This window comes from Cricetulus griseus, chromosome 2 (assembly GCF_003668045.3).
Source record: "Cricetulus griseus strain 17A/GY chromosome 2, alternate assembly CriGri-PICRH-1.0, whole genome shotgun sequence".
Lineage (NCBI taxonomy): Eukaryota > Metazoa > Chordata > Mammalia > Rodentia > Cricetidae > Cricetulus > Cricetulus griseus.
Genome location: NC_048595.1, coordinates 322,067,375 through 322,211,553, shown reverse-complemented (window position 1 = coordinate 322,211,553; position 144,179 = coordinate 322,067,375). Strand labels below are relative to the sequence as shown.

General features: G+C 37.8%; 2 protein-coding genes across 7 annotated transcripts; both read left to right on the top strand.

Moving 5' to 3' along the window:
• The first annotated feature begins 29,333 nt into the window (after positions 1-29,333).
• On the top strand, positions 29,334-65,397 carry LOC118238195 (atherin-like). The gene is made up of 3 exons (XM_035438781.1): positions 29,334-29,418; positions 31,201-32,548; positions 65,347-65,397. The coding sequence occupies exons 1-2, from the start codon at positions 29,334-29,336 to the stop codon at positions 32,103-32,105; spliced, it is 990 nt and encodes a 329-aa protein (XP_035294672.1). The 3' UTR covers positions 32,106-32,548; positions 65,347-65,397.
• Positions 65,398-69,863: 4,466 nt separating this feature from the next.
• Erbin (erbb2 interacting protein) lies at positions 69,864-142,499 on the top strand. 6 transcript variants are annotated; one of them, XM_035440541.1, is made up of 25 exons: positions 69,864-70,052; positions 72,124-72,241; positions 89,585-89,663; positions 91,460-91,549; positions 92,666-92,722; positions 96,885-96,948; positions 99,475-99,549; positions 100,292-100,436; positions 101,774-101,846; positions 102,133-102,262; positions 102,756-102,871; positions 104,746-104,815; positions 109,960-110,059; positions 115,454-115,575; positions 116,035-116,205; positions 117,102-117,278; positions 119,487-119,601; positions 121,382-121,565; positions 125,325-126,867; positions 132,732-132,875; positions 134,919-135,035; positions 137,405-137,611; positions 138,890-138,982; positions 139,454-139,528; positions 140,458-142,499. In XM_035440541.1, the coding sequence occupies exons 1-25, from the start codon at positions 69,864-69,866 to the stop codon at positions 140,563-140,565; spliced, it is 4,362 nt and encodes a 1,453-aa protein (XP_035296432.1). In that variant the 3' UTR covers positions 140,566-142,499. The 6 variants fall into 6 exon arrangements, with proteins under 6 accessions (XP_035296432.1, XP_035296434.1, XP_035296435.1 ...); XM_035440543.1 differs by lacking the exon at positions 132,732-132,875; XM_035440544.1 differs by lacking the exon at positions 137,405-137,611.
• The last annotated feature ends 1,680 nt before the right edge of the window (positions 142,500-144,179 follow it).

Sequence of the window (144,179 nt, the reverse complement as noted above, 5' to 3'; positions counted from 1 at the left end):
CCCCGCCCCCACACACCTTTTAGCTTCTGCTTCTTTAGTCCACAGTCAAGGATATCTAGGCAGTCAATCACTTGCCTAGAGCCTCCAATGCTTCCTCAGTGTTCAAGTCAGTCCTGCAGCCACATTGTAGCCTATTACAAATACCTTTTTCCTGTATCTTGAACTTGCAAATTTATTCTTTGCACTTGCTATTTCTTGCAATGTGATTATTCTTCTTCACCTCCCTCCTTCTTACCATTCGGGTCTCAGCTCAGATGTCCCTTCTTCAAAGAGGACTTCCCAGAGCCAGTATAGAAAGCAGTCCCCCCTCCCCCCACCCTCTATCAGGTCAGCCCATTATGACATCACAGCATTTATAACTTTCTGATCTTATCTCGTTGATGTCTTTGGTGGCTTGGAGTCTTTCTTTCTTTATTTTTTTCTGCCAGAGAGGCGTTGTTTCTTGTTTAACCCCTCTCCTGGCGTGTTTCTGTTAAAGTATTCCAAGTATTCAATCCATTTGTTCAAACCCTCTGTCTCTGCTTGTTCTCCAGAATGATCTTTGATGTTTTTTGTTTTCTGTTTTTTTAGAGTCTAATGTTGAAACCTCCAACGAAGCAGAGGGCTGAGACTGAGTCCCTTCCTGACAGAGTCCTTATCTTGGAGTTCTCAAGTCTGCTGGCTTGAGGCCCTGTCAGGGACAATAGATGCTTCTGTGGTGTTCAGGTCAGAAACATAGCCTCCTGGCTCATGGAAAGCTTGGCTTCCAGTGTAGACTGAAGACTAGCAGTTCTCCAGGCATCTTTCAGGATTCTAGTACTGGAGTGGAACCACTACAACATCCAGCCTCCTGGATTGAACAGCTACCAGATTCTCTGCCTTTCCAGTGTGAGGCAGCCATTGCGGACTACCCAGACTGCATCCTGTAAGGCACTCTATCAGTTTTGTCCCTTTAGAGTGTTCTGATTAATACCTGTGGTGTGCTAGACACTCTTTTCTCCCAAGGCTGCTTGCTACAAAGTCCTGAGAGATAGAGAAAGCTTCCTAAGCAGCCTGTCATTGTAAGGGACAAATTCTTCAGTAGAAGAGCTCCAAGGAAGATGGAAGGTTTTAGGCAAGAGGGCAGGCCATTAAATGCTAACAATTCCTTCTTAGAGAAAAAAGAGAGAGAAAGGTTCATTTTGCCTAGTTTAAAACTCATTTAGAGAATGAAATAGCTTCTGTCAGGACTGGGAGACAGCTCTGTAGGGGAAGCATTTGCTGTGCAAGCATGAGGACCCAAGTTCATTACCAGTGTAAAGGTGCAGTGGCACACACTTCTGATGGACAGGTCCTTGGACTCATGGATAGCCTGCCCAGCTTACCTGGCCAGTCCCAGGCTAGTGAAAGACCCTGTCTCAAAAACCAAAGTGAGTGGCATTTGAGGCATGGTACTAGAGGTACACACACACACACACACACACACACACACACACACACACACACATTTAAAAACAAACAAACAAAAAACACTGGATTATTTAAAATTCACAGACCTTTGACTGTTAAAGCCACAACACTGACTGTGGGATCAGGTCAACCTAGGCCATGAAAAATCAAAGTCTTGATATCCCCAATCTGGCACGGGCCTGAAGGTTTGTCTACTTGTTAATCCAGTCAGAGGAACTCAGGCTTTATTTGTAACCACTCTAGCAGCCAGGGAGCCTGTCACTTCTGCGACTTCATTCATTAATTCAGTCAATAGGAAATGAGAGCTTACTGGTTCCAGGGCTCTCCTGGGTCCTTTACAGGACCTTCAGGCTATCACCTTACTGAGGGATGTTAGAGCAAACAAAACACCGGGGAACCAGCAATCTAATAAGGGTGACAAAAATAAACAGAAAATGAAAATCCAGTGTGTAATAAACTCAGACAGGACTAAGTATGGGGTATTGTGGGAATGGAGGGGGACTTCTTACTCAGTCTAGAACAGACAGATGCTGATTTGAGTTTGCACTGAGATCCCAAACTGAGGACAATTGATAATAAAATCCGTTGATGCAGAGAACACTTGGTGTGTTCCAAGTGGTAAATGTGTCACAGTATATGCAAAGACCAGGAAATACCAGGGCCCACAGAAAGAAGCTCATTGTTGCTGCAGCCAGGCTGGGGGAAGGGACACTAGCAGAGGTGAAACTGTAGAAATAGGTAGAGAGAGCAGATCATGAATATCTATAAAGTCAAGTTGAGAAATTTGAACTTAATCCTGAGGGCAGTGGGCATCGTATGTTAACACGGAGAACAGCATGGTTAGGTTGTGGTTTAGAACAATCATCTAAGCTACTATGTGTAGACTGGATCTCTGGGGATAGAATGAAGGCAAGCAGGTGATTTTGAACTCTTGTCATGATTAAGGCAAGACATTAAAGTAGGGTGGACTATTAGTGGCAATGATGATGGAGAGAAATGGTTTGGAATCTGTTTAATGAGCAAAATGTGTAAGACTTGGCATTTGGATGAGGAGATGTTGAACAGGGATGGGTCCAAGATGACAGCTGGCACAGGTAGGAAACTAGGTAGGAAACTGAAGACTAGAGAAGGATATGGGAAGAAAATTAACACAGAACACACAAGGTTCTTATCATATGTAACTGGTAATTGGTCTTCCGGGGTTCAGGAAAGGAGTTTGGCAAAAGTTAGTGAGCTTCATGCTACTAGGACAAACTTGGTGACTAGACCCATGAGAGAAGATAAAATCTACTGAGCTTCAGGAAAAATCAGCCCATAAGTTCTTCATAGATGAACTGATTTCTTCAATAAGATCAACTAAAGAAAAATAGAAATTTGCTATCAATAAGATACACGTGGGGGCTGGAAAGATGGCTTAGCAGTTAAGAGCACTTGTTCCTCAACCATGAGGGTTTGAAACCCAGCAAACAAATAACAAGCCAAATTGCCCTTAAATGCCCGTAACTCCATCTTTGTGGGATCCAACACCCTTTTCTGGCCTCTGTGTATGCATACCTGTGTGTACCTGTATGCACAAGTATGCATAAACATAAAGATTTAAAAAAGGAAACGAAGCTGGGGGTTGGTGGCGCATGCCTTTAATCCCAGCAGTTGGGAGGCAGAGGCAGGCGGATCTCTGTGAGTTCGAGGCCAGCCTGGTCTCCAGAGCAAGTGCTAGGATAAGCTCCAAAGCTACACAGAGAAACCCTGTCTCCAAAAACCAAAATAAATAAATAAATAAATAAATAAATAAATAAATAAATAAGGAAAAGAAATGATGAAAGCCTTACACGGCACTCCATACCTGTAAATCCCAGCACTTGAGAAGTGGAGGCAGGGGGATCAGACATCTGAAGGCATCCTTGAATACATAGCCTGGGTTACATGAGACCCTGACTGGAAAAAGAGGAGGAAGGAGGAGGAGGAAGGAGAAAGAAGAAGAGGAAGAGGGAGTATCATTTTTGTTATTAGAATTTAGAATGTCCCCAAGCTGGCTCAAAATTGGAATAAACAAGTATGACCAATTGAGGGAATTCATGTTCATTTCTGGTTCTTCTAACAAGTGTAATTTATAAGAAGTGCTGTCAGAGGAGCAAATGCTGACTGTATGAATGATTTCTTTCAAAGTGATGCTTCTGTATCACCCCGGACTACAAGTGTAGATGTTTTCATCAAAACGTGGAAAACTGCAGTTGGCTTTGCTTTCTTGGAAATGACATTTTACAGACATTTAAGTTTTATACAAGAAGGCACTATGATTTGAGTAAGTACACTTAAAAAATCCCATGCTAAAGGATCGATCCCTGGATGTGCTATTGGGAGGCAGCAGAGCCTTTTGGATGTGGGACCTAGAAGAGGTTTTAGATTCCTGGAAGCATGCCCTTAAAGGGGATTGTGGGACACTGGTGTCTTCTCTTTATGTTGCTTCCTACGTGCCTTGAGGTCAGCAGCTTCCTGCATGATGTGCTGCAGCCATGATGTACTGCCTTGGCACAGGTTCAAGGGCAATTGGACCAAGTGACTATGGACTGAAACCTAAGAAACTCTTTCTAAAGTTTACCATAGGCTGGAGAGCTGACTGCTCTGGCTGCTTTTCCAGAGGACCCGAGCTCTATTCCCAGCACCCACATAATAGTTCACAACTACCCATAACTCCAATTCCAGGGGATGGACACCATTTCCTGGGCTCTGTGGGCATTGCGCATGCATGTGGTACACAGACATGCATGCAAACAAAACATCCATACACAGATGAAATAAAAATGAATACATTTTAAATAAAAAAGTTTATTATCTCAGATATTTTGTCGTCATAGTGGAAAGCTGACTAACATAGAGTTCTATAAAAAAAAAAACTAAACTGTTTTGTTTATTTACGGACTAAAGAAATAGAATGGGCCGGGTGGTGGTGGCACACGCCTTTAATCCCAGCACTCCAGAGGCAGAGGCAGGCAGATCTCTGTGAGTTCGAGACCAGCCTGGTCTACAAGAGCTAGTTCCAGGACAGGCTCCAAAGCCACAGAGAAACCCTGTTTTGGAAAAACAAAAACAAAAACAAAACCAGCATGTGTCAGCTCAGCTCATAGATTGAGGACCCAGGGACCTCAGTCATCTGGGACTGAAGCAAAACACACTAAATACACCATGCCTTCCCCCTCCCACCTTTCAACATGCCTATGTTTCAAGTTCATTAATCTTTGTTGGTTATGGGAAAAGTGCAATTCTTCTCCTTGTGAAAATATGAATGAAAAACAAATGAACAAACAAAAACTACAACCCATACCCTATTGACCTTAACATCTTACTCTTCAGCTGCTGCTTTTTCAAAAATTTATTTTCCCATTTTTTAAGTATGTGTGTGTGCATGAGTACCTTTGTGTGGGTAGGTGTAGGTATTAGCAGAGGCCAAAGGTATCAGTTCCCCTGGAGCTGGTGATTATAAACCTCAAGGCGTGGGTTCTGGGACTTAAACTCTGGTCCCCCTGGAAGAGCAGTGTGTGCTTTTCCAACTAGCCATCTCTCCAGTCCCTGTTACTTCCTTTTTAAATTCCATACCCATTCTTTTGTCCAAATGTATGTATTTGTGTATGTGAAAATTTAGGCAGGAGTCTTTCTCATCATAATGTATTTTAAATCATTCTGAACCTTAAATGTTGCTGGCTACATTTGTGTTTTTTTTAAAGAAAATATCATGCTATATACCCAAGCTGGCCCTGAGTTTTGGATCTTTCTGACTCAGCTTCCCAGATGCTGAGATTATCAATATGTGCACTCCCCAATCTGATAGCTGGAATACCAGTATGGAACTTATCCAGACCACAGGAACATGTGTTTCTGTGAGGAAACCTCAGAAATCTACAGTACCTCCTGTAGAAGCCCAGTATTTATCCCTAGAATAGGTGTGGACTTTGGGAGCCCATTCCATATAGAGGAATACTCCCTGAGCCAAGACACACGGGAGTGGGCCTAGGCCCTATCCCAAAGGATACGAAAGACTCTGATGACACCCTATGGAAGGCCTCACCATCCAGGGGGAGCAGAAAAGATATGTGACAGATAAGGTTTTAGTTGGGGGGGGGTTAGGGGAGGATGGGAAAAGGGAACTGGGATTGTCATGTAAAACAATCCTGTTTCTAATTCAAATAAAAAAAGTTGGAAAAAAATATGTGCCACTATGTTTGTCTGTTGATTGATTTAACTTTGTAATTCTTCCTTGAAAAGAAAAAGAAAAAAACAACTGTTTGGTCTCTTAGAAATGAAGAACTGTAATATATGATCTTATAGAAATTTTATTGTATATCACTTTATTCACAGGTAAAAGTCAGTGTGTTCTTACTAGTGTACAGCGCCGTGAACTGTGAAGAGGCTAGTGAGGAAGGTTTTATACAGAGGCAAAGCTTTCAGACAAAGAGTAGGGACAAATGAAGATGACTTTTGGGAAAACTTTTTAAAGTCTTAATCAAGTAACATTAAATAGTCACATGTCCTTGTGTTGCCTAAGTTTCCTATTTCTACTTTTCATTGGGACATAATGATCATACACATTTATGGGCTACAACAAGATGTTTTGATGCACACGTATATTGTATAATTAACAAGTCAATGTTATCAGCATGCTCCATTACCTTAAACATCACATCTTTTCAATGAAACATTCCTTTCTTCTTGCTATTTTGAAACACACAATGCATTATTGTTAACTCTCCTTGCCTGATAGATCAATAGTGCTCCAGAACTCATTCTCTCTACCCAACTGTAACATTGTGCCTGTTCCCTATCCTCTCCCCACCTCCCCCCCCCCAAGCCTCAGGCAACCACTATTCTCCTTTTGGCTTCCGTGAGTTCTCTCTCTCTCTCTCTCTCTCTCTCTCTCTCTCTCTCTCTCTCTCTCTCTCTCTCCTCTCTGTTGGTTTTGAGCTTCCAAGCATGAGTGAGATCGTGGTATTTGTGTTTCTGTATCTGGCTTGCTTCACTTCTCATGACGTTATTCTAGGCTTGCTAATGTCGTAAATGGTAGGCTTTGATCTTTTATGGCCAAATAGTATTCTACTGTTTATACATTTTACATTTTCTGTGTCCATTCATTTGACATTGAACTTAAATCTGAATCTTGGCTCCTGTGAATACAGCTGCAATAAAGTAGACATGCACATAGTTTTTAACGTATTGACTTGATTTCCTTTGGGTAACTCCCATTAGTGGGATTTCCAGATTTCACGACAGTCCTATTTTAAGGTGGTGTTTTGTTTTAACCTTCATACTGTTTTCTATAAAGGCAGTACTAGTTTACATTCCCTCCCACAGTATGGCAGTTCTCCACACTCTCGACAGCACATGGAGAGTCAACTGCTTTCAACAAGGTTGCTAAGAGCAACCGAGAAAACAATGGTCTTCTCAGTAAATGGTACCAGAAAGAAAAATTAATATGCATATGCAGAAGAATCAAATTAGGCCTCTGTCTTTTTTTAAAAAAAAATATTTTATGTGCATTGGTGTTTTACCTGCATGTATGTCTACATGAGAGTGTCAGATCTTAGAGTTACAAGCAGTTGTGAGCTGCCATGTGGGTGCTCAGGAATTGAACACAGGTCCTCTAGAAGAACAGTCAGTACTCTTAACCACTGAGCCATTTCGCCAGCCCCAGGCCCCTGACTTTTACCAAATACAAAAATCAAGCGGCTGGGGATGTCGCACAGCAGAGACATCAGTGTACATGGGGCCCTGAGTTTGAGCCTCAGCACACAAGGATCAGTTCCTAGTGGACTAGACTTAGACGTAAGACTTGGATCTGTGAAACAGTTCAGGACATGGGACACATTGAACTGGCAAGAACATTTTAGATAAGGCCTCAAAAGCACAGACAGTAGAAGCAGAATGACAGAAATGTGATTTCATTAAACTAAACAGCTCTTACATAGCAAAGGAAGCTGTCAACAGAGTGAATTCACCAAATGAGAGAAAAGCATTTGTTGAGAGCCAGTTTCTGGACAGAACTCAATAGCAGGAAGTACATAGTCCAACTTAAAGGTGGTCAAAAGACTCAGATGATATTCCTCAAAAGAAGACATACAAATGGCCAATGAGTATATAAGGTTCTCAGCATCCCGAGTCATCATGGAAATGCAAATCAGACCACAGTGTGTTATCACCTCATGCCAGGGAGGTTACTAGCCAACAGAATTTCCCAACATCAAAGCCAGCCTTTCTGCTGTGCCCTGAATACAAACATACCCTCAATCCAAAGGAAGCATCCTAATGCCTTCCTTCCTGGAATTCAGTAAGATAATGTCCATAAGCAAAGCTATATTAACATGATTTCATAAACTACTTTAATAAGATCCTCCTTTTCTATGATTCCTGTCAGGCCAGTCTCCATTACAAAGTAAGAAAATCTTGTTTTCCAACATACAATTAAATACAGTTTCTTTCTCCTGGGTGTAATTCTAATTGATTTCAATGTTCACTCATTCCAGGACCTGTGCTAACTTCTGGAGATATGATTATCAGAAAAAGTCAACAAACAAACAAACAAACAAAAAACAAAGTAAGCCAGGCAGGGGTGGGCACATGCCTTTAGTCCCAGCAATCAGGAGGCAGAGGCAGGAGGATCTCTTTGAGTTTGAGGCCAGCCTGGTCTACAAAGTGAATTCCAGAATAGCCAGGACTGTTTCACAGAGAAACCCTGTCTCAAAAACAAACAAACAAACAAACCCCAAACAACAATCCATAACAGTAGCAAAATTACAGTTATGAAGTAGCAAAAAAAAAATACCAAAGTAAATCAATGAAAAAACAGGTAGTCTTTCAACTTGATGTTGATGAAGTCAAGGATAAAATGTTAACATTTTAATTAAGTAATTATCCAGCAAATGTTGAATGAGGCACATGGTATGAAGTCGCAAACAGTACCAAAATGTATACAGAAGAATTCTGCCTCCAGCTGGAAGTCCTGCCTTTTAAAGTCTCCTTCCCATGTAATCACTATCAATCTCTTCTATCTTCTTCCAGAGATATGCCACCAACATAGAGTATGTTGAAGAACGGTGTCTCCATACTTCATAGGCAACTTTGATTCTTTCTTTAGAAATGTCAGTTGCTAAATACTTCCTTAGACTTATTGACAAAGCATCTAAAGACATGATACTTTAATAGTATATGGAGATATTTTTGTAAACATTGTAAAATTCTTTTCTAGAGAGTAGATATCATTTTACATTGAAGCAAGCTTTCCAGAAATTTTAGGCATCTTGATCTATGTGTTTCATAAACTCCCAAGAAAGTTACAATAAGACTAACTAATTCTGCTATTATCTCAAATCTCCTACCCCTTCTGTCCTAAACACATTTATTGCCACTAGTCAGGGAGAATCTTTTGCCATGCTCTTTTCTCTTCTCTCAATCCCAGCTGCATAGTGTGGAACAATCTTTCATTGTTTTGCTGAAAATCCTATTATCCTATTCTTCAAAACTTTTAAAGGCCAATCTCTTCCAAGTGATCAACTCTAAAGCACTCCAATCACTGGAGAAAATTCAGCATGACCTGAGAGTGCCATGGATTCTTTATCTCTGATTTATCCTCACCTCCATTCCAGCCTCAAGGCTGCCAACAACCCTCCTTCTAAGTTCTGTGGTTAAAGTGACAGCATATTATAGTGAATGTATGAACTGGCTTGTGTTGAATGGGAATTGAATTATATATATTATATTTTATTATACATGTTCATTACTGAGATATATATATATATATATATATATATATATATATATATTTAAAATGTCTTCCTATTTATATTTCCTACTTTCAAAAGAAGTAACTCTCACTTCCTCTTTGGCATGACAGATGTTCACTTAGAACACAATTTTACCATTGTCCTTCTTAAGTCCAGGTTATGCACCTTCGATTCCTTCAACTTTTCCTCAGACAACAAATTCTTCCTTAGTCTTTTGGCTAAGGTCAAACATATATGTGGTATATTTTCTAGATATATCTTCATGTTGATTGCCCTCAATTATAATCTGTCTTAATGAGATTCCTATAACCCAGTAATAGCCAAACCTCATTCCAAACACTTGAGGCCATAAGATGATGCAATCCAGAAATTTTAGGGATGGATCTTGCTGACAGGTGCTTTGGGGCAAATAGCAGCCACAGTTGAAAGCTACATCCCAAGCCAGGGTAGTCAAGGGGCAATCCAGATTGTGAGGTGGACAGGGGGACAATCCGAGGACAAGAAATGGTCCTGAAGAAGGTTTGAGACTGATGTCTTGGAACTGTAGAGATGGCTCAAGGGTAAGAGGATTTTCTGGGAAGCATGTGGACTGGAGTTTCATCCCCAACACACAGTTAAAAAGCTTCATGTAGACCTAGACCTAGAAACCTAGCACTGTTCAGGGCAGAGACACGAAGATGACTGCCCCACCCCATCCAAACTAGATAAAAGGTGAGCCCCGAGGAGAGGTCCTGTATCAGGGCAATAAAGTGGGCGAGTGATAGAGTGAGCATCTGACATCCTCTGGCCTGCACTAGGTAGGTGCACAGGCACACACAGTACACACATCCTTTTTAAAAAAGGATGTATTTTCTTGCTCTGTTCTGCCCACTTTCCCATTGTTCTTAATGGGGGGGGGCACAGATACAAGCAGCTGAATGGTTAACATTCAGTTTAACAGAATGTTATTCAGGGTTCAAAAAGTGAAAGCTGCTGTGATGGGTTAATAGGACGGTTGCTACTTTAATATGTTGACCAGTGTGACCCCAGGTAGCACTAGCTTTTTCAGTACGATAGCGTAGATGATAAGTAGTAACCAAAGCCATTAGCTGTCTTTCAGATGTGAATGATGACATACCAATATGCCTTCTTGTACTAGGGCAGCATACTTCTCTTACAGGTGGAAATGCTTATTATGACAATTAAAATTTATTTTATTTTCTGAGTATTTTGTCTAGTTTAGAAGTTAAAGAGTTCAAGGTTTTCTTGAACACACAGGGAGCTTGAGGCTATCCTGGGAGGAGAGGAGAGGAAGGGGAGGATGAAGAAGGAAGGGGGAGGGGGAGAAGAAAAGGAAGTTAAGTGCTTTAAAGACAGTCAGGCTTATAACCCAGTTCATCAAAATATGTATATACATTAAAACTTAATTGTAAAGAACTTGCAAATAAAAGAAAAACACAAACCAAAATTAACAAGACCCAAAGTCTATATACATCTCAGCAAACTTCTACGCAGTTAGAATATAAATATTTTCTTGAATAACCTTTTTAAAAGACCAATCACACTGGCATTGCCCTGAATTTAGGATTTGTTATTCATCATTCAACAAAGGCATGCCTCCCAGATACCAGGGTGCCATGGTGCACATCCAGTGAATGCCTTTGTCATCTTCATGAAATCCACTGGTGAGTTTGATTTGTAAACTATGCTTGAGAATATACTCTTAAGTACATCTCTTTCTCTGAATGGCTAAGTAGACAGAAATTACTCATGAAAATACAATGACTGCTACACCTGCTACAAATAGAATCACATGAACTAGAGCCTACCCTGCAGACATGGCTGCACATTGAGTAACTTTAGTTTTTCCTGCACTTTTCTGGAGACCGAGCCTAGAGTTTGCACATGCTCTGTTTCATGCTTTACTGCTGAGCTGTATCTGTGGCCCACAGCTGTTCCACTTTCTGTTAATTCCTCACTCTGATCAGGCGTGGTGTACATGACCTGTTGTCCCAGTTGTTTGTGAAGCAGAGGCAGGAGGTTAACTTGAACCCATGAAATCAAGGCCATCCTAGATAGCATTCAGAGACTCTATTTTAAAGAAACAAATACTTCACACCAAGCAGATAGCAGAGCTCAGGGCCCAGTCAGTACAACTAATAGAAAATAATGGAAAAACAAAAAAATAGAGTCAACATATCCTCCCAAAGAATATGCTTTTCTACCCTGTTGGGCTCCTTTTTTCCCCCTTTGGGGGGTGTGTGTGTGTGTGTGTGTGTGTGTGTGTGTGTGTGTGTGTGTGTGTGTGTGTGTGTTTGCATTTTGAGGCACAGCCTTACTGCATAGTTCTGGCTACCCTGGAACTCACGGATATCTACCTGCCTCTGCCTCTGCCTCCTGAATGCTGGGATTACCATGTCCAGCTTAATAACTATTTTTAATAATCCCAAAATGTAGATGACTTAATAATAGAGAAACTAATTGTGGCATATTAGTTCATTGAAACTGAGATAGCAACAAGAAAAGAACAAATTAGTTATATTTGGCAACTTGGATGAGTCTCACAAAAGAACGTCAAGGAAGAAAGCCACATATGAAATAGCACATGTTGTATTATTCTGCTTACATAAAATACAAAGCAGGCAAACGTCATCTGTACTGCTAATACGGTCTAGTGATTACTCCTGGAGGAAGTAGTGCCTGGAAGAAGAGATTTAACCTTTTTCTTTCTTTCTTTTCCGGTGCAGGTGCTTGCCCTTGGGCTCACTCATACTAGACAAATGTACTACCACTGACATTTGTCCCTAGCCTTGGTTTGTATCTTGTGTTACTTGTCTTCAGACTAGCAATTCATAAGCCCCTGGGGCTGTCATCATTCAAGCAACTGTTTCACAGAGGCCCAAACCAGAAATCCTGGCAGTCAGGCCCGAAACAGGAGGATATTCAGTGTTATCCTCAACTGCTTAATGAGTTTGAGGCCTGCTTGGGCTACATGACACCCTGTCTCAAAGCAAAAACCAAAGCCCAAGACTTTCCTGCTGAAAGACATTTTTAATCCATAAAATATATACGACATAGTCGTATATAAAATGAGCTAAAAACAACAGAAACATTATCAAATATATGCTTAAATTAGACATGATTACTCCTTGAATTCTTTAGTCATCACCTTTGTAACTTCCTCAGGCCCAGTAGGCTTCATGGGATTGGTTGCAAGGCCCAAGCGTCTGGCACCCTTTCTGTGAGCCCATCTGCCGTGGACTGAAAACAAGCATACACTCAGTTGCACAATGTGTATCAAGTCATGCAGTTCTATAAACAGAATACTTGATTTGCTCTTTAGTGGCCTGGATCTGGTGCCCGGAAGGTGATTATACAGTGTCCGGTATTTATATCAACCTCAATCACTCACTGTCTACCAACTGGCTCTAATAAGATGCTCCAAGGCTTATATTTAATTCCCATGAATTACTTGTTGATTATCTACACTGCAGATTATCTGCCATAAATTTTCTTTGTCCTGAGCTAGCTTCTTGTGCTCTTTTAGACTACTTTTCTTACCACCCAGCTGGTGTGTGCAGAGCTGCAAAGCCAAACTCATTTTGATATTGGTATAAATCAGAGGCTTTCAAGGGGGAAGGCATTTGGCAGTATCTGTCACAGTTATGGGAGGTGCTTTTATCATTTATTGACAGAAGTCAGAAACACTGGCTGCATCATTTACAAGATGCCCCCGTTATGAAAATTATCCAGTCCAAATTGTATAGAGTATTGAGTTGAGAAACCCTGATATAAATAAAGATAAAAAATATGGACAGGGATTGGTGGCACACACCTTTAATCCCAGTACTTGGAAGGCAAAGGCATGTGGATCTCTGTGAGTTCAAGGCTAGTCTGGTCTACAGAGTGAGTTCCAGGACAGGCTCCAAAGCAATACAGAGAAACCCTGTCTCGAAAATAAAAATAAAAAAGATTAAAAAGTAGGGAGGCAATTTACCTAGAAATACATGCCGTATGAGTTATCCTCACTGTTCCACAGCTGCCCTCCATTGACAAGGAGAATGGACATCATTACATGTGGGTTTATTCCATTCCATAGCAGCCCTCCATGGACAAGGAGACTGGATGTTACATGTGTGTTTATTAATCTCTGTTCATGTCTTTTAATGGTTATTCGAGGACACGTAACATTCAAATTAGGATGATATGGTTGCCTCCTTTTCAAATGGGGATGTGCTGGCCATTGTTGAGAGGTTGGAGCTTGGTCATGAGCAGTAGATGCCACTTAAAGAAGAGCTCTGAGTGTCTTGATGAGGGCGTGATCCAATGTCAGATCAATTGAACTGTAAGAGGGTCAAGCCTATGGGTTTTTTAAATTTTATTTCACCCAATTTTTATATATTCTATGTATGTATATGAAAGGTCTGTTTCATTATCCTCATTTGACTCTGATTAACTGAGTTACTTGCATGCTTGGTTCTGCATGACTGGACAAATTTTTGGCAGTCCTTTTTCGTCCTCATACTAAAAGCATGGTTAATTTTGTTTTTTTTGGGGGGGTTGTTGGTTTTTGAGATAGGGTCTCATGTTATCCAGGCCTACATTGAATTCACTCTGTAGCAGAGAGTGACCTTGAACATCTGACCCTCTTGCCTCTACCTCCCAGATGCTAGAAATATAGAGACATTCTACCACATTCAGCGACTTTAGTTAGCACTGGTAAGTTGTGGTTGGTTTTGTTTTGTTTTAATTTAACTTGAGAGAAGGCTCAGTGGTTAAGAGTGCCTACTGCTCTTGGAGGACTCAAATTCAGTGTTCAGCATCTACCTCTGGTAGCTCACAGCTGCCCAGCACTCCATGTCCAGGGCATCCAACACTGTCTTTTGTATTCTGAAGGGACCATATTCAGATGTACATACCCCCATACAGAACATATATATTTTATCTTAAAATTTTTTATTGTATGCATTTACTTATTTAATGTGTGTGTACATGCAAGTGCTATAGCCCCCATGTAGAGTTCAGAAAACAATTAAACGAGTCAGTTCTCTCTTTTACCACATGGGTCCTGGGGATCAAACTTAGGACATAGGGCATGGGGCAAGCGCCCTTACACAATGAGCATCTTGTTGGCCCCAATATTGTTGATGTTTAATTGTTTTTCACATTTCACATTTCTTTCAATAGCTTTTAGTGCTTCCAAATTTCCATTTGCTTTGACAGCTCTTGAAAGGGCATTCTTCATTTTAAGTGAATTTATTATGGCATTTTATTTAGGAAAATACCATCAGTGATCTGGCATGTTGTACAGCTCTGACTCAACATGAACCTTCAGCGTCTGAGGGATCGGCTCAAGTGGCTCAAAGAAACACACTCCTGTTAATTGTCCAACTAGGAACAAGACCACATGTGGGTCAGAATTCAAACTCTTACTGATGTCTAAGGGACTGTAGTGGTCCAGGATCTTTGCAGACACTGTAAACAAAACCAGAAGAGGCTAAAGGGCAAAATCCTTCCAGTGTTCAACTGGAACAAACTCCTAGGGAATGCAGAGTATAAGGAAGAAGTGTGGGAGCCAGGCGTTGGTGGCATACACCTTTAATCCCAGCACTTGGGAGGCAGAGGCAGGCGGATCTCTCTTGAGTTCGAGGCCAGCCTAGTCTCCAGAGCGAGTGCCAGGATAGGCTCTAAAAGCTACACAGAGAAACCCTGTCTCGAAAAACAACAACAACAAAACAACAAAAACAAACAAACAAACAAAAAAGGAAGAAGTATGGGTCCTGGAATCAGTTTCCTACTGACTACTAACACATTCCTATAGGCTTCCAAACATGGTAATGCATTGGGTATGCTTCTTAAACATGGCCATAATTCAAACCCCCATCTTCTCCTCTGGAGTTCAGGAAGATAATTGGTTGGCTTTTGAATCCAGCATATCCAGAAAGCTGTCGATTTCACCTTGGAAAACTGTGTTCAAAATGCACACTAGATTGCAACTTCATGTTAACTCCATCTCTAAACCAAACTAAAGGGGGATAGTTAATGTTATTTCACAAGACTGGAAATTTTATAACGAGAATAATTTGCACAAAAGCTCTATTAAGCAATTAAAAAACATAGCAGAAACTCAAAAGTTGAAAAGTAAACACAAGTGTCTTCTTGCGTAAACTCATAGCTGGAAAGTTAGCAAAGAATTTTTTTATAACCATGGGGATGGTGTGTAAAAATGTCCACACATGGCAGCATAGAGCTGCTGTGCTCAAACTCTGGCAAGCAAGGAGGTAAGGGCTAGTGATCTGGTGTCAAACAGACCGCAAGTCAAACTCTGATTTGCCCCATAGTAGTTAGGTGGTCTTTGACTAACTACATAAAACTTCCTTAGTCTTAGTTTTTTTCATATTCAAAAAGGAGAGAAAATAATGGGGTTACCTTTCTGAGATACTAGGTGATACAGTGTATGGAAAATGCTTGTGCAGGTCCTCAGTAAATATGTGTATATCCAATCTTTTTATTTACCTATTACTTTTTGGCTTCAGAGATGTACTGCAGGGCCTCACATACGCTAAGTAAGCAATCTACTGCTTATATTTATTTTTATTGTATATCAAGAAAGGAATAATGGTTTGGCCAAAGGACATGAGTGAAGATGGCAAGATCATGGCTCTTAATACAGTTCACTGAATACTAAGGTTGATCTATAATAAGAATACTCCTGTGTCAGTTTCCCATCACTGTGATGATACACAGGATAAGTCATTATAGGAGAAAGAAAGGGTTTACTTTGGCTCAGATCGTTGGAGGTATCAGTCCATGGTTAGTTGGCTCATTGCTTTTGGTCCATCATGATGGGCACGTGTGGCGCAGAAGGTACAGCTCATGGCAGCCAAGAAGCAAAAAAAAAAAAAAAAAAAAAAAAAAAAAAAAAAAAAAAAAAAAAAGGAAAGAAAAGAAAAGAAAGAAAAAGAAAAAAATTGAAAAAAAGATGGGGAAGAGCTCTAAATCTCCTTGGGGAGGGGGGTTGGAGAGGTGGCTCAGAGGTTAAGAGCACTGGCTGCTCTTCCAGAGGTCCTGAGTTCAATTCCCAGCAACCACATGGTGGCTCACAGCCATCTATAATGAGACCTGGTGCCTTCTTCTGGTGTGCAGGCAGAACGCTGCATATATAATAAATAAATAAATAAAAATAAATAAATGTTCCTTCACAGATACATCCAATGTCCTAACTTTTACCCCTAGGCCCACCTCTTAATGCTTCCACCATATTTCAATAGGACCATCGGCTTGTCGCTAAGCCTGTAACACACGGCTTTGAAGGGCTCAGCCAAGCTGTAGTACTCCAATATATATTATTTTTTGTCACAGGAAAGTACACATTTTCATTATAACTTTAACCATTGCATCTGTGTACATCAGTGACTGTAAGTACATTTACAGTGTTGTAAAAAACTATCACAAGCCTGATGGTGGTGGAACTGGCCCTGGGTCCTCTGCAAGAGCAGAGAGCACTCTTAACCCCTGAGCCATCTCTCAAGTCCCTGTTTCACCTTTTTCGTAAAAGGAAGCATGTTCTCTTTTAAAAGTCTCACTTAGAAAATATACCCGAAAATGAAAATTGAATAATCTAAGCAAATAGCATCAACATTTTGCTATACAGTTATAACAGACTTTCCGCTTACAAACACCTATGTATATGTGATTATAAATCTAATAAAAAATGTAGGTTCTCTATGTACATGTTGTTAATTATTTAATTAATTTTCTTTGCTAACCATTAGAAATTCTTTATTAAGCAAGTGTGATTCAATAAAATTGATAAAAGGCCACGGAGAACAATTGGAAAACAAGTTCTTGGGTTTAAAAGTCTTTGATGGGGAAGAAGTGAGGGGAGAAAAAAGCAACTAGTTTTTATAGAGATCGCTTTATCTGGACTAATTCTTCCTCAGCCTGCAACTACCAAAAGCCTAGCTCCACCCAATGACTAAAGTGTCTCAAGTGAACAGAAATAAATGAAAATCTTTTTTTGCTTGTTTGTTTTTTTGAGACAGGGTTTCTCTGTGCAACAGTCTTAGCTGTCCTGAAACTCAAACTCAGAGAGATCTGCTTGCCTCTGTGTGTGTGTCTGAGTGTGTGTGAGTGTGTGTGTATGTGTGAGTGGGGGGGGGGGGCAGGTACACAGGCCAATGTCAGGGTATCTCCATCAAATCCACAGCTCACAAATAAGGTTAGTCTTGCTCTGGGGATCCCCTGCCTCTGTCTTCTGAGGCTGGAGTTATAAGCAGGTCACCATGCCCACTGGACATTTATGTGGAATCAGGGGACCTAAAACTCCAGTCCTCACGCTTGCATGCAAGCGCCTTAACTGCAGAGTCATCTCCCTAGCTCCTAGGTTGCTGTTTCAAAAGCAACAGCATTTCCCTTATATGAAGTGTGAATGAATCATGCCAAAGCTTTTTAGAGAAAGCTAATGAAGCTTGAAATCCAATCTGTTTAAAAATATTTCTGAAGATTAAGCAAAACACACCAGATTTTGAGTCTAGAGTATTTCCTTGGCCTCAAAGAAACTTCAGATGTTCTTTTGAAACCTTAAAAGTCCTTAACTATGTTGTTAGACACTGTAATTCATTTGTAGTAAAAATTATGTGTCATTTTCCCCAAATCATAATGTGTGAATCACATAACACCTATACGTATTCAAGGAAATAAAATCTGTATATCAAACTACATGTTCCCGTGCCAGTGACAAAACTCAGTGGGTAAAGATTTTTATTGCCAAACTTCACAACCTAAGTAACACCCATCCCAGAACCCACATGGTGGAAGGAGAGAAAGGATCTCTACAAGCACTCTGTGACACATGTGCCCTTCCCCAAAATAAAACACAAGTTTTCTAAAACATGTCACATAAACAATGAGTTAGTTATAAACTATGATTACCAAATATTTAATTTTCCTTGCTACTATGATATCACTTAACAATAAAGCTGTGTCATAGGATTCCAGTACTTTACTGGTATAAATTGTTGGTCCTTCCAACAATTATATAGATTTCAGTGCCTTTGTTTTTCCTACTTAGCAAACTTTACTTACCTAGGGATCTTTATGGAGCTGAAATTAAAATTCACATATTTTGGCTTAATAGACTTAAGGATCCTATGTTCCAAATCAGCCAATTGTGATATATTTTAGAGCAAAACTTTGGAGGTTCAAAAGCTGTTGGCTTAATGATGAAATTGTGCTTTTTATGACACAAGTAAAAATAAAAACTCTCTGAGTATGGTGGTACACACCTTTAATCCCAGAACTTGGGAGGCAGAGGCAGACAGATCTCTGTGAGTTTGAAGCCAGCCTGGCCTACAATGCAAGTTCTAGGACAGCCAGAGTTACACAGAGAAACCCTGTCTCAAAAAACAAACAAAAACAAAAAAATTAGATAAAAATAAGAACAAAAATCGCAAACATACGAATCTAGAATGATACTGAATATTCTTCCCAGTTGCTGCAGAACAGCTTATAAATCATGTCCTGTATGAAAAGTCATTTCTGAAGATGGATGGCATTTTATTGAAATCAAGAATAGGCTTGATTTAAAGAATTTAAAGAATTAAAAAATAGGAGCATTGCAAATGTTTTCTTTATTTCATTCTTTGTGGAATACACTCTGGCAAAATAGAAGGCTTTCCAGAAATCATCTAACTGAGCAAGAAGCTCATTCTGCACAGAAGTGCTGTTGATGCCAATGGGAGATCCGTAAATGGAACAAATGTTGAACTTGACCCTGTAATGTTTAAACTGCAATCCTCCCCGATCTTGGCAGAGCCTGGTTTCCCACTGAAAGGAGCTGTGGTCTGTGCAGGGACTACACATCGGGTTAACAAGCTAGTTCTTCGCTTCCTTTGGAGCAACAGATGAGACACATAATAACTTCTTTCAGGGCTATTATATACTCTCAAGCACAAAACTTTAAATGAGGTGCTGTGAGCAATTAAAAGGTAGAGTCGGTGAATGGAAGTTTACTTTAGTAATGGTTTTTTGTTTGTTTGTTTGTTTGTTTTGGTATTTTTGAGACAGGGTTTCTCTGTGGCTTTGGAGGCTGTCCTGGAACTAGCTCTTGTAAACCAGGCTGGTCTCAAACTCACAGAGATCCGCCTGCCTCTGCCTCCTGAGTGCTGGGATTAAAGGCGTGCGCCACCAACGCCCAGCTTAGTAATGGTTTTTAAACTACCTTCTCCACTAGTGGCTGAGACCCATCAATGCGCCCTAAATACGTGACAGGAAAGGAGACCAAGGATAAAGTATCAGCTGAGCCTTGCTTATGCAACATTGCAGTCCAGCACAGTGATATTTGGTTTAATAAGGTGAAATTATTAAATAAATTTGAGATGAAACACACATTTTAAAACTGAAAGAGAGCTGGTGAGATGGCTCGGTGAGTGGGCAGAGCTATCTGCTGTACAAGTCTGGAGGCCTGTATTTGACCCCTGGAATCCACAATAAAACTAGATGGAAGATAACTGACTTCACAAAGTTGTCCTCTGACCTCCACATGTGCACTATAGCCTGTGTATCCTGCATTCCATCTATATCAGGCACACACAACAGTAATAAAAGAAAATGAGAGTCTTTATTTCAAGGTGAGCATGGTGGCTTATTTGTGCAATCCCAGTATTTATGAGGCTGAGGCAGGATCATGCCATGAACTTGAGGCCAGACTGGGCTATTATAGTCCCAGGCAGGTCTGGGCTATGGTATGCCCCTGTCTCAAAAGAACAAAAGCAAATCATACAAACAAAATAGGTAAACAACTGCAACAAGTTGGAATGACAAAGACAGTGTGTGTGTGTGTGTGTGTGTGTGTGTGTGTGTGTGTGTGTGTGTGTGTGTGGGGAAATCTGATCTTTGTTGTGGAATATTACATTAACTAGGCAAAGCTGTATTACATTTATTTATACTTCATTTGTTTTATGATGTAAAGGTGTGTTGCTTTGCCTGCCTAAGGCACCTGATTGGTCTAAAAAAAACTGAATGGCCAATACTTAGACAGTAGAGGAATAAGTGGAGCTGGCAGGCAGAAAGAATAAGGAGGAGGAGGAATCTAGGGGAGAGAAAGAGAAAGAGAGAGAGAGAGAGAGAGAGAGAGAGAGAGAGAGAGAGAGAGAGAAAGAGAGAGAGAACAGGAGAGAGAATGAGAGGGAGACACATGGGGCCAGACAAACAGACTTGGAGTAGTACATACAGAATGAAAGGTAAAAAGCCCTGAGGCAAAATACAGACAAAGAGAAACAGGTGAATATAAGCTACAGGAGCAAGTGGGATAAGCATAAGATAAGGCCAAGCATTCATAACTGATAAGTCTCTGTCATGATTTGGTAGCTGGTTGGTGAGAAAGCTGGCTACAGATCTCAGTTATGAGCTCCTACACTTAGTAATTGCTGCCACCCGAAATGAACATTATGTTCAGAGAGAAAAAGGCCTTGAATAACCATCTACCCAGTTCTACTGAGGCACTTGTATAACACTGTTAATAGGGTCTTATTTTTAGCTGTTTTGGGTGTAATGTTTTTGTCCTCCTTTGTACCCTCCATAAACTGCCTATCTACTACAATGCTTAAATATTGCCTTTAAATCAGAAAGAAAAGAAAGGGACCAGTTTTTGTTTAGAGGGAGTATATGAGAAAGGTGAAGATACAGAAAATATTTGAAAATAAAATTGAAACTCCTTTGCTTTCATTTAACAAATTATGAGTTATGCAAAAAAGAAAGAAAGCCAATCCTAAACCCAATGATTTAGAAGTGAAATGTTGGCTTCCTTTCAGTGTAGAAAACCTACTGGTACCAGAAGTAAAAGTAGTTGAAAGGCTACAAGTAGTTTAATAGCGGGTGCTCATGAGCTGATCCCTGGTCGATGGGCTCACATCCCAGCCCTGTAGTCTCCTAGCTACACAATCTTTTGTAGACAGGTTATCTATTAACTGGCATCATCACTTACTGTTCTAATAAAGATGCATTGAAGAAGAGAGTGGAGTAAAGGGCTTGGGAGAACTGTATAAAGGGCAGGCAGTACTGCTGTGTCAGCTGTAGATGCAAGTTAGATACTTCCTTAGGGGGCTGAGAGCGCTGGGAGCCATGAACCTGAAAGTCCAAGGACATTTTCAGAGAGGCCTTTTGTTTCTTTACCTCTCTACTCAGGAAGCTGTGGGTCTTGTCTCCTGGTGAAACCAGACAACTTAAGAACTATATGGCCTCTAGCAGTTTTCACTTTTAATGACCACAGAACTGTATGTGTGTATGAATGTATTTTGCTGGGAATGGAATCCAGGTATTGGTGCATGCTAGGCAAGTGTTTTACCAGTGAGTTATATTTGTAGCTTTGCTATGTTTTCTATTATAGATTAAGATGACTATACTTAGCTCGGTGGTAGTGGCTCACACCTTTGATCCTAGCACTTGGGAGGCAGAAGCAGACAGATCTCTGTGAATTTGAGGACAGCCTGGTCTATAGAGTAAGACTGCCAGGACTACATGGAGAAACGCTGTCTCAAAAAACCAAATAAATCTTTAAAAAAAATCATAGTGAGTTTGATAAACCCCTGGGCTACATGAGATCCCATTTCAAAATAAATAAGAATAAAGAGATTTTTACTTTACTCTCTCATTTTGGGTTTGCTCTAGTTTATTTTAAAATTTGTGGAATTTTTAAAAAGAATATATATATTCTTATATATAAAGCATATATATATTCTTATTATATAAAGATATATATAATATATTTATATATATATATATATATATAGTATATATGCACATGTTGCTTGTGCCTGGTAACTGCAGTGGTCAGAAGCAAGCATTAAATTCCCTGGAACTAGAGTTACAGGCAGTTGTAAGCTTCCATGTGGGTTCTGGGACCTGAATGTGGGTCCTCTAGAACAAACAGTGCTCTTAACTGCTGACCCATCTTCCCAGCCCCTTTAGGTTATTTTTAAAATAACATTAAGCTCTCCTTTGCTTTCTGTCAGGATCCAGGTGCTTTCTCTATGAGTTGTCTTTATGATAATTGGTAAGAAGCAAACACAGGGGTTTGTGGAGAGTGGAGAAGTCCACGTTAACAACAGAAGAGACTCTCCCCTTCCTCCTGAAGCCCTGCAGCAGCTCTCACACTTGTTTCCTTGGATTTTCTCACAGGCTCCTCCAGGACTCAAGGAATTGTGCTCTGCCAGCCTGGCAGAGAATTGTGAAGTTGTCTTCCTTCCAGGCTCAATCTCATCAGGACTACTGTCATGGAAGGCTGCTGTGTGATCAACTTTGTGATTTGCTAGAATTATTTGCCACCACCTCATCCTGTCCAGCCCTTATTTGGGAGCACCTCATATAGTTGTTTCTGTTGGGGATGGGCTCCAGGAATCTCTTGCAAATACCAAAGTTGCTAGGTGCTCAAGTCCCCTATATAATAGCAGAGTATTTGCATGTAACTTGGACACATCCTTACACATACTGTAAAATAAATCTAAGGTCACTTACAATGCATAAAAATGTGCACTCTATATAAATGGTTGTAGTGTATTGTTTAGGGAATGATAAGAAAAAAGTCTACAAATGTTCAATACAGATGTTGTGGTTTTTTTTGTTTTTTGTTTTCTCTGAGACTGGGTTTCTCTGTGTAAGAGCCCTGAATGTCCTGGAACTAGCTCTGTAGACCAGGCTGGCCTCCAGCTCACAGAGATCCACCTGCCTCTGCCTCCTGAGTGCTGGGATTAAAGGTGTGTGCCACCACCACCTCGCTGATATAGTGTTTTTCTTCCAGATATTTGCAGTCTGGGATTGGTTGAATCTGTGTGAAACTCATAGATACTGAGGACCACTGTATCTTAAAAATCATGTTTTCCAGTTTATAGTACTGAAATTTTGGTAAACTATGGAAAACCCATACCTTGAAGCCTTGTAATCTAGCCAGGTGAACATGCCCAAGCCTGACACTTTTGAGGCACCACTATCCAACTTCTTTACAGGTGTCATTCAGAGTGACACCAGAAAGACCCTACCTACATTCCGGGGCCAGGTTTAAAGCATTTTAACTCCAGTCTTCTTGTCATCAGGTTGAGTTACTTACCTTTGTGTGCATGTCAGAGGAATACCCTTTGATTGCAGCTGGGTGCAGTTCTTTTTGCTCGACAAAACTAAAAAGCTATAATTATTCCAACTACAGGACAAATAGCAGAAGCCAGTAAGGGGTTCAGTTATCCTAGGTTTAAATGGGACTGTTCCACCTGGAATTCTGGTTCCATTACTATGACTATTATTAATATTATTTTAGTGAGATATGATCTCATGTATCCCAGGGTGGCCTCAGACTTACTATTTGGCTAAGGATGATCTTGAACTTCTGATCCTCCTTCCTCTACTTCCTGAGTTCTTGAGTGCTAGGGTTACACACCCATTTATGGTATTACACAGCATCTCCAGCCTGCTAGACCTGCATTGGCTCTCTCTCTCTCTCTCTCTCTCTCTCTCTCTCTCTCTCTCCTCTCTCTCTCTCTCTCTCTCTCTCTCTCTCTCTCTCTCTCTCTCTCTCTCTCTCTGTGTGTGTATACCACCCATTTATGTCTTTTGTAAATTGTTCAGTTGGACTGTTATTCTCTTCTAGACTTAGAAGAGATTTTTATATATTACAGATATTAACTACTGTTTCTTATATTATCTTTTTGGTCTTAGTCTGCTATTTATCTTTCAACTTTGTTTATGGTGTCAAGAGATTGAAATTTTTGAGTAGTTGTATCTGTCAGACTTTTCTCTGGTGCTTGCTGGGTTGTTCTGTTTGGATTCCTCTGTAGTGGCAATGTGGTAGAATTTTCAATGTGGTGGCTCTTCCTCCCCCCTTTCTTTCCTCTTTCCACCTCTGCCTTTCTTCTTGTCCCCTGCACACTGGAGATTGAACCCAGGGCCTGGCCGACACTAGACAGGCACTCTCTACCCCTGAGCAACATCACCATCCTCACAGAACTGTGTTTCAATTCACTAATAGTGTGACTCGGGGACAGTGGTCAAACCTATGGGGTTTTCCACCTCTAAAATAGTTAAACTGGAAGGGAGATGACTTCTTCCTGATTATTTATTACAGACTCTAGTCTTAAGAGCTTCTTTCCCTTTATTTTTATTATTTTTTCTTTGTAATGTTCATGTTTATTTATTAATTCTTTTTTTTCTCTGTGGCTTTGGAGGCTGTCCTGGAACTAGCTCTTGTAGACCAGGCTGGTCTCGAACTCACAGAGATCCACCTGCCTCTGCCTCCCAAGTGCTGGGACTAAAGGCGTGTGCCACCACTGCCTGGCTTATTTATTAATTCTTTAAAAACTTTTTTAACATAGCAAAATAGAATATAAGATAAAACAAAAACCATCATATTGAGGTTGGACCAAACAAGCCAACAGAAAAATAAAAGAGACAGGATTTTTTCTGTGTAGCTCTGGCTGTCCTGAAACTCACTCTGTAGACCAGGCTGTCCTCAAACTCAGAGATCTGCCTGCCTCTGCCTCCCAAGTGCTGGGACTAAAGGTGTGTGCCACCACCAGCAGACTTAAGAGCTTATTTTCTTTTAAGTAGAACAGACATTCTTCATAAGACAAATATTTATTTGCTTATCAGTATTTTTAGAGTATAATATCTGTCTAGTGCCTAAATTACTAAGATTATTAAATTTTTGGTCTCTGGGTTTATAACTTGAATTTTTATATAAAACATGATGAGTTAATACCTTCTATAGGTGATAGACTTTCTTTAAAAAAAAAAAAAGGCATTGCATTTAATATAGAATTAAATTTTTCCATACTGTGTTAGTTGCTTTTAGTCACTGAGTCAAAATACTTGAGATAAACAACTTAAGGGATATAAGTCAACTTATTTTCCCTTGAAGATTTCAGTCTACGTCAGATGTCTCCATTGCTTTGGCCCTGAGGGCAGGTAAAGCATCAAGGCAGAGACATGTGATGGAGGAGAGCGGTCACCTCATGGTTGCTGGGAAGCTGAGACAGACAAGGAGGAGATCAGAGACTAGTATACCTCCTAAACTTACCCTCTTGGTGGCCTCGTGTTCACCCATTGGCATATTCCTCATGATCCATCACCTCTCAGAAGCCCATCATCTGACAACTACCCTTTTAACACATGAGCCTTCAAGGACGCTCTTTAGAGTCAGATCCTAACATGTACCATGTAACTGCCAAGTCAATGAACATTTGGCTTAACGCTATTTTAGATATGATGACAATGATAGTTTACTTACATAGTGTTTACACTATGCTTTAATGCCTACCATTTTATTGGGCACTTAAAATAATCATATAAGATAGAAAAATAGGGCCCATTTCCCCATTTTATAGGTCACACATGGGGAGATTAAGTGACTTTTCTATGGTTCTCAGCCAGTAAGTGCTGGTGCCAAACCCTGAACCTTTATTAGCTAGGTTACATTACTACAGCAGATGAAATAGAAATATCAGTTATCTGCAAGACAAAAGTGGCGAGAAGTCAGGAACATGGAATAAGAGCCATGGAAAAAGTGCTTCTAGCACTCAGCAGGCTACACAGAAGGACGGAAGGTTTGAGGCCAGCCTGAGCTACACAGAGAGACCCCCATCTAGAAAGGAAAAAAATACAAAAAAATATTATTTTACGTGTATAAACAAAGTATTTTAAAACTCTGAGAATGATTTCTTCTCCATATGTTTGCATTTACATGCAGAAATATAATAAAACATCTGGTAGAAGCAAAGTTGTAATTTTACTAATAGTCTGGTATGTTGTATAGCAGGAAAATGAAGGCTATATTATGTAAAGTTCTATGTAAGAAAACAAAAAAGCTTCCAAGGGGGAACCAAGAAAGCTAAAATATATGGCAGATGGGATGGTTGACATTAATTTGAAATAAAAATAAAGAGATTGGATTAGAGGAAACAGGAAAGAGATGTAACACTTCAAATTATGCTGCCATTTGGATCAGCAGTGCAGAAGGAAATTTGCGGGCTATTTCCAGAAAATAAATTTATCTGTAAGAGAAGAAATTAAGACTAATAAAGCATATCCAGAATTATTTTAGAAGACCCAATTGAGGAATATCATCTTCCAAATAATGACTAAACCAGCTTAAGATAAGATTTATCCAGTATTACAGAACTGATATGTTAGCTTTAGGCACTATGCAGAGATTTTACCCTTTCTGAGAAAGGAATGATACAAGGCTTAACTAGAAAATAGCTTTTTAAAAAAATTTAGCTGGCATTTTAGAGCAGGAAATTAAAACACTTACTGTACTTCAAATTATTTTTAATGTCTAGCCATCCATTTGCTATTTTGCTGGCATTTTTATGCTAAATAGTTCCTTTTAGAATAAATTGCTATAGGGATATAGACTTGACTAAGTATGGGGAGAGTAATTTTGTTACCTAAAGATTATTATAATTTGCCTCATAAGCCTGCATGGATGGGCAATATATATCAGTATTTAAATTTTTGTTGCTATAACACTGCTAAACTCTATCAAAGAAATGTATGCTGTACAGTTTAGGTTTCATGTTTGTCACCCTATATAATCATTTGCCTGCTTCCATTCTCAAATGCTGTTGCTTTGGCTGGTGTACTGTGGTGGTGGTGGTAGAAATGGTGGCAACACGGTACACGTTATCAGTTTGTTTTAAAGTCACCACTAACCCTAGCTAACACTCCTGAGTCTGCCAAGCAATGTGCAAAGCACTTGGCTAGCTATTCCACTCAGTACTGCCAATCGTCTATTGTGTAGCTGGTATCACAGTCCCCATTCTGAAGGGGACACTCACATTTTTGCTGGCAGCTATTGAGTAACTTGGCTCCAATCACCCAATAGCCATGTTTCTGATTCAGTTATGTTTCAGAAGCTACACATACAATGCTTAGGCTTTGTTTATAGTCTCCTCGTATTAAAAATATTCAAAAGATATCATAAATATAACCTTTGTAGCTCACAAATGGATAGGGTGTGTGTGGGGGGGGAGATTAACAAGTATACGTAACAGTCCCTCTTATCCACACTTTTGTTTTTCCCAGTTTCAGTTACCTGTGGTCAAACATGATCTGAAAATATTGTATGGGGAATTCTAGAAATGACCACTTCTTACATTTTCCACTGTGTGCTGTTCTGCTTTGTCCTGACAGGGATGTAAATCATTCTTTTGCTCAGTGTATTCCCATCATGTGAATTATCACCCATTAGTCACTGCAGTGTTACCACTGATCTGTCATGGTATCTCAGTGCCTGTGTTCAAGGAAAGCTTATGTATAGACCGTCGCTGTGTCGCATAATTTATCTCACTTTGTCTCATCACGTAGGCTTTATTTTTTGTTATTGTTTTTTTTGAGATAAGATGTCTTACATAGCCCTGACTGGCCTTAATCCTCTTGCTTTTGCCTGTGAGTTCTGGGGTTATAGGTGTGTTCTGCCACACTAGGCTATCATGTAGGAATTGTATCACCCTCCATCATCATAAGAATGTGTTACACATTTAGAAAGACTCCATTCACATAGCTTTAAAAAAATTGCATTTTATTTGTGTGCCTGGGCATGTGTACATGAGTGCCAAGAGGCCAGAGGACAACTTGTGAGAGGTGGTTTTCTCATGTGAGTCCTGGGGATTGAATGTGAGTCATCAATCTTGCTGGGTGACAGGCATTTTTACCCACGGAGCCATCTCACTGGGCCTCACATGATTTTATTGTTATATATATTGTTACAAATATCTTACTATTGTTGCTGATCCCTTAGTGTATTTAGTCTATAAATTAAACTTTCTTATCAGTATTTCTGTACAAGAAAAACAGTACACCCAAGGCTAGTACTGTATGCAGTCTTAGGCATTGATAGGATTCCAGGAATGTTTCTGTGCCTAAGAGGGAACTGCTGCACTGGTAGATAAACTCCAAAGCTTTTACAGAAACCTTTTCACCAATATTCTTTCCCTGTAATTCATAAAATATTACTAAACCTTTGTTGTTGTTGTTGTTATGGGAGAGGTAATTTTATTCCCAAAGTATCATTTAAAAATCACAGTAATGGTTCCTGTAGGTGTTGGAATGTCTCTTTTGAGTCATAGATTTGCTCCCTGACCTTGTGCCCTTGCTCTCTGTCAAGGGGCTAAGAGGGAAGTGGAAAGAGGGAAGTGAAGTCTCTACTAAAAAATGTGACATGGTACAATTTGACCCAGTTCTTTTGAATCGTCTCGACTTGTTTTTAATCTAATCCCTTGCTAGTCAGAAGGTTCATTCTCCTAAACACTACTGTGATTAAAAAAGAAAGGAAGGAAGGAAGGAAGGAAGGAAGGAAGGAAGGAAGGAAGGAAGGAAGGAAAACAAAGGAAAACAGAAAATTTTAGTTTTAGATGATTAATTCTTGGTCAAAGACTGAGAAGAGTGATCATTTCAAGCATCCCCTTGCACTCTGCCAAGGTCTCCTCCTCAGACATGAGACTTTGACAAAGGGTCTTTATAAAAATCAAACAGCCAGGCATACTGGTAGTACATGCCTTTAATCCCATCATCAGAGGTGGGCAGATCTCTGTGAGTTCGAGGCCAGCCTGATCTACAGATCAAGTTCCAGGGCAGCAAGGCTCCGAAGAGAAACCCTGTATTGAAAAACCAAAACTAAACCAAATCAAACAACCAGTGCCAGTGCCCTCTCTTTGGGGTATTTTTCTGGTGGGCTCTATAAGCATTTTCTGGAATGCTTGCTGTCATTTCAGTGAAGTGGCTTATTTCCATCAGGAGTGTTCTTTCTCCTCAGCCCTGGGTTTGGGAAAGGGAATCACAAAGAGCCATTCCCCATTTCTCAGAGAATCACAATGGGGTTGCTGAACTGCTGAACCACTACCAACAGCCATTAGTTTACTCTAGAAGCTGGTCTTGGAGGCCGCTGTATCATTAAGGAGTCACAGCAAGGCAGCCTTGCTAAAGATGGGGTTTAAGTCAGTCTTCCATTTAACCATAAATGAAAAGCTCAGTCCATCTTTAGTTCAAGGCCCTGTGAGAGGATTTTCAAAGAAAACTAATTCATAAAGCACAGAACAGGAATGCTTACAAGAAAGTCCAGATAGGAGATTTGGCTGTTTCTGAGTGTGCTGTTCAAGTTAGAACTAAACAGCGATGAACAGCAAAGATGAGTCATTTGTGATTACCAAATACTATTATATAGCTGCCATTCACAAATACAGAATTTCTGGGAAAGACTGTATAAGTGATAGTTAAAGAAACATTTGACCAAATAGCAAGTGTATTCTGATTTCATTCTTACAAGGCTTAGTGTTCTGGGGTTCAATTTGTAGGTTCACACATGCATGAACACATGGACTAGTTTAGAATACTTTCCTTAAAAACATTTTTTTTGAGCAATGTTATCATGGCTCTGTCTTGGCTATACAGGACATACTATCAAGTATGTCACTCTCCGGCTCATTCCTACAGTATAATCAGAATTTATTTAAGTCAAATGTGATGATTTCATTGCCTGTATTCCTCTATTCTCTCCATATTCTAAGAAGTGAGGCTCATTGTCCTCTATTTACTCATCACCAACATATGCTCTATTTTCTCCTTCCACTAAAGCTGCTTTAGAGAACAATCTGATGAATTAGGTATGAATGACTATTAGGGCTTAAAATATTACCCTTCTTGGATTATGGCTTTGCTCTAGAGAAATAAACCCGGAGGGAATAAATGCTACTGGCAGCATTGGAGGTGAGTTACAGTAACTTTTAGTTGCAGTGGTAGTCTGAATAGTCCCCTGTGGGAGTTTAAATTAACAAAAGGTTAGCACCAGGGCAGGTTTTAGCCTAGAGATTGGGCTTGTGTTATTTAGGCTGCAAGTCAGTTTATTTCAATCCATTGTACTACTCTCTCCCCGAATGGGGCTGGGCATATGTGCTAGGTAAATGTTCTACTATTGAGCTATATACAGATCCATATTTAACTGGGCCTTACATCTACCCAGGGGACGCAGTACTGGAATCCCAGTTCAGTGGAGTTCTCACCGGATAAAAGCTGCTTTATCCAGGATGCTCTAATGAGCTGCCCTTTCATCACAGCCTTTGCTGAGTTCTGATGTGATCAAACTCGAAACAAGAGGAGTAAAACAAAACTTTCTCATGTCAGTTGAAACAGTCTGTACAAATACAGTTTTGTTTTTTAAATATACAACGGTTAAAAGCCATGTTACTGTAAAATGGATAGCCACGTTGAAATAACTAGACTTGCCATGCTCAGGGCTACCAGTAAATGTTCTCATAGGCAGCACTGAGGCACTGGTACCACTGTCCATCTTCAACGTCTGTTCTATGCTAAGAAACCAACGCCGGTGTTAGTTCTAGCAGTTTTGGGTGTAGTTTCAATGCTTCCACTTCGATTCAAAACGCCTTGAATATCTTTGGAGTTATTCCAAGTATTTGTCTCTGGCGTGGAACTCACTTTAGTAAATAATTCTTTGGTGGACTTCGTGCACTCTTTCATTTGGATGCAAGCCAAAACTCATCTATAAGGCACACAGTTTTTTATTCAAACTTGGTGACGAACAATTTATCTCTGGGCTACAGACGGAAGAACTGAACCAGTGTCTTGAGGGACCCAGAGGCTAATTACCATCCCTGTGCATAGTTAATACAGCAGAGTGGGGGTGGACGATGGTTTGCCCAGAATCTATTCCATTCCCTCGGGTAAAACAAGGATGTTCTGTCTGCTAGCATACTTAAAGCAGTAACTGTAAAACGGCAATGTTATGGTTGAAGCTTTCGAAGCCATATGTGTTGACAGAATGCTTAAGTCTCTCTCTGCAATAAACGCAAACCCTGCCAGGCAGAACTACCAGGGCCAGTGAGACTTGCAAGCCCAAAAAGCGTAGGGGCTGGAAGGCTGCGCCGCGTTCGGAGCGCATCCAATGTTTCCTCTAACAAAGGCACCGTCTTGAGGCAATTTCGCGGGCCACGTCCCCCCTCCCAGCACCAGCTTTGTCTCCTCGCAGGGGCCCCAGTCGCGTCGCCCGCCGCTTGCAGCCAGCTCGGCCAGGCGTGGGAAGCTGCAGCGAGCAGCGGCGGTGGTTTCCTGCAACCTGAGCGTGCTATTAGAGGATGTCGGAGTGCTGCAGCTGAAAACAGATACCTGCTGCCTGTAAATCGGGGCTGCACTTGGACAACCTCTTTGCGCCAATTACGGCCGTACAAAGAAACTCGATCGGCCGGGGCGGCGGAGGCCTCGCGGGGTCGTGCGGAGCCGGCGGGCCGGGCCTCGCCTCGCCTGGGGGGTGGGGTGGCCTCCTGCCGCGCGCCCCCCGCCGCCGACGTCGGCCGCGTAGACCCCGTGCGCGCTGACTGGCTCGCGCCGGCCTTCGCCGGCTGTGGGCGGTTGGGGCGCCCCGCGGGAGACCGCTCCGCCCCGCCGCCGCCGCGCCGCCGCCGCCGCCGCCGCGCGCAGCCTCGGCCCCCTAGCCGCCGGGGCGGTGGCGCTGTTGCCGCCGCGGCCTGTGAAGCAGAAACTCCCTCCACCCCAGCCCGGCCCGGCCCGGGTCCGCCTCCTCCTTTCTCTCCTCCGCCTCGCCTCCCCTCTCCCGTTCGAGTGAAAGGTGGCGCGGCGGCGCGCGACGCAGCCTCGGTCCCCGGCGCGGGCCCGCGAGCTCCTGAGGAGACCGCGCCGCCGCGGCCGCGAGGGGGAAGAAGGACGGAGGAGAGCGCAGGGACGGCGGCGGGAAGACGAGAGCGCCGAGTGGCAGAGACAGCGCGGGACAGACGGACGGCCCGACGGACGGCTGCCTTCGAGCCTGCCTGCGCGGCCGGTCGGCTCCGGGCGGCGGCGGCCGGAGGGCGCAGGGCGCGCCGGCGCACTCGAGACAATACCCGCGCGCAGCGCGGGCTGGTGGGGGCGGCGGCCTAGCGCGGCCAGGCCCGGCGGAGCTCCGCGTCCTCGCCCCCGTGGGCCGCGCGTGGCCCCGCGGCTTCGGGGCGGGCGCCGTCCCCTCCCCCTCGGCGGCGCGCCGCCCCGGGGTTCCGGGTTCCCGGGGCACCGAGCTGGATCCTGCTTTTCACCCAGGCAGGAAGTGAGTTTCGCACGGCAATTCCGGGCGGTGTCACGAGTGAAAAGTTTTTTCCTTCGGCGGAGGACCTAGTTGGGGCCGGGAAACTCCTGACACAAGTGGCGAGCAGGAAGCCAGCCCGCACCCCAACCCCCACCGGAGCAGCCGCACTGCTGCTGCGGGAGGCAGCTCCACATCCGCCTCGCCCTCACGGGAGCCTCGGCGGGGTCCGCAGCCACGGAGGAAGAGCAGGAAACCATGTCAAGCCGAGCCTCGAGACGGCTGCCCTGAGACACCCCGAGAGGTAAATTTTTTTTTTTTTTAATGAAAAGCGTCGAGCAGCCGCCAAGTTCGTGGGGCCGGAAACGATACTTTTAGTCGGCTTCGCTTTGCCAGAGTTGCCTCACTTCTTGCTCTCGTGTCGGAGTGGCTTGGTGTTTCAGCAGCTGAATAGTATACAACTGGTTTTTTGGAATGTTTGCTTTGTTTTGTCCGATCTGCCGTCTGGATTCCTGTCTTTTAAAAGATGGGATTGTAAGAATGCGGTGGGACGAAAAGTTTTCAGCCATCGCAAGAAAGAGTGCCTTTGTTTGGCAGAAGGTCCAGAAGTTTTAGTGTTCCGGGACGTATACAATGTATATTAAGTTGCTGAGTCTGGCAACTTTTGTTTCGGAAGAAAGTTAAGTCTCTTGCTGCCGGGAGAGACTTGGTTCGCTCTTACTGAGATGGCTGCCGCATTTGTTTATGTTGGTGCAGATTGTTTTGGCTTTCGCGATAATCCTGCGGGGAGATGGTTCTGTTAGGACAGTTGCGTTTCTTTCGACTTTAGAACCATCTGCCTGCCATTCTCGGTTGATTTTTTTTTTTTTTTCCGTACGGCTAAGGCACTAGTTGTCGTAAGTAATGTACTCTTTTTAGTCATTAGCTTACACTGCTTGTTTGGTTACTCGATTGGAGACAACTAGCTGCTAGATTTTTCTTGAAACTGGTGTTCTAGGAAGCTGAAGGAGGTCGTGAAGATTATGAATAAAGATAGAGGAGGATGTGGATGGCTACAAAACAAAGCAAACCCCCAAACACCTACAAGTAGTTGATTGGTCAGGACTTGTATGCAGTTCCGATTCGGAGCATAGGAAAGGAAGAAGAAACGCTTGAGATTTTTCAGGGGAGTCACAGTGAGAAAAAGCGGCGCTGTTTTGCAATTGCATGGCCTTCATATTTTCGTGTTGGCCCATCTGTTTTTGTTTGGTTCTGCCTAATAAGTGAATAGGTACGGACTGTGCTAGTAGGAATTCGTGAAGCATGGAAGACATTCCACCAGTCGCTTCTGAACCAATGGGGGTCGTCTTCATGAGTAAAACTAGTTTTGGTAGCAGTAAACCCTAGTAGTTCGCCCTAGTGTACCTTTTTTAACTTCGTACCTTTTTAAGTTTAGGTCCCCCGCCCCCAAGTGCTTTTGTGGTAAAGGGAGGTAACAGATAATAGTGTATTTAAAAAAAAATAAAAATTATAGGTAGATGTAGCTTAAGGTTAAATTGATGTTTAATCAGATGCTACCAAAACAATCACCAGAAACCCGAGGAAAAAGAGTTGACTTCATTTGAAAGAGGAAAAGTAGGTTTTAAAGATCAGGACCAAATTAGTTCGCAGCTTGTTCTTGGCTGTTTCGCTTTTATTAAGTACATTTCAAAAGGAGAATAATTCCAGTATTTATATTGTTTTGTTACTAGGGCCTGTTCTCTGGAGTTTTTGTTTTCATTTTTATTTTATTGGTAAGATTTGTGAACCAACAAGTTATTCCTGTTAAAATTACGACTGCTTTATGAAGGAATTTAAAGTGAATAACTGGTGGGCTTTATGATTTGGGAACATATAATTAGGCAGCAAAAGAGGTTATTCTTGAGCATATGAAAGAGGGGAACAAAATAAATGACATTGAACTTCGGTTTCCTTTTATGGCTTCTGCTTGGCTTCAGAGCTGCAGCGCCTTAATAGAGCAAGTCTAGAGAAGGAACATTTCGCTGCGTTGATACTGTGTTGGTTGTGTAGGGAGGATTATGGCACTTGACAATGCCTACTCAACACCCCGCCCTTTAAAGGAGTAGTTCTGTTTTTCTTTTTTGGAGAGAGTAGTATGTTTAGGTTTTGACATTTTAAAAATGGGTGTTCCACCTTTGTGAATGTTTGTGAACCTTTGATCCTACCCCCCCCCCCATCAACAAGACATTTATTTTGCAGTTTACTGAAAGTTAGGTAAATTTAGCACTAAATTAACTAGTGAATATTAGGCTTTATACTGTTCTCAAACCAAAGATTTTTGAAGTCTTATTTAAAATGCAACAAAGGTTTGAAAAGGGATTTCTTTTTTAAAAGACAGTGATTTGAAGTCTTTCAGAATGGTCTCAAATTTTATATGTTTTCAGTATTGTGTAAGGAGGGAAGTTCCCTTCCTGGATTAAACTGTGAAGTAAAATAATTTACAGAGTGTTTGCCTGTATTGCATAGAAAGGCTTGTTAATGAAAATAATCTTTCAAAGCTCCACCTGATTCAGAATCAGGAGGCTTCCTTGCCACTTAAGAGCAACCTATTTTGAACGCCACATATATAAAATACTTAGCGAGGTTCAAGAATGGAAACAGTTTTTATTGTGTACTGTTTCCTAACCAAATGATAACGATAGAGGCATTTCTCATTTATTATTGGTAGTAAATCTATGAAATTTGGTTGTTTAAGACATTTTTTCTATTTTTGACCTTTTTTAAATTTTTGTTATAGTGAACACTTATCTGCCCAGAAGCATACTTTAAAATTTCAGAAAATGAGGTACTTATTTGAAATAACTATTTTATTTAATTTTTCTTTAATTAATGCTATTTGTTATCCTTTTTTCCATGTTTATCAATTATTTATTTTTGCCTTGCCTTTTTTCCCCCAAAGGTCCTTAGTTCATGCATATTAATCCTCAAAATGTTTGAAACATGAAACAGAAAAATTGATTTGATCAGTATGTTTAATTCTGATGTTTGCATTCCAACTTAGTGTGCATGGCAGTCAGTATCTTAATGCTTATTAGTATACTGTTCCATCAGTTTTCTTTGTCTACCTCAGTGTCTCTGTAGTTAGTTTTTTCAGGTTGCATATGTTCTTGTGTCTTGATCTATAATTGCATTGGTATTCTATCACACATTATTTTTGTCACTTCCAGTTTTGTTTCATTGAATGAAGGTCTTGATAAGCTTTCTGAATGATAGTGTAAGAATAGAAAATAACATCTAAAAGTAAACAGTAAAATAAAGCTCTACTAACATGGAATGTGTCTATGAATTTATGTATATATAGTATGTTTTAAGAAACCCTAGAAAAAAGCCGGGCGTTGGTGGCGCACACCTTTAATTCCACCGCTCGGGAGGCAGAGGCAGGCGGATCTCTGTGAGTTCGAGGCCAGCCTGGTCTCCAGAGCAAGTGCCAGGATAGGCTCCAAAGCTACACAGAGAAACCCTGTCTCAAAAAACCAAAAAAAAAAAAAAAAAAAAAAACCTAGAAAATAACAAAAATGTTATTTTTGTAATAAAAATAGGTATAATAAAGCCTGTGAAGTTTATTCCCTGGGACACCCTTATTCAGATTTTTGTGTGTAGTAAGCTATTTCTTTTTTTGTGCTAGAAGGATTAAGAAAGGCACGTTGACAACACCATGAAATTATGACTAATTAGTATTACTGTGTGAGAATGGGAAAATGGAAAGAAGACTAAATAACTTAGAAAGTACAGATGTTTCTGAACTTAATGAATCATTTGCATGCTGATAGACTGATCAGAGCTGGAACTAATCAAGAATGCATTCAGTACACCACCCCTACCGAGTATGATGGCTTAGCCTGGACCACCTTACCCATGCTCACAACACACTTACTATTCCTTCAGTTGGGCAAAATCATCTAACACAAAGCATAGCTTATAACAGTGTTTAGTATCTCATGTAAGTTATTGAGTACCTGTATCAAAAAACTCTGGCAACCCATTTCACTGTAGGGTATCCTTTATTCTCGTGACCCTTTTTTGTGGCTCCTGAGAAATATCAAACCTTGGATCACTGGTTGAAAAAGTGATCAAAATTTCAAGTAGTTTTTGCTGAGTGTGTATCGTACAGTGAAACAGCTATAAATTGAACCTTGATATTTCAGAGACCAATTGTATTCTGAACCACTTATTTTGGGACAGAATGCCTTTACATTTCATTTGCAGGTTGGAGGAGTCATTCTGTTGTAATGTTACTACATTATGAGAAATAGTAATAGTCCTAAGATTATATGGTGTTCCGATCTTAGAATCACCAATGCTTCTGTAAATTGAGAAGCCCTGAGAGTTTGGGTTTATGCCAACTATTGATTACTATTCTGTTAGAAATTAAAACAAAATTAAAAATAACAATAAGCCATTGCATGCTAACATTGTTTGAGAAAATAAAAAGTAATTATTTTCCAAAACAAATACAGTTGTGACATGGCACATGGAAAGAACATGGATTGTTCCAGTTCTTTCCATGGCTATTTAGGTCCCTTGCATAAAATGGCATAGTAGTTGTATGTAGCCTAGGCACATCTGCTGAGATACTTTAAAGCAACTCCAGATGACTTGTAATACTAAATACAGGGTAAATAGTAAATACTGTTAGGAAATAATGACAAGAAAGCAAAGTCTGTGTGTATTCAGTATGGATACAATTTTCCCCAAGTATTTTCAACATTGTTGAACCTAGGGATTTGGAGGACCGACTATAAAAGAGGGATGTTTTTGCACTTTTGCAAGTTACTTGTGTTAGGCTTAATGGCTGAAATCTCATATATCAGTTTCTTCCATCTGTTGCAATATGTTGTTTTGATTGAATTGTAGGAAGAAAATCTATCCCATACAGTTATGTTTCTAGGAAAGGGAGGACTGTTTTCAAACACTCTTTAGATACTTACAGGGAGAGTCTTGAGTTGAGGCTTAATCTTTCAGCTTGCTCCTTGGTTTTCAGTTCTTAATAAATTGTTTTTGCAATACAGTTTCTAAGAACTCTCCCCCTACCCTAGAGAAGTTGGCTTTTATTTTTCAGCTGTATTTTGGCCTACAAGTAATTTGGAAAAACTGAGGTATTACTTATTTTAATATTATTTTCTGTTTCTTATTTGAAATTATGTCTTTTTGTGCCTGGTAGATCTGTTGTTGTTGTTGTTGTTATTATTATTATTATTATTGGGTAAAGTTTTTATTAATGGCCTGCCTTGTACCTTATTAGTCATTTAAGCATGACCAATACTTGTTCTTGCTTTGGTAATTGCTTAGAGGAGGAGAGTTGTACTAACGTGTTTCAGCGTTAGGATATGTGTGTAGATCTTCTTGGCACAGGTGTTTCCTGTCCTTCAGGAGATGCCTTCCTATTTTCAGAACCCTGCTGGCTTGTCAGTTTCCCACAATATTGGAGCTTCAGCGCATTCATTTGACTGTAGCTTGTCTACAAGCTGACTTACTGCTCAGACACAGTTCTCCCAGTCCTTCTTGCTAAGAAAACTGTTTTTGGAGATACATTTTATGCTTATTTTCAGCATATGCCCCTCATGTATAGTAATAGCTATACTTGTTTATCCTTTGGCTGCTATAAAAAGTTCAAGACAGAGTTAATGCCTGTAACCACCGATAGTAACAAACCCTATACATTTTTGTTTGTTTTGTTTCTCGAAGAAGGGTTTCTCTGTGTAGCTTTGGAGCCTGTCCTGGAACTTGCTCTGTAGACCAGGCTGGTCTCGAACTCACAGTGATCCACCTGCCTCTGCCTCCGGAGTGCTGGGATTAAAGGCGTGCACCATCACTGCCTGGCTTCAAACCCTATAATTGCATGCCTTTTCTGTCTTAACTAAGCACTTGCCACATACTGTGGTTGTGACTTTATTTTTAAATTTAAAAATTTTAAGTGGTACATATTGGCTTTGAGGGCCTCTACCTGCTAAGCAGGTAGTCTACCATATAATGGTAGCACCTCCCACTCCCCCCATCCCGCCCCAGTGGCTGTGACCTTTGCTGTTAAGGTGGGATAGCAAACTAGTGTAAATTTCTTTACAATTTCACAGATAGAGGGAAGACTCCTTGTTGTTGATTTGGAGACAGGGTCTCTTGTAGCCTAGGCTATGAACTCACTGTGTAGCTGAGGTTGGCCTTGAACTTCTGATCCTCTGCCTCTAGTCTCAAAGTGCTTGGGATTATAGGTGTATACCGATACACCTGGTCATAAGATGGACTGATTCTTAATGTGGATTTTTAGCAATTTCTTATTTTTTTCTTTTATTATTGAGAACTTGTACTTTTTTACTGAAAAGGAAATGGCTTTTCTTTGACTTATTAGCATGTTTGCTTTTTGAGTTCATTGAGTAAAATAAGCTTTATGTGAACACAATCCCTGAAATACCTCTACAATGTATCTGATACCTCCCTAGATGGCTATTACTTAACTGACAGGCAGGGAGTGTATCCAGTAGAGATGCACTGGAAAGGGATAGTATGAGATTTTACTTAGAATTTTTATTTCCAGAATTTTTTATCAAGTAGTTTTAGACCATGGCTGACTTCAGATAACTGAAACTGTAGGCTGTAGAATTGGGTAACCTGGACCATTCATTACGTTGTGTTTGTTGTCACCTCCCCTCCCCAAACCTTGCTAGTTGAAGATTACCTTGTAGGTACATACTCTTCCCAGGTTTTAAAAATGGCTACAGACTTTTTGAAGGCTCTCCCTCTTGTGTGTGTGTGTGTGTGTGTGTGTGTGTGTGTGTGTGTGTGTGTAAGATAGGGTCTTATGTAGTCTAGATTGACCTCAAACTCTAGCCAAAGATGACCCTGAACTCCTGATTGATCCTTCTGCCTCTGTCTGCTGAGTGTTGTGATTACAGGCACATGTGCCATTGTTTGCTACCAGGACTGGTTTTATGTGGTAGTGGGAATCAAATTCAGAGCTTTGAGCATGTTCAGCAAATACTTCATCTGAATTATATCCCCAGTCCTTTTCTTAATTTTGGAGGCGATGACAGGACATAAAAGTTTAATCTATTTGTTCTTTAGCCTGTTTGACAATAAATGCCCTTCTGATGCCTTATCACTCTAAAATACCTCCATGTTTATTTCTTATAAAAAAGGATATTTTACATGACCACATTATGGCTATCATAGTTAGACTTTAACACGAACACTATCTTCCAGACCCTATCAGTAGTCTTTATGTGTTACAGTTGCTTGTCACTCTGCTCCTGCAATCTAGCACAATTTAGGCACTGATACATTTGAAAACTACAGACTTCATTATTTTGTAGAATATGCCTTTATTTTCAATTATCTGATATGTTTCATATTTAGTTCTTACATTGGATTTCATAATTAAATTGCTAGGATTAGTTCTTCAGCATCCTTGTCAGAGATTTACACTCTCCTGTGTTCTTATGTCATCAGGTGCCTTTTTTTTTTTTCAAGATCTCCCCCCATTTGTAATTAATAATTTGAAGATAGGTGTTTTGAAATGTAAATATTTTTATTAGATTTTTAATTTACTTACATCAAATTACTCATGATTTCCTGCTATATTCACAGGGCTATAATTCATTTTCATTAATTTTGAGGTTCATTATTTTTAATGTAGGGCTGGTAATTGAGCATGATAGGCCAGTCTACTCCCACTGAGCTGTGCTTCTATCCCTCATGTTGTTACTGAATTGGCTAGTGAGAACTTCTTCCAGTTGGCTTATTTTTTTATTTAATTAACTTAGAATACAACTATGCTTTTTAGATATTCTAAACTGATCTGCTACTTCCTTGGTTGTTAAAGATTTATCTGTGTATGTGGGAATGCATGAGCACATACAGGTCAAAAGTTGTCCTTGTTCAGTGTCCTACTCTACCATCCTCTACCTATTTATTCCTTTGAGACAGGTTTTCTCCCTGAAGCTGAAGATCATGGTTTGTTTCCTTCCTTCTATGCTGGAATCCAGCAAGCCTCCTGTGTCATGCCCCCAGGATGGGCTCACAGGCTTGTTCAGGATACCTGATTTGTTTTGTGGGTACAGGGATATGAACTCCAGGCCTCATTATTTGTGTAGCAAGTGCTTTTAATCATTGAGACATCTCTCCAGACCCTCTTTGGTTATTTTAAGAGGAAAGTGGTACTTAGGAACCAGAGTCTGGGTACTTACTTTATTGCTTTTAGGGTGCTGCTGCCCCAGGCCTCCCAGTGTGCAGAATCTTTTTATGAACACATATTTGTATTTGCATCTATGTGAGAAGACTATGAGTTTACAATAACACTAATTCTAATCTACACAGACTTTTCAATTTTTTTGTTGTTGTTGTTAGCTTTTTTAGAGAGGATTTCCCTGTAGGTTTTAGAGCCTGTCCTGGAACTCTCTTTGATGACCAGGCTGGCCTTGAACTCACAGAGATCCATCTGCCTCTGCCTCCCGAGTGCTGGGACTAAAGGCATGTACCACCACCGCCCAGCCAGACTTTTCATTTTTCGTTTCCTTTACTGGGGATCAGACTTGGGGCCTCTGTCATCTGTATCTCTAGTTTTGCTTTTGCTTTATATTTCAAAAAATGCCTTACTAAGTTGTCCAGGCTAGTCTTGAACTCGCTCTGTAGCAGAATTCTTGCCTCACCCTCCTCCAAGCCTCCCCCCTTCAGCAGTGAATTACAGACCTCTGTATCACTAGGACCTGCTCATTCTTGGCTGTCTGTCCAGTATCTGTAACATCTCTGACAGTGAAAAGTAGCCCCCCCCCTCTCTCTCTCACACACACACACACACACACACACACACACACACACAGAGAGAGAGAGAGAGAGAGAGAGAGAGAGAGAGAGAGAGAGAGAGAGAGAAATTGGCATTCTGAACTGGAAGTCCCTATAGGCCTTGTACATGATATGCTAAGTGATCTCTCTAAGCTATATCCATCCTGAGTTTGGTACTTTTACTGTTGCCCTTAGACTAGTTCCTTATAGAGGTAATTGTTATATTCAGTGTAAATGCAGTGATTTTGATACATCTATGCTTTTTCTTTGGGGAGGGGTGTTACTTGATGCAGGCATGTGTATGTGTTTGGGGAAGCCAGAGCAGGAAATCCAGTGTCTATTGTTCTCCACCTTTATTGACATGAGCTGGGGGGGTATGAACTAGAAATCCACCTTCTTGACTAGGCTGGCTGGTAAGGGAGCTTGTAGTGGCTGGCTGTGTGTGTGTGTCCCCATGCTGGGCATATGAACACATATGCTTGCAGAGCAAGTACTCAAGGAGCCTTTCCCTAATCCTTTGTGCCATGTCAAAATTCTATTGTTTATATCATCCCAAAGTTTGTTTTCAAACTACAGGTTAATTCTAAACTTTGGAGTGGAGGTGTTTACATTAGGATCTATATGAGAAACTTGTGATTTAAAAATGAATTTCTTTTTTGTCGCACTGTCATTTACCCTAGAATTAATAGGTCAGACTTTCCTATCCTTGGAGACTTTGGAGATGATTTGAGGTGCATACCAAGATAGCCCTTTGTTATTAGATCTGCTTTTGGGCTGAAAGAATCCCATGAGCTGTTTAGGTGCTCTGTGAACTCCATGAAATGTAGTTTATTGTTTTGGTGTACTATGTGTTGGGGGGGGGTTACACAGCTGTTTGATACGTCATAAGTAAGAGAAAGCCATTTCTAAACCAGAGACCATACTAGTCATCTTTTTTTTTTTTTTAAGGCAGAAAGCAAACAAGTAAACTTTGTTTTCTCTCTTTTAATACTTAGACATTTTGTTATTACTATTGGGGGGGGCGGGGGGTGCATACAAGTACCACAGTGAGCATGTAAAAGGCAGAGGACAACTTTTGGGAGTTGATTCTCACCTACCATGCAGACTCTGGCTTTGCAGCAAGAACTACCTGCTGAGCCTATTAACTCACCCATTAGCAGTCATCTTTAGTCTTTACTATTGTTCTTATTTTAGTTATTGGAATAGTTTCTAGTTTTATCAGTTTTACCTTAATTTGTTTTTTTTGTTTTGTTTTGTTTTGTTTTCAAGATAGATTTTTCTCTGTGTAGCCCTGGTTGTCCTGTATTCAATGAAAGTATCTTATCAACTGGGTTATATATCTGCAAACCTTCATAAGAAGATTTTATTACTGCCTGGGGGCTTCCATTAAACTTCCACTTGCCTTCTCTAGCATTGTCAGCTATAAAAATAAGCAAAAGGAAACTTACTAAACTCTGAATGTTTATAGAGAAACGAAGATCCTTGGGTTGATTCTTTTAATAGTTGGTTCCTTCTGTCTCTGTGTTTGAAGACATCCTCAGTTATCTGAGAAGGACCTCTTGAGCATTGTTACTGTACTGGTTCTTTTTCTCTCTTTGAAAACAACAAAACAGCAAAAACCCTAAAAACAGCAACAACAACAACAACAAAAAACAAAGCCACACCAACTGTCTATAAACATTTTCCTTGAACTGCTATTTCTTTTGATTAATAAAAAAGGAAGCTGTCAGCTCAGTGGAGGAAGTGAAGGTCTGGAGATAATTTAGTTTATCAGTAACATTAAGATTAGAAATATGAGTCCAGTTTTTCCAATTCTGTTGCCTTCACACTTATATTAGTATTTCTTTAAGTATGCTTGACAAGTCTGATTTCTTTAGACTAGTACTGTTTCCTAAAGATTTAAATTAATATTAGAGAAAACATGTTGGGGTTCACATAAGTTAGGGAATCCTGGATTAATACTCCCCCCCTTTGTGGCAAATGTCAATTTATCATAGATTATAGTTTTTAAATTTTAGCAATAGTTGGAACACAGTTCAATTTACAAGAACTGTTAGTATTAATATTTGAGGCAGTAAGTTCCACAGAAGTTTATCTTAAAGCAGTATGCAGATTTTTGTTTTTTCCAAATACACATATGCTTTCTGTGTTGTTTTAGGTTTGCAAAAAAATTGCCATTAGATGAAGTGTTGTTTTCCCATTTCCTATATTATTAGCATCTTATACTTATGTGGCATATTCCTTGCAATTGATGAGCTAATACTGATACATTATTACTAACCAGAGTTCATAGTTTATTTTAAACTTTGCTTTGTATGTTATACTGAGGTCTTTGACAAATATATGACAACTATGATCTGCCATTATTGCTAAGAATAGTATTCAGTGATGTGGCTTAAATGAAAGGAATGGCAGCATTGATATTAGGGATGGCAGTGAGGAATGCTAATACTCTGTGATAAGACAGTTATTTTACCTGAGATCCAGTTGTCTTGTACTGACTCTTATATGTGCATAATGTATTACCAATGTGAAAGTTCCTTGTAGTTTTGAAGACATACATATTTTATCTGGAAAGTTGAAATTAAACAGTAGCTTCTTTTATTTCTGAGAAGTAGGAAAATGATTACAGATCAAGTGAAAGATCCATTTAAAAACAATATCGATTAATCATTGAAATAGTCTTAGGTAGCTGAAGCTAGAATCATGATCCTGAGTGATGAGATTTTAGGCTTAGGGCCTGATGTCCTGCTGTGAAAGCTCAGTTTCTTTAACTACAACTGCTGTCAACTTCTAGATAATTTCTACTTGGTTCAACCCAAGAACTGTAGTTCCCACTGACACATCTTCCCAATATTTACAGAGCCTCCCAGCTCCCCAGGATTTTCCTCTTCAGTTTCCTTACTGTGTTAAAATACACATAAAATTCACTTTGATCTTCTCCTCCCCCAACAGTAGAAAGGAAAGTTTATCCAATCAATAGTGTAGATTAGAAAGGAATGCATTGTCAGGGTTGACAGCTGGCCACGTTAGTGAAGGTACTAAAGGGCTGATCTTTTGACTTTTTGAGAAAGTCTAATATAGCTAAGGCTATCTTTGGACTTGCTGTGTATCTGAGGGCTGACTTTGAATTCCTGGTCTTCCTGCTTCCACCTCTCAAGTGCTGGGATTACACGCATTCACCATCACTCGTGGCTTCATTATTTTAGTGTTTTACAGTTTTAGCATTACGTACATATTGTTGTATACGTGTTTCCACCATCCATCCATTTCTGATATTCCTTCTCTTATAAAATTGAAACTTATTAAAAGTGACTTTATGGTCACCCAGTCGCTGACAACTACTATTTTACTTTTTGCCTGTGTTATTTTTGATTATGTGATATGTATTTTAGGATAATGTCCTTAAGGTTTCTCTACAATATGCCTGATACTAGAATTTCCCTGACCATAACCAAGGCAATTTATAGAAGAAAGAATTTATTCAGGCTTACAGTTTGTGCTGGTTAGTTGTTGTTTTTGTCAACTTAACACAAGCTAGGGTCATTTGGGAAGAAGAAACCTCATTTAAGAATATGCCTCCATCAAATTGCCTGTAGGCAAGCCTCTGGGTACATACATTTTCTTGACTAAAGATTGATGTTGGAGTGTCCAGCCCACTGTGGGTAGTGCCACCCTTGGGGCAGGTGGTTCTGGTCTATATAAAAAAGCCAACTGAGCAAGGCAGTAAGCAGTGTTTTTTAATAGCTAAGGCAATTAGAGAAATACAAATAAAACAACTTAGATTTCATCTTACCCAAGTCAGAATAGTCATGAACAAAATAAATAAACAAACAAACAAACAAACAAACAAACCAACGAGGCCAAGGATTTGGGGAAAGGGGGGAACCTCATTTACTATCATTGGGATTGCAAACTGGTGCTGCCAATCTGAAAATCAGGTATGGAGAATTCTCAAAAAGCTAAAAATAAATCTATCATATATCCCAATTATACCATTGCTTGCCATTTGCCCAAAGGACTCCATACCCTACTTCACAGATACTTGCTGAGCCATGTTCATTGTCACTCTGTTTATAATAGCTAGGAAATGGTAACAACCTATGCCTGTCAACAAATGAATAGATAATAAAATGTGATACATATAAACAATGGAATGTGACTCAGCTATGAAAAAAAATAAAGTCACGACATTTACATGTAAATGGGTGGGGCTAGAAATATTATATTGAGTGAGGTAACCCAGACCCAGAAAGGCAAAGGCTACCTTTTCTCTCATCTGTAGTTCTTAGCCCGAAACTTTCAGATGTGAATACAGAACCTGGAGTAACCACAGAAACCAGGAAAGTAAAAAGAGATCATGGGAGATAATGGGTGGTGCTAGAAAGGGGAATAGCAGAACACAAATTATATGGAAATGGGAAAACCAGAGTGTGGGGGAAGTATTAGGAAGGAGGATGGAGGTCAGTACAGAAGGAAAAAAGGGAAGGAGGGACAAACAATACTAAGGATGTTTGAAAAAGATGTAAGTAATCATATCTTACACTTACCTAAAATTATATGTATTACATATACATGTTTATGTGTCTTAAATGAAGTTATTCCACTTGGGCTGGTAGTGCTCCCACCCAGAACCATAAACTGTCTAACAAGAACCACAGTACCAGGTATGAGAAACCTGATGGTGGTTTGAATGAGAATACACACCCCCTCCAGTCTTGGGCATGTGAACACTTGTCCCCAGTTAGTGTCACTTCTAGTTCACCCATTGATTAGTGTTGTGGTTGAGGTTTTCTACCCCTGTCACCATGCCCCTACTGTTTGTTGCTATTCCTTCTGCCACGATGGACTCTAAAAACCTTCTGGAATGGTCCATGTCTTGTTTGCTTTCTGTTGCAAGCTATCCCCCCCCACCCCCCGTGTGTGTGTGTGTGTGTGTGTGTGTGTGTGTGTGTATTTAAGAGTTCTGCTTAGGTCTTTCTGTAGTAATCCTAAATTGAGGTCTCTGATCCCCCACCCCCACTCCCACCCCATTAGAATGAGGTTTCAGGAATTAAGGGAAGTGCTCTTACCAGACTAGGAAAGATACACAATATTACCATGATGTAACTTTGTTTACTTGGTTAGGGTAGTATAGTTAGGGTGGATCTTAGTGAGTTCACGGTCAGCCTGTTCTACAAATCGAGTTCCAGGACAGCCAGGACTGTTTCACAGAGAAACCCTTGTGTGTGTGGGGCGGGGCGGGGGGGGGGGGGGCAGTCCACCTTCAGAAGCCAAATCGGACCAAGTAAGTTGGACCTACTGGAGAGAACTAAATGTTCAGGAAGAGATGTTTGGATACTTTGGAGATAATTCTTCATAAAGGTTTGCCCAATATGTTACCATACTTTTGTATGTTTTTTTCCTGTAGGACCACTTAAGTAGTTGGCATGTAAAAGAGACTATGGCATAGCAAGGAAGGCTTATATCATTAATCCAAAACCATAAATATGTTAGCAAAAGAAGTCAGTCAAATGTAGTCAGTTTGCGATTTTAAAATTTGATTTATATAATCTTTACTGAGTCCTGAGGTTTTTTTTTTTTTTTTTTTTTTGAAACAGGCTATCCATGTAATTCAAGCTTTCCTCCAGTTTGCTGAGACAGGTCTCTTGCTGGGACCATATTATAGGCTCTTAGATATGGCTAACCTGGCTGGCCAGCAGACTCAAGGGATCCCCTGTCTACTTCCTCATTACTGAGAATATAATCATGCACTACCATGTCTGGCTTTTTAGGTGGGTTCTGGGGATCTAAGTCAGATCCTTATGTCTGCAGGGTTGCACTTCACTGACTGAACTATTTCCTTCGCCTTTCTTTTCTTTTTCTTTTTTGGTTTTTCGAGACAGGGTTTCTCTGTATTGCTTTGGAAGCTGTCATGGAACTCGCTCTGGAGACCAGGCTAGCCTCGAACTCACAGAGATCCACCTGCCTCTGCCTCCTGAGTGCTGGGATTAAAGGCGTGCACCACCAACACCCAGCTCCTTCGCCTTTCTAGTTAAATGTTTTTTATTATTATTATTTTTCAGGTATGTGTGTGTACTACTGAGTGTATGTGACGGTCAAAGGACAATCGGTGGGAATTGGGTTCTCTACTTTGACCATGTATGTGTTTGGGATTGAACTCAGTTTATCAGGCTTGGCCTCAAGTACCTTTACCTGCTGAGCCATTTTGCCAGCCCAGTAAGTGGAGATTTCATCATGGTTGTGTGGCATACATATGCTGTTCCATGCCTTGTGATAATTCTCCTATGTTAGAAATTTTGGATGGCATATCACCAACATGTAATCTGTAGTTGTGAATGTGAATCTTCATTTATTTATATCTATTCTATCCTAATAAATAGAATCATGCTATATATACTCTTGTGCCTGGCTTCTTTCATTAAATAATGGTTTTGAGATTCATCTGTGTTTAGTCAATAATTCACTCTTTCTAACTGCTGAGTGGCAACTCCTCCAATTTGTTTATCCATCTTTTAATTAAACATTTGAATTCAGTCATTTAGGGACTATACAGCTGCTCCCAACATATTGCAAATGCATGTTTTCAATTCTCTTTGGCAGATGGGAGTGGAACTACTGTAGGTATATATTTAATTTTAGAAGGAGTGGGCATCAATTTTTTCAAGTTCTCTACAGGATACTAATATGCACCTTTAAAATACTTAATGACAGCCAGGCAGTGGTGGTGCAGCCTTTTATCACAGCACTTGGGAGGAAGAGGCAGGCAGATCTCTAAGCTTGAGGCCAGTCTGGTCTACAGAGTGAATTCCAGGACAGCCAGGGATATACACAGAATGTATGTCTACACATACACCCCCTCAAAAAAAAGCTTAATGACATTTTCTAAATGTGATCATGGTTACGTATGTGGCTATAATAATTAGTACTGCTGTTTATTCTATGTTCTAGTTAGTGGAATAGGTTACTCACCTGCCCCCTTTTTAACCTTGTATGGGGTTTGGAAGATTAAACTACCTATGACTTCATTTCAAATAAATAAAGTATATTAGTCAATATTCCATTGCTACCAAATGTCTAAGATTGGTACTTTTTAATTAAAGGTGATTTACTTAGCTCAAAAATAAGGTTGTCTGGCATGGGCACTGAGTTGGGGGGGGGGCTTGAGAGCGCTCGAACCCCTGTGTGGAGAGGTGCAGAGAGAGAGAGAGAGAGAGAGAGAGAGAGAGAGAGAGAGAGAGAGAGAACAGAGAGACAGGAGAGGCACATTATGTAGCTGAGAAGCAGACAGAGACAGAGAATTTCTCATCACTATGTAATCCAGATAGTATCAAACCTGTAATACTCCTGTCTCAGCCTCTTGAAGGTTGAGATTATAGGAATACTACCATAACACATGGCTCAGCTCATAATTTTGAATGCTGAAATCCAGGCACAAGAGTATATATAGCATGATTCTATTTATTAGGAAATATTAAAACCCAGCTCTCACATTAGATGTGAAGAGTGATTGCCTCTGAATAGTAGGGCTGTTAACTGGATGGAGGGTATAAGGGAACTTTTTAGGTAATGAAAATGTCCTGAAACCCCAATATAATTGAATATACTCTAAGATATGTTCATTTCATTGTATAGCAGCTTCACCAAAAAAAAAAAAAATCCCCCAAAGAAAAACAAAACAAAACAAAAATGACAGGAGAAATGGCTCAGTGGGTAAAGTGTATTTGTCACCAAGCCTGACATCATGAATTTTATCCCTGCAAGTTTTACTTTGACCTGTGTGTCATGGCATGTGTTCTTCCACCAATAAATAAATGAATATAGTAAGAAGTTTTAGAAAATGAAACAAAAATATGCAGTCTAGATCCTGCATGCCAGAGATTCTGATCTGAATTATTTAGGGTGATAGCTTGGGTATTGGATTCTAATGTACAGTCGTAATTAGGAACTTAAGAGTTCAGCTGGGTGGTGGTGGACACCTTTAATACCAGCACTCAGGAGCCGGGAGTTTGGGGGATGGTGGGAATGTCTGTGAACTGGAGGCCAGCCTGTATTATTTTTCTTTTTTTAATTCTTTTTTTGGTCTTTCTTCTTTTGGGATTGGGGGCAACCTGCCACCCAGCTCGCAAATAAATCACACAGAGGCTTATTCTTTCTTATGAACGCCTGCCTGGCCTTAGCATGGCTTGTTTCTTAAATTATCCTGTCTACCTTTTGCCTTTGGGTTTTTATCTTTCCCTGTTTCTGTATACCTTTCTTTACTACTTATTCTGTGGCTTGCTGTGTAGCTGGGTGACTGGCCCCTGGAATCCTCTCTTTCTCTTTCTGTTTCTCTATCTTCTCCTGTTTACTCTCTCTGCCAGCCCCTCCTTTCTCCTGCCTAGCTATTGGCTATTCAGCTCTTTATTAGACCAATCAGATGTTTTAGACAGGCAAAGTAACAGACACAGCCTCCAGAGTTAAACAAATGCAGCATGAAAGAATGCAACACAATTTTGCATCATTAAACAAATGTAACACAACTTTAACTAATATTCTACAAGAAGTCTGGTCTACAGAGTAAGTTCCAGGACAGCAGGACAACACAGAGAAACTGTCTTGTAAAACAAAAAACAAAAACAAAAACAAACAAACAAAAAACAAAAAAAAAACCTGAGTTCAGTTGTAAGAATCATTGATCATTGGTTACAGATAACTTGCCTTTGGATGTAGTCCCATCAAGAGTGCAATTGCTACTATAGACAGTTTCTGTTCCACTTGGTCCTGGTCCTGCGGCTGTTTTGTCCCAAAATAAATGCACAGAGGCTTATTTAATTATTAACTGCTTGGCTGAGGGCTCAGGCTTCTTATTGGCTAGCTCTGTCTTAATTATTAACCCATTTCTACTAAACTATGTATTTCCATGTGGTCTTGGCTTACCAGAGAATGCCTGGCGTGCTATCTTCCTGATAGTTCATAGCATCTCCCTGGCAGCTCCTCTCTGCCTCCCTCTTCTCAGCATTCTAGTCTGGTAGCCCCGCCTATATTTCCTGCCTGGCTAGATCCTACCTGTCCATAGGTCAGAACACCTTTATTCATCAACCAATAAGAGAAAAATATATTTACAGCATACAGAGAGGGACATCCCGCATGATGCTACACTTGTAAATTGACACAGATATATGGTATATTGTCAACTAAACTACAGTTAGAAGAGACATTGCTATTTGTGATAAGATTTGATGTCAAAAGTTAGATAAATTTAAAAATTTTAAATTTTAAAACAAATCTTAATATTCTCTTAGTTTACTGGATATTTACAACTTATTAAATAAAATACTGTGCAAAAAGCAAAACAATCTACCCACTCCAAATACAAGCATTGTATTGACTCCTTCATGACAGGACAACAATTATCCCTGGCCTCTGACTAATGCATTTACTACCATATGTGTGAGAACCACTGTCAGATTTGGTGTTAATTACTCTGTCATTTCCTTATTCCGTAAGGAAGTGTACTTTTCCATTTGAGTTCAGTAATGTGTAAAGATGAGTTTTAGGAACCTTTGCTGGGGAGGGCACTTTAAAACTCTTAAAATTGTGTGTCTGTGCAGAGCAGTGGTTCTCTACTTTCCTAATGCTATGACCCTTTAATACAGTTCTTCATGTTATGGTGACTCCCAACCATATTCATTGCTACTTCATAACTATAATTTTGCTACTGTTATGAACCTTAATGTCAATATCTGTGTTTTCTGATGGTCTCAGGTGACCCTGTGAAAGGGTCATCTAACTCCACTGGTACATGGGTATGTGCATATTTTAGTGCAGATGCCCACAGAGTCCAGAAGAGAGTATCAGATTTCTTGGAGCTGGAGTTGTGGGCCATTAGATGACAGTGCTGGCAACTAAAATTGGCCCTCTGAAGAGCAGCAATTGCTCTTTAACCTCTGAGCCCAGGGGTACATGTCAATATTGAGAGCATCCAGCCAATTTGGTATTAGAGGTAATGGAGATAGATGAGTGGTGAGGTCTGTGAGTGTCAATGTTTTATTGTGTTGCAGAAAACTAATGATCTAGCATTTGACCAGGAAAGAGTTGTCAAACCAAGAAAGACAGCTTGTAAGTTACACGTATTTAAAATAATGCCTCAGTGAAATGCTAGAGAAATGACTAAAATACTGAGACAGGTCACTTATTTTTAAAGTCATGTGGAGGGAAGAACAGTTATTGTGTAAATGTATAATATCTCAAAAATGATACTGAAGAAACTCAACTGATCTTCCATTTGGATGAAAAATCAGTGACTTCCTTATTTGTATAAAATTTGTTTGATTAGAGCATAAATCCTGTTTTCTGAGTTAACAAAATAGCCAGCAAACCCTTAATATTATTAGAGCAGAAAGGAAAAGTATAAACAGTAATCCATCTAAGCAGAAAATAACCAATAGCAACACATTATTTAGTAAATATCTGCCAAATAATGACCTTAAATATAAATGGTTTTAACTCATCAACAGACACAGAGAATCTTACTGGGAAAGTGGAGAAATTAAGCTTCTAGGAAAAAAAAAAAACAACATGTCTATCTGTAAAACATCAGAGTTTAAAATACAGTTTACAGATGTAGTTGTGTGTTTCTATTTTGGGCAATATGTTTCTGGACAACTTAAAGCAAATATTAGAACTTAATGTGACTCAGGAAACAATACACTTGTTTGCTTTGATTCTGCTTAAGTTTCCATAACTTTCATGTACATACTACATGAAGGTATATTTATATGTAAGCATTTTATAAATGAAGGTGTTTCATACTCATAACTTTAGGTTTAATACTATAAATTATTTTTCTCCAATTTTAAGAATTTAGATTAGCTGATTTAACTAGGGGCTCATGCATTCCAGTTAAGCACTCTACTCCTGACCATACTCTTAAGTCTCCATTTTAGTAGTTTTCATCAAATTCTGTAATTTTTTTCAAAAACAATTCATACTGAGATTAAGAAGATAAACAATAATTTTTTGGAAGAGTTCTACCAAAAATGTGATTTAAAAATAAAATCAAATATATCTGTTTTGAAATTTTGTTACTAAATACAGTTTAACATAAACATTATTCACCTGTAAATAGCATAATATATATTTTTAAGAATTTTATGCAAAGATATTTTTAAAGCTTTTGGTTAAACTGTAGAAATGGTGGCAGCTTCCATTTACTGAGTTGATTCCCATTTCAGAGATGCCTATGTTAATACTACTCAGTTAATAAAGTTTTTTAGTAATGACAGTCAGTGCATATTAAAAACTGTTTCAGGGCCAGTAAGATGGCTCAGCAGATAAAAGTACTTTATGCAAACTCGATGACCTGAGTTTGATATTTTGAACCCATGGTGAAGGAGAGAACCAGTTCTTGAAAGTTAAAGTGAAAGGGGTGGGGTAAGATGGTAGAGATTAAAAAGAGCCTATTTTAGAAGATTATAAAAATACAAGTTATTGGGATGGATCAATATTAAAATTATTGTGATTCCATAAGACAGCCTAAAACAGTTCTTTATATGTTTGTGAATGCTCATGTGGAGCATGTGTTTGTCCAGGTGTGTACTCTTTCACGGACCTGTGAAGGCAAAAGTGTCTTCTGTCACTCTCTGCCTGTTCCTTTGCAGTAGGGTCTTTCCCTGGACCTGGAGCTCATTTTCCAGGCTAAAATGGAAATCTAGAAGCCACAGTAATTCTGGAGTTACAGGCATTCAGGGAACACCCAGCTTGATGCCTAGGAGATAGGATCAAAGTTCTGGTTTTCATGATTGCACAGTGGGCACTCTTTAACTGCTGAGCCAGCTCTGTTCTCTAACTCCTTTACTGATTTTTTTTATGTTCAATTTTGTGAAATGTATGCATATATATGCATTTGTATATATGTGGGTGTACATAGGTGCATGTGCATGTAGAGACCCAAGGATGACATCTCTAGTTTTAACTTTATAATTTCCCACCTTTTCCATTGAGATGAACAAGAAGGCTTGGCTAGATAGCCAGCTTGCTCCAGGGATCTCCTGTCTGTACTTTCTGAGCACTGAAATTAAAAGCTGGCTACAACACTCACTTGACATTTACAGGGGTTCTGGTACAAAGCTTAGGGTGTTGAGTCCTTCAGTGTGGACGGAAGGATAGAGACAGTGGTTTTCAAAGTAATTGACGATATTTACATTAGATTTTTCATGTATTTGAGGTTTTTTTTTTCCCTAAATTTAAGTTCAGAAGCTTTGGTATAAAGCTATCAATGTGACTAATGCTTTATAAGAAATAAGCAGAAGCTAGAAAAATGGGATTGTATGAAGGATGTAATTGGTCTTGTAGACGCTCAAAGCCTAGAAGGCAGTTAATTTCAGGAAGGCATTAGAATAAATAATTAGACAGTGTTCAGGAATTCAGGTGCATCTCTATGTTATACTTTAGTAAGAGTGTTCTGTGCAGCAACTTCTGAGGGAACTGGTTTTTTGTTTGTTTGTTTTTTGGTCTTAACATATTACGAACTATAAAATGATTGATATAACTTCTCTGGTTTGCAACAGTGTTACTGTTAGCTGTTGTACGGTGGATATGGGAAGCACCCTTTCAGATGGAAGAACAGCCTCAAAGCAGGGCTGATCTATTGAGTAGACTGCTTGTTATACATACCTACTTCTCAAACCACTTACTCTGCCTTAATAGTTTGACAAAGGCATGATATGGATTTGTGGTGACTATTTTTAAAGAAAGGAGAAATCACAGTGGAGTAAGAAGCTGTTCTAAAGAGGCCTTGTGTGTTTTCTTGAACACAGAGTGATGTTTCCATGGTTTATCCCTGCTGTATTAAAAGCTAGTACATTACCTTTTTCTAATATAGCTAACTGATACTCCATTGTATGGACATGTCATTTTGTCCACCATACCAGATAGTAACTGTGGATAGTAATGTTGTGGATCTGCCTGTTTTCCAACGTGCCTGTACTGTTTTTATATTACCTTCAGTAAAGTACAAGAGTTCTAGTTTCTCCACATCCTCCTTAACGTTTATTTCTGTCTTGATGATAATCCCTGTACTTGCATAATGGTGAGTTACTGAGGGTTTTGAGTTGTATTTTTCCTAATGATTAAAGATGCTAGTATCCCTATGTAATTTGGATTTTTGTTTACTTTTGGAGCAAAGCCTGTTAAGCCCTCCCCTCCCTCCCCTCCCCTCCCCTCCCCTCCCCTCCCCTCCCCTCCCCTCCCCCTCCCCTCCCCTCCCCATAGGAATTCTAATTACTGGTCAATATCCTTTTGTAGACAAGGATTACCTTGAATTTCTTTTTTTTTTAAGATTTATTTATTACATATACGACATTATGCTTCCCTATATGCCTGCAGGTCAGAAGAGGGCACCATATCTCATTACAGATGGTTGTGAGCCACCATGTGGTTACTGGGAATTGAACTCGGGACCTCTGGAAGAACAGCCAGTGCTCTTAACTTCTGAGCCATCTCTCCACCCCCAACCTTGAATTTCTAATCCACCTACTCCCATTTCCCAAATGTTGGGATCACAGGCATGTGCCACCATGTTCAGTTTATGTTGTGTTGAGAATTAAAACCAGGGCCTTAGGCTAGACAAATATTTTATTAATAGAGCTGTATTTCTGCCCATATTGTGAGTACTTGTTGTAGCTTTTTAAGAGTTTTTTTTTAATATAGATACAAATCCACTGTCTGATATATTAATTAAAGGTATTACTTTGATTCTGTGGGGATGTTTTTCAACTTTGTTGTAGTAATAATATTCTTTTAAATAATTGACAGTGTTTCTTGTGTTTTATTCTTGGAGGTTACACCAATGTTTAAGTTAGTTTCTTAACTGAGGATATAGTCCTGTTTCTAATTTACTAAAATTTTTGTCAGGAATGAATGTTGGTTTTTGCCTACATAGATGTGATTTGATGTTTAGGGAGAAAGTTCGTTTTCCTTCTTTTGTATCTAGTTTTGTGATTTACACAAAATCTGATCTACAGATAATAGTTTTCCATTCATCTTGTTGTTTCTTAGTTGTATTTTACTGTTGCTTCATATAATGTAGGGTTTTGTCTTAGTTAGCGTTTCTGTTGCTGTGAAGAGACACCATGACCACAGCAACTCTTATAAAGGAAAACATTTGATTGGGGTGGTTCTCTTACATTTCAGAGGTCCAGTGCATTAGCATCATGATAAGGAACAAGGTAACATGTAGGCAGACACAGTGCTGTGTTGTGGAATATTAGTTAAAGATATGTTACATTTTGTTATGCTGTGGAACATTTGTCTAATGATGCAAAGATGTGTTACAGTCTTTTATTCTTTTATGTTGCATTGGTTTAACTCTGTGAGGCTGTGTTACCTTGCCTGCCTAAAATACCTGATTGGTCTAATAAAGAGCTGAATGGCCAATAGCTAGGCAGGAGAGAGAAATAGGCAGGGCTGCTAGGCAGAGAGTAAACAGAAGAACCAGGAGAGGGAGGAGCGAAAAAAGGAGAGGAGGACTCCAGGGGTCAACCACCCAGACATATTAGCTGCAATGGAGTAAGAAATAAAAGAAAGACATATAGAATAGAGAAAGGTAAAAGCCCAGAGGCAAAGGTAGACAGGATAATTTAAGAGAACTGGCTAGAAACAAACAATAAGGCTGGACATTCATAAATAAGAATATGTCTCTGTGTATTTATTTGGAATCTGGGTGGCAGGCCCCCAAAGAGCAAAGAGTAAAAAAACAAAAACAAAACAATAATAGCAACAAAAAAACCCCCCACCAAGTACAGCACTGGCAAAGTAGCTGAGAGTCCTATATCTTGCAGACAACAGGAAAATAGGTCTGTGATATTGGACAGTATTCTGAGCATAGCAAACCTCAAAGCTTGCCCCCACAATGACATACTTCCTCGGACAATTGTGACCATACCTACTCCAACAAAGCCACACCTCCTAATAGTGCCACTCCTTATGAGATTATGAGGACCAGTTATATTCAAACTACCACAGGTTTAAAACAAAAAACAAGTAATGATAACTATAGGTTCTTCCTATGTTGCTCAGACTGGCTTGATCATCTGGCCTCAGATGATCCCCTTGGCTGTGTCTCTTGAGAGCTGGGATATGCATCAGGGCACTTATTTAATTAATTAATTTATTTAATTTGGAATACAAGGCCTCCCTGAATAATCCTGGTTGGCTTTGAACTTGACGTCCTCCTGCTTCAGCCTCTTTTTTTTTTTTTTTGAAGTATTCTTGAGTCTGCATGTTAAGTAGTTAATACCTGTTAACTTTGAAGATACCAGTTTCAAAGTTATAGTGAACTTGTAATGAAGCTATGCATATTTTAAAACATAACATAACCACTATTTGAATTTGGCAGTTTAATTTAGTCTGTACTGCTAAATGTCCATTCTCATTTCTGTTTTTACATTTTGTATCTTTGAGTCTTCTGAGAAATTATCTACCTTTTGAATTTGCAAGATATCCCAAGCTGGCTCAAACTCAAAATTTTCCTGCTTTGACCTCCCTGGGATTACAGGTACATGCTACCACTTCTTGCCCTACCCCCACCCCCAAAAGTATTGTGTGCATGTGTGTTTGGGAGAGTGTTGCTGGAGTAAGGATTCTACTCCTGATTTACATCTCTAGACCTTCTCTCTCTCTCTCTCTCTCTCTCTCTCTCTCTCTCTCTCTCTCTCTCTCAAATACTATATATATGCTTAGCAATATGTCAGTGGTTTGATTTTACCAATAAAGTCTAGGGAGCCAGATGCTGGGGTTTCAGAAAAACAACAACAACAAAAAATCAAATCAAAACTGTTAGCTCAGAGAGGCAGAGAAAGTACCCAGCTGACCTTCCTCCTCCACTGACATCCCAGAATCCCCTCCTTCTCTGCCATCTCAAACAAAACTCCTCAAACTGAATGTCCCCCCCCCCTTTTTTTTTCCTGAGTGTCGTCTCCATCCTCCTGACTTCCTCTCACTTTCTATGGATTTTTCTTAATAATCCGTGTTCACTTCCTGTCAACTGGTTGCTTGCTCTTTTTTTTTAAGTCTTTTAACTGGATTTTATTTTATCATATATTGGTAATTGATTTTTTTTCCAACTTTTTTTTATTTGAATTAGGAACAGGATTGTTTTACATGACAATCCCATTTCCCTTCTCCCACCCGTCCTCCCCTTGCTCTGACTTTTGACCTATGGTTGACTTTATTTAATCCTTTTACAATATTCTGTTAGACCCCCAGGAAAACTCAGGCCTCCAGGGTCCCAGCCCAGGACTGTGGTCACCCCAAACACCAGGCAGATTTGAAAACTTGCTGCAAACTGCATGAGGCTTTATTGTTATTTAACGAGCTAATCCCATGTTAGCTCGGGTCTTTCACCCACCCACCATGGTGGATGGCCAGCAAAGACAGCTCGAACTGGCTGCCGAGAGATCTTGTAGGGCAGCGTAAGGGGAGTGTCTAGGGGTACTCACAGGCTCAGGATTAGTGTGCCTCCAGGCTTGGAGGGCTTGCCCTGTGTTGATTGGCCAACTGGTTGTTATGGCCCATAGGCCCTCCCAGGGTGGTTGCTGTGCATTTGTCCATAAAGCACACTCAGAGCCGTAAAGCATAGCGCCACCAGCTAACTTCTGATTGGTTCCTTGCCACGAGGCAGGCATCTGACTTCTAGTGACTAGGACAAGGTCATGGCAAGCACGTGTTATTGTCATGGCTGCCGAAATGGGGAGATGGTCCCTTCAATTCAAGCAGGAAGCTCTTGGATTAAAGGTGTGTACTAGAGCTGAGCCACACCACAACGAGAAACAGGGTTTTCCAGTAAATATTGCAATCTCGGGGTTCATAGTGTGATCAAATATTCTGCAAACACACACACACACACACACACACACACACACACACACACACACACATTTTAAAAATTTTATTTTTGTGAGCATGGTGTCTGTGCTTATGTGGGTGGAAGGGTAGGAAGAGTTGTTCATGAGACCAGAGGAAGATGTTGGGCGTCCTGCTCTGTCACTCTGCCTTATTCTCTTGAGACAGGTCTTCAGCCAAGTTTAGAGCCTCAGTGATCCTCCTGTTTCCTGACCCGCAGCACCAGGGTTAGGGTGTGCATGGCCACTGGTCTTTCTTTGTATGTGGATGCTGGCCTCAGAACTCAGGTCCTCATGCTTGTGCAGTGTGCTTGTACCTACTGAAACTCTCTTAGAATTCCCCTTCTAGCCTTACTGTTTATAGTCTCCCATAGAAACCAGAATCATACATTAAGTTTTTTTTCTCTCTCTCTCCTCTTTCCCTTCTTTCTTCTCTCTTCTTTTGTCTTTCTAGTAGCACTGGGCATTAAATGTAGGGCTTCACATATGCTAGGCAAGTACTCTAAGCTATGTTCTTGGATCTTTTTAAAATTTTTGCTTTAGGTAGTACTGTTAATTTAACATCTTGACCCCATACTTGTTTTGTAGTCCAGGCAGGTCTTGAACTTGGGTTCTTCCTGCTTCTGTTTCCTGAGCACCTGAGCCTGTGCCTAGTACTCTTTCTGTTAATCATTTTAGTCCTCCTATTAAATGAGGTTATTGGGTGCAGAGTTAGATGTACAAGTTTAAGTTTAGAAAAGGACTCACTTTAGTGCAACTGGCATTGCTTGTGGTCTGCATTATATTCTCTTAGCTCACCCTTGACTTTTAGCCTTAGTCATAGGAATTGGCACTATGAAAAATCAGGCTTACCTGAGGCTGGACTTCTGTCTCAAACAGTCTTCTTTTTTTTTTTTTTTTTTTTTTTGCCTCAATGACTTCTTAACTGTGGGAGGCCTAGATAAGAAAGCAAGGAGGTGGCAGTAAGGAAGAGTTTTGTCTCCCACTGAGAGGAGCAGTGGATAAAAGCTTCTCATTCATTCTATAGATAGTTCTGAGTAGCCTTTTGTGTTTTTCTCAGCAGGTTAAAGGGGAACAAGCAGGCCTGTTCCATCATACGGAAGATCATTTCTTATATTGGGATTTGCTCTATCCCTGTCTTAATTTTTTTGCTCCTGCAGCTAATTTCTCTAACACTTACCTTTAATCATGTTCTAGCTTCAGCCAATTTGAGGGACAAGTTGGAACCTAAACAATGGTATAGTAAATACACTTATACTTGTATTTACTAGGTTTTGAAAATTTTCAATTAAATTACTTTTGACTTGTATACAAAAAGCACAGAGTTGTACATATTAAAGAATATTTCTTCTAGCTTCATAAGTACTTAGTATTTGGAAAATAGATAATACTTCAAAGATTGAAATTAAGTGACTACTCGGGATAGGTTTGAGTGTATGTAAAAGAGGACTAAGATTTGTGTTACTGTGTTAAGAGGTTGCTTTAAAGAGGATCAACAAGCAAAGGAGATTTTGGCATTCTCAGGTGTACTGACAGAATCAGGGTGTAGTGACAGAATCAGGGTGTGTGGACAGTTTTATTTGGAATGGCAGGACAAAATGTGATTTGAAGTTGGATTAAGAGCAGTTGGGGACTAGAGAGATGGCTCAGTGGCAAAGAGTGCTTCCTGTTGCTCAGTTCCCAAAACCCACATTGGGTGGCTCACAACTGCCTGTAATTCCAGCTGCCTGTAATCTAACACTCTCTTTGGGCCTATACAGGCATGTAGACACATGACATACATATACACATACATCTAAAAAATAAATCTTTTAAAAAAGTTTAATGGGAGAATGAATGAAGACAATAAATGTGGACAACTGGTTTGAGGGATTGTGCTGCAGAAGGGAACAGGATAAAGGTCTGATGATAACTGAACAGAGGCGTTTCCAAAGAGATTGTTTTTAAGATGGGAGGGAAAATATGTCAGATTATATAGCATATGGCCAAACTCTTTTTGTCCGTTATAGTTTAATTGGTGACTTAATTTAAATGTGATGCTCAAGCTCAAACTCAAGGTCTTGTAGATGCTAAGCCTAAGCTTTACACCTGAGCTAATTCTACTGGCTCTTTAAAAGTATGTCCAGTTGTCTCTGCGATGATAGTCTTAACAGTGCTCATGATTTTAATATAGCTATCTGGTTTTATTCTCACTGACTCTTCTTAAATCATGTTTGATGAATCTTGGAAGTGCAAACAGTTCTTAAAAATTACTAACAGAAACAAAGAAGATTAGGAATTACTTTGACATAGATTTAAACAGTAGAAAGTAAACTGAAGGTATTTACATAAAGAAGTTAATCCTGCCTCAGGATTCTGAAAACCCAGTCAACTCTGTGATAGGAACAGGTGAGATTTACCCACAGACCTTTTCTGTACTGTCCTCTCTCTCCAAGTTTGAGCTGTTTTTTTTTCTTTACTCCCATTTCTTTCTTAGGATTGTAGAGTGCTCTGATACAGCTCTTTAATAGTTAATTCTCTTTGAGATAGTCAATGTAGTAATTGTAGAATGAAAGACTTTAATTTGAGGGCATTTTGTGCCTTAAATTATGTCAGTCCTCCTAAATTGAGGTAGAGAATTCCACAGATTCTTCTACATTTGTCAGGTTTCCTCAGCAGAAGAGTAAGCCAGATAGTATTTCTTCCATTAGAATTTTTTTTTTTCTGTAAATTGAACTGTTTCATTTATATTGAAAATCTGTGTGGAGATTTTGACTTCTAATTAGGCTATAGGAAGATACAAAAGAGCTCTGGTTTATAATATCATTAAAACCCTAAAAAACAACAACAATAAAAAATTATAAATCACAAGTATAAGAAGTAGATCTAGCGAAAATCAGGGATGACTTAGTGGGTAAGAGCACTGGCTGCTCTTCCAGAGGACCTGGAAACTGAGCCCAGGGCCTCATGTATGATAAGCAAGCTTTGTCTTCCAGCAGTATACACCCCTCACTTTGGGTGAACTTTAGCCAGCTACTCATAAGATTCCATCCAAGGTTATTTTGTTCTGTCTTCCTTCCCTTCCCTTCCCTTCCCTTCCCTTCCCTTCCCTTCCCTTCCCTTCCCTTCCCTTCCCTTCCCTTCCCTCCCTTTTCCCTTTTTTCCCTTTTCCCTTTTCCCTTTTCCCCTTTCCCCTTTCCCCCTTTTCCCCTTCCCCCTTTTCCCCTTCCCCCTTTCCCCTTTTTTCCCTTTCCCCTTTTTTCCCTTTCCCCTTTCCCCTTTCCCCTTTCCCCTTTCCCCTTTTCCCTTTTCTCTCCCCTCCTCTCCCCTCCCCTCCCCCTCCCCTCTCTTTTCCTCCTCCTCACCGCCGCTGCAGAGATTTTGCTAGTGCAATCAATGTATGGAAGGCTACAAATATCCTATTTATAAAGTTTATAAGGGGCTGGAGAGATGGCTCAACAGTTAAGAGTGTGTTCTGCTTTTGCAGAGGACTGGGTTCTGTTTATAACACATACATGGGGCAGCTTACAAACACCTGTGATTTCAGTTCTTGGGAATTCAACACCCACTTGCATCTGTGGACACCTGCATGTATGTGCTACACATAAACTTACTCACACACTCACATATACTCAATAAAAAGTAAATAAATTAAAAGGGTCTTTCTCTTTCTTAAAAAATATAATTGGCCTCTCTTGTCTATAGAGTATGTATATATTTGAATGTGACACAGTGACACTCATTGCTTTGTACCACTAATTTGTGTTCATTTAACTAGATTTTTCTTCTTCCTCTCCTACCTCACTGGTGTTTATCTTTTGATGTATATTCTGTTCTGGCAAATGGTCATTTTTTTTTTTAATATCCTTTATTTGTGCCTTTCCAATAGAGGTGATTTTGTTGAGATACTCTGAGGTTGTTGTTTTTGACAGAATTTGTTAGCTCTGTCTACCTTGAAACAGTTTTCATGTTGCTTTTAGGCAATCACAATTTGGCCTGGAATGCAGTGTTCTCTTGTGTGAGTTGACCACACTTTGGAGTCCTTGGCTGGTTCTCGGTCTTCTTTCTTGACCTGTATAGTCTTACAGGGTTGTGGGATTCCGTTATTGGCCCTCTTTTCTGCCTGTCCTCATAGTCATCTCATTTTACTGTTTTAAGGAATGTAATTATAAGTAAATAACTTACAAATTTATATCCTCAGTGTGGGTCTTTTCTTCATATCTCTGAATGCCTGTATCCAGTTACCTGCTTTGGGTTGCATTCCTGTAACTTCAGGCTAGAATTTCTTTTTCTTTCTTTCTTTTTGGTTTTTCATGACAGGGTTTCTCTGTGTAGCTTTGGAGCCTGTCCTGGCACTCGCTCTGTAGACCAGGCTGGCCTTGAACTCACAGAGATCCGCCTGCCTCTGTGTCCTGAGTGCTGGGATTAAAGGCGTGTGGCCACCAACCCCCTGCCAGGCTGGAATTTCTAAACACAGGCATCTCATCCCTCTTACATCCAAGGATCGACGTGATCTTCAACATTTTAGATTACAGGCGCCTCCAGTTTCCCAGATTATACTGTTAGATCTGGACAAACACTGAATGACAAGATTTAATGATCATCTTTGTTAGCTATACACAAAGGTATTGTGTGTGAGTGGCATGCACTATATGAAGGTTAAGTAACTCAGTCCTAAACCATTTGCACAGAGATCAGTAGCTTTATATAATTAGAGTAATTGTAAAATTATGAAACATACTGTGGATATCTTCTGTTGGTCTTTTTTTTTTTTTTTTTTTTTTTCTCTTTGCAGTAAAAAATTTTTGATTGTACCCTCCATTGACCTTTTGTTCCTACTTCCCATTCTCTCTGGTCCTCTTCCTGTTCTTACCTAGTCTTCCTTTTTCTTTTTTGGGGGAGGTGTTTCGTTCTGTGCACATGCAGAGGTCAGAGGACCTTGTTTAAAATAGGGTCTCCTTGTAGCTGCTTATGTAGGCTAGGTGACTGAGGAGCTTCTGGGAATGTTCCACCTCTGCCTCCCGTCTACCCCATGGCGTGGGTAGTACAGCCACTTTTGCTACTGGATGTTCTTTACATGAGTTCTAGGGGTCTGAATACCCAATACCAGGCTCTTGCTGCAAAGTCTTTTACCCATCAAGCTGTTTCCCCACAACTTCCTTCCTTCCTTCCTTCCTTCCTTCCTTCCTTCCTTCCTTCCTTCCTTCCTTCTTTATTTGAGAATGTTTTGTTCTATGGTTATAGCTGACCACCTGCAACTTGCTATGTAGACCATAATGGAATTGAATTTGGGACTTTCCTTCCTTCCTCTGCCTCCTGAATCTGGGGATTACAGGCTTGAACCATCATGCTTGGCTTCCCTCTGTACTTTTATGTTTCTTTAATACTAAATTCTGTAGATGAAAGAAAACATGCAGTATTGGGGACTTACATTATCTTACCTATTCATGTTTGGCTGTATTTGGAATCTGATATTTGTTTAAGCAAATAGATTAGTTTCATGACATACTGAGAAATCTAGAAATAATATTAATTTAGCTACTAAGCTCATTTTGTCTTTCTATTTAATAACATTTATTGACAGACTTTATTCCTCATATTCATTGACTTGTGGTACTAAGATGATTTTTTTGCAACACTAGTCAACATGTGGTTTGGTTCAAGAATAGGAAAATGAAGGACTAAAACTTGTTTAGCCACAAAGTAGATCTCTGAATACTGTATAAGTCATTGATTTACTTATGTGCTCTTTCCTTTTCTACCTCTTTTGGTCTAGACAGCTCAACCCATTAGCGTTCTGAATAGTGAAGATTTCTTAAAGCAGGACTGCCGGACTGTGGTGGCACATGCCTTTAATCTCAGCACTCAGGAGGCAGAGGCAGGTGAATCTCTGTGAGTTTGAGACCAGCCTGGTCTACAAGAGCTACTTTCAGGACAGCCTTCAAAGCTACAGAGAAACTCTGTCTCGAACCCCCCCACCCCCACCCCCCAAAAAAGCAGGAATAAATCATTTAAGCAATTAACAGTATCCATCACATAGAACCTTGAAACTGCTGAATTGAAATATAGCTGGTGATTGGAATTTATTTGCATGGAGAAAATTTGTTATTTTTCAGTAAGCTCAATGACGTTTTAGTGAAAAGATAATTTGCTTTGCTTTGGTGTTTTGAGACAAGGGTACTGTATACTGACTGTATCCTTGGCTGACCTGTAACTCACTATGTAGACCAAATGTTGGTCTTGAACTTCAAACTCTGAGACCTATCTGCCTCTTCCACCTGAATGCTGGGATTAGGCATGTGCCATATCATGTAGGCATCCATATCACGTAGGCATTTGATTTTGATAGATAAAGGCTCTCAATAGTTTACAAATATATGAACAATTTCATTTCAGAAACTAGTCATTTATTTAGAAATAAGCAAATTTGTGTATGCAGGTATGACTGTGTATTTTTAAGAAGCTGGAGCAGTCTTGGTCCAGGAGGCTTTTGAGAAGGGAACTTCTTCCTATGACTGGGAATGAAGCCTTGTCTAAGCATCACCTGCAGCTGTAACTCTTAGCTCTAGAAGATACAAACTTGACAACAGGTTAAAATGCAGGGACCAAAAGTAAGATGACTGCCAGTGGTCCTAGAAGGTTAAGCATCCAGGACAAGCACAACCATTGGCTTTGAAAGTCAACTAGTCAGAGCCTCTTTTTGTTTCTTATTCCTTAAAATCACTTGACATTTGATGATGTTTTGGAGATACTGTTGTATATGTCTAGTTTATTTATATAGAAGCTGGAGTCTTACTTGGTTTGATACAGGCTCCATTTTGAACAGTGGTCAGCAAATCTAAGACTTAGTTTTTGAAGTACAGCTGCTGCAAATAAATTTAACTGTATTCATAGATTAAAAGTTCTTGGACTAGTACAGTTATTTTAATTGGTGAGTTCTAGGAATATTCTTTGAGCTGTATAAAGAAAAACAGATCAGTAGGCAGAAGGAAATAATTGTTCTCTTGTATCATGGGAGCAGAAAATCTTGAGTTTTATAAAATGCTAGGAGGCAAGAGAAGAGTCAAGATAAGAGATGTATTTAGATATGGCCACTTAGTGTGTACCAGTAGCCTAGTCATGTTCTGGAGTTCTCTTTGGCTGGCCAAAGCTGGTTACTTGAATGATTGCCTTTTGTGGTCTTTAGGAATACTAGGTATGCTGTCAGTAAAAAGAAAGAGCAGAAGGCCCAGTGTGAGTCCCTATTTGGGAGAGCTGCCCAGTCCACTACATTTGATGTGTTTGTTTGGTTTTGATTTTCAGTTTATGGTGGTCAGTATTTTAAAATTTCAATTTAGCTTTTGTTGCAAATTAGGAATTAGGAGAAATGTCCCTTAGTTATAAAGATATATTTTTATTGTTAATTTTTCTTTTCTTTTGCTTTTCATAGAATGTTGGCTCAATTAAGAAACATCAGGGAGATAAATTCAACCCAGTGGTAAGTAGATTTATTTATTTATTTATTTATTTATTTATTTATTTTTGTGATTTGATTTGGGACCCCCTCCTCCCCCCTCCCTTGGGGGAGAATTCATTATGTAAACCAGACTGACCTCAAAGAGACCTGTCTGCTTGAGCTGGGATTAAAGGCATGAACCACCATGCTTAGCTAGATTTAATTTTTGTTAGAAAGTTAGAAAGTTGTCAGTTTATTACACTCCATTTCTCAGTTGACTACTTTTCTTCCATTCTGATTAGAAGATTCTTAACTCCAGTATCACCTCTGGTTTATGTAGTAGCTTTTCCTAAAATTCTAATAGCAGTCCATCAATTTGATTGTGTATCACTTTGTATTCAGACTGGCTTGGTTGTCGCCTTGTGGGTAACTGTCTTGTATTATTATGTATGGGAAGATCTTGCTTTAGGTAATTTTACTCTTATTTTTCCTTTATACCCTCCTCTCAAGGATTAAGGTCCCTTTTAGTCTTTTAATTCAGTTAGCAGCTTCATTCCATACTGTAGTATGAATCCACGAGAGTCTAGTAAGGGGGACTTTTCAGTTTAACAATTACTTTATTCTAAATCACCTTGTACCTCAAGTGCCCTAAATCATACCCAAAATAAGTATGCTGTTTTCAGATTATATTCATTAGGTAATAACATTTCATGCCATTCATTCATTATATTCCTAAATCTGGAATGGTTGGTTGGAAATGAATTTTTTTTAAGCCATGTCATTCAAGTTCTTGCACACTCTTAAATTATATGTCCAGATATATTTGTTAATATATGGTTTGTGAGAATCATAATTTGAGTCACTACTATGAAGTAGTTCTCTGCAGCAGAACCTTCTATAATGGTAGAAACTTTTTGTAACTGTTTGATCCACTTTGATATCCCTAGTATGATGTGGCATTTGAGTGGAATAAGGAAATGGTATTTTAAATTTTATTTGATATAGTATTAAATTTAAATGGTACATGTATCTATTGGCTACCATACTGGACAGAACAGATAGCAGGTTCTTAAATGACCTCCGTATCAATTTAATTGAGAGACTTTGTATCTATTTTAGGGATTTAAATTTTTTAATTTAATGTAATTTCTTTATTGATTCTTTGGGAATTTCATGTCATGCACCCCAATTCCACTCATTTCCTAGTCTCTATATCTGCCCTTTAGCCTTGCAGCATTCCCCCCACCAAGAAAATTTTTTCAAAATTTCAAAACAAAACAAAAACTCACTTTGCTCTTGTTTTTCCCACCTCTCCAACACCTCTTTATTAGTGGCATTGGGAGCTGCAGTGTGTCATGCAGTATATTTTTGTTCTATCAGCTTTATTAGCTAATGCTTATTTCAGTGAGTCATTGGTCTGGTTCAAGGCTTCTGTGAGGGGCAGGACCAGCGCAGGGCAGGGCTGGCTCAGCGTGGCCCTAAGATTTCATCATACATGATTCTTATGGCCCTCTGTGATAACACAGATCACAGACATCAACACAGACCCTAACTTTTTTAGGGACACAGACACAGATGTGGCCCTCAGACATCAATATGGCCCCAGGTAGTGACCAAGGGCATAAACATAGCCTTTGACAGTAACAAGAACCATGGACATAGACAACATAGACCCTGGTTGCAGTAAGGCCATGGACCCAGACATGACCCTCAGTTGCATCTCTGGCCTGGATATCACTATTAACCAGGTAGCAGCACAGGCCACTCATAACCCTTAGACCCCAACATAGCTGCAGGTGGTGGCCCAGATCCTGGGCATCAGCATGGCCCTTGGTGGTAACAGGAACCACAGACATCAACACAAACCCTGGTGGCAACATGGGCCATGGATGTTAATCCATGGCCCATGACAGCAGCTCAGGTCTTGGAGGTCACCATGGCCCCAGGTGGCAACATAGGCTACCCAAGATTAGCATGGCACAGCTATACCATGGCTCTTAGACATCAATATGGCCTGAGGAGGCAGTCTAAACCCCTGTCATCCCCATAGCCTTTGGTGGTAACAGGAGCCAAGGACATCAACCCAGACCTTGGCTACAGTAGTCAGTGGACCTAGACATAGCCCTCAGCTGCAGCTTGGTACCAGATGTCATCATGACACCAGGTGGCAGTGCAGGCCACTTAGATTGGTAAGGCCTCTGCAGTGGCACGGCCTCTTGACACCTGCATGGCCACAGGTGGTAGCCCAGACACTGAGCATCCTTGTGGCCTTTGGTGGCAACATGGGCCACAGATGTCAACACAGACTCTGCCTGCCATAGGACCATGGAACAGACATGGCCCTTGGCAGCAGCCCAGGCCTGGACAAGTCACCCTGGCCCTGGTTGGCAAGCAGGCCACCAATATCATCCTGCTCCTCACCACCTTTGCTTTGACTGTTCTACCTCTTACCACAACAAAGGAACAGTTCCACTTATCTTTCTCTTCTGTTTCTCTACCACACATTTGCTTATCATGATGACACCCTCCTGCCCAGCACCACAAGGTACCAGGAGGGCCTGAGAATGTCTTCAGCCAGCCTAGGCCTTGAGGACCCAGACTGGCCTGTGGAAGACTTCCACCAGCCAGGATTCTAAAATTTATCTTAGTATATAACTGTATATTTAATCCCCCTTTAGCAGTTCTTTATTGAATGAACTGTTATTCCTGTTGGTAAAATGTACATACCTATAAGCATAGAAATGTTAGTAAGAATTCAGTGTGCTTTTTTTTTTTGTCTATTTCTTTTTAGACAAAGATTTTAGATGTAAACCTTCTGGGTATGTGATGCTGGGGTTCTAAATCAGAGTGAGTCTTGCATGGTTGATACAGTGCAAACACTTTACCTTTACACTGTACCTTCAGCCTCAGGTGAAAACATTTGATACTTGACCTACTAGGTTTTCTTAAAAATCTTTTAATGTAGTTTGTAAATAGACATCAATATGGGTTTTGAGGCTCTAGTTCAAATTTATATTACATGCTTTTACAAAAGTCTATTTTACAAGTCTGAGTTCTAAAAAAAGAAACACTACTGTGTTAAAGATCTTTCTCTAATTTCTGGCTGTTTCCTAGTTAAGAAACTCTGCTTCTCTATGGAAACAATAGGACATTCCCTGGAAAATTGTAATGAAGACAAAGAAAATAATTACATACTTTATCTAAAGAATTTCAGTATGGTGCCTAGTGATTCAGTAAAGTCAGAGTGTGAGAATGAGTGTAAGGGGAGTACTTAACCCTGTCTATGGTCAGACATTTAAGTACCATAAGTGGGAATAAGTGGGAAGTAGAACTATTAGTGTAGTGCCTTGCTGAGCCATATTGGATCCTGAGTCAAGGAAAAAAACAAAAACAAAAACAAAAAAAAAACACTGATTATGTCTTTATTTAAACATTGATGTTTTATTTAATAGATATTTTTTTAGCAATTAAAATATTTAAGGTACTTATCTTTTTGTTTTTTTTTGTACTTTCTTACATGTTGGGCCTGAGATCTTGGTGCTTGTTTCCTTGCCTAAGGCAAGAATTATATTTATGTACAAAGGTTTACTTACCCATTGGCAGTCATCCTCATTTTACTAAATTATTACTATGTTAGTTTAATGTTAGCCTACTTGGAATTTATACACAAGTTCTTAATAAAATTGGCCTTGAGAATTTTTATTAATTCAAAACTAGCCTTTTCTCTTGGTTAACTGAAAGACTGTATTTTAAATGAGTTGACTCACATGTGATCTTCAACAATTTAGAATCTTCAAGTCTTTCAAAAACTAGGCTAGTATTTGATTGACACAAAATTATACTTGAAGTAGATGGGAGTTTCCATGTAGGAGAATTATAGTATCATAGTTTGGGTTTTCATTGCTGTGAAGAGACATCTTATGACCATGGCAACGCTATAAAGAAAACATTTGAGTGGCTCAATTACAGTTTCAGAGGTTCAGGCCATGGTGATTATGATGGGGAGCATGGCAGTGTGCTGGCAGACATGGTGCTGGAACTGAGAGTGCTACGTCTTGTAGGCAACAGGAAGTCAATGGCAGTCATGCTGAGGGATGCTTGAGCAAAAGAGACCTCAAAGCCCACCCCACAGTGACACACATCTTCCAGTAAGGCCACACCTCCTAGTAATATCACCCCTTTGGGGGCCATTTTTTTTTTTTTCAAACCACCACACAGGAAAGTTAAATGGTGGTTGATGGTTAAGACCTGTGAAAAACATGAATGGTTACATCTTGGATTGTTTTGTAAAGTACTGGAGGTCTTGAGTTTGATATAAAGTCCAGTAGATATATAAGTGTAGATATTAAAGCAATCTTAAATATGCTCCATTGGGTGTGTGTGGTGGTGAGGAGGTATTTTGCCTGTGGATATTTAGTTGTGCTATACGGATGGTAATTTGTTGGAAAAGTTGTTTGTTGTATTGTATACAGTTTGATTTGTTTTTATCTATATGCTGCAGCTTTTAAAAAATGACTACAAAACGAAGTTTGTTTGTGCGGTTGGTGCCATGTCGCTGTCTACGAGGAGAAGAGGAAACGGTCACTACTCTAGATTATTCTCATTGCAGCTTGGAACAAGTTCCCAAAGAGATTTTCACCTTTGAAAAAACTTTAGAGGAGCTCTATTTAGATGCTAATCAGATTGAAGAGCTTCCCAAGGTACATTAATACTGTCAAGAATTACATTAGATAATTTCTGTTCATAGATGTTTACATTCTTAATATTGTTGTACACAAGTGTTTCCATTCACTGGCTTCATCTTACTATAAGCACAATTCAAAATGATAAAGATTTTTAAGCCTCTGTTTGAGTTATTTAAGTACTTGTGTGAATAACTTAAAATTTCATTTTTACTTGAAGCATTTTATAACCATCAAAATAGATAACATATCTATTCAACTTCTGGAGCCATTAGATTTAGTCAAAAAACTGAAATTTCACTGTCTAAGCCCTCTATATGCAGCATTATAATTGGGGCTAATTGTAGAATTTCAACTACCACATCATGCTTCTATGGTTCTATAAATTTTAGAGGTGGAACCCTGCTTCCCTCCATTTTGTCTGGAATTGATTTGGAGAACATGCATCTCTGAAATGTAATAACAACTGGAGGGGAAAGATTGCTGTGTTTTGTTGTTTTTTTTTTCTCAGATTACCACTGTACTAAATTTTTTTAGTATGCACTTACTTTCCTTTTATTACCTGTATTTGTTTTCATGTTTTATAAAAAAAAGCTGCAGTAGCTTTAAATTGTTTATTAGGGTTATAGCCATCTGAATGGCTATGTTTGTTTGTTTGTTTGTTTGAAGACAGGGTGTCACCTTGTAGACTAGACTGACCTCAACTCTGAGATCTGCCTGCCCTTGCCTTCCAAGGCCTGTGGTTAAAGGTGCATACCACAATGCCCTTTGAAGCTGTAAATGGAGACTTGAAATTAAGTGGCTTAAAAAACTGGTTAGAGCTGGGCATGGTGGTGCTTTAGGGAGGAAGATCTTTAGTTGAAGGCCAGTTTGAGCTACACAATGAGTTCTGCCTTGGCCTGGGTCATATGTGTAGTGAGACCTTGTTTCAAAACCAGCCACTTGCAGCCACCAAACAATATGTGTTATCAGAATTCTGAAAAATAAACTGTAATTTGGACTGAGATTTGGAAAATAAAATTACAGGTGACTTAGTTAAATAAGAATTTCTGATGAATAAGAAATAAATAGTGCAAATATGCAGTATGTAGGATATACTTATACTAAAATTATTTATTTAAAATTCAAATTTAATTGGGTATCCTATATTTAATCCAGCAACCCTAACTGTAATGTAACAGAAAATAAACAATGTTGTATATAGACCTTGTTTCATGAAGTAGTTGTTTTAGATTATTTGTATGTTTGTGAACATCCTGGATGACAGTATACAAAGGCTTTTAATTGTGATGACCAATATTAAAACCATTTGAAAGTCAATGCTATGCTAGGTAATTAATTTTTAGAATATTTTGAGACAGAATCTCACTTTGTAGTCTAGGATAGCTTCAAACTTCACTGCAATCCTACTGCCTCAGCTTCCCAGATCTGGGGATTATAGGCTTGAGCCACTAAGCCCAGTTTATTCTTGATAATTTTGTGGCGAAGTCTTTAACAGCTGTGGAAAAATGTTAAAGGTGAATTGTGAATCACACTTATGTGTGATTGTAGTATCATTTATAATTTACTGTTCATCATTACTGTGTACTCCCAACAAACCCATTACTATCCATGGCTAGTTCTCTGACAGATCCTAGGTTAGTCACGAATTAGGATCTCAGCCTAGAGGCATATATACAAGAGAAATGCTGACATGTACCTACCCCAGACCTAGCACTTCGTCATTTTTCACGGGATGTTCTTCAGTATAGCTTCCTTTTTGAAATAAGCTTGATTGAAAGACAAGCTCCAGAACTTACAATGTGGTATAATAGCTGCTTACTCTTTGACAGCTTCAACAGAGAATATAGCCAAAAATGTTTTATATATTGGTTCTCAGTGGGTGCAGGTTAAAAGTATAAATCAGTCTAAGTGATTCAAATTTATTCAGATCCATAATAACATAGTGAGAACAATGTGAGGCTTTTCCTAGTGTTAATGTAGGACTAACACAGTTAGCTTTAATATGGATATTTACTGTATAAAAAATATTTCACAGGATACCCAAAGAAATGTAAAAGATAATCAAAATCCTTTCCTTTTTCCCTAGCAACTTTTTAACTGTCAGTCTCTACATAAACTAAGTTTGCCTGACAATGATTTAACAACATTACCAGCATCCATTGCAAATCTCATTAATCTCAGGGAACTGGATGTCAGCAAAAATGGTAAGTCCTCCAGATTCTTGTCCTTTCAGATATTTCATTGTTAATATTTCTGTTTTTCAAATGTTTAAAAGTATATTAGCCTCATCTAGGATCTATTTTATATAAATATACATTTAAAATTTTTATAACCTGTTTTATGCCAAAAGCAATAAAATATGGTGTCATATTCTTGGCTTAGAATTCTTTATAGTTATAAGATCTGTGATACCTCAAAACAGCTGGAAAATAAGTAGATTTTAAATATATTACTATAGTCCATGTTGTATAATAGGCCACTTAGATGTATTCCTCTAAGTTTTTACTCTGATCAACATCTTAATCATCCTACTCCCTCACCCTGCTTTGAGTCTGCTAACTGTCGTTTGCTTTCTGCTTCTGTGAGCTTGCCCTTTTAATGTCCACTGTTGGAGATCACGAGATGTTCATCTTTTTATTCCTGATTTATTTTATTTAACATGATGTCCTTTAGTTCATCCATCCTATTACAAATGACTAGGTCTCCCTTTTTAATGGGTGAAGAGTGTTTCACTGTACATACGTACATACAGTGTTTTCTTATTGAGTCATTTATTCCTGGAAGTTTAGGTTGAGTCCACATCTTAGCTATTATGAATAATACTTCAGTACAGACCTTTGTTCTCTTATCCCTCAGAAGTTGTGTGGCTCGCAAACATTTTCTCCCACTCAGACAGCTATATTTTCATTGTATCCCTGGCTTGTTTGTTTTTTTACACAACTTTCTAGTTTTATGTAGGTTTATTTTTGTATTTATTGTCTTTTTGGTAATCATGTTTTTAGAAAACCATTGTGTTGGTGGCTTCTTTTTTTAAGCGATATATTCTTGTATGTGCATTGGTGTTTGGCTTGCATGTATGTCTGTGTGAGGGTGTCAGATCCTCTGGCACTGGAGTTACAGATAGTTGTGAGCTGCTATGTGGATGCTGGGAATTGAACCCAGGTTCTCTGGAAGAGCAGTCAGTGCTCTTAACCACTGAGCCATCTCCTCACCCCACTGCTGCTGCTGCTGCTTCTTAAGAAGCAGTTTTATAGTATCTGGTCTTGTACTTTGAATCCTTTGGTCTACACAGGGACATCTGCTTTCCCCAGTCCCACTGAAGAGACCCTCCTTTCCTTGTGATGTATATAGGTGGATTCTTCTTTATGCTGCCAACTCACAAAAAAAATTAAAGGAGACTTACTATAAATTATGAAAGCTCAGCCTTAGCTTAGGCTTGTTTCTAACTATCTCCTGTTACTTAAATTAACCCGTATTTTTTTATTAATTTACTTTTTACATTCCAACCCCAGTTCCCCCTCCCTCCTCTCCTCCCACTTCCCCCACTACCCCTTTCTGTGTTCTTCCACCCTCATCTCCATTTACATGTCCTGGTTATTCTGTGTCTGCCTGGCAACTCCACCTTCTTCTTCCCAGAGCTCTCTCCGTCCAGATGTCCCTCCTGCTTAGCTATTGGCCATTTAGCTTTTTATTAAACCAATCACAGTGACATATTTTTATGCAATGTAATCAAATATCTTGCCACAGATGTATTCTTGGTACCTTTGTTGAAATTAATTGACTATACAGGTGGATTATTTCTGGCCCTCTGTTCTGTTCCATTGGCATTTTTCTGTTACACCAGCACCTTATTGTTTCATTTTAGAGCTTGCAGGTGAGTTTTGAAGTTAACTGGTGTAAGGCCTGTAGCTTTGTTCTTTTTACTCAAGATTACTTTTGTTTCAGAATCTTTTGTGGTACTCCGGTAGGGTTATTTTCTTCTGTTTTTGTGAAAAATGTCATTAGAATTTTGATAGTACATTGAATCAACAGGACACTGGGTAGTTTGGACATTTTAACAGTTCTTTTCCTTCTATTCTGGAAACATGAGATAGTGAAAGACCCCCCCCCCACGGGGTGGGACCCCCGGGGTAACCACTTGGGAATGCTGCGACCCCAATCACCAGGCGGAGACAAGGATTGATGCAAACCGCAAGAGGCTTTATTGCAGTTGTTTAACGAGCTAACCCCATTAGCTTGGGCCTTTCATCCACCCACCATGGCAGATGGCCGGGGAAAAAGACCCAGAGAAACCCCAGGACAGAGATCTTACAGGACAGCATAAGAGGAGTGTCTAGGGGTATGCATAGGCTCAGGATTGGTGTGCCTCTAGGCTTGAAGGACTTGCCCTGTGTTGATTGGTCAACTGGTTGTTATGGCCTATAGGCCCTCCCAGGGTGGTTGCTATGCTCTGCACCTCATTGCTGTGCACTTGTCTGTAAAGTACACCAAGAGCTGTAAAGCATAGCACCACCAGCTAACTTCTGATTGGTTCCTTGCCATGAGGCAGGCATCTGACCTCCTAGTGATCAAGGCAAGGTCAGGCAAGCACATGTTAGGCTGTTATGGCTGCCAAAACAGGGAGCTGGTCCCTTCAGTATCTTTCTTTCCATTTATTTATAGTTCTAGTTTGTTTAATCAGAGTTTTGTTGTTTTCAGTGTAGTTCCTTTTTTGCTGCTGTTAGCTATTATAAATGGGATTTTGCTTTAAAAGAAAAATTTGGATGGATTATTGTTAGCATATAGAAATGCCACTGACTTTTATATGTTCCATTTTATTTGTTTTTGTTTTGTTTTGTTTTTTTGTTTTTTCAAGACAGGGCTTCTCTATGTGGCTTTGGAGCCTATCCTGGCACTCGCTCTGGAGACCAGGCTGGCCTCGAACTCATAGAGATCCTCCTGCTTCTGCCTCCCGAGTGCTGGGATTAAAGGCGTGCGCCACCAACACCCGGCTTATATGTTCCATTTTAATGCTGATCCTTTTTATTTCTTTCTGTTGCCTAATTGCTCTGGTTAGGACTTAATACAGCTATACATAGCTTAATGACCATATATTTACAAATTTCTCTGAGAAATACATCACAGCTAATTTTGTTTTGGTAAACATTATAGAATACAGTCTTTTCAAAACCATCTTTTATATTTTGAAATCATGTAATTTTTCCCCCTCCAGCTTCCTCTCATGTAACTCTCCCCTCAAATGCATGGCCTCTTTTTCTTAATTGTTCTTACCAAATTATAAATATTTGTATACATATAAAATATAAATACAAACATATGTTATTTGTATGTATATGATTTCAGGGCTGATCATTTAGTATTGGATAACCAATTTGGGGTACTGTTTCTTGGGGAAGACTATTTCTCCCACTCTCCATATTCCATAGTTGCCTATAGGCTTTTTGTGTATGTGTGTTTAGGGGAGGTGGTATTGAGAAAGGGTCACTTTATATAGATAGCCTTGGCTGTCCTGGAACTCATATGTAGACCAGGACACTATGGGTGTAGCTTCTCTGGTATTTGTAGGAGTCAGAATCTCACAGTAGGGGGAGGAGGGGAGGGAGAGGGAACTGGGATCTATATGTATAACAATCTTGTTTCTAATTTAAATTAAAAAATGGAGAAAAAAAAGAATCTCACAGTAAACTCACCGAGTCTCAGGTGCAGAAGTTGTGTTGTGGACCCAGTATCGGTCAGTACTGGGCACCACATGATCCCTTTTTCTCTACATTTTGACTGGTTGTGTTTTGCTGTAATGGTCTCTGTAGCAAAAAGAAGCTGCTTTTATGAGAGGTGAGGACTGTACTTATCTATAGGCATAAGGATAATTATTTAGAATGTGGTTTGAGATCATGCTGGTTTATTAAAGTGACAGGTGTAAGTTCTCCTTCAAGATCCATGACTCATCGAGTCCTGGGTAGGTGTCTGGCTTTCCATTATCAGGCATGATTTCCCTCCTGTTGAGTGGGTTTAAGTCCAATGAGAGAGTCCATAACACCAACTATCGAGTGTCACTGCTGCATCCTTAGGGTTATCTGCCATGCTGGTTGCTTATGTGGTCTCGATCTAATCAATCAGTGGTAGGCATGGAGTGCATGAGAATGTGGCTTGGGTTATAGTACAGTATATATTTCCTTAATAAGTAGGAAGGAGTTATTTTTACTGCTCTGACAAGATACCCGAGAAAATAATGTTGTAAGGAGTAAAGATTTTCATTGACTCATAGTTCTGCAGTTGGAGATGTGCATGGTTTATTGCTTCATTGCTCTCGTCTGGTGGCACATTTCATCAAACAAGAACACATGTTGGGGTCTGATCATCTCATGGCAGCCAGCAAGCAAATACAATGGAGAACTGGTGTCAAGAGTATTTCCTTCAGGCCTCTGCACACCAGGGAGCCTCTGGTAGTGGATTAGTATTTTTCCCTGCTGTAAGAAGGGACTTTGAGAGCCCAGCCCACGTGAAGGGGTACACTCTGCCCTGGACACATGGGGAAGGGCCCAGGCCCAGCACAGGAAGATTTGGTGGACTATGCAGAGCCCCCGCTGAGGGCCCTACCCTGCCTGGGGAGTGGTGGGTGGATGGGGTGGGGAGTAGGTTGGGGGTGGGGGAGGAGAAATGGGGGTTAGGGGAGGGAGAGGGAGAAGGGACTTACATGTGAAACAAGCTTGTTCCCTAACTTGAAGGTTTTCCTTCCACATTCTACTGAGGCATGCATAGATTCTCTGAATAATGAATTATTAACAAATAAGGAATTTTCTTAGCTTACTATACATAGCATAGAAGATAATATTTTTAATTTTAAATCAGAGAGTCAGGGAGAAAGAAACAGTGAGTGCTTAAAATTTTTAAATGAACATACATTTTATAATAAGCACTAAATAAATAGTTTTTAAATATTTTCAATGTTTGGGAAAAAATCTTTAGAAACAAATTCTATCAAATCAGTACAGCAGCATCCTCAAACAGTACATAATAATCACATCCTATTGCTATGGTTCCAAGATTACCTTGATGCTGTTAATTACATTGTTTTAAAGAATAAATCCATTTTAAGGCTTTGATTTATTCATTTATCTTAGGTTTAGGTGGAGTTTCTAGTGGTTGTGCTCTGCAGTATAGTAGATCTTAGCTGTATCTTACTGTTCTATTCCTGTGTGGAGACACCATGACCAAGGCAGCTTACAAAAAAAGCATTTAATTGAGGGTTAGCACAGTTGTAAAGGGTTAGTCTATGATGATCATTTGGGGAACTTGGAGACATGTAGGCAGGCATGGAGCAGTTGCTGAGACCTCCTGTTCCTCAGGTAGCAGGCAGAGAGAGCAACACTGGGCCTGCAGTGGGCTTTTGAAACCTCAAAGCCAACTCCCAGTGACATAATTCCTCCAAAAAGACCTCACCTTCTAATCCTTCTAACTGGGGACCAATTATTCAAACATACGATGTGCCTATGTGGGCCATTTGCATTCAAACCACTACAAGCTGTAAAGGTAATACTTTGTGCTGAGGAACAGCTCAGTCAGTAAAGTGCTTGCTACACAAACATGAAAACCTGCATTCTATCACCTGTGTAAACAAACCTGGCATTTAATCTCAACACTGGAGAGGTAGAGACATGGATCATGGTGCTCACTGACTAGCTTACCTAGTGGCAAGCTCCAGGTTCCAGAGGAGACTTTATCAGAAGCAAAAACAGCCAAAAAACAAGACAAAAAAATAAGGCAACCCACAACCATATCCACACCCAGAGTTGGGGCTGTTTTAATTTTTGCTATAGAATCATTTAAAATTATTGCCCAAGCTTAATGTTCCATCTTTAAAAGAAAATGTGTCTTAAATTGATTTGTAGTTTTTGTTGGATTGGATTCATTCATAGGATATCTTGCATTTTTTTGTTGTTTTGTGTTTGTTTTTTCAATTTTCATGCCCAGGGACTGGACCCAATAGTACAGCAGTTAAGAATACTTGCTGCTCTTCAACAGAACCTGAGTTCAGTTTCCAGCATCCATGTGGTTGTTCACAGCCATTCATATCCAGTTCCAGGGGATCTGATTCAATCATCTCCATGGGCACCAGGCACTCACATGGTGTACATACTTAAATGCAGGCCAAATGCTAATACACATAAAATAAAAAAAAAATTTAAAAATCATACCTAATAAAAATCCTTCTTAAGACTTGAAGAAATACTCTCGGATTCACCAGTTGTTAGTATTTTGCTACCCTTTTTATTGTGTTTATATATTTAAATACGTTCAGATAAAAGTATGTGTATTTATTGTTGCTTATCTAAAATTTGTTTCTGCTGAATCGTATCTAAATTTAAGATACAGATACCATGAATTTTACCTTTCAGTGCTGAAATACACATCTCCTAATTGTAAAATCAGCATCACTATCAAAAATTTGACATAATGCTTTTCATATTGCCCCTTTTTACTTCTTTAGCCCTTTTCTTTTTGTCCTCTCTGTCAAATTAAAGATCACACATAGTACTTAATAGTTGTGTCTCATTAGTCTAAAAACTTGAACAGTTTGTCTTTCATGTTATTATTTTTGAATAGCTCTGGACAGTTTTTCTTTTTCTTTTCTTTTTTTTATTTGTGATGGTTCTCCATTTATTTAGGTTAAATAAATAACTGCTGTGTGAAACTTTTTAAGAATGATATGGGGAAAATTTTTGTTTTGTTTCCTGGTTCTTGTAAAGCCAAGTATTGCTTGTTAAGTTTCAGAGTAAATGAACTTCATTTGTTCCTATCACAACTTTGCATATTATGGTAGATAATTCAGACCAAAGCATTGGAGAATTTGATTTTTATAAGTCATAAACTCTGCACTGCCATTACAAAGGTGCTCTGGGGATGCAGCTCAATTATAGAGTGCTTCTTCAGCATGCACAGGGTCCTTGGGCTAGATCCTCAGCACTCAATAAAATGGGTGTGTTAGGCACTGAAGCATCATTAAGCTAGTGTCCTTGACTTTGATACAACTTCATAAAAGCTGATATACTAATGTAGTCATGGCAGGCTAGTAGCCTGTAGAGAGTCTGTCTCAGCAGTTGTAGAGTTTTTTACTAATATCAAACACTTGCTTGAATAATTCTTAGAGCCCATGAGTATTTTTGAAGATTTACAAAAACATTTCAAGTAATTAAAATATTAGGGTAAGTGTTTAAACAGTATTTTCCCTTGAGAGTTGACATTAATACTGACAATAAACTCCTATAAGCTAGGTTAACTAAAAAATAATTGACCTCTTGTGCCTTTTCTATTTGATTACTCCCAATTTCCTTCCATTTTACTCATTTATATTTTTCTGATTTTTTACTTCATTTTTAAAATGTATTTTTATTTGTATATTTATTTTGAGTCAGGGTCTTGTATAGCCCAGACTGGCTTGGAGCTGACCATGTAGACCAACATGACATCAAGCATGTGACAGTCCTACCCTAACTCTTCCTTATGAGACCAGTGTCATACGTGTCTGGTACCATTATTGCTCTCTCCTTTTTATCTTTAACTGATACTTGACTGAAACTCCAGTTTACTGTTGGTGAATAAAGCTGAGGAAGAAATGAGACTGTGATAATGTCAGAGTTGTTACCTTGCTTAATAAATTCTAGTCTTGCTGGGCGTTGGTGGTGCACTCGCACACCTTTAATCCCAGCACTCGGGAGGCAGAGGTGGGTGGATCTCTGTGAGTTCGAGACCAGCCTGGTCTACAAGAGCTAGTTCCAGGACAGCCTCCAAAGCCACAGAGAAACCCTGTCTTGAAAAACCAAAAAAATAAAAAAATAAAAATAAATTCTAGTCTTTTTAATTTCTTGTGCTCATCATTGTAATTAACCAATTTTACATGCAGGGAGTAGAGGTGATTTTGATAAGCCTGCAATGTTTAACCCTAATGCATAACATATCTTTATAAGTCCACTTTATTAATGGTAAAACATGTATTTGGGGGTAAACTAATGTGGCTAGTTGTGAGGAATTTGAATTTGTTAGTTGGATTTCTGATTGTATGACATTATATGTAAATGAAAGGTTAGTGTGTATCCTAGTTTGCTGTAGTTATGATAAACAATATACCAAAAGCTACTTGGGAAGGAAATGGTTTCTTTTAGCTTACAGTTAGAGCCCATCATTGAAGGAAAGCAGTGCAGGAACTCGGGAAACTGGAGACAGAATTGAAGCAAAGGCTGTGGAAGATGGTTGTTTATTGGCTTGCTCCCCATGACTCACTCAGCCTGCTATCTTATACAACTCTGTGCAGGGGTGGCACTGCCCACAATAGGCTAGGCCCTCCCATATCAATTATTAACCAAGAAATGCCCCACAGACATGCCAGTAGGCCAATATTTTGGAGGCAGTATCTCAATTGTGAGGGCTCTTCCCAAATGACTTTACTTGATGAATACTAATGAATACATTAGGTTAAGTGAATATAGTATTTATTATCTCTTAAAGCTACTAAAATGTTATTTAGAGTTTACTTGACCACCATGATATATATAGATGTGTTTTATGTTCTGAGAAGAGTTTTTTTTTTTTTAACATTTGATCACAATCTTGAATAAGAAGCTCTAAACTTTTATATCTAAGATATAGTGTTCCTTTAGACTTTTATATCAGTTAAGCTTAATATTTGAATATCTTATGTTTAAGGTATTTAGGAGTGAGGTTGATAAAGTGCTTGCTCTGCAAACATGAGGACTGTCAGTTTGAACAGAACACATTTAAACTAGAAGTAGGAACTCATATAATTCAATTATTTGGGCTTTTAGCAAGCAAAACCCTGCACATGAGAGTTTAACTGAATCTCAGTATATTAAGACTTACAGGATTTGGGCTTTAGATTTCAGTTTACCTGGTTGTTTTAGGGAAGGTTTAAGTTTTCTTAAACTTAAAAAAGAGACAAAACTCTGTAGTGATATATTATTTATGATTTAATAAAACTTGCCTGAGGACTCAGAAAACAAAATCAACCTTGACAAGCTGTAGAGGTCAGGCAATGGTAGCACAACCTTTAATTACAGAACTCAGGAGACAAAGGCAGATGAATCTGAGTTCAAAGCCACCCACACAAGATTGAATCAGTCTAAAAGAGCAACAGAGCTCATGCCTTTAATCCCAGGACTCATCAGAGGTATTTGAGACAGGAACAGAGTCAGTATCAGGCATTCATTATTCATTCTCCAGCCACATTGAGTATTCTCCAGCCACACTGAGGAGAGGCAGCAGGATGAGCCCATTCAGCCTGAGATAGTGGTAAGAGCTAGTGGCCCGCTACTTTGCTTTTATGTTCTTCAGCTTGAAGTTTGAACCCCAATATCAGTCTTTGGGTCTTTTATTAATTTGTGTTACAAAACTCTCTTTAGAGAATTTCTCTAATGAAATGCTATCAGAAGTAATTCTATGATTGGCTATCTTAAACTTGTAGGACAGGCTACAATGAAGGTAAAGCTATCATTAATTAAGATACAGTAATGATGTCTTAACTGGAGTAAGGGATACTTGGTATTTCTTGGTTTGGACAAAAATCATTTCAGTTATATTTATAAGAACAGAGTAAGCTGACTCTGAATGTCATTGGCAGTGGGGCATGCTTGAACAGTGGGAATTCTATACAAGACCCCTGCTCCTGTGAAGCCATAGTTCTTCATTGTACCCCACAAAGGACCTTCATTCAGAACAAGCTAGTATATAGCAAGGGTAGAGTTTATTAAGAAGAGATTTTTTAACACAGACTTAAAGCATACTGATTAATAGAAAGAGAAGCATTCAAGATAGAATATACCCAAGTATGAATATGGACATCTCCAAACAGAGTCACACTTAACTGTATTAGCAGTTGTCATATTTATTTCAATAGCTTCTCAAGTTTTACCCAAAAAGGTTGCTAAGGAACCTTTTCTATCCCTTATTCTATTGTGTATTTGTGTGTGTGTGTGTGTGTGTGTGTGTGTGTGTGTGTGTGTGTGTGTGTGTGTGTGTGTGTGTGTTCATGTGCATGTGTAACAGAGATGTCAGATAATTTATTGCCACAGGGTCTCTTTCTGTAGCCTTGGTTGTCCTGGAATTCATTATGTAGACCAGGCTAGCCTAGAACTCTGCCTGCCTCTCTGCCCTCTGCCTCCTGGGAGTAAAGGTGTGCATACCACACTTGGGATCTGTCTTTCTTCTTTTTTGAAACACTGTCTCTAACTGAACCTGGAGGTTACTGATTTGGCTAGACTGGCTGGTCAACAAACCCTAGGGGCCTCTTATCTCCTCCTCCCCAGGATAGTATTAGAAGTGTTTGTAGTTTTGTTTTTCCCAAGACAGGGTTTCTCTGTATAGCCCTGGCTGTCCTGGAACTCATTTGTAGACCAGGCTGGCCTTGAACTCACAGAGATCTATGTGCCTCTGCCTCCCAACTACTGGGATTAAAAGCATGTATACAGCTCTTTTTTATGTTTTTGTGTGTTTTGAGAATCTGAACTCAGGACTTCATACTTACGTGATAAATGAACCATCTTTCCATTCTCCCCCTCCTCTTTGGTATGTGAGATCTCTAGGTGGTTTCTCAAGTGCTTTGGGTAGAACACTCTGATCAGGTAAAACTATGGGATAGAAAGGTTGCACGGGGTGTGTAAAACATGTGTTCTAAGTGGGTATGGTCACTCGTGCCTGTAATCCCAGCATTTGGAAAGCTGACAAACAAGGATTGCATGGTTTCTAAGCCAGTCTGGGCTTCACAGTGAATCCAGGACACATTCAACTACAGAGTGAGACTAGAACATCCTTAAACAAACAACACACACACACACACACACACACACACACACACACACACACACACACACGGGGGTGGGGGGCACATCTCTTTTACTATGAACGGAGTTTCTTGTGAGATTACAAGTTTCTTTTTAGGCTTATTGCTATGAAATAGCAATATTTCATAAGCAAATAGGCTTATTGCTTATTGGTTATACATGTTTAGGTCATAGGCATGTTTCATTGGTATTTTATTATTCTTAAAATGTCTTTATAAAAGGAATATTGACTATGTAGGTAACCATTACAGCATAATTTTGCTGGAACTTCTGACTCTGGACTGGTTATCTTAAATCTTGTTGATAGGAATGGCAGACTACAGCAGAGTAAAGGTTGTTATTGTCTAAATAAAAGCATTGAAAAGGGGATGTTTGGCATTTTGAGGAGTTTGGGTTCCTTTCCTTTGTCTGCTTAATTTTCTGTGTCTTTCTCTTCTGCCTCAGACTAGATAACACTTGTACTTTGAGGGTAAGTCTCTTTGGGAATATGACTTGAGAAAGTAGGGAAGTTTGCCATGTAGGTATCTGAATTAAGTGCGGCAGAAAGGGAAAATAGCTAGTGCATTATATACTAGAACCTTATAAAAAAGTTCTAGTATCCATAGCATGTGTGATAAACATGGGGAAAGAGTAGTGAAAACACAGTAATAAACTAAATGAGATTATATTAGGAATAAAGACAGAGGCTGAGATTTGGAGAAGTAGATAATGTAGGGGCTTATAGGCATTTGTATGAACATTGAGATTTAGGCTTAGGTATGTATATGAAGAGTCTGTGAGTATTTACATGGTTTGAGTTCTTGGATATAATAGTGGTAGAGATGGGTGTGGTCAGACTATGAATATCCATGGAAGTAGAATCAGTGTTTCATGGGTGGATTGCGTGTGATTGTGAAAGTTACAAATGACCTTGTTGATTTAATCATGCAACTGGAAAGACTAGATTGCTATCAGCTGAGATGGAGGAATTGGTAGGCACTGCGATTTCAACAGGCAACTCAGGAATAGTTTTCAATTAAATTACAAAATAACAGGTTTCTTTGTAATATTTTCATACATCTTTTTGTTTGGTTGATCCTCCTGCTTCTGAGATATCCTTCTATCTCCTTGCTCCTCCCTTTCCCTGCATGTATTCTATTGTCCACAGTATTTCCCCCTTCCATATTAATGTCTCATGTTCTATTGTCTTCTCCCCTTTCTAGGACCCCTTTCTAGTTTCTTGCCCTATGGCCATATTTACTTCCCCCTAGATGCACAGGTTTAACAGCTATAAAGTAGGACTTGGCAGGTTGTAGCAGCTCTTACTGGTAGAATATACTGAAGAGGAGAAAGCAGGAGGTTAACAAGTTAGAGGTCAGCCAGGCCATTTTGGGCTGGAGAGAGACTCATCGGTTAAACGTATTGGCTGCTCTTCCAAAGGACTTGGGCCAATGCTCACAACTACTTAAATTGCAGTCTCAGGGAATCTGATGCTCTTCTCTGGCCTCTAGACACTAGGCATGCATGTGGTATACAGATATACTTGCAGGGGAAAGAAACACCCACACACATAAAATAAGAACGCTTAAAGCTGGCATTCAAATACGAAAGAGAACAGATGGTGCTTGTCTTCCTGAGCCTGAGTTACATTACTTAATGTTTTCTGATTCTTCCCATTTCCTGCAGATTTTATAACTTCCTGTGTGTCTGAATATAATTTCTTTGTGTTTATATCTCATGTTGTCATTATCCACTCATTCATTTGCTGGTGAATATCTGGGCTGATTCTGTTTCCTTACTATTGTTAAAAGATCAGTGATAAGTATGGGTATGCAAGTGTCTCTGAGTATGATATAGCCCTTTGGGTATATGCCATGGAGTGTGCAGCCAGGTTGTATGGAAAAAAAAAAAAAACAATTGTTTTCAGTGTTTGGAGAAGCTTCCACATTGATTTCTGTAGTGACTATATCAGTGAATAAATTTATTATTCCTTTTTCCCCATACCCTCACCCACACTTATTTTTCTTTACTGTAGTCATTCTGACTGGAATGAGGTAGATCTCAAGGTAGTTGTAATGCACATTCTTTGGTGGCTATTTTGTATTTCCTTTGAGAACTGTCTGTTCAGTTCATTGACCTACTTACTTTTCAGATTGCAGGTTTGTGTATGTGTTTAATTTTTGCAATTCTTTATGTATTCTAGATATTAAACCCTCGTCTGAAGTGTAGCTGGCAAAGATTTTCTCTGCTATTTTAGGAATCTCAGGCTTTTTGTTTATTTGCTTGCTTGCTTTCTTGTTTGAGACACCAATGTCTCATCCAGTTACATGTTTGTTTTGGTTTTTGGTGTTTGGAGACAGGGTTTCTCTGTGAAGCCTAGCTATACTGAAACTAGTTTTTGTAGACCATGCTGGCCTTGACCTCGCAGAGATCCACCTGCCTCTGCCTCCTGAGTGCTGGGATTAAAGGTGTGTGCCACCATCTCCCGTCTTTATCCAGTTATTTGTAAGAATATAGAGTTAAGTCATAAAAACAGTTCTGGAGGTATACATTTGAAAGTTGTCACCATATTGATGATATGTAATGACCAAGATTACGTGCATTTACTAAGGTCCCATTAGCCTAGGGGGAAAGCCCAAAGAATGAGGCCTGGTTATACCTTACAACTTTAAGAGATCTGGAAGAGTAGGGACAAGGACAAAAGATAGTGAGAAAGAACTTTACTAGGGTAGGAAGTAACCAGTATGATAAAATCATTTTCTTTACTACATTGATGTGTGTGCATACATGAATGTGTACATGAGTGTCTGCCTGTCTCGTCTTGTCTTTGTACATATGTGCTCATGTGGAGGTCATAGGTTGAAGTCAGGTATCTTTCTTAGTTGCTCACCACCTTAGTTCTTTGAGACAAGGTCTTTAATTGAGCCTGGAACTGACTGAGCCTTTGGATTCTTCCTGTCCCCACTTTCCCAGAGCTGGAATTACAGGCATGTAGTTCCATGCCCAGCTCCTCTACACTAGTGCTTGAGATCCAGATTCACTTCCTCATTCTTGTACTGCCAGCACGTTACTGACTGAGCCATCTCCCCAGCCCACTTACTACATTTTAACTTTTGATAAAGTCCTAGTATTTGTAGTTCATGTCTTTACTTTGTATTTGGAACATATTTGCTGAATAATAAAGATGACTTTGAATTTGAGGTACCTGAACAAAAAACAAAACAAAACAAAAAAACAGGAAGTATTTAAGTGTTAGGTTAAGTTCAGCCAGGGGTAGGAATTACAGATACTATAATTTGAAAACTAAAAGCTCTTTTACTTTATACATTTTGGTAGAATTTAGTACATTTTCTATTTTATTTCAGCATTACCAGTGGCTATATAGAATATTTTCATCATCCTATAAAGAATTCCTGTTCCCTTGCCTAGCATCTCCTAGGCTCTGGTGTTGTGTGACTTTTTCCTATGGAGACAGGGGCAAATATTTTTTTATTTCTCACCTTAGATAGGGCACCAAGGACAAACTAAGGATTATTCCAAGGCCTAGCATTCTGAGCCAGTGAGTTTACTGGAGCTGCTTATAGAAGTGTGGGTGCTTCTTGGGCAGCTAGTGCCAGCTCATGCAAGGCTCATAAACTGGTGTCCTGCCCAGTTGTAGGGATGCTCCACTGTAATCTCCTTCCCCAGATTGTTTACTTTTTATATGTAATCTTGGGCAGAAGCAGTGTGGCTCTAACAAAGTTTGGTGAGCCTTCTAAGTCTGTGAACTTCAGTTGGAAGTTTCAGTTTGGAGGAAATAGCTATACAGCACCAGGTAACCTCATACCTGCTTTGTTTCTGCAAAGATTTATTTATTGTGGATTTTTCAAATACATAAAACTATGATGTTCTTCAGGACTCATCCTTGTTGTACCACATATTGATATTCCATAGTGTGAGCATACTATCTTCTGTTCATTGTGCTTATGGATTCATTTGTTATTGATGGACACCTGGGCTCTTCTAAATAATGTATTCATGTACAACATGTACATGTATTCATGTACAACATTTTTTTGAATGTGCTCTTTTTTTTAAAAATTAGAAACAAGCTTCTTTGCTTTTGTTTTTGTTTTTGTTTTTCGAGACAGGGTTTCTCTGTGGCTTTGGAGGCTGTCCTGGAACTAGCTCTTGTAGACCAGGCTGGTCTCGAACTCACAGAGATCTGCCTGCCTCTGCCTCCTGAGTGCTGGGATTAAAGGCATACGCCACCAATGCCCGGCTACAAGCTTCTTTTACATGTCAATCTTAGTTCCCTCTCCTTCCCGTCCTCCCCTGTCCCCTCACCGATCCCTTATCCCAACCCCTTTCTGCTCCCCAGGGAGGGGACTTCCATGGGGGATATTCAAAGTCTGTCATATCATTTGGAGCAGGGCCTAGACCCTCCCCAGTGTGTCTTGGCTAAGAGATTATCCCTCTATGAGGAGAGGGCTCCCAAAGTCCATTTGTGTGCTAAGGGTAAATACTGATCTACTACCAGTGGCCCCATAGATTGTGCAGACCTCCAAACTGACTTCCTCCTTCAGGGGGGTCTGGAACAGTGCTATGCTGGTTTCCCAGCTATTAGTCTGGGGTCCATGAGCTCCCCCTTGTTCAGGTCAGCTGTTTCTGTGGGTTTCCCCAGCCTGGTCTTGACCCCTTTGTTCATCACTCCTCCCTCTTGAACATGCTCTTACATATATACCTAGTAGTGGAATTACTGGGTCAGTTGGAATTCTATATGTAACATTTTGAGGAACCGCCAAATTATTTTCCACAATTGGCTATGTGTTCTTAACAGCAATATAGATTCTCAGCATCCACATTGGAATTCATTGATTCATGTGCTACATTTAGTCAGCTCTCTCAAGATAGCTTCCTCCTCCTAGTTCCTCAGACATTCTTTTCTTTGGAACTCACAGAATCTACCTAACTCTGCCTTCCAAATGCTGGGATTTAAAGGCATGCCACTGCCCCGCCCTTCCTTTTCTTCTTGATAATTTTTATCATATTGGCATTTCTTTAACAGTTCTCTTAATAGGAAGGGGTTTTTGTTTTGTTTTGATGCTCCCATCATTAAATTTAAGTTGTATGCCTTTGTATTTTTCTCAATTGCCACATGATTAGGCTAACTGGTAACTGCTAACAATTTTAAACCATTTCATTTAGGAGGTACTCATCAGATTTAGTTACTCTTTGTTCTTCTGTAAGTATCTTGTAGGAGGAATCTTTTACAATATTATTATTATACTTTTAATCTACTAATTTTAGTATCTATTGGTTTTTTCTTTGATAATGCTGGGGATTAAACTCAGGACCTTGCATATGTTAAGCATACATTCTACCACACCCAGTTCATTTGTGAGTTTTGACCAAAATAATATGCTAGTTGTGGATTTTTTTTTAAGACTTTATTAAGTATACAGTCTTCTGCCTGCATATGCCCTACAGGCCAGAAGAGGGCACCAGATCTCATTCAAGGTGGTTGTGAGCCACCATGTGGTTGCCGGGAATTGAACTCAGGCTCTCTGGAAGAGCAGTCAGTGGCTCTTAACCTCTGAGCCATCTGTCTAGCCCTAGTTGTGGATTTTACATCATTCATTTTATCATGTGGAACTATGCACTTAGTGTTAGAGTAAGTTTGTTTGTTTCACTTTTTTCTTTACATAGAATCTTCTTGTGAAATTGATATGATCTTAAAATAGCTCTAAAGTGACAACCCTATTGGATAATTTTTGTGTTAATAAAGGAGACTATATAGAATTCATTTAGGGGAGTCTTTACAAAAGTTCCTAATTAATGTTCATTTAGAGTACGGTGATGCTAGTTCTTAAAAATTGGTTTGTAGTCTGGTGCCAATTCACAAATTATTTGTTCCTATAGTTTTGGTATAATAAGTTAAGGAAATGAGTATGTGCTTTGAATCTTTTAACAAAATTTGACATCATCACAATAATTTAAAGGCCTATTGCAAATATAGAGGTCTGTAACAGATTGGGAACTAAAAAGAAATCCTTTACCTCACTTGATCTGAAGAACATGTAGAAACCAAAATGTCCAGTAGGTCTCTTGAAACATATACATGACAGTGTGCAGAGATTACTTTGTATTGTCAGCGTTATTACTGGATTATGTGAAGTAAGAAGGCTTAAAAAGGGGGAGTAAAAACATGGGAAGATATGGGAAAATGTTTAAGAGTGGACAGTACTGCTTTAGGGAACATTTTAGGGTGTAACTTAGCAGTATTTTCCATCCCTTCCTCCTGTGGGTTTGTTTGAAGCTCTGTTCCTTTATATACATAGGGACCTGTCCAATCTGGAACTCACCATTTTAAAAGCAATTTTCTTTTTATCTGAGGAAAAGAATATAATGTTAAATGTTCTGCATTTTATGTCTTTTATCATTAACTAGTTTATAAAAAAAAAAGTACTGATTTCCAGAAGTGCCGAGAAAAGGCAGGGAAATCAAAGTGTTTAGCAGTTATAAAGAGACAAATGAAAGAAAGTTAAAAGGGGGAGAGAGATTGTTGTGGAAGTGGCCTGATTTGCATTACCTTCAGTTCCCCTTTAGTTGGCAATTAGTTTCTGAATCTCCACAGATTCACTTTTATTATTATTATTTTGGCCTTTGTAATACCCTTCTTCCCCAAGACTGACATATCTGTAATATATTCTATTAATTTGGTTGTTTGTTTTCTAGGAATTCAAGAATTTCCAGAAAATATTAAAAATTGTAAAGTTCTGACAATTGTGGAGGCCAGTGTAAACCCTATTTCTAAGTAAGTCTTTCAGATGATTTTGAAGCTGCTTCCTTGACTCTAACAGTTATAATTATAGAGCAGTGTTAGAGTGGAGATTGTTTACTTGGATGCTTTAAGAAAAATGTATTAATCTTAGTTATACAGAGAGATTTAGTGGTTTTTGTTTGTTGTGTGGGGTGTGTGTGCCTGTGTGGGTGTCTCGTGGGGAGGGGATAGTTAGTTTTGCCTGCATGGTATCTGTACCATATGTGTGCCTGGTCCCTGAGGAGTCCAGAAGAGGGCCTTGAATCCCCTGGAACTGAAGTAACAGATGGTTGTGAGCCACCTTTGGGTTCTGGGAATCAAATTGGATTCTTGGAAAAGCAGCCAGTGATCTTCAACTCTTAAGTCATCTTTCCTGCCCTATGGAGATTCAGTTTTAGACACCTTCTAATAATCTTTCTAACCGATACACTACAGATACAAAGTTTAGATCTAAAAGAGTGTGAGTGCTCTAGATCTCATACTCAAAGTTAAAAGTAAGACTAATATATGCTCATGACATGTAATCAGAAAGAGCACTTTCAAAACAAACTAATAGAAAACTGAAGAAAAATACAGTTGATTGGTTATATGACATACATGAAGTTATGTGTTCTTTTATGATAGTGATGTCTGTAAACAAAGTTGTTCTTGTACCAAACCTATTAATTTTGCAAAAGTTAAATGTTAATGATCCTAAAGGTAAATAGAATGAAGCACAGCTTAGTATAGCCATGTTATTGAAAGTATAACCAGAATACTTATTCCATGGCAAGTTTTATCAAAAATAGACTTACTTTACTTGGTATTGAAGGTGGGGGAATGTTGTGATAAGCAAGTCAAAGTCTGATATGTATTATGACATGGGATTTTATACTTGTAACAATCCAGGGCAAATATCTAAAGGTGAAATAGATATTCATTTGAGAATAGGTTGTACATCTGTTACTAGTTTCGTAAGCATATGTAAATAGAAGTGTAAAGAACACAAATTCTTATTTGGCTTTAATCTGTCATTCACCTGTTCAGCTTCTCCTTTGCTTGCAGCCTTAAGTATTTATAGACCAAAAGTTGAAATTGAAAGTAATATAAACCTAGTGGTTCTTAACTTTTGGATCTTTACTACTAGGTATATTCGACGTTTTTGGAGATTATGGTTTTCACAGTGGGCATGTGAGTGTGTGTGTGTGCATGCATGCATGAGAGAGTTTGTGAGTTTGTGTGAACTTGTGTTTGTGAGTTTGTGTGCATGCATGTGTGTGAGAGTGTTTGTATGGGTATGTGTATGAGTTTATGGTGTGTGCGTACGTGCGTGTGTGTACTGATGCTACTGGCTTCTAAATTTGTAGAGTCTGTTTGTAACTTAACATCCTACACTACCAATCCTCACAACAAAGACTCATTTATTTTGCTACATTATTAGTGTTTAGAAATTCTTTATATATTTCTTTTAGTTTATGTTGGATAATATACATTTGAAAGGTACCTTGAAGATCCATAGTTAAGTTCTACATATAATTCTGTTTGTGGTTCATTTTAAATGTGTCATTTTGTGCACATTTTATGATACTAATACAAATTTTATCTTCCTTTGTACAAAAACATGCAGTTACTAATTTTACAACAGGCAAGTTGTTAAAAAAAAGATGGCCTAATTTAAAGATCACTAATAAAAAGTAAAGAGGTATCTATTATTTGTTGAGAAGTTATCCCTATTATATAGATTCTGAGTGAAATTTTTGCCAAGAGTCTGACATTTAAATATGCACTTAATTCTTTTACATTTTATATAGGCTCCCTGATGGGTTTTCTCAGCTGCTAAACCTGACCCAGTTATATCTGAATGATGCTTTCCTTGAATTCTTACCAGCTAATTTTGGCAGGTAAATTATAGATTATTGTAAAGACATTTATATTGTTAGCTTATATAAAGTTCACACAACTGCAATGTACTTTAGTAATACTTATTAATTACATTTCATAACCTTTTCTTTTGTACTTATCTCCAAGCATTGCAATTCTGGTAGTTCCTTTGTATTATTTCCACTTGGATTTACTGTCCCAAATAAACAGTAAATGCAAATTTAAAAGGGAAAAAAATGTTCTTAAGGCTGCCAAAACCAGATGTTTTCATGGGAGCAGTGCCTCTGTATTTGAAATATTGAATGCTGTGTTAGCGTTTATTAGCAATTGATTTAGCAGTTTTCCCTGAAGAAATCAAAGTTCTTAAAAAGGGGGAAACTGTTTCTGAGGTCTCTCTTTGCCCACCCTCAAGTGTCAAGAGTGTTTTTCCTTCATAGTCCTTAGTGTTTCCTTATCTACTTATTTTCATAGATGTGCATTATTGACCTATAATCCTGGAGTGGTAAGCATAGAATTTGTTCCAGAATTGAAAAATCAGGGATAATCACTTTGTCCCTTTAAAAATGTATTAAAGTGGCTTACTTGGGGGCCAGTGAGAAGGCTCAGCAGGTAAAAGCACTTTCTGTGTAAGTCCTGCATTCTGTGCTGGACCACTGTAACCTATATAAAGGTGGGACGAAAGAACTGACTGTATAAAGTTGTCCTTTGACCTTTGCATGTGTGCTGTGGTACATGAACACATACGTGCACACACACAGACACACACAGAGAGAATTATACATACAGTAATAAGAAATAGAAATGTTTAAAAATTGTGCTTAGTTTTTTTTCTCTCTTGGCTTTGAGGAACAGAGTCTATTTGTTCTTGTTGTTTGTTTGGTTTTAATCAAGATGCTACTATGTAAACCCTTCTTCCCTGGAACTTTCTATGTAGACAAGGCTGACCTTGAACTCACAGTGATCCAGGCTCTGCCTCCAGAGTGCTGGAATGAAAGGCTGCACTGCCATGCCTAGCTCTATTAAAATTCTTTTTTTTTTTCTTCTTTCACATTTAACATTAAATGTATATTGTAGGTAAGTTAATGAAATTCCTTGTATTTGATTCTTTTTGTCTTGATTTGTTCTTTGTTTTACAGATTAACTAAACTCCAGATACTAGAACTTAGAGAAAACCAGTTGAAAATGTTGCCTAAGTAAGTCAGTGTGCTGCTCTTTTTAAACTCTTTTTAAAGAGTTTTAATTCTTAGGCCCTAAAACAGAGTTTATTTAAAATATGAGCATATGTTATTTTGAAAGACATGTTTTGATGTAACTCTTGGTATTAAATATAAAAATTATGGGTCTGTTGCCTTTCATTAAGGTTGTATGATAACACTGATTTCATCTTCCTTTGAACCACAATCTTATATGTGACACAGAAGTAAAAATACTAAGAAAATCTGAGTCTCAGATCAAGAGATTCTATATGAGAGAGAGCTCATGCACATCAGAGGATTTCATGAGCTCTTCATGTGAAGTTTTGTAACTACAGAACTTTATTGTATGGCTTTATAGTCTGCTGTAAAACTAGAACCGAGTGATTGATTCTCTAATATAAGCTAACACCAAGAAGAAATGGCTTCTTAAGAGCAAACAGTAATATAAGACTATTTAGAAGGCAAAACTTCTCATTCAAAATAGACTGTAGTCTTTGGTTGTTTACTGAACAAATATAGAACTTTGAATGCATCGCTTTATAGTAGTAGTTAACCTATGGTTAAATGTGATCTAGTGTCCATATTTAGAAGTAGAATTTCAGTGGAACATACCCACAATCATTGAATTTTCTCTAGTTGCTTTTGCTTTATGGTGGATAATAACTAATTTTAATGTATATTTTCTATTATACCCTTCACTGGTTAACGTGTACACATCATTTCTATATTACCCACACACACACACACACACACAAAATTATATGTCTTTGAAGACGGAGACTCTATTTTATTTTCATTACAAATGACTGTTAAGCCTATTGGTTGTCTCTATTATGTGAATGAAGTTTATGGTGGTACTATTAAGTATAACTGATTTATTTGGTACTGGTTTAGTTCAAAGCTTTACTGCGTATAAAGGGATGTTAAAAGGCTAAATAAAAATTGCTTATTGTAATAGCTAATGACAAAAAGCTATCTTTCTGTCTTTGTGACAAAATGCCTGAGTAAGAACTCTTGCTTTATTCAAGTATTTTATCACAGTAATGAGAACAGTAACTAATATAGACACTTCCCACCCAAAAGTGTTGACAGAAAACAGTCGTGCAGTTTCCTTTTATTGTTCATTCTCTCTCTCTCTCTCTCTCTCTCTCTCTCTCTCTCTCTCTCTCTCTCTCTTTTACACACGGGTGTGTGTTCGCTCATGCATCTTTGCATCCTACACTCCTTCCACTAGACCCCTTTTCTAAAGGTTTCACCACTTCTGAGCACACTACATGCTAGGGACCAAAACTACAAGATATGAGTCTGTAGGGGACAGAAGATGCAAGCTGTAGCCTATCTGATACCATAGATAATTCAATTAATTTTAACTCTTTAGAGATTCAGTCAGGTTATATAATGAATTTGTAAATGTATTTCTTTTTATTTTGAATCTATATGATTAAAATATTTGTAACTTTATGAGCTATAAATATAGAGGCCATAGTTTTAAATATTAAGATATTCATGTACATATAGATTATGTGACCAGGCTTGAAAATTTAAGAGCCGGAGTTGGTGGCTCGTGCCTTTAATCTCAGCATTCAGAGGCAGAGGCAGGCAGAGCTCTCTGAGATTGAGGCCAGCCTGGTCTACAGAATGAGTTCCAGGACAGCTAGGGCTGTTACACAGAGAAACAAAAGTGTGCGTGTATGGAGTGAGAGGGAGGGCGTCCTCCTTTTGGCAGCTGGGACCTGGGACTAGAACTAAGGTTGCCACACTTAGCAGCAAGTGTCTTTATCCACTGAGCAATCTTGCAGAGTCCAGACTTTTTGTGACTAAAACTGTGGGAAAACTTGTTTTACATACACAGTTAAGTGAAACTTAATATTACATAAAGGATTCTGAAGGGCACTGACAGGTTTTGAGGGGCGATCTAATTGCTCCTTGAATTAGGAAACATGTTCTTATTCTAGTTATGCATTTTCCCCCTGAGGTTTCTGAAGTGTACAAATAGAACCAAAGTTGCTAACAGCAACAGAGTTAAGTGGAGATTACTTGTACTAGATTTCCTGCTTTTGTCACATATCTGTCTTTATTACTTGCCATTCCTAAATCTGCTTTAAACTTTTTCTAGGATAGTGTCTGTAATTGAGCTTCTCTAATTCTCTGTTTTTCATTTTTGTACCCTGGACTGAAAGTAGTAGGTTCATTTTCTTCAAACAATCCTACTATTTATCATGTATCCTGATGCTACAAGGAAATTTCTGTCATGTTAGTTTTACAATGTCAGAACAAGAGTGTGTATCTGTGTTATTTCAGTTACCTCTCCTCACAGACCTCTTCACTTTTCATAAATCCCCACCTATTATAGTAGTTTAAAGATATGAACTTGATAACAGAGCATATCATTCTATACATTTGATAAAGACCCAGGAAATTCTTTGTGCTATTTTATAAAGAAAAGTAGAACTTGTAGGCTTTATAGACAAAGGTAGACATGAATAAGGCAATTAGAAGTAAAGGCCAGAGGATAGGCACTCAGTAAATCTTACATTAAGGTAATTTTGATAAAGATAAGTGTTGTGAAATGAATTAAAGAGGTGTTATGTTTATTAAATTAAAGAATGTTAAGAATTAAAGAATGCTATGGTTAAATGTTTGGATTGGAAAAAATTACTTTATTCAATTTAGGCCCATAATGTTGTTCCATTACAGCACAATGTGTATCCTTTTACTGAAAAGCTGAAAACATTTTAACGGAGTTTTACTTTTCATTTTTATATATTTGAATATTCAGAAAAGATAAAATTCTATAATCTTTCACCAAATTTTAAAATCCCTTTTTTGCTTGTTTGTTTCTTTTCGAGACAGAAATTCTCTGTGTAGCTTTGTAGACCAGCCTGGCCTCGAACTCACAAAGATCCTCCTGCTTCTGCCTCCCAAGTGCTGGAATTAAAGGCGTGCACCACCACCACCCAGCCAAAATCCCTTTGTTTTTTAAGCTTTCATTTCCAATATAACATTTGAATGTATTACACTAATGGTAGCTTGATATAAATTGTGTTATTTTGTCTTATGTTAGGAAGTCTTATTATGTAAAAAACACAGGTTTTTCTTATCTGGATAGTTGATAGTGCCTCTATATAAAAAGATGTCTCTAAGCAGTTCAAGAGCATAAATACACATTTGAATGAATTCACATTTTTTAAAAAGATTTTCTTGTAGAAATAAAATAGTGTAATTTCTTTCATTTTAGAAACTTTTTCTAGTTTATTTTTATTTTGTTTTTTAGATTTATTTATTTAATGTGTATGAGTGTTTTCTCTTGCATTTGCTTGGTGTCTCCAGAGGTCAGAAAAGAGCTACAGTAGCTCCCCTGGAACTAGAGTTAGATATGGTTGTGAGCCATCATGTGGGTGGTGGGAACTGACTATGGATTCTATGAACCAACCCCTCTGTTCCTTTTTTAATTTTATTTTTCTTAAAGAGAAGTATTGCCATTTGGGGGAAGTTGAACATGATGTGTTATTGCTTCTACTTAATTTTTTTCTTACTAGATTTACTCTTTTTATGTGAGTGTTTTGCCTGTATGTATGTACATATACCAAATGTATCTGCGGTGCTGGGCTGTTGAATCCCCTGGAATTGCAGTTGTGGATAGTTGTAGGTTTTGGGAACTGAACTCAATTCTTCTGTGTGAAGAGCAAGTGTTTGTAATGACCCAGCCATCTCTACAACCCCTATTGCTTTAACTTAAACTTAATATCTAATTCCACTTGTATTCTTAACAAACCCTTACTTTGACTTGTATTGATTCGGCTTGAACATGTGAGGAGCAATTCAACATTTGAAAATTACTTTCCAGAGTTACAGTTGTCTTGAGGTTTTACAAATGTATAAACAGCCCAGAAAAAAAGACTTCTTAAAATTGTGGTAGTAATGATTATGCCATCTGTCAAATAGTCTAATTATATAAATTTTTATTATATGAGATGCCAAAATTAAAGATACTAATTGACAGTTTATCTTATGTAGAAATTAAATATGACCTTTTTTGAAAATAGTATTTTGAAAAGTCCATATAGTATATAAGTATGTTTTAAACCATGAGATTTGAAAGTTTCTATATAATTTATGTTTTTATGTAGTTAATTCTTTGTTACTCCATTGTCAATAGAACCATGAATAGACTGACCCAGCTGGAAAGACTGGATTTGGGAAGTAATGAGTTCACAGAAGTGGTAAGTCCTTACCAGCCTCAATAAACATTAGTCTTGCATTTGTTCAGGGATACAATATGGAAATGGAAGTATTTTTCTTAAAAATTAGGAGAAACTGCACATGCTATTAAAGAAAATTCTTAACCTAAACTATCCAATCTGGTAAGTCTGATAGAAAAATTAACCAAAGGGAAATCTGACAAATGTTTAGACTAAATAGGAGATTATTTTGAGTTTGCATTGAGGTCTGTCAGTTGAGTTTGTTCTCTATATTCCAAGTGACTGTATTGCTGAATTTATAAGGAATGGAGTCAGTATGCAGTTTTTGTACTTAAGTACATTTTCAAAATTAGCTCAGAAAATAAGCCACATGTTTTTTTAAAGAGGTAGTCATTAACTGTGAACATCATATTTATTTATTTTATAGGGGTTCCTGTCCTTAGGTGATTATCCACCTCTGACCTTTACAAATAATCCCTTTATTTTTTTTTATTTTTATACTTAAAATTAGACCAACTTTAAATTAGAAACAAGCTTCTTTTACATGTCAATACCAGTTCCTCTCCCTCCCCTCCTCCCATGCCCCCACCAACCCCCTATTTCAACCCCTTTCTGCTCCCCAGGGAGGGTGAGACCTTCCATGGGGGATCTGAAAGTCTGTCATGTCTTTTGGAGCAGGTCCTAGACCCTTCCCAGTGTGTCTAAGCTGAGAGAGCATTCCTCTATGTGGAGTGGGCTCCCAAAGTCCATGCGTGTAGTAGGGATAAATACTGATCCACTACCAGAGGCCCCATAGATTGCCCAGACCTCCAAACTGACATCCTCGTTCCGGGGGTCTGAACATCATATTTAAAATTTTTGTTTACAAGTCTGTTGTTTAAAATTATGTCAGCTTTCAAATATAGTGTGTTAAGAATTTCTGTTGTGGACTGTATTCATTTCAACCTTAGTCAGTAGAATACTGTGGTATTTGAGGATACCTTACACCTTTTCTAAGTACTTTTTACATATTCTTTTTAAAAATTTTATTTTAACTTTTTATTTTGTATGTATGAGTATTTTCCCTTCATTTATTTCTGTGTACCACTTTTGTCCCTGGTGCCTGAGGAGGTTGAAAAAAGTGTTGGATCCCTTAGAACTGGAGTTATAGACAGTTGTGATCCAGCATGTTCTGGACATCAAACTCAGGTCCTCTGAAAGAGCAGCCAGTGCTCTTAACCACTGATCCATGTCTCCAGCTTCCTTTTTCACATTCTAATTTAAGATGATTTCTGATTAATTTCACTGTATTTGCCAAGTTTTACTTATTGTGAAAAAGTACATGCTTTGCTTCCTAAGTCATCTTTCATGTCCTTATCTTCCATTTTTAAATATAATAACTTTAATATCAGCAATGTGAGTCGTTTTACTAGTTTTGTGAATTTCTTTTTTGCTTTTTGTTTGTTTTTTGTTTTGAGACAGAGTGCTTCTGTATTGCTTTGGAGGTTGTCCTGGCACTCGCTCTGTAGACCAGGCTGGCCTTGAACTCACAGAGATCTGCCTGCCTCTGCCTCCTGAGTGCTGGGATAAAAGGCATGCTCGACTTTTTTTTTTTTTTTCATTAACCATAGAGTTTTATTAATTGGCAGGAGAAGGGGAGGGGAGAGAGAAATGGAAGAACAGAGCAGAGAGTAAGAGAGAAGAATTAGTGGTCGACCACCAGAAACAGAGAGCTAGTTTTGTGAATTCTATTAGCTTTCAAAATCATCTTTTTCCCACCAATTTTGATATGTTTTAGTATCACACATAAAAAAAAAAAAATAAAGCTTGACCAAGTGGTGATGGCGTATGCTTTTAATCCCAGCACCCAGGAGGCAGAGGCAGGCGAAATCTCTGTGAGTTCGAGGCCAGCCTGGTCTGCAGAGTGAGTTCACGGACGGCAAAAACTACACAGAGAAACCCTGTCTCGAAACACACACACACACACACACACACACACACTAAATCATATGTTGCCTTCTTTACTTTGCAGCTTTCCCCTAAGATTTTCTAAGGCTGTATCTATTGATAATGAACAAGAATGTTATATTATTATACACCTTTAAACAATGGGTCCTGTTTTATTTTATTTTATTTTTTTAATTATATAAATAGTTGACACAATTGGGTAATCCGGAGCTTTAACAAGTTTTTTCTTTTTTTTTTTTTTTTTGGTATTTCGAGACAGGGTTTCTCTGTGTAGCTTTGGAGCCTATCCTGGCACTCGCTCTGGAGACCAGGCTGGCCTCGAACTCACAGAGATCCGCCTGCCTCCGCCTCCCGAGTGCTGGGATTAAATGTGTACACCACTAACGCTTTAACAAGTCTTACATAATCTGCTTTTGTGGGATTTGATTTCTCTTTGGTAACACTGGTTCTCTTATAGAAGCACACACTGGTGGCTTGTCCCTCGCCTCTCTCCTTTAACGTTTTGATTAAAGAGTAGTACCTCGGAAATTCCTGGGCTTCTTTATCCAGATACAGATAGTTATATAAATTTCTTGAATTCTTCCCTTTCTGTCCAAACAGCCTGAAGTACTTGAACAACTAAGTGGATTGAAAGAGTTTTGGATGGATGGTAATAGACTGACTTTTATTCCAGGGGTATGTATGTGAAAATTTCAGTGGCTCTTCATTTATTACTGACTCTCCTTTTCAGTATTTGAAATGCACATTCAGAAGTTATTTTTAATCATTTAAATAGTGAATTTTTACTTAATTTGTTATTAAGCAGTTTGAAACAAATTATACTTTTTTAAAAACCATGTACACATTCTTGATTGAAATCTGAAAACTCCCATAACAAAATTTTGTTAAAAATGGTTTTTTAACTACTGAAGAACATATGCATTCTGTAATACCAATCAGATTTATGTTAACTTCAGTCTTTCCAGAAATAGTTACACTAAAATGATTTCTGCTTTATCTACTGAGAAGCTATGTGCTTCCATATCTAAAGAAGACATAAGAGTATCTCCATTCCATAGGAGATGATGAATATTTCCCTAAGAAAACTATCATTCTGTTTGGCAAAAGTAATCCACATCTTTATTATTAAATATGTCTGGTAGCATTTAATTATTAATTAAAACTTGGTATTATGCTTACTACCTAAATTTTAAAAATTATTTGAGCCAGGGCATAATGGTGCATGCCTTTAATCTCGGTGCTCAGGAGGCAGAGCAGATAGATGTCTAAATTCAAAGCCAGATTGATTAAATTCAAGGACAGCTTGATTGATCTACAGAATGAGTTCCAGAAAAGCCAGGGCTTCACAGAGAAACTCTGTATTGAAAACAAACAAAACAAAATTAATATAATAGTATTTTCTGTCTTTTACTTACAGTTTATTGGTAGTTTGAGACAGCTCACATATTTGGATGTTTCTAAAAATAATATTGAAATGGTTGAAGAAGGAATTTCAACATGTGAGAACCTCCAAGACTTCCTCTTATCAAGTAACTCCCTTCAGCAGCTGCCTGATACTATTGGTCTGTACTGTTTTCAAAACCAGTTCTTTTTAATTATTAAAGACTTCTTTTTTTACCCAAGACTTTCATAGAAATTCAGACTCCTCTTATTAATGTTTCGTTATACTAGCACATACAAAATTATGTGAAGTTTTCCAGATGTGCTCCATTGTACAATTTACTACTTTATTGTTGTTACTATTTTTATTTATCCTAAGGAAATTCTATTTTTATGACTTTAATAAATTCTTTACAAAGAAGCTAGCCTTTTCATTTTCTTAAGATTCCTAGCCCTTATTTGGAAACTGTTTTCAGTTACTTCACTATTGATTGATAGTTAAGACAACAGAGAAGGATTTTTAAAATTTTATGGCATTTCTACAATTCATGCTAAATCTGTTTTCAAGTTGCTGATTTGATAAAGTGTGAGACAGGTCAATTTCATGAAAAATCTAAAAGCTTAAATCTTCAAGGTTGATACTATAGAAAAACTAAATTATTTTACATCTTAGTTGAATTACATCAGTTTTAAAGCTAAGGTACATTTTAGGATTCTATTCTAATTTAATCAGTACTTTTAATATTGGAATTGAAATGTATTTATTTACATATACTATTTTGTTATGTAGTGACAAATAGCCTTCACACTGCTGTCTTTTTTTTTTCTTTTTAATTAATGTAACAAATTGTAGTTAATTCTCTATGCCATGACATTGTTTTTAAGAACAAGAAGTTACTGAAGTGAACAATGGAGATAAAATTTTATTTGGGGATTAGGCAGTAAACTAGTTACTATTCAGTAAGTTAAACAGTGAAGTGTGGGTGGGAGAGATAGTCAATACTTGTCTGTCAAGTATAAGGACTTGTTTGATTCCAAACACTAACGTTAAAAGCCAGCCTTAGTGGTGTGTGCACTTCTGTTCCCAGCATTGAGGAGGCAGATCCCTGGGACTTCCTAGCCTGCCAGCCTAATCTAAAAGATGAGCCCCAATCCTAGTATGAGACCTGCATCTAAAAACGAGGATGGTTCCTGTGGAGGGCCATCCAAGTTTTACCTTGGGCCTCCACAAGCACACTCATACAGCTGCACACTCACACATTCATGCATGCGCACGCGCACGCGCACACGCACACGCACACACACACACACACACACACACACGCACACACACGCACAAAGGTGAAGAGGGGAAAATAGACATGTTGGATGAGTAAGAATAGATGATGTTAGAGTGTAGTGTCTCTTGTAGGTAGGTTTATCGATAATGTTTTCTAATTCTTGTCAAATCTAATGTGCTTCACATAGACTTGCTTTCTAATTTAAGCTGAAAAAATGATTTATTATTTCTTCTCAATAGGTTCATTGAAAAATGTCACAACTCTTAAAATAGATGAAAACCAGTTAATGTATCTACCAGACTCAATAGGAGGGTGAGTTGTATATGAATGTGTAGACAAGGAAAATATTAGTGTTACCATGTATCTCAGCATGCATTTTAGATATTTACATAAGGAACACCTAAAGCAGATTCCATAAACATTAAAATAAGTAACTTGCATATAGTTTAGTTATTATAATGAAAATAGGTTCGTTTATTGTTGATAAAATTTAGCTTTATTAAATTTCATTGTTTGCTAAAGTTCATATTGCTTTATTCTTACACTTTTGGGTATAGTATAGATTTTTAAAACCTCGTGTTTCCATTTATAATAACAGGCTAAGGTCAATAGAAGAACTGGATTGCAGTTTCAATGAAATTGAAGCTTTGCCTTCATCAGTCGGACAGCTCACAAACATAAGAACATTTGCTGCAGATCACAATTTCTTGCAGCAGTTACCCCCAGAGGTACAGTATGTTACATTTATTTCAGATTTTTGTCTGCTTTTAAAACATATTCTTTAAGTATGTTGGGGTTTTATTTTATTTCTAAAAGTTTGTTAATCAATTTACATATTATCTGAATAGTAACAGGCTGTATAACTTTAAAGATGTTCCAAAACACTTTCCTTTTTAAAGGAAAGTTAATAATTTAAAAAGAATAGTTAAAGCTGGGTGGTGGTAGCACATTCTTTCAATCCCAGCAGAGACAGGAGGCAGAGACAGTCAGATCTTTTGAGTTTGAGGCCAGCCTGGGCTACAGAGTGAGTGCCAGGACAGCCAGAGCTACACAGAAACCCTGTCTTGAAAAAAAAAAAAAAACAACAACAAAAAAAGAATAGTTAGTTACTACAAAAGTATTATGCAGAGAATATTTTTCCAAACTTTCAAATATATTAATATTCTTTTGTTTATTAACCTATAGATCAGGTATGTGATCTCCAGTTTGTTTCTCTTTCAGATTGGAAACTGGAAAAATATAACTGTGCTGTTTCTCCATTCTAATAAACTAGAGACACTTCCAGAGGAAATGGGAGATATGCAAAAATTAAAAGTCATTAATTTAAGTGACAATAGGTTTGTAATTTTCATTTGGCTTATAGAACACATTGAATGAAGTTAAAGTTTGGTATGAAATGTCCTATGCTAGCTGGTGTTTATTTCTCTTCATATTTATTTCAGTTTTGTAATTGAAAGAATGAACAAACTTTATTTGATGTTACTTACCATATTGTGATTGTCATGGTTCATTTTGAACCAACATAGCTGTATAACCTTTATCCTATCGTTATTACATAACCTTTTAATTCCTATCATCCTGAATTCACTGCTGTTGAACAAAGCAACTTTTAAACCTAATCTTTGCTTGTGTTTTTCTGGGCAGAGATTCATTCACACAGCTTAGGCCACAAAAACCAAATTGCAGAGCAGATTGATTGCCCTCTAGGATTGCTAGACTGGAATAGTGACTGCTGGGGTGGGGAGACCAAGGCTGTTTAAACAACAGTTGTGAGATATTTTATATTTTATTTCATAGTACTTTACAAAATATGAAGACCATCCCTTTGGAATAGTACAGTAGGTGTTTCTGTTTTTGTTTTTGTTTTTTTTTTTTTGTTGTTTTTTTTTTTTTGGTTTTTCGAGACAGGGTTTCTCTGTGTAGCTTTGGAGCCTATCCTGGCACTCACTCTGGAGACCAGGCTGGCCTTGAACTCACAACGCCTGGCAGTGTTTCTGTTTTATGTAGAAGAAATTTGAAGCTCACATAGTTTTTTTTAAAGTAGAACTTTAAGTATAGTACACTGACTGACTTGTCCACAGTGTCCTAACAGCTGCATTTTATTTAAGAATTGTGTTTCTTCTCATAATTTCCCTTTCCAAAGGAGAACCCTAGATGCTCAAATGATATCTTCAAAGGTATGCCCGAAAGACTAGCTAGGCCTAAGATAGCAAGGATAAAGTAAAAATTTTAAGTAGGATCCTATTTTAATTTAGTATTCTAATAAGCATTTTTACCATTTTATTTTTTACATATTATCATCTTAAAATAGTAATGGCTCACTAAAATGCAGTACAATGAAGTGTTTTTAAAATAAATTTCCTACATTATTAGTTCTCTCTAAATATAAAAACAAAACAATTTTGTGAGTGAGTACTCAATGTGACCTTGCCTTTCTTTATGGCATGGACAATTTTTATTTTATTTTTTTTTGCAGAGTTTTTTTTTTTTCTGCTTATTTAAAAATAGAGAAGCTCATATTGGACAGGTTAGAATAAAGTTGTCATACATCTGGAGTGTTTTTATACTAACATTGGAGATTGCTTTTCAAGTCTTAAATTGTTGACAGTCCTCAGGAAATACAGCCTCCTTTGGGGCTGGTGCATATAATGTTTTGGGTTTTTTTTCTTTTTAATTATTATTTAGTAGATTATCCTTTTTCTTTTTATTTTTAAGTTTTATTTCTTTATCAGTGTATACAGTGGTCTGCCTACATGTATGCCTGCAGGTCAGAAGAGGGCACCAAATCTCATTATAGATGGTTGTGAGCCACCATGTAGTTGCAGGGAATTGAACTCAGGACCTCTAGAAGGGCAGCCAGTGCTCTTAACCTCTAAGCCATCTCTCCAGCCCGATTATGGTTTTTCTTATCTGCTGAATCAGTTGGCAAATTGTGTTTTTAAAACTAGATAATGGTTTTGTCCTTTATCCTATATAAAAGTGTGCATTTGACTTTGCTTTTTGTTTATCTTACCTGCATATACCAATATATAGCATTGTTCAGATGGTTTATGCTTTCATTTTAATTATTTTTGTGGTACTAGGAGGTAGTAAGATATGGTCCATGCTAGGTAAGTGTTCTATCAATGAGCAGTACTTCCAATGCAATCTTTTAGGCATTTGAAATATTCTAATTTTTGAGTATAATTTTTGTTTGTCTTTTTCCATTTAGGTTAAAGAATTTGCCTTTTAGCTTTACAAAGCTACAACAGTTGACTGCTATGTGGCTATCAGATAATCAGGTGGGCATTCTGACCTAGGAAATTTGGCTGGGATTCCAATTGTGTTGTTTAATTATACTCCTTAATTTATATAGTACCACTTAAGAACAGTTACACCTTGGTGTAAAAAATGTATTTTTGTATATATGAAGAAATACCTTACCATATTTAGAAACAATTTTTAACACAGATATAAATTTTGTTGTATTTTAGCAAGTTTCCAAACCTATTAAAATAAAGAAAAATCAGGAAATCAGACGCAGTTCCACTTAAAATCACATCATTACTACCATTGTCATTTCGTTTTTGAGTTCACATAAAATCTCTTCTCTCAGCAATTTTGGAAGATACAAGAGCTCTTGAGTTTATTCTTCTTATCAGTTTTGTGCACTTGAACCAGCATATCCCAGTTCACTCCCAGCCCAAGCCCCGGTTAATGTTTTAATCTCTTTTTCTGAGAGTTTTCCTCTTTTCATGACATCATGTGATAGTTATCTTTCTGTGTCAGTGTTATTTCAGTTAGCATAATGTATTCCAGATTTATTTATGTTGTTTCAAATCACAAGATGTCCTTTTCTTTAAAGGCTGACTTGTATTTCATTATGTTTTACACCATCCTCAGCCAGTTACTCGTTGATGGACACTTAGGTTGATTTTTTGCTTTCTTAAAGATAGATTTATTTTATGTTTTCCTGCATGTATGTATGTGTGCCTGGTGCCTGAGAAGGTCAGAAGAGGACATAGGACCCCTTAGGATTGGAGTTACAGGTGGTTGTAAGCTGCCATGTGGGAGCTGGGGACCAAACCCAGGTCCTTGGCAAGAGCTGTGAACCTCTGAACTGTCCTTCCATCCTCATTAGACTGGTTTCTTTTTGGTTTTTCGAGACAGGGTTTCTCTGTGGCTTTGGAGGCTGTCCTAGAACTAGCTCTTGTAGACCAGGCTGGTCTCGAACTCACAGAAATCTGCCTGCCTCTGCCTCCCGAGTGCTGGGACTCAAGGCATGCGCCACCACCGCCCAGCTAGACTGGTTTCTTATCTGGAATATTGAGAATAATGTTACAGGCTTTTAGTGATGTAAGTAAACAAAATGTGTAATAGTAGTAGAAAAAGGAAATAGTACTTCAATTATTATTAATTTTGAGACAGTCCTAAAGATCATAGGTGGAGTGATACTACTTTGCTCAGTTTTTTGATACAAGTACTTTCTTTTACTTGGAGTTTTGATGCAAGGTCTCATTATGTAGCCTTTGCTGGACTGGCACTTGGTATATAGGCCAGGCTGTTGTCGAATTCGTAGAGATGCTCCTCCCTCTGCCTCTGCCTCCTGCAAGCTGGGATTAAAGGTGTGCATCATTATGCCTGACCTGTGAATATAACTGCCTGCCCAGGTATAAAAGAAGGACAATCACAGGAAGGAGATCTTGGTTATTGAGAAGAGTGGTTTGAAATTAAATATTACTACATAGTCCAGAAAGGAGCCAATGAAAGAGTATTGAAAGATAAAGAAGTGAGCAGTTTTGGTGAGGTGACTAGCAAGTATGGTGAGAACAATAGATTTGGAGAGTTGCCTGCTGTCTTTACTTGGTTCTGCAGCTTACTTGATGGCTCTGCAACCTGCTTTTCAGGCCTGGTTCTTCTCTCAGTGGCTTACATAATGATGTTCCTGTTTTATTTTTTGTTAATTGTCCTTCAAATTACTTTCTATATCCTCATGATTTCTATCAGAATCTTTAACCTGGTATCTGTGCCTGAATCATACATATGGCCCAGTATTTGTCTAACATTGACCTTAGATATCTCATAATCAGCTCCCCCTAAAACAGCATACCATCTTTGTCCCAAATGTTTCCTGGAATCCTTAGCTCACTGAGAAATGTTTTATGGAGTCACAGACACACAGGAGTATAATCTAACTAACATCCCTTGTACTGCCAGTCCAGTGCATCACCAAGTCCTCAGGAATCTTGAATATGTTTCGTGTGCGTGCGTGCGTGTGTTTCATCATTTCATGTAGACTTGCTCTGTACAGTACAAAACCCAGTAGTGTCTCATGTAGTTAATCCAAAGACACATGCTTTTAATTAATTATATACTGAAGTTTTTGCTCTAGTGTGATCACTTAAATAATGTGAATTTTGCATCCATAATTTTTATTTTGGATTTTATGCTAAAAATTCTGATTTTTAAAGTAAGGTTAAATTGAATACATTATTGAAATTATCTTCATCTCTTTTGAGGCCTCTCCCCCAAGTTTTGCTCCTGAGATAAAGTCTTGGTATGTAGCCCAGACTGGCCTTGAACTCAAAAATCATCTTGTCTCGAGTATGTAGAGTGCTGCCATTTCAGGCATATACTACCATGCTCAGCTTCAACCCACACCCTAATAGTCGGATTCAGACCCAGAATACTAGCCAAGCACTAAACCATGTTTTTGCCAAAAAAAAAAAAAAAAAAAATTATAGCTACTAGACAATTAGAAATTGGACAGTACTGACTCAGATTGTTGATATAACTTTGTACTGGGTCTTTGCCTCTTGTTACTGCTTGCTCTTTCTAGCCCCATATCACCCTAATACTGTTATCACATGATCTCTCAATCTTAAACTTGCAGTATCCTTTGAAATAATGCTGATGTATTTTCTGCATAACATTACCCTTGAGGTCTCATTCATGCTGTAGCTATTTCTTTACCTCTTACACATTCATTCTTTCCACCAAATGAATTCTCGTTGACAACATTCTTTGCCCTACCTACCTATTCTTTTCCTCTCCTCACCTTAAATTTCTCAGAAATGCTATCGTGTCTGAGACAGTAGAAAGTGAATGTACCTATACTCTCTAGAGCCCTGCACCTTGTCAGCTTGTGATTGCATTCATTTTTGTAATAGCCAGTTTTGTTAGTTGTTTCATCATTCTTATATACTGCAGACTCCAGAAGTCAGTGTAGATACTTGTTTTGCTCTGTCTTCTGTGTTAGTGCTTACAGCTTCCATATAAAATATGTTAGTAAGTATTTAATGAATGAGTGGTTTTAGATTTCAGAAGAATACTAATAGTCTTACAGCAAGAGAACTTTATGAGTATCTGAAACTAAATGGAATTAAAGATCAGTAGTTAGGCATTCAAGGTACAGGGGAAACTTGAAAGACTTAATTTTTCTCTCTGTCCATGTACTCCATAAATAGTAATTACTATAATTTTTATAAAGTATAATTAATATGCCATTCAATACACTCATTTTAAAATATGTCAGTTTTGATATATGTAGTGGGTTGTTCAAAGGATAATAGCATAATACTTTCAGGAAAATTGGTTTTTAAAAATGTCCTAGATATGGGGCTGGAGAGATGACTCAGAGGTTAAGAGCACTGACTGCTCTTCCATAGGTCCTGAGTTCAATTCCCAGCAACCACATGGAGGCTCATAACCATCTATCATGAGATCTGGTGCCATTTTCTGGCATGCAGGCAAATATGTAGACAGTACTATATGTAATAAAAATAAGTAAATACATTTTTAAAATGTCCTAGATAATTTTGATATTGCCATTTAAAGGGAGACTGCTTTTTCACACACTAAGATACTACTGAGCCAAAAGCATATCTATGTTACTTATATTTTATATCTGTTGAATTACCTATGATTGTGGAAATATTTGGTATGAGAGAGGTGGGAATGCAGATTGAGTATCCCTTATCTGATATGCTTGGGATAAGATATTTTGGAGATTTTTAGATTTTCTTTTTTTGTTGTTGTTTTGGTTTTTAAGACAGGGTTTCCCTATTGAACAGCCCTGGCTGTCCTGGAACTATCGGTGTAGACCAGTCTGACCTCAGACTCACAGAGATCCACCTACCTCTGCCTCTCAGAATTTTCTTGCAATATTCATGAATAATGAGCTAGAAATCAAAATATAATTATAAACTTTATTAACATTTCATATATTACTTACATATCTTGAAAGTAATTTTATGTAGCATTTTAAATTAATTTTTTGTATTTTTGGCATAAACTTTCTCTTGAGGTCAAATGTGTCCTATGTTACTTGTGACAATCATGTCAGTGCTCATTGTTTTCAGATGTTGGAATATTTTGAAATTTTTAATTAACTGTGCTCCACGTTGAGATAATCATTATGGTGGTGGAGGGGATTGGTGAATAATAAGGAGGTTGAATTTAGAAAGCAGGATGAAATGCAGGCTTGGAAGTTTACATTTGAAGATAGACCAGGGTGAGCTTGTAGGACATTGTGAATACTGTCATCTCTGTCCTGGTTGTGGAAAACAGTGTCAGAGAAGAATCACACTGTTGTTTGAGAGTACAAGGAAGCAGATCTTTAGGAAAGGGTAGGGTTACCAATTCCATTATTTGAGGAAGTCAAGTAAATTGTCAGAATATTTGAAAATATAAGACAGTTTAGTTTTTAAACAGGTGAAGGTCACAAAATTTTTAAATATTTGGGAGTAAGATTTCAGGATAAAATTAGGTTTTCATAAGAGTCTGTCCAAAGAATGAACTAAAAGTTAATATAGTATAGAAGCCGGGTAATTCCTACCTACGTGGAGTCATTTAAGGCTCTTAGTGGTAGAATTTCAGGTGAGTATATCGAAAATAAGAGTCAGTTGTATTAGGAAAGAGATTGATACTATTTGCTAACTGTTAGAAGAAAGATACTAAGAAAAGAATGAAGTCTAAAATACCTGGAGGCTCCACCAAGTATCTTGGTACCATTGATGGAGATAGGAGAGAAGCAGTTTTCAACTTACTTTTCCTTAAAAAGCATTTTTGCAAAAGGAAATAATAGAGACAACAAAATAACATAAAATGGGGAAATGCTTTATAATCTTATTAGTAAAATCATTGTGTAGTAAATAATTTATAGGCTATAGATATTCTTGGCATGTTAAAATATTTTATAATTGTTTCAGTGATAATTAGTGCATATTGAATTTGCATTTTGTTAAAATTTACAAATGAATCTAAAGTTCAGTTTTTAGAATTCTATGTGGTTTCAAATGACTGCTCAAAGTACTATTTTGTGTATGTACAAATTTTTTTTATAACCTGCACCTTGATATTTTGTAAAAATGGTGGGGGGTTATTTGTAGGGATTGTTATTTCCTTTAGGCTTATTGAAAATTAACCATTTGTTTTCTTTCCCTAGTCCAAACCTCTGATACCTCTTCAAAAAGAAACTGATTCAGAGACTAAGAAAATGGTGCTTACTAACTACATGTTCCCTCAGCAACCCAGGACCGAAGATGGTAGGCATCAAAGACTTCTCTCCTTCCCCTTATTTAAGTGCCAACAGAATTTTTAGCTCCAAAACTTTTTTTACTTCATTGGGAGTTTGGAAAATTGAACAGAAAGTTTTCAGAAAATAGTTGAATAAGTAACATCTATGAGTTGAATTTAGAGGTGTGAAAATGTATTGTGCTTTCTATATTTGTTATATTGATAATGTTATCAATTGTAGCACTTCTTACTTCAAATTACACTTAACTAAATGTTAGGAATGCTTGTGAAGCATTGTGTGATTAGAAGTATTAAGCCAGGAAATGATTTGTTCTATTGCATATATGGAAACCGCACACTAGATCAAGGTCAGCTGTGAAACTACAATCTATAGTCTATAGTCACTACTGAATTTTTTCCTGTGTTTTGCCCAGCATACTGGTTACTAGTGTGTATTTGTGGATTATTGTGTTAAGACAGAGGACCAAACTTTTTTAGTATATGTGGTGGTGGTGATGATTGTGGTGGTTATAACATTTTAAAAATGTTTTATGTATGTATGCATCTTTCTGAAAACAGTAAAAATATCTATGGTCTGAAGTTACTTAGAAATTAACTCAGTATATAATGTTAAAGAAAAGTTTGAATTTATCGTTAGTCTTAACACATAAAATATTCCATGAAAGGGCTAGAGAAGTGGTGCAGTGGTTTAGAGCATTTTCTATTCTTCCAGAGGACCCAGATTCTATTCTCAGCATCCAGTTGGCAGCTTTTAATTGTCTGTAACTTCAGTTCTAGGGTATCTGATAACCCTCTGTGGGCCCCAAGCATGCATATAGTACACAGACATACATGCAGGTAGAAAACACACACATATAAAATATGCCATGGCAAGTTAAGTGGATAAGTTTCCATTTCCTCATCTTTAAATGACTCTAGCAGATCCATTTGAACCAGTCGTTACTTATGTACTGTCTGACTACTTCAAGTCTATAGTTGAATGCTAGCAACAGAAATATTTTATTATGTGGCCCTTTACTAAAATGGTATTTCTTTTTTTGTTTGTTTGTTTTTCGAGACAGGGTTTCTCTGTGGCTTTGGAGGTTGTCCTGGAACTAGCTCTTGTAGACCAGGCTGGTCTCGAACTCACAGAGATCCGCCTGCCTCTGCCTCCCAAGTGCTGGGATTAAAGGCATGCGCCACCACTGTCCGTTAAAATGGTATTTCAATCTGTGAATAGAACATGAGAATGAATGTTCACTTCTCTAAATTAAGAAATCATTTCATATTTTGCCTTACAAATGTTTTAAGTACCATACTAATATTCTTTACTACCATAAAGACAATTACTTGATCATATTGTGTAGCTGATAGTAGTTACGGGACTCTCTCACCTTACTGTGTTAGTCAAGCTTTCATATTGTTATGACTACAGAACCAGAGAAACAACAGAGGAAAGGTTTACTTAGTTTGTAGCTTCAGTGGTCTCATTTCATCTTCCTAAGAAGGTAGAATAGATCCAGAGTAGTTCCCCTCAAGGAGTAACAGAGAAGCAGAGGAAGAGGTTGGGGACCTGGCATTAACCACCCTCTACTCCCCCCAGCACACTCCTAGCCCTAAGGTTTTCCCAGACTCCCAGAACACTACCACTTAGAGACCAACTACTCAAAATGTGAACCTGTGGGAGACATTTCATATTTAGATCAGTACTTAGTACTGTTTGCTATTTTCACAAATCTTTAGAGATGAGGAAAGATGAACAATTGAGGTGAGTTCTGATGAATATAAGCAGACAAGCAAATGTTTTGTTGACATGGTCAAATATTTGCTGTCGTTCTCCATACTGCTTTATTGGTACCATAAGTAGTGTTTGCCCATTTATCTGTGCAGCCATGGCTGTCTTGGAACTAGCTATGTTGACCAGGCTGGCCTCATACTCAGAGATCTGCGAGCCTCTGCCTTCCCAGTGCTGGGATTAAAGGTGTGTGACACAACTGCCTGGCTATACTTAATTTCTAACATGAAGAATTTTTATTTACTTATGTTCTAGAGTTTCTGCTGCTGTAATAAAACATGATGACCAAAAGCAACTCGATGAGGGAAGGGTTTATTTCAGCTTACATTCAGTTCACCCTTCATTACTGAGGGAATTCAGAGCAGGAACTTGAGACATAAGCTGAAGCAGAGGCTGTGGAGGGATGTTGCCTATGGCTTGCCTCCTGATGGGCTTGTTTATCCTTTCTTACAGCATCCAGGACCACCAGCCCAGGGGTGGGACTGCCCACAGTGAGCAGTTACCAATCAAAAAATTTTTTTAAAAATGCACCATAATCTTATCTGGTGGGGACATTTTTAAGTTCCCCAAATGACTCTAGCTTGTGGCAAGTTGATACAAAACTAGTCAGCATAACATTTAGTAATATTTCAGTACTGATAATTTAAAAATAAGTATACTATTTTGTTATGGAAACAGTTCTACATTTTATAATTTTGGTAAATAATATGGTTGGAAGTGGATTTAAACACATGGAAAAGAGATGTATCTTTTAAATTTATTCTTAGAGCTTTAATAACAGACTTTTCAATGGAGTTATTTACATGTGACATATCAAAAACCTAACTTGGATTTTAACACAAAGTCTTTGCTATTCCTAAATAAGTGTTTCAAAAAATACCTATGAAACAATAACCTTATTGTTTCTTCTTACAAAGATGATAGTGTTCTGTTTGTCACATTGTAGGAATACAAGTTAAATGGGTTAAAGTTTTGATCTGTTTAGTTATTTCCAATCTTTTGTTTAAACCTGTCCTTAAAGTCATCAGTTTGAATGACTTTGAAAAAAGTTAAGTAATTTATACCTGTAACTTCTCATATTTACAACTATCTTCCAACATACACACTATGTCATCAGTTGCTTCAGGCTCGTTTTCAGAAAGGTTCCTGCTAGCCCTTCTCTAAGATGTCTAAACTGTGAGTGTTTGCAACCACAGGCATAAATGCCTTGATCTCTTCTTTTACTGTTTCCTATTTTAATGATTCAGATCCACCTGGCCTTCTTTGTTCAACCTTTATATCAACTTACTTTCTATTCTGATTCCTTCTTTTAAAGGATGATGTCTAGATAAGGAAGTGCTGTTCAAATTCTGACAAAAAAGAACAGTAGTAGTAGAATTATGCCACCATTGGTGTTATTTTTGCCATTTTTTTAAGGTAGAAGGGGCTGTATTATGGAAATTTGTAGTGCATGAATTCTTGGAGTTCATTTGCCCCTTAAAGTATCTCACCATAGGTACACATGAGTATAATGTACTCACATCTCAAATTGGAAACTATAGTGGATGAGGCTGCAGAATAGGATCAGCAGGTAAGAGAGCTTGCCCCCAAGTCTGATTACTTAAGTGTGATCCCTGTAATCCATTTGATGGGAGGAGATAACCAATTCTGCAAGCTGTTCTCCAGCCTTCATGTGTATACCATCATATTCACACACTATTGATAAAGCTAAGAGGAAGAAAACTACAGTAATGTTATCAGGAAGATGATGAATTTCCTTTGAACTTCAAGGAAATATCTTTTTTTTTTTTTTATCCTGGTACTTTTAAGAAGTAGATGAATCAGACAGTGAATATTACAGTTCAGTTTTAGTTTTATGGCAACTTGAAAGTGTGTTTCACATTGTTCACATTGAGCTTATTCTGATTTTTGTCAACCTACGAGACAGGTGCTACTAGAGTTCAGTAAAACCACTTGCCTTTCAGAATCTAAAGGTGGATAATGGTGAGGAATTACTCCTTTTGGAGAAAGAGTTTTGATATGTAGCCATGGCTGACCTAGAATTCTTCAAACTCATAGTGACTCACCTACATCTGCCTTCTGAGTGCTGGGATTGAAACTGTGTATTACCATGCTTGGCCTAGTGGAATTAGACTTAAGCAAGGAGAAAGGAATGCATGATAATTTTCCAAGTTACATCATATAGGTACCTATTGTGTACGTAATATTAATAATTAGGAAAACAACTTGGAGGGGGTAATGTCAGTCTGAGAATTTTTATCCGCGCTCCCCCCCCCCCCCCCCGCCATAGTAACATGTGGCTAAACAGTAATGTGAAAGAAGCTTGTTTCTGGTAGTTGAGAAAAGGACATTTGAAGGAAGTGGTAGTGTTTCATGAAATGGAAGAAAAAACTAGAGTGGTTTTGCAGGTTGGAAGAGAAAGATGGCTAAAAACCTGAGCAGGGCGTGACTTAATATTTAGAAGGAGGTACAGTGACTAAGGCAGGGACATTTTGAGTATGATCATGGTTATGAATCCCTTAAGTGATATGAAGATTAACATTGGGATTGAAGATACATAGGAACTATAAAATTACAGAGTAGGGTGGCATGATCAGACATTTGTATCATTCAAGATAGGGCAAGTCTTGAAAAAGATGGCCACTTGTAGTCAGATACTAGAGAGCTGAATGAATGCACCTCAGCATTCAGATTTGTTAGACTCTATGGTAAGGGTAGGAAATAATATTACCTAGTACCCTGAACCTTCAAAGGTAAGGGATTTATTCAAAATAGTAGGAAATGTAATTAACCAGTAGCTATTGAGAATGAGAACCATGATCAGAATTACAAACTCTGGGGTTCTGAATACATTCTTGTGTAAAATTGCTTCATTTGGAGGTTGGCTGGTGATTGCAGTTGGTACCCAAGGGCTGTCAACATGGCTCAATGATTCAGAGTACTTGCCAACCAAGCATGGTAATCAAAGCTTCATCCCCAGAATATGTATAAAGGTGGAAGGAGGAAAATAACCTACAAAATTACTTCCCAAGTACTTAATACAAATATATAGTTGCCACCAAAGTAATTACTTTTATTTTTTGGCCTTTGGTTTTTTGAGACAAGGTTTTTCTGTAGCTTTGGAGCCTGTCCTGGAACTTGCTCTGCAGATCATGCTGGCCTCGAACTCACAGATCCACCTGCCTCTGCCTCCTGAGTGTTGGGACTAAAAGCATGTGCCACCACCACCACCTGGCTCATTTTATTTTTTCACAAAATAGCTTACTCTGCCTTTAAACTCCTTTATCCCTTCATGCTTATTGAACTTTAACAGTAAAAAGAATTCTTAAAATTGGAAGATGTGGTAGCCTTACCGTTTTAACACAAAACCTGTGTATTTGTAGTGTTTAAATTAGGAGCTTCATGAATCCTTCTAGTAACAAAAACATAATCAGCTTCTTCGAAATAAAAATCGCAGTGGTCATGATAACAAAATCTTAAAACAAAAACCTATTTTTTATTCTGGGATTTGTTGCTGTTATACTGGACCAATTTTAGCTGCCACAGACTTGCTTTATAATGCAGATTATGGTCTAAGTGATAGTTTTCTGTGATTATTGTTTAGCCATATTTCTTTTATTTCTTCTAGTTATGTTCATATCAGATAATGAAAGTTTTAATCCTGCACTGTGGGAAGAACAGAGGAAACAGCGGGCCCAAGTGGCATTTGAATGTGATGAAGACAAAGATGAAAGAGAGGCACCCCCCAGGGTGAGTCTGTTAGTTTTTATTTCAGGTGTGCTGATTAAAGTTTGTACTGTATACTTATAATATGCCATTTGTGGCTACAAAGAAGTACTGGATTCATTGCATACCCTCAGAGCACTTACTAAAGCAAATTATTTCACTTATAAAAAAAATTTGAGAGAGGTATAAAACTGCCATTAGAAGGTACATTTTGAGGAGAGCTATAACTCACTGGTGGAAATCTTGTCTGTCATGTAAAGACCCAGAGTTTGGTCCCCAGCACTGGGAGAAAGAAAGGGAAAAACAAAACAGCTGAATTTGAAATATATATATATATATATGAGAGAACAGATTTTTTTTATAAATCTATTATCTATCTTTACTGCCGGTGACCAGATGTCCAGAAGTTCAGATGGATTATACATTAAGTTCTGAGATTGATGTTAGAAACATTAATACTTCATGTTTCTCTTATTTCTCTAGGAGGGAAACTTGAAGAGATATCCAACACCATACCCAGATGAACTTAAGAATATGGTCAAGACTGTTCAAACTATTGTACATAGATTAAAAGATGAAGAGACTAATGAAGAGTCTGGGAGAGATATGAAACATGAAGATCAGGAAGTTGCAAATAAGGATATGGGTGTGAAGGTTAGAAACTCAACTCCAAGTAATGATGTAAAGTGTGTGAAATTATCTAAAAATTGAGACAATTAATATGATGATCTGAATTATGTATTACTTAATTTGTAGTTTTGTTCTCAGATGGTTAATTTTGAATTTCCCAGCTGCTCGTCTTCTGGTTCTCTGGCTACAGAATGTCCAGTTTATCAGATAGTGTTAAGTTGGCCTTGAAAATGTCATTACTTGAACAAATAACAAGATAAAATGATTGTCAGAGAGTTCTTCTAGAAATACTCTTCCCTCCCATTTTGATGATACTGATCCACTTTATTCTAATTTTCGATTAATTGCTATTGCAGATATTTGACATTTCCTTGAAATGTTTCAAAACTTCTCAGTGCTACGGTGGCCAGATCAAAGTTTTGTTATACCATTAGAGTCACAGTGCATTCTACAGCAGGCAAAAATGATTTATTTATTAACTCACTTGACACCAGTCCTTTAGAGGAAAAGTAACTTTGTAACTTTTGCTAAATTATGTACTTTAATATAATCATGTCTCTCTATAGGCCATCTACCCCCCCAAATGGGCATTTTATATTTGAGTCTAGTTTTACATGTTCACAGTTTCTTTTTGTTGTTGTTCTTTTTTTGTTTTTCGAGACAGGATTTCTCTTTGAAACAGCCCCCATTGTCCTGGAACTCACTCTGTAGACCATGCTGGCCTCGAACTTAGAGAGATCTGCCTACCTACCTCTGCCTCCTGAGTGTTAGGACTAAAGGTGTGTGCCACCACTACTTGGCTACAGTTTCTTTAATATTAATTTAGAATTGAAAATTGATGAATTACTTAAATTTTATATAATACTTAATATAAAAACAAACACAGAACATATAATATGAGGACTTTATCTTTTATTTAGACTTCAGAAAGTACTACAATGAAAAGCCAACTGGATGAAAGAGAAAAATACATGAATTCTGTACAGAAGATGAGTGAACCTGAACCTGAGACCAGCCCTGGTAATTTGCCAGTGATTTCGAATAGGAAAGTGTCTGAGGACCTGAAACATATTGTTAACCATGATGATGTTTTTGAGGTATGACTTCATCCTGACAGTCATGAGAGTTTCCAATTTATTATTTCATTGTTGTGATCCATAGAAGCCTAATAGTATGATTGCAGAAAATATTGCAATCCTTGAAATTTTTCACACTGCTAAAATATCACTCATCACTTTAAACTTAAAATTTTTGTTATTTGTGAGTAAATGACTAGTAGGTAATTTAGATTATGATGTTACATAAAATGGATAATTACAATTACTTTTCATTTATTTATTTTTTTGTGGTGATGGGTATTAAACTCAAGTTCATTGTTCATAACAGGCCCATGGTCTACCTGTCATCTACATCCCCAGACTTTGCTTTTATTTCTGTAACATCAAAATGAAAAGTTAAAGATGTAGATCAGTGGTAGAGCACTGTCCTAGTTTAAATACAGCACTGGAATCCATCCCTAGCTCTGTGTAGAAAACAAACAGAACAACAACAGAAAATGGGTTATGGCTATACTCAATCATTTAGCTTATGTAAGTATTCATCATTGGATATGTTACTCTTGTTCCGTGTCTGAGAACAGAGATACAATTTCTCATATTGAATAAGTAAAAGCAATAGATCTTTCTTTTTAAAAGGCTTTATTGAAAGATATCTCAAACCCTACACAACTTAGTGATTCAAAGTATATATAATCCAGCAGCTTAAACAATTTACAAAGTTGTAAAGCCATTCCACAGTTAATTGCAGAATATTTTTATAACCTCAGAAGGAAAAAGTAATCTCATACTTTTTGTTCCCTCAACTCTAAGCAACTAATACCTGTTTTGCCTGCATAGATTGCTTATTCTTGATATTTTGCATAAATGAAATCACACACTTAATTTTTTTTTTAATACTGGCAAGTGCCCACTGAGCCATCTCACTGGCCTAATATGTGGTCTTTTGCTTAGCATATTGTCTTGAATTTCATTCTCTGATAATCTCTGAAGTACTACATATTATTCTTATGGCTGAATAATACTCAATTGAATGTGTATGTGTCAAGTGTAAATGAGATTGCTAAACATACATGGAACTCCAAACTTTTTGAGACTAGATCTCAGTTTGTAGCCCCAGATGGTCTGGAGCTCACTGTGTAGCCCACGTCAGTATCCCTCTTATATTAGCCTCTTGCATGCTGGCTTTATGGGTGTGAATTACCTTGCCTAGCTGGGACTCCATAGTGTCATAACTCCAGTTATAGAGGCTTCAACACCCTTATCTGGCCTTCATGGGTATTGCACACACATGATACACAGATATACATACAGGCAAAACATCCAAAACACAATAAAATATACAGTAAAAACAAATAAATATATATTTAAAGATATGAATAGAAATTGGCAAACTATTTTATTAAAATAGACAGTATTTTTGTGTGCCAACAGGAGCTGCCATGTAGGTGCTGGAAAACTAACCTGTGTCCTCTGCAAGAGCAACAAGTGCTCTTAATTGCTGAGCCATCTCCACAATTCGTACCTTTATAATGGCACTTATGAAGATATAAAAATCCTTAGTATTGTTTATTTTTCTTTTTTAGGGGAACAAGTTTTGTAAAGAATTTGCTTTAGTTTCATCTTAGTCCCTAGGAATGATTTAACTGGCAGGAGATCTGATTTCATGCACACCATCTGATATTAAAATCTTTCTATTAATAGTTGTTGGCAAGTCATGTTCTTTGCTGACCCTACTCAGTAGTAGGTAATCTGTGGCATATTGGTTGTAATAAACATGGACAGTAACAATCAAAACAAATACAAATTTTTTAGTTCACGTTGATAGCAGTCCATCGTAGAAGATATCTTAGAAGCTTGGTCTACTTAAGAGACTAAACTTGTCAATTAGTGAGAGACTCTGTTGAGGGACTACTCTGTAAATTGAAGTTTTCAAAGACAGGACTGTATTTTGATAATTTTTGTTTACCTCAAACCTCACATATCTCTGGCACATAGTAACTATTAATATAGCTCCAAAAATGTACAGTAAACATTTTTAATATATTGTTAATACCTGCTATAGTTTCATTGCTGTAATTGAAAAAGTTAAGTCATGCAGATTTTTGTCAACTATTACCATTAAAAAGCAGTTTTGTACATGTTCCTAGTAATATACTTTGTTTTCCCTGTGATGTTTTTATGGTATATTTACTAATTTAAAAAGTCCAAAATTTAATTTTTATATTTCCCCCTTTTTCTTTAAACTAGGAATCTGAAGAACTTTCTTCTGATGAAGAAATGAAAATGGCAGAGATGCGACCCCCATTAATTGAAACCTCAATTAACCAGCCCAAAGTTGTAGCACTTAGTAATAACAAAAAAGGTTAGATATTGAAGGGGAAAGTATTAAGACTAGAAATGGCCTAAATACCATGTATTAATTCTGTGGGAGTAAATTTTATTGAATATCACATTTTTGAAACATTTTGAAAACAACATTTAAAACTGCTGTTCCAGCTGGGCAGTATCGGTGCACACCTTTAGTCCCAGCACTCGGGAGGCAGAGGCAGGCAGAACTCTGTGAGTTCGAGACCAGCCTGGTCTACAAGAGCTAGTTCCAAGACAACCTCCAAAGCCACAGAGAAACCCTGTCTCAAAATACCAAAACCAAAAACAAACAAAAAAACCCTGCTGTTCCAAAATGTTCTTATTTACCATTTTTAAAGAAATCAGTAGGTCCTCCCTTCCCTCATGCAGACTTTTTGTAAAGGCATAGACATTAAAAGGATATAATTATTGATTATAATTCAATTTCTGTTGTTTATCTTCTAATTATGTTATCCTTGTGTGCTTAATTTTATCATATATACATGACAAATTTGAATTGCAATGAGGATATGAAGGATTTTGCATAAAATACATAGTATAGTACCTGATATATACTAGATGCATATTGTTTTCTTATCTAGTCCCGAATGGTATTAATCCCTCCTCTCCAGTTGTTGTCATAAGAACACCTATCTTGTCATACACGCTTCTTAAGCTAGTGCCTGACTAGCTTTGCATTATTTCTATCAAATTTTTATTACCCAGACTGTTGCCATCATAGCAATAATGATACTCCACTGTGGTTTATAATGGCATTTAGAAACTATTGAGTACTTTACCAATTGCTCAGGTACTACCGTGCTGAACAGCTGGCTGCCGTAATAGCCCATAATAAGAACTTAAAAGACAATATAATGGTAATTTTATAAATTAAGAAACCAAGACTCAAGTACCATGCTTGTAAGAACAACAAACATGCCTTTAATTCATATGCTGCTCTATGACTATGTCTGGATATACTAGTTCCTTGATTTGCTTGGAATTGAGTTTTTCAAAAAGAGCTTTTTTATGATTGTATTCAAAACTAATTTTTACATTTCTGATTTAATGGAATGTAAATACTAGGTTTTGGTTTTGGTTTTCATTGTTAGGTAAGCAACCACCTCACATATTGAAAGATTACCACTTTATAAGCAGTTCTTTGAGATTGGAGAAATACAGAGGATCTGTGGCTGGTTCCTAGTACTCACATTGGGTGGCTCACTTTGTAACTTCAGCTCCAGGGAAAATGATACTTCTGGCCTTTGTGGATATTTCATTCAAATGCACATACACGCATAGACATACATATAAAAATAAATCTTTAAACATTTAAACGAAATAAGGGAGCTGACCTTTGAAAATCCTTGATTTTGTTTATGTATTATTATATTGCTCAATTTTATTATCAAAATAGATTGAAAAAAATCCATGTGTATATGACATAATTTCTTATACAGATAAACTGTAGGAAGGTTATGAACAATTAAGTGTATTTTTTTTATTATAAGTTCTTAAAATAGAACATTCACCAAAATGAATTGGTAGCCTTTGAAAATTGTTCATCATTTTGTCAGTAAGCTAAATTAAATCTTAGGTACCCTTAACTTTGATCGTATTAAAAAAATGATATCACAACTTTAAAATTCTTTTAATTTATTTATATATTTAGGTTTTAATTTTCAGAGATGTCTCTAATTATCTACTATCACCTTGTACATGGAATCAATACAAAAGCTTGCCATAAATTCTTAATGAATTTATTATCGCTCTTAAATATTTTGTTTTTGTTTCAGATGATGCAAAGGATACAGATTCTTTATCAGATGAAGTCACACACAATAGCAATCAGAATAACAGCAATTGTTCTTCTCCATCTCGGATGTCTGATTCAGTTTCTCTTAATACTGACAGTAGTCAAGATACCTCACTCTGTTCTCCAGTGAAACAAACTCTTATTGATAGTAACTCCAAAATCAGGTTTGTGAACATTTTAATAAGATTTTTTACTATAAAATGAATAGAAATAATGGTACAAATAATAAATATAGGACTATGCATAAACATTTTCATAAATATTATACAAATGGCTTAGGCAATATATTTCTTTCATTTTGAAATTGATTGAGTAGTGGTTATACAGTTCTGTTTTAGTTGAAAAACAACAAAATAGAGTAGATTCTTAATCTCTAGGTGAAATGAACAAACATAAATATTTCTGGGAGTTATATTAACAGCCAATTTGAGGAAGTTCAGATTGAGTTATTTTTATCCTTAGAAATCATGTAAATTACATTCTGTTTGCTTTGACCAAAAGCAGCTTATGGAAGAAATAGTGTATTTGGCTTACAGTTTCAGAGGGAGAGTCTATAATGGTGAGGGAGGCAGGGCAGCAGGCACCTGGCATAGGAAGCTGAGTGATCACACACCTCCAACATGTCACATGCAGAAAGCAGAGAGAGCAAACTGAAAGTAAGGTGGGGCTATAAATTCTCAAGCCTACTCTTAGTGGTGTACTCCCTCCAGCAATGCTCCATTCCCTGCCCCCCACAGGTTCATACCCATATCATAATATAAAATGCATTTAGATCAATATTAAAAGTTCTCATGGTCTTTAACAATCTTAACACTGTTCAAAAGTCTGGAGTCTCTTCTGAGACTCAACAGAGTCTCTTAACTATGACCTCCCAACATATAAGATTAAAAAACAAAAACAAAACTATACTTCCAGCATACTATGGCATGAAATACATAATAGCATTCCAAAAGGGAGGAATGAGGACAGAGTGAAGGAATACTGAACCAAAGCAAGACCAAAACCCAGCAAAGCAAACTCCAAATCCTACAGCTCCACATCCAATGTCAAGTTCTGCCCACTTAGGTTTGTGACCTGTGCATACATCTCTCTCTTTGTGTACATTTCTCTGTAATCAGCTCTTGGCAAATGTGTCATAAATCTGGTCTCTTAACAGTTTGGAGTTTCTGCTGCAACCCAGGCTTTTCTTTCAATGTTTCATGCAATGGCCTATCATGGCACTTTCACAGCAGCTCAAGCCTTGACAGATTTGGCCTTTCCCCAGTGACTCTCTGAAACCATATAGGAAGAATCCATGGCCACCCCACTCTTAGATTTTCATGCATGGATGACATTGGCAAGTTAAAATGACAGCTTGAGATGGGCCCTTGTTACCTCACCCCACATTGGTAGCATCTTTTATATGGTTACACAATTGCTTTTTTAGAGCAGGAAACCTCTTAGGCTCTTTTCATAAGTTGGAAACTTTAGCTGAGTGTGGTCTTGCCCTGAAGATACCCTTCTCATCTGACCTTAATAGTGATATCTATAGAACAATTACATTACCTTTTCTAGCACTTATATTGGCTGTAATATTAAATTTCCTAGTGTTCTGTTCTTTCCAAACTGTATATTTTTCATTTCTTTTGTTCTATTTGCCATTTTCATTATAGATTTGTATAAAGAGTAATCAATAGTAACTATACTAAAGACTCAACATTATACTGCCTTGAAATTTTGTGCCCCAAAGAAATTAGTTCATTACTTTTTTTGTTGTTGTTTCATACAGTCTCACCACATAGCCCTGTCTAGCCTTGAACTCACAGATATCCTCTTGCCTAGCCTTCCATGTACTGGAATAAAGAGTGTACATAGCCACAACTGGTTATTATGTACTTTAGCATCAGACAAGTTCTTAAGACAGAGAGGCATCCAAATTCTTTGCCAACATATCAACAAATGGCCTATAGCACAGTTGCTAAGATAGTTCTTGCTTCCATCAAACCTCTTAAGTAGGACCTCTCCCATCTCAGTACCCTCAGCACTGCTGTCTCTAGGTTTCTCCTATAATGACCTGTAAACTCTGCTTAAATTTTAGTACAACCTTCAACAGTTTTCCACATTCCTCCAAAAACAACCTGTTGAGATTCTTTACATCAATGACCCTACTCCATAGTGCCAACTTCTATCTTAGCTTCTTTTTTTCATGATAAAATACCATGACCAAACTTGATGTATAGGAAAAAGAGTTTATTTGTGTTTATGGTTCCTAAAGGAGAGCCAGCCTTTGGTCTACAGAGCTAAGCTACACAGAGAAACCTTGTCTTGAAGGAAAAATAAAAAGGAGAGGAAGAGGAAAGAAACTTGGTTGTCAGAGTAAGATTCAACTGTGGATTCAGTCTGTTGGCTAGAAATTCTGCTTGAGGGAAATATTTAGGCTGCTACCAAAGCAAATGCTGGTTTTACAGCTATTTTAAACCATGACTAGAGTTATACCATTCTTGAGTTGCAGACTTATTTAAGTAAAAACTGTTACTGTAAAAAGAATACTAATTTCTGCCTGAGTATAAGTTCAGATATTATATAACGCTTGATTTTATGCCATAGGCTTAGTAAAATACCATTTTTATAATCCCTTACATGTTAAAAAAAATTCTTAATTTGTTGACTTATAAAACTTTCCTAATGTTATTGTTGGAAAGTAGCATGGTATAAGTCATCCTTTTATATAACAAAGCGCATTAAGAGAGGAGTATAGCAATACCTTTTGTATACTTTTAAAATAATGAACTGTAATTTTCGTGTAGTGCAAAGGACTAGATATATTTGTTCTGTACCACCAAGTAGAAATAAGATATTTTCTGTAGTTTTAGAATGACACATTTATGAAATATTTGCCAAATACATTGTGCCACAGAGTAGTGATTATGTAGTTTCTCTTTTGATCCCTTTATGAACTTATTTTTTGATGCAGTTATTTGTTTTCGTTTAACTTAATTGTTTATATTTTTGGATTTAATGACCACTTGTTAAGAATGGGAGCCTATTATCAATGCCATTAATGTAAAGCTTCAGAGTTACTTACAAATTGTCCTGTGCCATTTACTTAATCATTCAAGTTACTGTCTGAATCTCAATGTAGCTTTCCCACCTTGAACCATTTAAATTTTAGCACATTTTGAAACGACACAGAAGACACACCATTTCGTTATTGGTCTTAGCTTAGTCCTGATAACCCATTTTATAACAAGTTAGATTGAATATGTTGATGAAAATTAGTCTTTAGGCAGTTTTCCTGTGTCGAGGCAGTTGCTTCCAACTGACATGGAGACTCAGTATTAATTCTAATTAACAAAATGCTTGGCCAATAGCTCAAGCTTGTTACTAGCTAGTTCTTACATTTTAAATTCACCTGTATTTCTTATCTACCCTCTGCCATGTAGCACATGGCTTGTACCTCATTTTCTGCATGTGCTGCTTCCTCTGCTTTTGCTAGCGTCTCCTCTGACTCCATACCTCTTCCTCCCAGAATACTTAGTTTAGTTGTCCTGCCCTACTTCCTGCCTGCCTATGGGCCAGTCAGCTTTTTATTAAACCAATTTGAATAACAAATCTTTACATTATACAAAAGGATTATTTCACAGCATTGATCTTGATGTTATTGATAACCATTAGCCGTTTTACTTCTTTCTCTAACTTAATATAAATCTCTGCTACTTGACTAAGATTTTTATTTAATTTTAATTGATATAAAAACACAAAACTTGTACATATCGGTAGGTTATAGTATGTTTTGATACTTGTATATTATAATTAAGGTCTTTATTTGGAGCCCCATCAATTCTTTTAACTTGTGTTATCTACATATCAAATAGTTATTAATGATGCTCTGTTACCTAGAGAACTTGTCTTTATTACATTGTCATAAAATTACTGTATTTTAGGCAAGAAGATGAAAATTTTAACAGACTTTTACAAAATGGAGATATTTTAAACAATTCACCAGAAGAAAAATTCAAAGTTAATGATAAAAAGGATTTTAAGTTGCCTGAGTATGATTTGAGTATTGAAGAGCGATTAGTTCTGATTGAAAAAGATGACTCAAAAGCTGAATCTGATGAATCTCACCAGTTAGACCATATCAACATGAATCTTAATAAACTTGTGACAAATAATACGTTCCAGCCAGAAATAATGGAAAGATCAAAGACACAGGATATAGTGCTTGGAAAAGGCTTTTTAAATTTTCATTCTAAAAGTGAAGCTCAGCATACAGAAAATGGAAATAAGTATCCGAATTTGGAATCCATAAACAAGATAAATGGTCTTTCTGAGGAATTTCCACAGTCTTCTGGTAGGATTGAACCACAGAACTCCACTTCTTCTGCTGATGTGGGTATTTCTAAAAGCATTGATGATCTCTCCCCTCAGAGAAGTGGTCCAGTTGGATCTGTTGTGAAATCTCATAGTATAACTAACATGGAAACTGGAGGCTTGAAGATCTATGACATCCTTAGTGATGATGGCCCTCAGCTGCCAAGTGCAGCGGTTAAAATCGCATCTGCCGTGGATGGGAAAAACATAGTGAGGAGCAAGTCTGCCACACTGCTGTATGACCAGCCACTGCAGGTGTTCACTGCCTCTTCCTCATCCTCTGATTTAATGTCAGCTACAAAGGCCGTTTTCAAGTTTGATTCAAATCATAACCCTGAGGATCCAGATTTAATAAGAGCCCCTACAGTAGCCGGCCTGCAGTCTACACCTCAACTATATGGTCCTCTGCAGTATAATGTCCAATACAGTGGCAGTGCTGCAGCCAAAGACACTTTGTGGCACCCTAAACAGAATTCACAAATAGATCCTGTCAGTTGTCCTCCTCAGCGCCTTCCTAGATCAGAGAGCGCAGAAAATCACAGTTACATGAAGCATTCTGCTAATATGAATTTCTCTAACCATAACAATGTGAGGGCCAATACTACATACCATTTACATCAGAGACTTGCTCCAGCCAGACATGGAGAAATGTGGGCTGTCTCCCCAAATGACCGGCTGGTTCCAACAGTAACTCGGACTCCAGTTCAGCGACAGAGTAGTGTGTCTTCAACAGCTTCTATAACTCTCGGTGATCCTGGTCTCACGAGGCGTACTCAGATTTCTGAAGGAGATTATTTATCATACAGAGAATTACATTCAGTGGGAAGAACACCAGTGATGTCAGGATCGCAGAGACCTCTTTCTGCACGGGCATACAGCATTGATGGCCCAAATACTTCAAGGCCTCAGAGTGCCCGCCCCTCTATTAGTGAAATACCAGAGAGAACTATGTCAGTTAGTGATTTCAATTACTCACGGACTAGTCCTTCAAAAAGACCAAATGCAAGGGTTGGTTCTGAACATTCTTTATTAGATCCTCCAGGAAAAAGCAAAGTTCCTCATGACTGGCGAGAACAAGTACTTCGACATATTGAGGCCAAAAAGTTAGAAAAGGTAATTGAACGTGAGTTTTTTTCTTTTTTAAATTCTTTATGAATTTATTTATTTTCCTTTGAAATGATTCATAAGACAATCTGAATTATTATCTACCTACAATCTCGGCGTTTTTCCCTGTTGCTGGTAACAGAGTTCTGTAACTATAAATTTAAGCCAGGACAGGTGAGATGGTTGTGTAGGCTACTTTCTTATTCCTCAAAGTTTCTGATGGTCATGTAATCTCCTTATGCCTGTGTGTCTCTTTTAGCCTTTACACACATACTAGATAACAGTACATATACACAGTCATGTTCAGTGTTTTTTGAACTGATTATTATGTAAACATTGTAAGAAAGTACCAGTTTACTGTATAATTGCTAAAATCACAAAGTATATTTCCAAGTGTAGATATTGCATCAAAAAACTTTTTCTCCAGTCTATATTAAATGAACTAACATCATCACTGACACAGATGACTCTGGCATGGCATTTATTCTTGACTTTGTTGGATTGCATTTCTAATGTGCTTGAACAACTTAGTTGAGTGTTTTTGTGGCTATGGTGCAACTTGGAAATGTTGGTAAAATAACTAATGCTTGTATTCATCTCATAACCCTATTTGTAAATCTGTGTCTTTTGAAAGGGTACATTGTTATTTGGCCCAAATGTATAAAATACAATCTTTAAACCAGGTATGGTATCATACAACTGTAACTGCAGTACTTAGGTGGCTGCAGGAGATGACCAGTTTGAAGCCAGCCTGAACTACATAGGGAGACTTTGTTTCTCCTTCCCTCTTCCACCCAAAGATTTTTTTGTTAAGACTCATCTATATATATATATATATATATATATATATATATATATATATGGATTTTATCTTAAAAATTGCCATTTCTCTACTTTATTAAATACATAATGTATCTTAAATATAGCCGAACATACCTAATCTGTTGTTTCTAAATTCCTTAAAATGCACAAAGTATGATTACTACCTTTTCTCCAATTTATTAAATCTCAGCCTGTAATTGTTAGTTTTGTAGCTAACTTCTGTCAGCTGTAGCTACTTCATCTTCATCTTTTCTGTTTGCTATAACTCTAACACACTGTTGAGGCTATTTGAATTTGTGTTCATATTATTGGGAATTTGAACATTTCTTTATTATTTATTTAAAAGTTTGTTTTACATGCTAACCAGTTCCCCATCCCCCATCCTTTCCCCTCATACAACCCCCACCTGCTCCTCAGTAAGGGTAGGGTCTCCCATGGGGAGTCAACAAAGTCTGACATAACAAGATGAGACAGGACCAAGCCCCTCTCCCCTATATCTAGGCTGAGAAAGGTCTCTCTCCATAGGGAATGGGCTTCAGAAAGTCAGTTCATGCACTAGGGATAAATCCTGGTCCCACTGCCAGTGGCCCCATACACTGCCCAAGTCACAGAACTGTCACCCATATTCAGAGGGCCTAGTTCGGTCCTATGCACGTTCCCCAACTATCAGTCTAGAGTCCTTGAGTTCACCTGTAAACAACCCAGATGCTCCTCACCTGAAGAATAGATAAAGAAAATGTGGTACATTTACACAGTGGATGGAGTATTACTCAATGGTAAAAAGCAATGACATCTTGAAATTTGCAGGCAAATGGAGGAACTAGAAAAAAACATCCTGAGTGAGATAACCCAGACCCAGAAAGACAAACATGCTATGCACTCACTCATAAGTGGATACTAGATGTAAAGAAAAGGATAACCAGGATACAATCCATAACCCCTGAGAAGCTATTTATTAAAGAGAACACTGAGAGAGACATGTATGAATGCCCCTGGGAAGGGAAATAGATAAGATCTACTGAGCAAACTGTATGGTTGAGTTGGGGGGAGGGACAGAGAGGGAGAACAAAGAAAGAAATCTTGATAGAGGGAACCATTATGGTGTTTGGGAGAAATCTAGTACTAGGGAAACTCCCAGAAATCCACAAAGATGACCCCAGCTAAGGCTCCTAGCAATAGTGGAGAGGGCGCCTGAACTGGCCTTCCCTGTAATCAGATTGATGACCACCCTAAAAATTGTCATCACAGAACCTTCATCCAGTAACTGATGGAAGCAGATACAGAGATCCACAGCTAAGCACTGGGCAGTCAAAGAGAGGGAGGAGAAATTCAATGAAAATTTCTTAAGCTGAGATGAGGAGGAACATGATTCTAGTTTATAATAAACTAGTGTTGCACATGTAGAAGTGGATTTTAGAAGAAAAAACTATTGTCAAAGGGGCCATTGCAGAGACTTGGGTGAGAATGAATGAAGTGTTTATCAATAGGATTGAGATACAGGAATGAATTCAAGAGACTTTTGAAGTAGACAACCACAAAGTTTGCATCTAACTGAATTTTCCTGTAATTAGTCACTGTGGATAAGGGACAAAACTTGAGGGTTTGTGATTTGCATAAGTGGCTCTTGGGAATTCCATTATTACCAGAGATAAAGGAGGGGCTGCTGGTACAGAAGAAGGTTTTTACTTGGTGTAGTTTATATCATAAGTGGCTTATTCTCCCACTATTCTGTTTGATACAGATGTGTGTGAACTTCCGTAAATATGAAGCAAGTAGCATCTAGCTCATTGTTGAATGTGCCTTTTAGCTATTTTTGTTTTCCATTGCATAAAATATGTATTTAGAAATTTGATACACATTTTCTTGGAAAATATATGACAGTTGTTTTATAGTTGTATCCTGAAAGTCAACAGTTAATTCAGTGGATTAATGAAATAGAAGAATTGTGAAAAAGGAGACTGGAAGACTGAATTCAGATCCATAGCTGACCAAAAGGAAGGAGAGAGAGGGAGAGTAAAAGTTTTCTCATTAGCTGTGCACCTCTGTAATCTTAGGCACTTGGTGGGGTGGAGACAGTAGTAATCCAAGGTCTGCCTGGAGCTACATGATACCCTGCCTCAAAAGTGAACAGTTTTTCTCAAGTAGGAATGCTGAGAACAGGGAGAGACAAAAGCTTCACCTTGGCTGAATTGGGGATTTATTTATTTTTGAGAAAATCAGATAGCGTGTGGGTTGAGTTACAGAAACAGAATGTCCTAACAAGTTTACTACTGCTGACACAGTACTGGGAGGCATAGTACAGTTGTCTCTGTGTAAAATAGTTCTAAATTTTCACATAACCTTAAGATACTCTTATCACCACATGAACAAAATTTTTTGAGATTATTATATGTATAATGATAATCACCTATATCCTCACTAACCTAAAATGTTTTTTAGTCTTGAAAGAAAGAATTACAAAATCAACTTTTTTGTTTTTTTTTAATCATAATAGTTTTAAGAATAGAGTTTTTCAAGCATTGTGATACAGTGTAGAGATTTGGCAAGCTGTAACTTACTTTGCTTTCTGTTAATTGAATTTGATGTGATAATAGGGCATGCAATTATTTCTAGCCTTTATTATAATACAAAGATGTACTTTATTTTCTTGTGTTCAGAAATGTTCTAAAGCATTAAATAAAATTCTGAAAGTTGCCTTTATTATTTGTAGAAATGACTTTATGCTGTAGTCTGGTTTTCATTAGATGTGAGAATAGTAGCATACGTGTAGGCAATATAAGTACTTCATAATGATGCTGCCAATTAGCTACTTGAATAGCAACAAGATTTAGACTGTAAACTTCAAAGAATTGGTTCAAGATGTTGGAGGACAGTAAAGGGCCCAGTCCCTTCTTTGCACAGTTGTGCATGTGCACATACATACACACATGCATAATTCAAGGGAGCAGAGGAGGCAGCTCAGGAAAATGCTTCTTTTACCTTTTGAGATGTTAGAATTTTTTGCTTTACACAGTAGATAATAGTTTATTAAAGCATATGTGTTTGTGGCCTTTTAGTTATAACCATTAAAAAAACTGAACTAGGAATTCAAATACATAAAACAGATTTTACTTTGAAGATTTTGCTACTAATTTAGTTAAACTAACAAGGAAATTTTGAAAAGGAATTAAGCTGAGTGGTAGTGGTGCACATCTTTAGTCCCAGCACTCTGGAGGGAGCACTCAGTGAGTTCAAGGCCAGACAAACTGTTTTCTTTCAGAGTTGAATTATCACTGCTATCAGTATTTGCTGATATTTCTACCGTATAAAAAAATCAGATGTGGCCGGCATTGGTGGTGCACGCCTTTAATCCCAGCACTCGAGTAAAGGCAGGTGTATCTCTATGAGTTCAAGGCCAGCCTGGTCTCCAGAGCGACTGCCAGGATAGGCTCCATAGATACACAGAGAAACCCTGTCTCGAAAAAACAAAAAACAAAAAAAAACAAAAATCAGATGTGAAGTACTCCAAACCATATTATTTTTAATACAAAGTGGTAACTGTCTCATTTACTTGTTCTTGTTAGATGATAGGCATCCATCTAGGACAATGGTTCTCAACCTGTGGTTATAACCTCTTAGGGGTTGTATATCAACTATTTACATTATTATTCATAACAATAGCAAAATTACAGTTATGAGTTAGCAATGAAAATAATTTTATGGTTGGGGCTCACCACAATATGAGGAACTGTATTAAAGGGTCACAGCATTAGGAAGGTTGAGAAGCACTCTTCTAGGGTCTGGCTAACACTGGAGTATGTACTCAGCCCTGTTTTCTTGCTGTTAGGTAACCATCTGCAATATTGAACAACAGTGCCTAGGACATTGTGCTTAGTATTTAATCAAGTTAACATGTTAAAAATCAATACCTTAGAATCCACAAAATAACTAAGGAATAGTAATTTATATATCTTTTTTCCTTTTGTAAGTCTGTTGTTTCTTGGTATTATCAACTTCAAAATCTAGAGAAGGTGTATATTTTCCTAAGAGTAATATATAAATGCTTGTTATTTCATTTCTCTATTTTAATAACTGTCCATGCTTGAAATGTGGTTTCCCTATTTTAACCATCAAGCCCCATCCACACTGAGAAACAACAGCCAATAATAAGTCTAGGAACAATTAAAAAAACATGTATATTTATTAAGGTGCATCTTTAGTACTTGGGCCAAATACAAGGGTCTTCATGAAAACCCCTAATGTAGGATACTGTCTTTGGGCCACCACTAACTCCAAAATGCAGTAACATTTTATTTGAGTGGAAGATTTTTGTTAATACATGCTTTTTCTAGAATTGTTTTTGATAATTATAGAATGACAGACACTCTACAGAGGACTCAAGTTTTGTTCCCAGCATGTATGTCAAGTGGCTCACAAACTTTCATATAACTGCAACTCCAGATGGCCTGATGCCCTCTTCTGGTCTCCATGGGCACTCATATACTGGGTATACATACATGTGTGCACAGACACATGTACATAAATAAAAATAATAAAATATTTTTAAAAGTTATATCCTACAATTTATATATTTTTCAAAATGTGGAAAATAAGTTTTTGAAAGAATGACAATGACTGATAACCAGGTATTTATCACAAAGGCATTTTGCTATAGTGTGTATGTGTAAATGTCACTATTATTTAATAAGAGAATTCCTGTCGAATTAAATAGATCCTTTAGAAATTTATTTGACTTAAATTTACTGGTTGCTGGTAAATTCATCTGGTGGTGAGAAATCTGCTTATATACAACTTTATATAAATATACATACACTGTACTTCTTTGGTTCTTAAGCATGTGATTAAACATTATGATTATGTGTTCTTTATTTGTATGTGTGTCGTTATATAGCTGTATGTATCAGTCTCTTCCCATCTCTGAATTCACTGTTGCATGATACTTATTCGTGGTATGGGTGGGGTTACTTGTAAGTATATCTGTGTACATAACGTGTCTTGTGGAATTTGCATGCTACACTAATCTTCTGTCAATCTACTCTTTCTTTATTCAGAGTATGCTGTCAAGGTCCTTTAATTCCACTCTTACTGCTGTAAGCAGCTCTCACTATGGCAGCTCTAGGGATCTGCATGGCAGCCAGGGTAGCCTTGCCCTGAGTGTTGCAGACGGAAGAGGTTCTGGTGGGCACATTTTTCGAGTGAGTACCTACAGTAGGCTAGTACTTTTAGCACACACATAAGAAAACTCAGATCCTAAGAGTTTTGACATTTTAGGGGGAAAGATTCTGTAAGTTAGAAATCTTTTTATTTTCTGGGTTCTTTATGGCTTAGTTCTACAACTTCTGTCTCCAATTTCTTTGGTCATAAGTTAATGATTTAGCCAGGTGTTATTTATAAGTCTAATAATTAAGAATCAGATAATAACACTGTGTGTATCAAAGTTTAATCCTATTTCACTGAATGTGACTAAACTTGAGACTGGAGAAGTTGTAAAAGTATCAGCAGAAAGGAAACATCCAGATCTTCATTAAACACATTTCATCATGGTTATAGGTGGTAAATGATTTACTATCTAGTAAAAGCTTAAGAGTAAGTTTAAGGACTGCTAAGAATGACCAAAACAAGTCTGTTGTGGCTCTGTAAGGACTTAGAGTGGTAACACAGCCTCTAAATAAATGTCCCCTTCTGCCCCAAAAGACCGTTCTCTGCAACCTTATTTTATTCCTTCTGGTAGTTTATTTCCATTTTGACTCTTTGGTTGTTCTAGGTTCTTCATTTGTTCCTCAGACCTATTCCACCTTTATCCCTGGCTCTTCTCTGTTATGTTCTAGACCAGGGGCAGTTTCCTGGGTTCAGTTTGCTGTGGTTGGCTCTGAACTGGCCTTGCCCTGTGCTCTGCTATCTGCCATTACTTAGTGTCTGTGCTATGTAGCAACAGTGTCATCGAGCTTCTTAGTTTAGAAGAAGAAAATAGTGGTGACTGCTGAGCCAGTTAACTTGGGAGTCTTTGCTACTCATGGTATTCTAGATCAGTTGTTCTTCCCAAATTTGTTATAACAATAATATTTTGCCCTTGTTTTTCTTAGACTTAAAGTCTATACAGTCTTTGAATTTTAGTTTTTCATTCCCGGTATGCTTGCTCTTTTTTTTTAAAGAATGTATAAGCATAGTTGTCTGTTCAGGCTTCTAAGTTTCTAGCTTTGAGTTATGTTGATGATCACATATTCTAAAAGTATATCACAAGAAGACAAGAAAAATGAAATACATACTGTTAGTAGACAAAATCAGATCAAATTACACCAAAAAATGTTAAGCCACGCTTTGAACTAGCAGCTAGCGAGATAGGATAGGGCTGTTGCAAATATTATTTTTTAAGATTAAATTACAAGTCCTTAAAATTGTATGTGTTCCATGGTATATTATAATGGAGTGTATTTTGAGTTAGTTTTCAATATGAAATTTACATTTCTTTGCTGCTAAGCATATACTGTTTTGAAAGATTGAAAGTAACAGTAAAACAATACAATTTATTCTCTAAATTAGGTATGCTTACAACTAACTTATGGTGAAATATAAGTTTTATTCCCACCATATTTATAATAATAATCAGGAATAATGACATTTAGCCTTTTTCCTCTAAGATTATCATTAAGTTAAACTGAATGAGCAAATATTTAACGTATGGAGATATGAATTAGTTAATTTTAAAAGTGTTTCTTTAAAATAGTGCCTTTAAAATATTGAGCCAATATTAATGTGACAGAATTGCAGCACAGCAAATTTTATACAGTAGGTTTATTGGTTTGAGATGATTGTAATTAAGGGGAGTTTTGGAAAGTGAGATCAAAGAAATACCAGTTCATTTTCTTTTAATAAAAAAAAACCACTTTCTTTAGTGCTTAACAATAATATATTAGTTGCTTTTAAAATGGTAGAGAATTAGTTTTAACCACTGTCTACAGTTACTACAGTTATTATGAGTGTAAATGAAACTGAAAGGAAAGAACACAAAATGGTATATATTATAAAGATTAACAATGTCATTATGAATTTTTTTACACATTACAGGAACAAATGTCTTGCCATGTACCTTTGAAGGAAGCTAAAGGAACTGACTTGAGTTTTCCTCATTCTGCAACCTAGCAGTATTTCTTTTAGTCTTTTTTTCATGCATCATCATCGTTTTGTTTCACATCTTAAAGTATATTATTTGTTTACTTTTTTTCCTTCCTCATTTGAAGCATCCCCAGACATCCAGTCCAGGAGATTCTTGCCAAGATGATAGATTGATTTCAGGAGAGCAGAACTACTCACCAGGTGCACTTAGTCACAAAGATCTTCCAGACAGCTTGATGAAAGTAGGTGCTCACAGCAAGTAAACAAAGCAGTGTCTCTGAGTTTACTATGGTTTTCAGTGTTTGAATTTGAAATCTCATGTGTACTCTGAAAGTATTTTGTAAGGCCTTTCTTGTTTTTATTATGTAGGATTATTTTTAAATGATTCATAAATACAAGATAGAATTTGACTCTGTTTCTCAGTTTATTCAATGATTTTTTTCACACTAGAGAATCAATTTATAGTTCCACCTGCTTATTTTAGCATTTGAATCAAGGACTTTTTGGCATTCCTTATAATAAACCTATTTGGAGAGTTAGACAATGACTTTGCCTTAATTGTGCATTCTAGAATATTTTACTGTTAATTAAAAACATTTGAAAATATAGAATTAGAAATCATCTTGAGAGACCTTTTTATATAGTAGAAGAGGTGATCCTTGTATTTTTTTTAGCATTTTGTAGGAAAAAACTTAACAGATTTATTTGTGCCAGTGCCAGAGGTAATTCCTACTCTCTCTCAGCTATTTTTGTTTTAACCAATTACATGCCTCTAATGTAACCAGATATAATAATTATGAGTCATATTTATTATCTACAACTTGTAAGTTGCTCTTGAGGGTAGGCATCCAGCCATCTAATATGTAATCATACATGCTTATTTATTTTATCCCTTTCCTTTCAATTCAAAGCTATCATTGAGTTTCTTTTTCTTTTTAACATGCACCTTACAGCTTAGTTTGTAACCCTTCTTTGTTTCACAAGGCATTGGCTAAACATAACGTAATACAGTTCTTATGTTTATGACAGGTGTCAGCAGCTTTTAAGAATAGGATAGGCTCAATGTGGTAGCGTATGGCTGTGTCTTAGCACTTGAAACCCAAGGCTGGAAGATCAAGAGTTTGAAGCCAGATGGGTCAGGGAGGGTGAAGCAAGAAAGATGGTTCAGTGGATAAAGGCACCTGTCCTTGAGTCTGCCATTATGAGGTCAATCTTTGGAACCTACACAATGGAAAGAGAACAGACTCCAGAAAGTTGCTCTCTGACCTTTACATATGTCATGGCATGCATACACCTACTTTCTAGAGAATAGTTTTCTTCCTAAACATCAAACCTTATTGTATCTTTAGCAGGATGCAAGTTCACAGCGTACAGTTATGAAACTTTTGCCAAACTTCTATTTTTGGATAATTTTTAGGGAAATTCTGAGGTTTTTTTGCTAATTTCCTTGAGGACAGAAATTCTCCTCTGTTAACCAACAATGGAATTTAAATGATTGAATAATGAAAGCATTTATTTCCTCTTCTATGTACAAGTCTTTTTACATGTGAACATTTATAATATGAATGTAGCCTCTTTTTAGCTAGATTCCTTATAGAATAGAATAAGCTATTTACTACAAAAGTAACCCTAAATCTAAAATTCAGGTTCCATTTCTTAATAAATGGGAGGTACGTCCTTAGTAGCAAATTAATAATCTCAAAGTGGATTAAAAATCCACTTTGCAGTGGAGTTTTTTTTTGGGGGGGGTGGGAAATAAAGTAGAGCCTCATTGTTTTAATTCTTGTGTTTTTAAATATTCCTTAGAATTAATGTTTATAGAGAGCTTGAAAATTACTGATAATGCACACATAGTAAAGAATCAATAACTTAATTTCTATGTAGATAGCTGAATTGACTTGTTACTTCTGAAAAGGAAGAAATCCAAGTTAGAAAATATACTAAAATTTAAAAAAAGCTACACTCCTGAATTAGTTTTTTTCTCGAGGAAAAACAATTTACATACACCTTTTATGCATGTTTGTTATGATTTGGTATGAGAAAAGGATACTCTTCTAATAGGCTAACATAAGCTTGAGTTTTTTTGGTTTTGGGGGTTTTTTTTGTTTTTTTTTTTTTTGTTTGTTTGTTTTTTGGTTTTTTGGTTTTTGGTTTTTTGAGACAGGGTTTCTCTGTGTAGCTTTGGAGCCTATCCTGGCTCTCACTCTGGAGACCAGACTGGAAGCTTGAGTTTTTTTTAGCATACAAAATGTTGTTTTATGTATATCAGTAGTTAAACTTTTTCAATATACGCGTTTCCTACTTTTAACATTGATAAGTGTAACATTAATATCTAACAGAAAAGCAATTAATTTAAAATATAGATGAGGCCATCATTCAAAGTTGTGATAGATCCAATCAGTAAATATTCAAGCAAGTTTAGAATTAAGACATTAATAACTTTGTTTCTCTTGGAAGGTTTAAAATTAGAGGAATATAGTGAATAACTCAGTATTTAATGGTATATAATATTAAAACTCTGGTGCATTTGTATTGCTCCAAGATGAATATACAAGTACTTGTAATAAGACATTATTACAGTCGTTTTTAAGATAATTCATGTCTTTCTTAGATGCCTTTGAGTAATGGACAGATGGGCCAGCCTCTCAGGCCTCAGGCAAATTATAGTCAAATACATCATCCCCCTCAGGCATCTGTGGCAAGGCATCCCTCTAGAGAACAACTCATTGATTATTTGATGCTGAAAGTGGCCCACCAGCCTCCATATACACATCCCCATTGTTCTCCTAGACAAGGCTATGAGCTGGCAAAGCAAGAGGTAAGAATTATCAAGACTGAAATATGAAATTAAAGTTTCCATATATTCTTATAGGTTAATAGCAATATATCCATACAGAATTTTAACAGTAGTTTTTACCATTTTGTTTTAAGTTTATGAAGTTTAGTTTTCTAAAGTGTTAAAACTTTGTACTTTTTAACTTGCCTTTATGATCATGTAACATTGGGGGTGTGGTTTTTTTAATTCTAAGGCAGCTGCTTGTCCAAAATAGATTGATGGTGCTCCAGCAGACTTTCTTTTAAGACAGAATAGTAGAGCATTAAAATGAAGTGGTCCTGTTCTACACCAATCTCAGCTTTTAGATTTGGAAATTCAGCTATATTCTCCAGGCCATGTTGAGAGTTTGATCTTTAAGATGTGTATAGATAACAATTTCACACACCTTAATGATTTGTTTATGAAGTGATAACATTGAAGCCCTCAGTGTTGATCACATTTTGTTTTGATGGAGTCTGTGGTAAACAGAAGCATCCTGTAACAGAAATTTAGCTTCTATAACCTTGTGCGCCAGCACCTTGAAGGCTGAGTCTGGAGGGTGGTGTATTCAAGATTGGATGCACCAGACAATCCAGGCTCTCCTGGGCTGTTGTGAAAGCTTGTGTTTATTAAAAAAAAAAAAAAAAAAAAAAAAAAAACTTAGGAGCTAAAGGCAGGAGGATCTCTTGAGTTCAAGCCCACCTGGGTCTACAGAGCAGATTCCAGGCCAGCCAGGGCTCCATGGTGAGACCCTGTCTCAAGAAAAGAAACTGTTTCTTCATCTCTTATTTTACAGTAGTTTGTGATTTTAAAATCCTTACTCTCCTGAAACATATAAACAGAAGGAATGAGAGTTGATTTCCTAAAACCAGCTCTGAATGTTAAGTATCTTATGACACAAGACAGTAGGCAAAGACAGCATGTAATTTAAGTGAAATTAAATGAAAACTGGTGGAAATAAGCATACGTGTTCTGAAGGTATGCACCATGCTGTTAAAATCATGCTGACTAAAAAGTAAGATAGAGCCAATGTCAGTTGATTGACTAGTCATAAATAAAGTCAGGAGCCACACTGTTTAATCCCAACTGTGCCTTTAACTCACTAACTCATTAACATTAATGATGTTCTGTGTTGTCATGTCACCTCATCTATCTAAATGTTTAGTTCTGATGAATCCTTGCATATTCTGCTTGAACTTAATTCACCAGTATTTAAGTATAGATGATAGTCTATAAATTTTCTGGCATAGTAATATTTCCTTTGTTTTCATATTAAATCAGATTCGAGTAAGAGTAGAAAAGGATCCAGAACTTGGATTTAGCATATCAGGAGGTGTCGGGGGTAGAGGAAACCCTTTCAGGCCTGATGATGATGTAAGTTTTTTTGTTTTTTTGTTTTTTTTTTTATGTTCCTCAGCACTCATAAGGTCTCTTTTATCAATCTCATACTTACTAGGTGAAAATGTAATGTAAATCTATGGGGCTCTCATCCCTTTTCCTTATTACCTTAGTTTGTTTGTTTGTTTTTTAAATTTGCTTATTGCATGTTGTTTGAAGGGAAGAATTATCCAAAAATGTGAATATTGATGATATTACCAAGTGATTTTTAGTTTTGGTACTGCTTCTCCAAAAGTTTGTAGAAGTGATTTCATTGCATTGCTAAAGTCAGAATTACTAAAGGGAGAAATTATATTGACCTGTCAGAGGGTACTCCAGTCAGGAGACAGCTCTCACCATGTTCAAGTATTTGCATGCTATTGAAAACGGTTTCCCTTGATCCTGAGTCATGCTCTCAATTTGTAGTTTGGCCTTAAATAATTTATTTTTTGTGATTGCTCATTAAAGGGTATATTTGTAACAAGGGTACAGCCTGAAGGACCAGCATCAAAATTACTACAGCCAGGTGATAAAATTATTCAGGTAATTAAATCAACCTTTTTATTATTTTCTTTCATTTTATAATAATTTTATTTTATAGTACTTTCTAATGTTTTAGAATTTTAAATATTTCTGCTTTATACTTGGAAAATCATGCTTATATGTTTGATAGGTCATTTTGTTTTAAATTTTGAAATGTTAATTTTTAATAATTTAGAGGTGAGTTGTCATATCAAATAGTAAAATTTCAAAATCTGAGAAACTACTTTAGTATTTCCACTCCCTAAGTTACATCAGTAACTTACTTTATTTATCTAAGTACATGCAGTGTGGCATTGCCTTAGTACACAAGGATAGTTTACTTCCTCCCTCCTACTTTATTGTTAGTTCCGATAATAGGAAGTAACCTTCAAACCAAAAATGATAGAGCTGTTGAGTAGCTGAAAGTGCAGACCACCTCAGATGGTATCCTTGCTCAGCCCTTCTTAATGTTAACTCAGTGCCTGTTTTCAGCAGTACATACACTTAAGATTGGAGTGATTCAAAGGATGGCATGTGAATTCATGGTGATTTTAAATGTTTTGATTTTTAAATAATTTCAAACTCAGAAAACTATATGACAAAGGTGATCACACTTTGCCACTTTATCTTTAGTATTCACTTTATTGTATAACAGGCTTTCTTTTGGGCCGCCAGCCAGCTTCCAAATCATGACATGAAAACACATGTGCTATATTTCATGAGTGTAGAGGTCCAAGAACACCTTGAAGCTACCAGTTTTCTCCTTCTGGGTTGTTGGTCCCCAGACTCAAATTCAGGGCTTCCAACATGGAGTCAAATGGCCTTATTCTCTGAACCATCTCATCAGCCAGTGGTGTTCTTTTTTCTGACAGGTTGTGAACTGTTTGTCAAAAATTTACAACTAGAAATGCAAATGTATTTCTAAGATTTTTTTTCCCCCTTTCTTCTAGGCTAATGGCTACAGTTTTATCAACATTGAACATGGACAAGCAGTGTCCTTGTTAAAAACTTTCCAGAACACAGTAGAACTCATCATTGTACGAGAAGTTTCTTCATAAGCACTATAGACAAAAAAAAAAAAAAAAAACAAGGAAGATTTATTGAAAGACACTTGCAGGGGAAATGACTATTTTGCTTATTTTTATATATAAAGAAGAACTCAGACAGTTGGCTTGGAACTTGTACATTACTGAAATAATGGAGCTTGTGGTTAGAGGGGAAGAACCACTGTACAGAAGATAAAAGAGACTGTTGAATTCATATATGAAATTTGTTGTTAGGTTTTTAAACTTAGCAAATCAAGGCTACAAAAACAAAATTATGTTGTTTTTGTATAGATTGTAGGTTTATTTTTGGATTTCATACACATGACTGACTGTACGCAAGGCAATAGTTAGCCTTGATTGTAGCCCAGAGACAGATGGCAGAGCTATCTATCTCACAGCTTTTGTGCCCTTATTTTTCTCCAACTGGTATTAATGTTTTTTCTGCCGAACTACTTTTTTCCATGTGGGTAAGAGATTTGAAATGTTGGCTTTTGCTATGTGCATACTGAAGAGTGGCTAGATGAAGTTGGTGCTGGTGGGTTCACTTTCCGAGGCCAGATTAAAACATTATTTCCTATAAAATCTGAGGCTAACAGTGAAAAAAAAAGTTATCTGATAATGTATTTTTATTAATAGAATAATGCAATAAAATACATGACGTCTTTTTAAAAGACAATAATTGCATTTTATGAGCTCTGCAAGATCAATTATTGTCATAGCTGTTGACTATACATTTGCTACTGGTGATTCAATTTTTAATTTTTTTAGTTACTGAAGTTTTTAACTCTAATGTAGATGCATGTCCACACATTTCCCTTACTACAAAGTTCCCTGATATTTTTTCTTTAGCAAATGGTGGTACTTGCAATCTAATTTTTATAATTAGTTTCCATCATAATCTAATTTATAATTTTTTTAAGAAGCAAATGAAACTAAAAGGCCAGTTTTAAGATTGTATATGTTGCCTGTAATACAAAGTTTCAGAAGGTTTAGGAAAGCCTCTTGATTTTGTTCGGCCTGGCATTGCCTTTGTAAAGTGAAAGGAAACGTGGAGTGCGCATGGAGCTAGGAAACCAAAGCAAGTCTGTGAGACTGGCACAGTGATAGAGAATTGCTGTGGAGTTATAGAGCAAAGGGATGGTCCTCGAGGCCTACCAGTGTGTTAAGTGTGCAGATAAAGGGCTGTTCCTACAGATACATTCAATGTGAACTCCACACTTCAGAGTCGTTAAAGGGTTTCTAAATGTGTCGGTGTAATAGTGTTTTACCACCAATTGCCTTTGTTCCCAGTTACTGTAACAAATATTTGATGATGGAAGTTATTAATTTTGTTTATATCCAGATCATTAATTTTATTTGCTTTTGATGTATGTAATCAAATAAAATTTGAATGACATGCAGGGGTAAGAAGTAATGCATGGTTATTTGGACCAGAGGAAAGTGCCATAGAAGACCAGCAACTGTTTTTAGTTGAAGCTAGTCTGGAAACTTTTGTTAGAACAATATTCTGTTCCTGAATTCATTTTTTAATTTCTGAGATGCATAATTTGGGTATTTCTAATGTATTATGCTTTTTTCTTAAACCTTGACTTAGTTGAGATCTTTAGAGGACTAGCTCAAACACCACCTGCATTATTTTTACAAAATGAGTTGGAAACATTTCCATTCCTAGTCAGAATAGTCAGCACTTTTAAAAATATCTGAGCTCAAATATTGCACTCCTTTCAAGTTGTTATAAATTGGGTATTGTACTGTATAGTTTTAATAATCTTGATTGAAACCCTTTAACAACTCTTTGTAAATTTTAACTCATTTTAGTTGGTTTTTCAGTACTATTTACATAGGAATTGATTTTTATGAATATAGTAGAAGAAATGTGCTGTATTTTGATAAAATTCACTTGTATGTGTTGTAATCTCTAAAACAAAGAATGACAGCTTCTTTAATATGTCTCAGTGTTCCCTTTATTGACTTCACATTTTCACAGTCACTTTTAATTAAGCATAATTAAAGTAAATATAATTACATATTTCTCAATGATCTTACCTTAAACCAGAATTGTTGATTATAATTTTGCAAAAGGAATTAAGGGTACAGATGTTATATGCACTATTATTTTAGTCCACTGTGGTTCCTTTTAATTTTGGTATATTCTTGAAAGCTAGATAAGAAAGTTTTTTGCCAAAGTTTGAAATAACATACAATGTAGAGTAAAAGTAAAAAAAAAAAAATTTAAATCGTAAAATTTTGTACTTAAACTAATACCCAAAGTTTTCTTACAGAATATAGGGGGTGGATCGAGACTTAGAATTACTCTTTGTGAGTATTACAATGTTTGAATAATAATCTGTATCTTGTGAATAAATGCAGAAGCCATTTTTAGTTTATATTGATTATTACATTGTTGTAACAGCCATCCTCAAAGCTGACTTTGGCCACTACTGTGCAGCAGGTTTTGAAAACCCGAACTACCTTGTTTGTAGTAACTGTTTAAATGTGGTACTCCAATTATTAGAAAATTGTACCAGTCAGGATGATCATTGAGGACTGAGGAGACATTTATTCTGGAAGGTACTTTCCACATGAGATGAGAACCTTGGTATGGGTCTCTAGGACCCACATGAAATGCCTAAGCGTGGCAGCATATGCCTGTAATTCCAGCACCGAGGGGACAGGAGTTCCCTGAAGCATCCTGACCAGCCAGTTTAGCAGAATCTGAATTTCAGGTTCAGTGAGAGACCCTGTCTCAAAAAATAAAAGCATAAATGTAAAGTGAAGAGCTATTGAGAAGATACCCAGGATCAGACTCCAGCCTGTACACATATGTGCATGCACACTTGCATACATAAACATGTACGAACAGCATTGTATTCTGGGTTTTGTTTAAACTTGGTTCCTCTGCTTATTGGAGTGTTGAGAAAGTGTCAATACCAAACGCCTTATTAGCTACCTTCTCCTGGTTGTAACACAGCTCAAGGGCTTATTTTGGCTCCACATTTAAGGGTCATTACAGAAATTCTTAGCTGAAGCTTGAGGCAGTCATCACACTGCTTCTGCAGTCCAGAAGCAGAAAGAATTGAATGCTGGCATTCAGCTTACTTTATACTTTTTTTCCAGTACAGAACCTTACCCTGTGGACTGTGCCCAACCCTCCAGGGTTGTGTCTTCCCTCCCTAGTTTAATCCTTCTGGAATCCTCAAAGAAACACCTAGGGGTCATTCTGAATCCAGCCAAGTTGGCAATAGGGATATTTGCCTGTCACAGTGTCCATTAAGGTTTAGCATTTTGGAAATTTCTTATTCTTTTTTGGACATTTTTTTCCCCTTTTTCCTATCTGAAGTTTAAAGACAAAATTACAGGAGTTTCCTACAAGTTTCAAATACTGGCATAGGAGTACTTGAGACAAGAGTTCTGTTATGTAACCCAGTAAATCTGCAAAATCAGTATGTAGCAAGAACTATGAATCGTCCTGCCTCAGCTTTCCTAATGTTGACATTACTGGCTTGTATCTCAATGCCTGAATTTCTTATTTTAGACATAAACATCTCCCAGTCCACAATATGGTCACCATTATGTTGATAGTATCTTGTTTTTTGTTTTTTGTTTTTTTAAGGATTTAACATGCA

Coding starts and splice junctions, on each gene's coding strand:
- Erbin (XM_035440541.1), top strand. CDS start 69,864: ATGACTACAAAACGAAGTTTGTTTGTGCGGTTGGTGCCATGTCGCTGT. Junction 101,847..102,132: donor CTACCAGACTCAATAGGAGG/GTGAGTTGTATA, acceptor TTATAATAACAG/GCTAAGGTCAATAGAAGAAC. Junction 104,816..109,959: donor TGTGGCTATCAGATAATCAG/GTGGGCATTCTG, acceptor TTCTTTCCCTAG/TCCAAACCTCTGATACCTCT.
- LOC118238195 (XM_035438781.1), top strand. CDS start 29,334: ATGAACAGCAAAGATGAGTCATTTGTGATTACCAAATACTATTATATA. Junction 29,419..31,200: donor CAGAATTTCTGGGAAAGACT/GTATAAGTGATA, acceptor GTCTCCTCGCAG/GGGCCCCAGTCGCGTCGCCC.